This window comes from Rhododendron vialii, chromosome 1a, assembly GCF_030253575.1.
Source record: "Rhododendron vialii isolate Sample 1 chromosome 1a, ASM3025357v1".
Lineage (NCBI taxonomy): Eukaryota > Viridiplantae > Streptophyta > Magnoliopsida > Ericales > Ericaceae > Rhododendron > Rhododendron vialii.
In genome coordinates, this window is record NC_080557.1 from 47298424 (window position 1) to 47436617 (window position 138194).

Genomic DNA, 138194 nt, shown 5'->3' on the forward strand with positions numbered 1-138194 from the left:
CGACGATTGGGTCCCTTGTGGATCAAGTCTTGTTCAAAGACCAGCGCGTCGTCATTGGCGATGAACGCGCGTTCAGGGGATCGGAGTCGGGTAAGGAAGTTGGGATTTTGTTGGAGAGGCTGGAGAGAGTTGCAGAGGGAATGAGAGAGATGGAATTGGAGAAGTTGACGGGTAGAGTGAGAGGGCAGATATCTGATGAGGAGAGGGTGTTGGTGGAGCGTATGAGTAGGGAGATTGTTAGCGAATTTATGGAAAAGCCTATTCAGTATTTGAAGCGTCGGGACGTGGAGATGGCGGAAAAATTGAACGACTTGAATTTCTTGGCGGGGATTCTTGAAGAATCGTATTTTGCGAAAGAAAAAGATAACCAGTCGTGTAAGAAAAACATGCATGTTTGAATCCGCGGTGGCCGAACATTTTAAATTTTAGTGTAACGGATTGCTAACTTTAAGATTTCGGAATTAGTTGAGGTGCGCTCAAACTAACACAGACATCCGGTTGTTGGTCTCCCTTGTAAATTTTGCACACCGAGTAGAGACGCTTTTGGCATTGATCATTCACTCGTTTCATTAGCAGCAGAGAGAGTAATTCTTGTATTCTTTGTAATTAAACATCATGTAGATGAGTAAAACAATGTTGGCATCGTATAATAGTAGTTCTGGATGTAATTCCATATTTCTATGTGCTTTTGCTTCAATAACAAAGTGTCTGGAGGTGGTGGCCGGGTGCTCGGACCAGTGGAGGCAACGGTGGTGTCGGGGTGGTGGGTTGTCTGCAGGGATGTGGTGGACGGCGGTCTTGGGGCGGAAGTGGCTGAAGATTGTTTCAAATAGTTGGGGTTAGGTTTTGGACTTCTTGGGTTGGGCTTGGCCCATTGTCCATTTGAGCTTTCTATATTTAGGTGTTTCGGGTTTAACCCAGTCCTGGGTGTTTTTGAACTTTGTTTCATCATGTATATTATTTTCATTCAACCTTTAGTTGGACTCCCTTCCTCCCAACTTGATATATCATTTGTCATTTTTTTAAGAATAAACTTTTTACTTATACAAAAAAAAAAAATAGAAAACTTATTTATATATCATTAACAAAAAAATTATTTACCCCATTCCCACTTATATGATGAGAAATTGCAATTTTTGGTAACATGTATCATACGCAATAAAAAGAAACCTTATGTGAATGAATACTTAAAAAGTAGAAACATATATATTATCATAATATCAAATAAGTTGCTTACAATTTGTTCCATAGTTGGAAGAAAGTTCCAAAACCAGTAATAATTCGGAATATGTTTTACCATTTTTTCCTCATAGTAAGATTAATAACACATTGATGAAGGCAGAACAAAATTTATTCTCAATAGTTGGAAAGTTTAATTCCATTATTAGTGTGTCAAGTCCCATTTAATTTACGTGGACATTACAAATTACTAAAAAAGCTTATCGGACGGTTTCGACCACATTTTATGCAAATAAATATATATAACAAAAGAAGATAAAAAAAAATGTTAGGTACACTACACATTTACTCTACATTCGCATGCGACCCATACCGGGTCTCACAAAATACAGAAAATTTCTCATAAATTTTAAAATATTTTTTAGAAGTCCCTGTGAAAAATCAACTCAATCTAATATCGGTAAGTATTTTTATGAATTCGTAAGAGCTACCTGAAATGAATCCCACGTGAATGTAGTATAAATGTGTAATGTACCGTATCGTAACTTGTAACTCTTCTAACAAAAAAAGTTCCCACACACGCGGAGAATCTTAAAGAATATTTGCGTAATTATTAGTAATCATTATCCACATGCAAAACAAAACAAAATGCGTCCTTTTCTACCTGGACGTTACAAAGTGGCGCAAGGGCGCATCGCTATAAATACTGGTGCCGCGCCTATTCCCCGCCTCTCTCTCTCTCTCTCTCTCTCTCCGGAATCCCACCTTCAATCACCTTCACAAAATCCGATCACAAAAAGGAGAGAATTCTCTAGCAAAACCCTAACTTCACATTCTCCTCCCTCCCATGCAAATCCTTCGAGTCAATATCAATAACGTACTTGATCATGCTCTGAAGATTGAATTAATCAGGAAAGGGGAGGAGAGGAAAGAGAGTTCTGAGCCTTGTGGATCAACATTAACGTGAAATTTGCTTTGTTGAGCGACTTCGATTGGTATAGTTGTGGTGAGTTTTGGATTTTATAAGAAAAAAACGAAATTAATCTAGTTTGTTTATAAGTATAAAATTGTGATACATTGTAATTAAGGAAGCCATACTGGTTGGCGGTTGCCAAGAAACCTTTGGCCCAAGGGCACGAGGATGTAAGGAGTTCCTCTCCTCTTCGAATGTGCTAGTCTAGTTATTTTAACGTTACTGACTTTCTCTGATAAAAGAAAATAATCCAAACTGGTTTTATACATCTTTTAACACAGGTTGTACGATATACTACTATTGTGTAATTGGAGAGTTATTTTGATAGAATTAGAGTATGTGGATGAAATATGAATACCTTGTTGAAGGTGAACATTCATTTACCGCCAGGCGCGCGCACACACACATGCAGTTTTATTTGCTGTGTGAGAAATAGAGAACTGTTTTAAGGAATGGGGTATCGGATGTGTTGTTGCGAAACTCTAGATTGAGCTCAATTAGAGGATGGTTTGATCCTTCTGTCTAACCACCAAAGTTTGGCACCAAGACTTTTATTACTTTAGCTTAGCTTAGTTTAGTTTTTGCCGGTAATGAACTTGAGACCCCTATGATAAGATCCCAAGCAAGTTTGAAAGTAGAACAATGCTCCGGGGGATGGGTCTAAATCCTACCCACCTAACCACCTTAACGTGGTGGATTACCTTGTCCCAGCTGGGGGTGGAATTATCTTAGGGAGAGAATTGGTTCTTTGGACTAAAAGAACATTTGACCTTCTTGCTCTTAGCATTGAAGAGCCTCCACCTGCACCAGAAAGAAAGGGGTTTTATGGTCCATTTGACCTTAATCCCATTAATTCTCCAAAGAATGAAACAAGAACTGGACTAGATTCTAAGTTGTACTTAGGCAAAACAAAAGAACTGACTTGTCATTGTGTCCATTGCTAGTTTTCTTGTGACATTGAGCATATGACTTTCTGCACTGGTAGTTGTGTTTTGACTTTTGAGTGATAACTTTAGGCTAGAAGCAATAATTTGGTGGGATGGGTTTTGTAATCTTGATGCTGATTTGACATCACCAATAAACTGCTCGCTATCGGATTGGGTAAAACAACCTTGCAGGACTGTAGCTTTCACCACAGAGAGTGGTCCACAGGAATGTGCATGCATTATTGTCTGAAACAAAGTTTTGGAGTTTGAATTATTTATTCAAATTGTTGGAGTCCATTAGTTAGCATGAGATGTGTTTGATACCACAAAGTTTTTCTAGTTAACTTACTAACTCATAAACTCTAAATATCTGGATATTATACTACTCCCCTGTCTTCTAATCAACCAAACTGACTTTGCTTCCATGTACATGCAGCACAATGAAATTCTAGTAATGAAAGATTTAATGGGATAGAACTCTTATCTATGTAATCTTATACGAACATCTGCGGTTAAAATCAAAGAAACCCACTTATCTGGCATTTACTTCTGATGAATGTTACTACATACTATGTCACCTACGGAAAGAAAAAAATAAAAATAAAAAGAAGCTGCTTTTTGTTCGTTTACTCTTTTCATGCTTCAGAAATTTAAATAATTAGATTAAGGAAAGGGTTATGATATGCTGTTATGCAATTTTTTGAGCCAATTGTGAACTCAAGTGGAGGATGCTTTGACTTCTCCACCATAGAATTGCTCACTATTCTATTGGCTAAAACAGCCTATCAGGATTGCAGGTCAGAAAACGGCGAGTGGGCAAGAATGAGCATTGTTGCACTAAAGACAATTTTTGAGTTGGACTACTATGGTTCAAATTGTTTTGAGTCCATGAGGTTGGCTGTATTGGCATAAGATAGATTGGATCCATTCTTGTGGTTGACTTGTAACCCAATTTCTATCTGTATGGAGAATCGCTATTGAAAATATGGCAACATGTAAACAGCATAATTCTGGACCACAACATACATAAAAATTGTGTTAGTATTGTCATTGGGTGAGACATCTCATTCGGTTCGACAAAAGTTTCAGGGGATCAATAATCATCGAGGACAAATATGGCTAGTGTTCAAGATATCACCATTGGAGCTGCTGTAAACATCCTTTCTGCAGTTGTGTTCCTTGTGGCCTTTGCAATATTACGGCTTCAACCAATCAATGATAGAGTTTACTTCCCGAAGTGGTATCTAAAGGGTATAAGAGGCAGCCCAACACGTTCTGGAGCTTTTGTATCGAAGTTCATTAACTTGGATTGTAGAACATACATAAAGTTCTTGAATTGGATGCCCGCCGCATTAAGAATGCCAGAACTTGAGCTTATAGATCATGCAGGGCTTGATTCTGCTGTATATATTCGGATTTACCTTCTTGGGTGAGTTTTTGGATGCTTTTTTGCCTTTTCATTTAAATGTAAAAACTGTTTGATGGGCCACTGTAAGTGATAGCTTCTTGGCTGTTATTCTACATGCCAAATTATGCTTTTGCATGGTTCAGTTTTGTGTGTAGTAGTTCTTTGTACTTTGACTTTTTGTTGGTTATTCTGAACTAACAAAATGGCAGCGGTTTAGGAGGTTGAACGCATTACTGTGTGTACTTTTTCTGTCACTAAATTATTTAGTTATGCCATCACCGATCACTTAACTGGAATTTTATGCAGCTTGAAGATATTTGTCCCTATAGCTGCACTCGCTTTTGGGGTCTTGGTTCCTGTAAATTGGACTGGGCGAACGCTAGAGACTATCAAGGATATAACGTTCACTAATATTGACAAGCTCTCAATATCAAATGTGCCACCTGGATCTAAAAGGTGAGAAGGGTGAAGGGTGTTTTCCCACATTTTCCTTTACTCATTTTGTGACTTCTCTTGTATTTTAGGTCTTCCTATATCAGTATATTTGCTCATGCAAAACTATCATACAAGCTCCTGTTTCCTTCAGATTTACAGCATATACAAACCTATAAATACTTTTAGTAGGTTTCCTCATCCCATGCTGGCTGGCAGATCAGAGATGGAGCTATATATTGACCATGTGTGGCCATGCTTTCCCCCTTTGTTTTCCAAAATACATTTAGTACTCCGCTATTAATTATCAAAATGTTTGAAGCTAACTTAATTTTCGGTAATTTCTGAATGCCCCCTGCTGCTTGTTGTCATTCAAACACAATACTTGTTATTTGCCTTCAGGTTTTGGGCACATCTGGTAATGGCGTATGTATTCACATTCTGGACATGCTATATTCTATACAAGGAATACAAGATCATAGCTAATATGAGATTACGTTTTCTTGCTTCTGAAAATCGTCGTCCAGATCAATTCACTGTAAGTTCGTCGAAGATTCCCAGTGACTACTTCTGTTTTCTATGGTCTTTAAAGCAATGTTTTTTAGAAATTAATCATCTGGGTGCATGTGTCTTGCATAACGTGATGTGCTTCCACTTAGTTGTTGGGTTGCCGCATACCAAGATTGGGTATACCTTTAGCTTTCCTTTATTTATTTGAATTGCTTTTGCAGGTTCTTGTAAGAAACGTTCCTCCAGACCCTGATGAATCTGTTAGTGAGCACGTTGAACATTTCTATTGCGTAAATCATCCTGATCATTATTTGACACATCAGGTAATCCCTTACTCAAGCACTGAGATATACAGGATGATAAAAGATTGAGCTGTTTTCCAATACTAGCACAGGGAAAAGGAAAAACCCAAAAATCATTTCTGAGCATTGATAATGATATGCAAGCTGGTGAACTAAGCATAGCTTGAATATCCATTTCATTTTATAGCTTGTGGATTCGAACTTCACTGTTTTAACGACAAGCAAGTCCAATAGTTTAAGGTTGTCAGAGTGACCAATCTAAACTTGTTGGTCTCGTGTTCAACTTCTTGTGGAAACAGCCTGGCTTACAAAAAATCTGTGGCTTGGGGTTTGATTCTAATGATTCATACTATGCGCAAAGCAGATTTTGGGAGTATCCGTGCCAAGCCCGCGAAGTTTGACCTGTTGCGCATTATTGGGGATGCGCCTAGGGCGCATTGAAATGCGTCTGGGGAGCATAACATTGCGCCTGAGGCGCATTAATGCTGCACAACATGCCAAACTTTGGGCTTGCCCTGGACACTCTTGAACTCCGATTTGTGTGTGGTTTAAACCGTTCAAAAGCTTGTTCATTTTAATTTCTAACCCAATTAGTTTGGATCGAAAACCATTTTTAAATCAAAATACGTGACCATTTTACCCTCAGTGGGTCAAAAAAACAATTCATTTCATATGTCCCTCATTTTAAATCGGATCAAGAACCATTATATATCAATAAATACAGTTTTTAAAGTACTAAAAGACGGTGAGCTCCAATCATAAAAATATTTAAGTTTCGTTTATGAAAAGTGGGTAGAAAGTAGACCACAAAGGCTAAAATATGTTCTAAGTTTCATTTGGTAATCAAATCTCTAGTTCTTAGGTATTTCTTCGTTGCTTAAGTATTCCATTTCATCCGGGGCTTACTCTTTGACATGGTTCCAATGTGGCACCGGTCTGCAGAGGTTTCTCATCATAAAAGAAATGAAAATCAAGAGTTTTGCTGTCTCTTTGTACTTCTGTCATCCAAATTCGTGCCAAAAGTGCCTAATGATTTGCAAGTTTTTTAATGTTTGCCTATTAGTTCATATCTCTGCCATTCTTATGATTCTGAGCTTGTAGATTGTATACAACGCCAATAAGCTTGCAAAATTGGTGGAAAAGAAGAAGACCTTGCAGAACTGGCTTATCTATTACCAAAACAAATACGAAAGGAAACCTGATAAGAAACCGACTACGAAGGTACTTTTCTTTTATCAATCGTTGATTTTGTATTAATTGATCCTATATATCATTTTGGACTCTGGAGAGTCATCTTATCTGTTCATGAACACTATCGTCTGTTATCACATTATTTTCAGCTCCCAAGTTATTGATTTTCATGTTATATAATATATAGACAGGTTTCTGGGGCCTTTGGGGACAAAAAGTGGATTCAATTGACTACTATACAGCTGAAATTGAGAAGTTGAGCGAAGAGGTAAGTTTCCAGATTAGAACTCTCCATTCATCCTAATGGTAGCTTTGGTCTTATCATCAGATTTTTTAAATTAATCACTGTTGAATGACTACTTATCTGGGGGGCCTTTTGTGTCCATGCATGAACTATGTGGATGAATCTTTATCTTTATTATCAAGAACTTTGAAACTCTGGCTTGTTGCAGTATTAATGTTCTCCCCGTAGATAACCCCAGCTGATTAGAGTATAGGTGTTGGAGTTTTAAGAATAGTTATTTACGCTTTATACAGGAAGTTGCAGAAAGAGAAAGGGTCATTAGTGATCCAAATGCCATAGTTCCTGCGGCATTTGTGTCGTTCAAAACCAGATGGGGAGCAGCAGTTTGTGCACAAACTCAGCAATCGAGTAATCCTACTATTTGGTTGACCGAATGGGCTCCTGAACCACATGATGTTTACTGGAATAATCTTGCGATACCATATGTTGCGCTCACCATCCGAAGATTGCTCATGGCTGTTGGTCTATTCTTGTTGACATTCTTTTATATGATCCCTATTACATTTGTTCAGACTCTAGCCAATATTGAGGGCATTGAGAAGGTTTTTCCTTTCTTGAAGCCATTGATAGAAATGTAAGATTTTATTCTTGTTATCGATTAGTGAATATTTTGTTTTTATTGTGCTTAACCTTTCATTTTCAAATATTGTCAATTTAAACTCGTGAAATTAACTTTCTTTCCCAAGATTCCATACAAACAAGATAAACTATATGAAGTGAAAATTTGTTTTTCGTTGAGTTACTGAAGAATTAATATCTTGCTTATGATGACTTTAGCAACTATCCTGCTTGCTAAGTAGCCTTTTATTTGTATTGTCTAAGGATCAATCAGTAAATCCGGAAAAGAAAAGAAAAAATGAAGTGGAAGAGGTGACAGCTAGGGAATTGAGGATTCCTCCCAAGTCATTTGCTGCATGTGTTTATGCACTCAATCGAACTACTGATTCTTCATGCTATGAAAAAAGAGTTAAGAGTCTGTATATGTAGTTGCAATACTCTTAGTAGTCTGTTAATTCGTGTAGACAGATAGCCAGCACATTTAGATTAGTGTTTTAGAAGTCCTTTCATCTTTGAGATGCAAGAGCTGGTTTTTCAGTGCTTTTGGCAAGGAGGGTGTGGATGAAAAATTAAGCAGCTTGATGTTGGAAAGTTCTGTTACAGGAAAGTGGTAAAGTCTTTCATTCAAGGTTTTCTGCCGGGCATTGCATTAAAGATATTCCTCATTGTTCTTCCGACGATTCTCATGACCATGTCCAAGATTGAAGGATTCACATCACTCTCAACTTTGGAAAGAAGATCGGCTGGAAAGTATCATTTGTTCTTGCTTGTCCTTGTGTTTCTTGGAAACATCATCGCTGGAACAGCATTTCAGCAGCTGCATACCTTTTTGAACCAGTCCCCATCTGAGTATGTTGTTTTCTTGTATATGTGGACTTCTTAGAGCATGTTAAAGCCTTACATAGATCTAAGAGAAAACCTTACTGGGTAATGTGTTTCATTTTTATTTCCCTTATTTCCCCGTTTGTTTGACTGGACTAATAGTGAAGGAATATATTCAATCCCAATGTTTTAATCCTGAAAAACAAACAAGCCTTTTGTGCTTCCACATTTTTTCATTCGGGCGAGACTATCTAGTTTCTGATGTTGTGCTCTCCTTGTAGGATTCCGAAAACTATTGGAGTGTCAATCCCAATGAAAGCCACTTTCTTTATTACTTATATCATGGTTGACGGATGGGCCGGCATTGCAGCAGAAATTGTTAGATTGGTTCCTTTAGTGATGTTCCACATAAAGAATACATTTTTGGTCAAGACGGACAGAGATAGGGAGCAGGCGATGGATCCTGGTTCCTTGAACTTCTACACATCTGAGCCTCGCATACAGCTCTATTTCTTGCTGGGACTTGTGTATTCCGTGGTTACCCCCATACTTCTTCCTTTCATCATTGTCTTCTTTGCCTTTGCCTTTATGGTTTTTCGCCATCAGGTATGTTGCTCTTTTCCTTGACTATGATGCTTTATAGTGTGGAAAGGGTTACAACTATTGCTTTAAGTCCTTGTGTGTTTCCTGACTCTAATGTAAATAAATTGGTTTCGATCCCCAATATTTGTCTCTTAATATTTTTGCAAAAAAAAAAAAAAAAAATCTTGCTCTCATCTCACAGTAAGCCTTTTAGAGAAATAAATTGGTCCTGGCCTGTTTCTAGTCAGACCGTGTCATTCCAATTGTGCAGTCGACGCTTACTGGTTAATCAGTGATTCAGCAATGAGTGAAATTGTACAGTACAGTAGTCACTAGTCACAGTGGGCGGCCATTAAGAAAATCTACAACCAAAATATCAATCTTACTACCTAAAAGGGGAATAAAATAAGTGTCATGCCGTTCCCTGTCGATCTTTTGTGATATCGGAATGTAAGCATATGAGAACTTCTAAGAGACTGCTATTTATTGGTTACATCCTGTAATGGTATGGTATTATGAGACATGTAATTTCTATAATGAAATTGCTTCGTGCTGCAAGATCATCAACGTTTATGACCAAAAGTACGAAAGTGGGGCAGCATTTTGGCCAGATGTGCATCGTCGGATCATCATTGGATTGATAACATCACAACTTCTGTTATTGGGATTGATGAGCACAAAAGGAGCTGAACAGTCAACGTTAGTCCTCATTGCTCTTCCTGTTTTGACCATTTGGTTCCATCGACTTTGCAAGGGGCGCTTTGAGTCGGTATTTGTAAAATATCCTTTGCAGGTGAGTACAAATATATCATTTGAGGAGCATTCTTTTTTTTCGAACAAAAATTCTTGGTGACATTTGAAGTACAAACTTAATACTTTCTGAAGTGCTTTTGATATTTCCATAGGCTACGGTTATGAAACGTTCCTGAACGTTTCTTTCCTAACTACCCAATATGAGATTTTGATCCTTGCTGTGAAATAATCATTTGTGGTGGGGTTGCTTGATTTTCAGGATGCAATGGTGAAGGACACATTAGAGAGGGCTACAGAACCACATCTAAACTTGAAGGCCTATCTCCAGGATGCTTACATACACCCAGTTTTCAAGGGCAGTGAGTTGGAGCGACCGGCAGCGATAGATGAGGAAGAAAACAACCCACTTGTTGCTACAAGGAGGAGCTCCCAAAGGGGTAGTAAATATGGTTCCGGCGAAAATTCTGACATTGGAGTTTGAGATACTTTGAAAATGAAGTGATCGTTCTTGCAATGATCTCACGCTAGCTATGTACTTACCATAGGTTCTCATGCTCAAGTATGAAATCTATATTAGGAACTGGCTGAGTTATATTGTTCACAGGCTTGCAAGAATGAGAAAACAAAGTTGCTGACCTCTTAAAAGAAAGATTATATCCTTAGTGAGGATTCCTCTAGTGATTATTGCAGAATTTGAGGTTCTGGTGGTGGTGGAGATTTTGAGAGACATAAGGGTAATTCCACTCACCCAAACACCTAGACAATTGCTGACCAGGTGAAGTGTGAGTGGACCTTATAAATACATACATACAACCCAAACCTCTGATGTGTGATTACCACACCGAAGGCCAGCCCATCGACACAGGCCTATAGAGCCTCAAATGGTTACTGAAATATCTTTCGTGCCAACAGCTGGAACAAATTGATTAAGGGCCAAAAATTAAGTATTCAATACAATAGGAAAATAAATCAACTGAGAGAGTGTCAAAGAGTACGTAATTTGTTTTAGTGCCGCAATTCGCAAAAACTTAACCTGCTTCTCAGCCTCTCAATTTTTTTTTTTGAGAAAAAATAATACTAGTAATAACGTAACGTTCTTGAATAACATAGTAAAAAAAAAATGAAACTAACAAGAAACCAACCGCATAAACAAACAAACAACCTAATTTTTTTTGTTTTTTTATTTTTTATCTTCGACAAACACCCTAGTTTAATCCCAACCTAATTGTGAGAATATACAACAGCAAAACCCCTCCTTGTTAAAGCAAAACTAGATGTTTGGACGAATAAAAGCTTAATTCAGGAATTGTAGCAAAGTGATTTTCATCACACATGCAAAAATAGACTTTCCAAACAAACACCCTTTTTCCTCAAACATTTTTGATAAAATCACATGAGCACTAATTCATATGAAGCTCTGATTTTTTTTCATAATTTCTACCCATACAGAAACTTGTGCTAAAATAGATGAGCAGATCATCTAAATTAGGCTCCCAACAGTAGTTAGCATGGTCCAGTCTAAATTCGTAAACGGTTTATTTCTTTTTCTCTTGATTTTCAAATTTTTAGACCATATATTTTTTGTCTTGAGGGGAGAGGAATTGAGCAAAATATTTTAAAAAAATCATATAAGACGACCAAAAAGACAAATATTCAATGACAAAATATTGCCTACAAATTTGACCCGAATCTTGTAAAGATTACCAGAAACATCAAGTATGGGTGTAATTAAGCCGAAACTCTAATTTACTTATGAGCCTCTCTACAAGAGCAGAGCCTATCAAACGAGTCGAGGTTGGCTTATTTGGTAGATGAGTCCAAAACTTAAACATGAGTTTGGCTGGATTACTAAACGATCCGAGCCGAGCCGAGCCTTGACAAAACAAAACCACGAGCTGCTCACTAACAGCTCAGTTTGTAAGGGAAAAAAAAAGTTGTGTTCGGTTCTTAATAGTTTAGTTTAGTTTTAATTTAATTTTTTAATTATTACCCTATTTCTTTCTCTAATCGTTATCCTATTTTTTCAATTATTACTTTCTCATCTCTCTATCTCTCTCTAATCACTATCTCTCTTCAATCATTACCCTATTTCTCCCTCCATCCACCACCAAAACTAAAATAAACTAAATTTCAACCAAACAAGGCCAATCATGTGAAAAAGCCAAAACTGGGCCAAACTCACACCCTGATTACGAATCCCGATCAACCTTTCGTTGCGTGGTAGACTGGTAGCGGATCCAAAAAAAAAAACCTTCGTTGTGTGGTCCACAAATTCACGAGAAATTCAGAGACCCATTTGGGCCATTACCGACATTCTTTGTCCAGCTTCTTCTACTTCTCGTATTACAGCTTTGATTGGCAAGTCTCAAACTCTGTGTTGGTTTCCATCGCATTTGCTTACTCGAAGTCTTTTTCTTCTTTTTTTCTTCTTCTTTTGGGTAAGTCCTTTTGTTCTTATCCCCTCTCTGATCAGCTCTTATCCCCTCTCTGATCCCCTCTCTGATCAGCTCTTGTCCCCTCTCTGATCAGCTCTTATGGGAGTTGAAGCTAAATCGCAACTGGGAATTCTAATCAAGTAAGTTAAATCTTTCTCTTTCCACCGTTTTTGTTTTATCGTAGCCAGTTATTGTTATGCCAGAGAATGTTTTTTTTGAAAAGAGAAGAAAAGATGAATAATAGCAGTGATTCACAAATTGAGTTTCTCAGTGGAAAGGGAATTTTTTAGGATATAGTACAATGGTTTGTTGTAACGCGCTCTCACATGGGGTGGGTCCCATCTACAGGGTCCCATTCCATGTGGGAGGAGCCTTACAAACCGTTGTATCTAATTTTTCTCCACCCAAAGATGCCTCATTGGGGTTTGGTTTCTCTTACTACTTTGTTTCTATAACAATATAACTTCTTGGCCTCGATTGTTTTAATACTGGCAGTTAGGGCTATGGGAATTCAAATCCATAATTGTGGGATTTGGATGATTCTGTTGAATCTGAATTCAAAGTGTGTAGATGGAATGAGCTTATTTGGTTGAGTTTTCAGTAATTGCGTAGTTGTACCAAAAAGAGAGTTTACAATGTAGGGCTATGGGAATTCAAATCCATAATTGTGGGATTTGGATGATTCTGTTGAATCTGAATTCAAAGTGTGTAGATGGAATGAGCTTATTTGGTTGAGTTTTCAGTAATTGAGTAGTTGTACCGAAAAGAGAGTTTACAATGTAGGGCTATGGGAATTCAAATCCATAATTGTGGGATTTGGATGATTCTGTTGACTCTGAATTCAAAGTGTGTAGATGGAATGAGCTTATTTGGTTGAGTTTTCAGTAATTGTGTAGTTGTACCGAAAAGAGAGTTTACAATGTAGTTCAATACGTGCATTGCAAAATGCAAATCATACTATATGAGTTTGGACTTCGGTGCTTCAAGCAATATTTGACATATTATCATCAGCTTGTGTGTTATTGAATGTCAATCGAATCAGAGTAGATCCGTTTTCTCCAATTCTTGTATATGTTCCTGCATTAAGCTCGAGCCAACTCCACTAGCTTATTTCGTAGTAACAACATATTTTCAAATCAAGACTATTAGGTCAAAGTTTGATCCATAATCTTTACTTGGTGAGATCTATTGTAGTCAAAACTGGTCAATACTAACTGCTATTTGTGTATGCACTTTTGTATTGGCTTTGAAGCTTATTCCTATAGTGATGTAATTCTTTCTATCTGAAACAGAGACAAATTGTGAATCCTTGAGGAAATCTTGCGATGGGGTGAAGTTTATCGTCCTGGTTTCTTAGTTAATCTCCTGCTGGATTGCCACATGGCAACTCTTCCTCTACCCGTTGTCATGATACGGTCCCATTTTGTTAACTGTGGAGGTGCTGAATCATCTAAGCTTATAGCTCCTGCCCATTGTGTATGCAGGAAAAGAGTGACACATAGCATAGAGAAAATGGATAAGGGAAGAAGCATTGTCTGTGGAGAAGTTAGAGCATATGGAACAAAAGCTTCTCTTCGTTGTCGTAATTTCAGAGTATTTGCTACATCACACATTTCTCTTGTCCAAAATGAGGAAAGACCTGCTGCTTACCTATTTAGGACAGAAGTTGGTGGTCATGTGAAGGTACTTGTCCGAAAGAATAATGTCAAATACAGCGTGCGCGTTGAAGTGTCATCCCTGCAACTACACAGTAGCGAGGATAAGCTGGTAATGAGTTGGGGTATGTTCAGATCTGATTCATCGCAATTTATGCCTTTGGACTTTCAAAGTTCAACTCCAGATGCCAAATCCACTACTGTTGAAATCCCGTTTGTGCAAAACTCTCTAGGTACAGTTGCAGTTGAGTTGGATTTTGAAGGGAATTTAACACCATTCTATCTCTCATTTCTCTTGAAGTGTCCAATGAACGGTGATTCAAAAAGCTCAGTGCTCAGAAGCCATAGAAAGTCAAACTTCTGTGTGCCTGTTGGTCTTGGTTCAGGGTATCCTGCTCCATTGGGTCTTTCCTTTGCAGCTGATGGTTCTGTCAATTTCTCCCTTTTCTCACGAAGTGCAGAAGGTATGGTTCTGTGTTTGTATGATGACACAAAGGCAGAGCAACCCGCATTGGAGATCGACCTTGATCCTTATGTCAATCGATCAGGTGACATTTGGCATGTCTCAATAGACAATGCACTGCCCTTTGTCAGCTATGGATATCGATGCAAGGGGGGAATTACTGAGAAAGGGGACAAATTACTCAAGAAGCATGTTCTTTTGGATCCATATGCTAGAATAATTGAGAATGCTCATTTGGGTTTAAACTCAAAAAGTCTTGGAAAAATAGACAAAGAACCTCCTTTTAATTGGAGCGGCGACGTTCGTCCTTGTATACCAATGGAGGAACTAGTGGTTTATTGGGTAAACGTGGGACGTTTTACTAAGCATAAGTCCAGCGGATTACCAGATGATGTTGCAGGGACCTTCTCCGGCATTACTGAGAAGGTGAACCATTTCAAAAACCTTGGGGTGAATGCTCTCTTATTGGAACCGATTTTCCCTTTTGATGGGAAGAAAGGGCCTTATTTCCCATTTCATTTCTTTTCGCCAATCAACCTATTTGGGCGTTCTGGTGATCCTGTAGCCACAAGTAGTTCAATGAAAGAGATGGTAAAGAAATTGCATGCAAATGGGATAGAGGTTCTTGTAGAGGTGGTTTTCACCCATACTGCTGATGATTGCGCACTTAGAGAAATTGATAACTCATCCTATTATCATTCAAGTGGAGATGAACATCCGGGAACCAAAAACGCTTTGAATTGTAACTATCCTATTGTCCAACAGATGATTTTAGATAGTCTGCGTTACTGGGTGGTTGAGTTTCACGTCGACGGCTTTTGTTTCATCAATGCTTCATCGCTGTTGAAAGGGTTCCATGGTGAACTCCTGTCTCGCCCTCCTTTGGTTGAAGCAATCGCTTTCGATCCAATACTCTCGAAAACCAAGGTCATTGCGGATTCTTGGAACCCACATGACATAATATCGAAGGAAATCGTTTTTCCTCATTGGAAGAGATGGGCTGAAATAAACACATACTTCAGTGACAATGTGAGAAACTTCTTGAGGGGTAAGGGTCTTCTAAGTAACCTTGCGACGCGGCTTTGTGGGAGTGGGGATATGTTTTTGAATGGGAGAGGACCAGCTTTCTCTTTCAATTTCATTACCAGAAATTTCAGCCTCCCTCTAGTGGATTTGGTCAGCTTCAGCAGCGGCAAGTTAGCTTCTTCACAATTGAGTTGGAATTGTGGGGTAGAAGGCCCCACAAATAATACTGCAGTACTGAGGCGACGACTGAGACAAATCCGGAATTTTCTATTCATATTGTTTGTTTCATTGGGTGTTCCTGTCCTTAACATGGGAGATGAATGTGGCCAATCTTCTGGCGGTTCCCCGTCATATCTTGACAGAAATCCCTTCGATTGGAATGCTTTAAGGACTGGATTTGCCCTTCAGACCACACAATTCATTTCATTTTTGAGTTCTTTGAGAAATAGGCGACGCGATCTTCTTCAGAAGAGAAGTTTTTCAAAGGAGGAGAATATCGATTGGCATGGAAGTGACCTTTCTCCTCCGAAATGGGAAGATCCATCAAGTAGATTCCTAGCTATGACATTGAAAGTTGACAGAGAGGGGAACGATTTGATCTCTGATGTTTCAAGTGTGAGTGGTGATCTGTTTGTTGCCTTCAATGGTGGCAATCAATCAGAGAGTATTGTCCTGCCGCCGCCTCAAGAGGAGATGGAATGGCTGCGTTTGGTTGACACGGCACTTCCTTTTCCAGGATTTTTTTCAGAAGATGGTGAACCAGTTCTTGAGCAGATGGCTGGATTAGTTACCTATGAGATGAAGTCTCATAGCTGTGTTCTGTTTGAAGCAAAGAGCATAAGTGATTGAAGCATGTCCGTTGACAAAACAGAAAAGAAAACCAATACTTGCTCGAGGTCTGATTTCTTGCATAATAATCTTCTAGTTGAGAACCAGAGGTACAGAAAATAAGGGTGTCTCTTGGAAGACAATAGGTGTATTGCACCATGTAAACCATTCATTGATCTTTCAATAAGAGCTGCTGCTTAGCTTATTCTTTTTCTCCAAGAAGTCCAACTTTCCATTGCGGTTATTGAGATTCATTTAATCGTGTTTGGATCATCAAATTTTAGAGGTTTTTACCGAAGGAAGATTATAACCATTTTTTAGAGTTTGTGAAGAACAACCACACCATACATCACATTGATTGGATATCATCTAATATAATTTTGAAACACATTTATCCGAAAATACATAACTCCTAGTAAAAATGGAATATATTCTTTCAAATTTAAGGGCTATTGGGTTTCTATCTCAGCCTCCAGACCAAACAAATGTGGCAAATGCAGGATTTTACGAACGCCAACACTTGTATGGCTACCATTTCAAATCGATGGCCAGATCCAAGAGTGCTTCCACGAGACGAATGGTCTGTTGCTTCTCTTGTTGCTTTAACCGGATTGCAACAGACTCGGGATCAAGCCCTTGAGCATTTTGTGCTTCTCTTTGTTCAGCTCGAACCTCTCGCAGCAATGCATCAACCTCTCTCACGAAATCAACCCTCAAAAGAATATCATCCTCCTCCTCAAGTGGAGGTCTCAGTGGGCCTTGATGCTGATGGAAATTAGCCAATTCGTTAGAAAATACAAGTCTATCCCATATGACAAGGCTTGCTATTTGAAAAACTACAGTCCCAGAAACGCTTAGACTACCTATATATTCCTTTCCGGCTCAGGTAAAGAAGAAGAGAACAATCAAATATCAAAAACAAAACATCACACTTGGCTATCAAAAACAAAACTACTAGTATTTTTTCAAAACATCCCCATAGATATCGAAAAAACAAAACCTACTGCCAACTGAGGCTATCAAAGTTGACCACTGTTGCAGTCTCTCAACAAGTATATGATTGCGAAAAGGAAAGATCTAACTATTCCTCCATTATGGGAGCTCTTTGTTCAGCTGCAGTTGTGGTTGTCAAGCTTATTTGTGTGCTTGTAAATATGTGTTGTTAGACTTTCTAATATAAATGGATGTCCCGTCCAAAGTAAACTCTTCCGAGATTCGTAAGTAGTAGCCTCCTATCGCCAGAAAAAATTAAAACCAATTTAAAGAAACCAAAAATATTTCTCCCCAAACTGAAGAGTGTGGTGATCATTGGAGATTGAAACCTAAAACCAGCTATTGTCAACAATAGAGAAAATAGCACTAAACTCATCCAAACAACATGAACTTATCTGAGTTATGCAGAATATAAGCTCGTGGCTATGTTGCAATTTGACGCTTGTGTTTGTACCTTATCAATGTCAAAGCCTACTGGGACAAGAATACTGTACGGATCCTCTCGTGGAAAGGTTTCAACCATCCTCTTTCTGCATTCCTTCAGCCATCCTTCTTCATCAAAACCATCATGCAAAATCAAAAGATCATTAAGCAGTCTCATCGCAGGAGGAGCTTCCCGTTTCAGAATTTCAGTCTACAATGTAAAGTAAAGTAAGACTTAGTTTTGTATCCCAGTAAATAGAAATAAGAAGCACGGCATAATCTAAAGGAGACTTGGGGGATTGATAAGGACACAGCAATCAACTCATGCAAATGAGGTAGGCTGGACTTATTTTGCTGGGTAGAACTTATTGGAATTCTGATTGACTAGAAAGGTTGTATTGGAGTACAATAAGCAAGAAATGACCATTTGCTTGAGCTTTCAATAGGTTTCATAATTTCCAATGAATCATGAGAACTCCTAGAATGAATGGACCCCTGTTTACCCCAAGAGGGAACAAGATTTGAACGAACAGAAAAGACTACAAGATGGAAGACAGGTGGACCAGCAGCAGCATAGACTACAAGTGATGTGTAAGGGAAACAAGACAAATTCAAATAAAAGCAGATTATTGCTCACGAAAGAAGTGCCATTCATTATGCAGGCTATACGCTGAATGTGATCTGAGATCCATTCGAGGCTATAGATCAAAAAAGATGACTAGTGTGCATACCTCAATTCGCCTGTACAAGAGATCAAGACTTCTAATAGCATCCTTCTCGTCCTGAAAATGATAAGGAATACGTAAACAAGAGAGACAGAGAGGCCTAGCTGGTATTTCTAGGAAAAGTAGAACTGGCAATGGTTTCACTAACTCCCCCGTTCTAATTCTTTTTACTCATTATTCCTGTAGTAACACATGCAAAGACTAAGGAGCCAGAGAAGCAAACCAATCCATGTTCTAGAAGCATCTCATAAATTGTTATGAGTTGTGTCTTCATTTTGAATTTGGATCATTGCCAACAGAATGCATCTATAACCGGCAGAGACAGAAAGATCATAGCTATACTGTTGAATCCATCTTAACATGTACTATAAGTCTATAACTAAAGAAATCGTTGTGCATATAATAGCATCACCTCAGAAAAAAAGTCAATCAGCCAGATGGATAAAGTAGCAAAAACTCAAACGTACATCACGTCGTGCAAGATCAAGGCGATTCCATATGACCATCAGAACAAGTTCAGTTAGTTCACCCCTCTCAGCAGCTTCCTCAATTTTCTGCAGACCAGTGAAACAATCATCATAACCATCAAATTTTGACCTGAAAGATTAATACCCTTGTCGGGATGACAGAGAAAGACACCATGGGATGTTGCCACTGTACCAAAGGTACTCCTTTTGAAGGGAGCTTTATACAGCTATGAATTTGCAGTAACTCTGCTTACATTCAAAATACTGTAAGTTACAGAAACTTAAAGGGCAAGGATGCAAAATTTGAGGAGAAGCATAGCACTTTCATTTCTTAACAGAAGTGCATCATCGTTCATCTCCATGTCGGAAAAAATACTCCCAAATGTTTTTCTTATGTATTGAACAACCACTGCTAAATTTAATATGGAGTATGCGAACAATAACTAAACACTTCAACACCAAACCCGATACAGCTTCAACAAGCATCTATCTTGCTTTGGAAACCAGAATTTACAAAACAACTACCATATAGGCTTTCTACTGTGGATACTAAGTTACTAACCTAATGCTATGCCTATTGCCACGCCTGCAATATATTTGATAGGATTAGCGGGGATCAATCACCAGACTATGGCACCTCAAATGCTGTTGTGGTTGGAAAATATGAGGCCACTCACACGAAACATTTTCTTCACTGTATTCAGAGATTACCTCTTCCACTTCTTCAGCAGATTTGAGAAGGCTTGAAACCAGTTGCCTTGCCTGTCGAAGGTCATCTTCCGGATAGTCTTTCAACCGCATACCAATTTCACGATATTCATCAACCTTTCTTTCCTCCTCCTCATCTTCCACTTGACGTTGTTGATGTAACTTCTTTGTTTTTTCGCGTTGTTGGGCTTGCCATTCCTAGTCTAACAAGGATTAGAACCAGCTTTCACAGTATGCATCACCAAAATATCATTGAAGAATTTCAAACAACTATTAAAAATTTTGCAAACTTAGGTTTCGACATGAAGCCACAAATGTATTTGTATTAAAGTGAGCACTGTCCTTTTTTTCCTGATTCAAGGACCACCGTCCATCTAAAGGATGAAAAAGGGTAAAGAATTGACCGACGAGAACATCAAATGAGCACGGGAATGTGCTCACATCAACTGAGCAATTTAGGACTTAGAATCTGTAGAGACTTGGGGAAACTCACATTAATCAAACTAAATTGATCAGTTGCACATGGTTTGGGTGGCTCAGCTTGAAGATTATAAGTTCACTCTCTTAAGCCAAAATCCAGCAGAGTAAAAGAATCCCCAAAATAGACGCCGCCGACAATGCAATACCCAAGCACAGAGAAAAGTACAAAAGACTCATTCTTTGGATTCCAATTTTTCATTTTACGCCAAAAACCACTAGAGTAATGAATACCCAAGGTAGCTAACAATCACCCAATCCTCAAGCAGAGAGCAAAATATGAAAAGTGAAAAATCATGTGCAAAGAAAAGGAGGTCTGCATACTGAATACTTGGCAATTCCAACAAGTCCGTTCTATGCTATTGTACACAAATCTTAAAGTACAATGGTGATAGGCTTCTGCATACTAAATGGGTGAACATATTCTCCGTAACCAATTCTGCAAATGCATAATCTTGTACCAAATGAAAAATCTTAATGCGAATAAAGATAAAACTACATACATCATCGTAAAACTCTTTTGGGAGGCTGTGTAGGTCTTGTTCTTCTGTCTTCTTGGTCCTACGCAAAGCTGCTCCCAAAACCCACAAAGAATTAGACGTAAATTTTCGAGAAACCCAATTCAGTTGACAGACATGATGGGTATAGGGGTACTGACCTGCGGCTGCGGTGGGACGAGACTTGGTCTTGAAAAGAGAAGTGCTTATTAGAGCTACTGAAGTACTTGAAAGAGTTGAGGAGTTGAGGGTTGCTGGTGGTGGTGGTGGCACACGAGAAGTCAGCTGGAACGCCAGTGCCACCATTTTTGGGGCATAAGCTTTAGACACGGTTCTCTCTACAAGGTGAGAGGAGACAGCAAAAGAAAAAGAAAAAAGAGAAAAATCGTCTTGACCCATGAGTTCATTGAGTTGCACATTGGATAAATTGATGACTAAAAGTTTTGGATTTATTGCTTCTTCTACTTTGTTTTTTGGTTTTTATACTCCTCCTAAAAGTTGGATCTCTGTTTGGAACATATGAAAAAGAAAAGAAAGGAAAGGCTGCTGATTTTGTCACTTCCTCTTTTGTTCACACAACTCCTCTGCAAGTGTATTTTTGCACAAAAAATACATTTATAGGGGAATGGTGTTAACAAAAAAGGAAGTGGCAAAATCATTTTCCAAAAAAAAATGTGAGAAAAAAGAAAGAAAAAATTTACTATTTTTAAAATTTAAAATTATTATTTTCTTCTCTCTTTCTCTCCCAACCAAACAATAGGAGGAAAAAAAATTTAGATTTTTTTTTTCTTTTCCGTTCCGTATGTTCCAAACAGAGCCGAACCTTTTATCAATTGATTTCCTTATCAATAGATGGTTTCACCAGGTATCTTTTTATTTGAACGAAAAATGTGATCAATATAGAAAGAAAACAGGAAAGCAAATATCAAGGTGGCCGGGGGAATCCATTGCCTTCTTCCAAGGACTTCAGAAGGCAGAAATTTCTTATCCAAAATCGGTTGGAAAAAAAAACTGATTTGTTGGGTGAATCATACAAGAAAAAGAGTCTATCACTGAACTGTCCAGAGATAGGCACCATCTATTCTCATGCATTTTATCGAGATTCAAACTTTCGTTATGTGTCAGAGTCATGGACCGAATTCAATTTAGTGGGTTCTTTCATTCACATTGTTTCCATCAAGAACGTTTTATAAAATTCTTTAACCCCTGAATTTTGAGTATTCTACTGTCATGCAATTCACAAGGTTCAACAAAACAATTGAATTGATATCTTGGTGGCGTTCCTTATCTATTCTATCGTATTAACAATCGAAATATGGTCGAAAGAAAAAATATCTATTTGTCTGGTTAATGAATCTCTTTCTATTGTAATTGTTCTGTACCTATCAGACGAAATATGCAATTTGGATATGCTATTGAGTAGTGATGAGGGTCCCGCTGATGGGTTCAAATCAATATTACTAAAATTAACATTAGTATTGACTTTCGTCGACAAAAACAAAAACAAAAAAGTAAAAAATTAAATAAAAAATTTCCCGGAAAATTAAAAAGCCTCAGTAAAATTAAATGGTTAGTCTTTCAAGATCACAGTATATAATCCCAAAGTTCTTTCTTCATTTCCCATAATAAAAGTAGAGGTAGGTAAGAGAATTAATGCACTCATAACAAATTATCTGAGGGCACTCATTAACCAATAACCCTTCTTTTATTTCCCTCCATTTCCCACCAATTTTTGCCTTTTCATCTTCCATTGCATTCATACTTAAAATGCACATGAAATTACTCTCTCAGATTTCTTCAGGTTAACCTTTCTCATTTTCTTTCTACATTATTAGCCTTTTCCTTCATGTAAACTTTATGCTAAGAGTGATTATTAATGCCTTCTGCAGCTCAAAAAGGTGAGGGTGTTTTATAATTTGATTTACCATTAACTTTTCAGGTATCTTGAAAATGCAATTAATAGTAATTTTGTTTTTTTTTTCTTGGATTTTTTTTTTTTTTTTTTTGTAGCGTTATGACCTCAATGGATGGAGATCTAATTGCAAGTGAGATTCAAAAATCCATTTCAAATTGTCTCGACTTAAACGAGTTACCACAGGAAGGTATTTTTTTTTTTCCCTCTTTTGTAATATGGATTTTGGTTAGTAGGATAATGATATGGTTGGAATGAGTATCTATTCCTCAGATGATATGGGAGTTGTGGAAGTCTCTAAAGCTGAAAAGTCGAAAGGCAACAAGACTGAGCCTTTTGTTGGTCAATGTTTTCGAAGTGAAGAAGAGGCTTTCATCTTCTACAAAGCTTATGCGGATCGACATGGTTTTTCAGTTCGAAAAGGTCGGTTTGTCAACAGGAACGGAGAAATCGCAAGGCGTGATTTCTTTTGTCATCGAGAAGGTAAGCAACCGATAAAAATTCTGAAACCGTCGTTGCAGCAGCGGAACAGGAAGTCCTCAAAATGCGAATGCAAAGCTCATTTAAGAATAGCATTGCGGAAGTCATGTAACGTTCTTCCTAAAGAGTGGCATGTCACGAAGTTCATTGCTGATCACAACCATGACTTGTTGTCCCCTTCGTAAGTACAATGATTGACTGATTTCGGGATTAACTTCCGTGCATATCAACAATAATTTTCCGGGACTCCAAACTTAACAACCGAGCAAACTTTTGATAGCCCTCAGGGTGTTTTTACGGCCAATAAATATTCAATTGAGCTCGGAAATGTGGAAAATTCCTTGCTATCAAATTCTCACTCGACCAATCCCTTGCCGTTCACTTGGACTGGAGTTTCAGCAAACTAGAATTACAGATGCTATCAGCTTTAGTAGGTAAGAACCAGTGCAACTTGAAAAATGCCAGCAATTTAGGTTTTCCCAAAAACAAAAGACCTAAACGATAACAAACAGGCATTTGTCAAAGTTCCAAACGAGCATATATACAAATTACAGAGACTACATCAATTATTCCTCTATTTGATCTGCTTCAACTGTACATAAGTGATAATTATACAAAATCCCGTACTAAATCAAGATTTTCCAGGGGAGCAGGCATCAATATAGCTAACCTAGCAAGTTACCCAAAATTTTCAAATCACCAGCTAAGTACTATCTATGTATGACAAAATTCAAAAAGATTCACTTTCAATGATCAATTCAGCAGCTGCACCCATTGTACCAACCCCACTAATGCCAAGAAGGGCCAGAGCCAATTCTTCCTCGTTCCACAAACACAACCCCTTGCTCAGTCTCTTCAATACGCTCACGTCCACTTCCAACATCCACATCGGCGTACACCCGACCATCAAGCTAACAAAACCCGACACATAAGCCCGCCATGTCACGCAGTCACAACCCAGCGATATTTTCCCATCAAGCGCGCTCGCTAGGAATTCCAAGTGGGCCCCAAGAACATTCCTCCGCCTCTTAGATGACGGCGATGACGAGTCCACTCCCCAAGCAAATGTACCCGAAAGCACTGCAAAGTATGCAAGAGCACAGCCACTAAGCATAGGAACCATCCCACCGGATTCCGTTCCATCAGGGTCTGATTTGTGAACTGATATGAACCAAGAAGGCAAAGTTTCCTTAATTAACGCTTGAACCAAGTTTAATCCTCCAGTTATCCAAACTAAAGAAGCTCCTAGGGTTGCTGCGAGCTTGACACGTGTCATGGCCGTAGCAAGAGAAACCTGGCCATACCTCATCCCATTCTTAGTCCTCTTAGAGGGCCCCATTTTGTCTCTACAACCGAAACTTGCAATATCTTTAACAGAGCGCATTAGGAGGAAAACAATTTCCTCTGACATGAACATGATGTTTCTGACAGCCCGGTGGACTCGTAAGTAGAGTATTCCAGGAGCCACCGGAGAAATCCCGCCAGAGAAATGGAAACCAAATCCATGGCCCAGAAGGGCACCCACAGCACCATTGCTAGAGGTGAGAGTGGGGGTTAGACCCAGAGTGCAAGAGAAGCATTGTCTTAGGAGCTGATCTACAGCATCGCTGTTGTGGTGGAAGACAGTACGGGAAGCTGAGAAAATAAGGAAGTCGCTCCAACGCTTTACTTTCTGAGCCCACAAGGAGGCTATAATCGGCAAACATGGCCATGGGCAACCAGCTGCAAGGTTGTCCAAAGCTGGGCCGATCAGAAATAGTAATCGCTCGCTGGCCCTGTCTAATTTGTAGGTTATTGTTAGGCTTATAAGCGCAGCCAAGGGTAAAGGCAGCGTAGCTTGAGAGCTTCCTCCTGCAACCACACAAGTTTTACTTAATCTACAACTATCATGATAATTTAAGTCAGAAGTGCCAGTTTCTTAGCATACGTATATTTCCAGTTTCAACTTCCTGCATTTAACATATATAACTGTTTGATTACAGTTCCCAGAAGAAAATTAAATTTTGAAACTTTTCACATGTTACTCATTTTTTTAGAGGAGCGATTTGGAAGAAGTTAAATTTGTTTATTTTGAAATCTCTTTCGAAAACTAGATTTATTGCAAAAAAATCCTGAAAACAAGTTGATATCCTTCTACCAAATGAGTTTACTAAATATTCTGAAAATACTAATTTTGAAACAGAAACCAATAGGAAGCATTATATCTCTAAACTATTCACCTGAAAAGAACTGTTTCAATTTTATTGATCCACACGAATTTCGAGTATTGAGGGCGTCAATAACAGCAAATACTACTAGAAGATACCTGCAACGAGACTTGGAACATCAACACCAATGCCAGCCAAGATTTTTTTAATCTGTTGCTCGACAATGGCTAAATTTGCTCCAGGGCTTGGCCAATCAGTACCATTCATTGAAGCAGGCTTCCAAATACCCCGAGTTACTTCAGCAGAAAAGTAACTTACAATGGTAGCCATGGATGCAGGAAGAAAATCAGCAAGATCTTTGAGACCTGAGATAGAGACGTAGAACCGGTAAAATTCCTCAACACTATTGAGTAACTAGTAGACGTAACCAGTAAAATTATACTTACTTGGAAAATATATCCTAAACGACACAAACTCGCAGCAACCATATCAGCTAGCTAACCTGAGGATTACTCCTCGACCCAAAAGCGGGAGCTGCGGGAGGAAAAAATGGTATACTCGTAGACTCATAGAAAATCTGCCTTAATACTCGGTAGGCGGTACTCAAGGCTCCCCCTCTTGCAGATTGAACAAATACTATAGATCGAGCAGTTTACAATCTCTTGTATGCAGACAATTTAACACCCACTTTCTAAATAAATAGGGAGAAATCCTTTTTTCAATAAAAAAATGAGTATGAAAATAGGGAGAAACATATCACTCATACATTTGAAGGCCAGCACAAATACTACCCCTTGTCCTGAGGACTCTAGCTTGGTCCTATGACATATTATTATCATTGACAACTAGAAAATGAACCCGTCAAAACAAAATATTGTCACGCAATCAAGACAAACGAGTAACTTCGCTTTATGCAGTGTCAGCAGAGTTGCAGATTGTTTGTAAGTGAAATACATATTTAAGGATATTGAGTAAACAAACAAACACCTTCAAACTTCAAAAAAGAAAAAAAGAACACCTTTAAAGAAACACCTCTGATATCAATCAAAAGTTTCAAAAAAACAGTTTTTCTTCACCTCCACCACGAAAGAGGTAAGGTTTCACTGTTTTATTAGTGAAAAATTGCAAAACCAGAGAGTCAAACTGAAGAAGGTTGGACTAACCTGTCGCAAGTTCGCGAGGAGACAACCTCCCATGGGCACACGCACTCAAAGCAGCATCAAGCACAAAGGGAACAGCTTCCATAAGGTCCCAAGCTGGTAATTTTAGTTGACGAGAGGCATCTTCCAACGCAGACCCAGATGAATTACTGCTACCAGAAGTTGTAGAAGTCTGAGGTTGACCACCTCTATTCACTTTTCTAAACATCATGTTCAAAAGCCCATCCACAATCTGATGAACAGAACTCCCATGTACGAGACAAGGGAGGGTTGAAGTTATGCATTCTTGATGCTGCCTGTACCAGCGTTTCAATTTAGGAAAGGATTCCATATATATGGGTTCTGACGGAGATGGGCTTGCAAATTTTGACAGCCTTTTGCTTTTAAGTTGATCCTTAGGTGTGGTTGCGTAAGATGCTAGCTGGGAGTTGCGAACTAATAACAGGTACTCTGGAGTTAATTTGGATCCCATGGGAGCCACATCTCCCGTAACGTGTTCTAGAGGAGGACGATCAAACCTCCATAGTTTCAGCAGAAGAGTAAATGCATTGGAGAACACAACGTGGGAAGATATTTCTTCCCCTGTCGGAAGAGTCCATGATGCCTTGGGCGAACATGATCCGAAGACCTCACAGATGGGCATCAATTTGCCCGCAAGTTGGGGAACCTAGAAGGCAATAATAACATCAGATTAATGCAAAAGATGATCTCCGTGAGAGTTTTCCACTATGTACAGTACAGAATTCATTCTCTCTATGTCGTTCAGAAGCTGAATAGAATGCCTCCAATGTTTCTGACAATGCCACAAATCTATATGCACAAATCATGATATAGTGTCAGGAACTTCTCAATCCATGTATGAGGAGACGCACATTTCATGTTCAGCTTCTTTTTGGTGCACAATTGTCTTCTGTGACAAGTAATCAAAACCCATGCTCTATCCTTTGAAGTATATCAAGGGGTAGGGCTTTTGTTTAATTCTTGGCCTACTCTCACCGCGAGAAAGATTAAAAAAAAACACTGCATACTGGACTTTGTATATTTCGTTGACTTCTAAACAAACATATCTAGCTAAAATTCAGAAGGAAGAATGGTTGCTGAAGTTCAACCTACCATGCCATGTAAATTAAAAATCTGAATACAATCAGAAGATGATATCCCGACAAGGAGAACATCCAGAAACAGAGCATAAGCTCTCAAATGGCTCTCAACCCCAGAATAATCTGCAGGAACTATGAGTGATAGCAACTTTGTTATCAAAAGAACAGTATGTTCCTGCAAACATAGAACAAACTGTAATTTCAACAAAAGCAGAAAAGGGGAAACGTAGTAATCTACTGTCACGTGATACTTTAGAGCGATTCCAACATCATTCACCACCTTACCTGTATGTTCCAACCACGAATCAGAGACGCCCCACATAGGATTGTTGCAGCAGATAACTTCTCATCATCTGAACCACCAACAGCGATCTCATATATTTTCTCTATCTCTGCTAAGCTTCCATATAATGCATGAGTGAAAATTCAGTTGGCTTGCCAGTGGTAAATTAAGAAAAAAGAGCATCTGATATACCTGGCTTCAGGAAAGAAAAGGGTTTTACTGAAGACCAGGCTATAGCTACCACACAACATGCAAGTTACCTCTAATCAGTTTCCACTTTCACATAGGTTACCGAACGAGGAAAAAATTTCCAAGTGAAAAGAAAATGATTATCAAGTCGATGCTATACTACTAACAGATGGCAACTCGACATGACATATTTGAATGCACAACGAACTTAGTAATTTGACATTCCCACAACAAACACAAATTTAAAGAAGCACATACAATAAGAACCTACTCCTACATGACAGTGTTCCTACCTAAATAAAGGCTTTATGAGATTTCATCTTTCCTAAACCATCCTGCTGCAGAATCATTATAGCATCATAGGAAGAATTAACCCACAATTAGAAATGAAAATAAAATGGAATTATTGGATAATCTAGCAGAAATAAACCTAAACAACAGGAAACTTCCTTGAATTTAATTTCTCTGAATCAAATCATGTGTAGACAAACAATCAATGAACTTTCAGGTCCTCCAGATTTCAAATTCATGAGAACATCTCGTACCAAAAAAATGGTGTAGGTGTTGCAGTGGGAAAGATAGTTAAAGGTATCAGTTCTATTTGGAGTACCACTGCTACTACTACTACCATCTGGGCTAGGAAAGGAAGTGGGGCTAGAAAAAGATTCTTTAGAAATTAAAATAGTGTCAGCATACCTTGACGCTGGAGTTGAAACCAAGGCATTCACCATCACAGGTGTTAGAGGGGACCCCTTCAGCAATGATGACCAACCAGGCATGTGACCAGAAACGCTTCGAGGTACTTGGTTGCAGCGACCTTTTACATAACCAGGCCATAAATATGCTGATGTGTCCAAAAGACCTCGAGCAATACAAGCCTCGACAATTAGATGCCTCAAGTTTCCAGCTGTAAGAAAAAACTAATTAGAAGTTCCTGGATGGTCCTTAAAGATGAAAACCAATGGCTAAGAAAAACATAGATTGAGGTATAAAGATGAATATATAATATGAATTAGTTCAATGCGAAAAAGGACCTATTGAAGAGAACTAGGAAGATAATGAGCAGTCATCAAAAAAGTAAAAGTTTAACATCTTTTTGTCTCTTTCATCCTCAGTAAGTAAAGAATCTCAGATATACACAATTGAAAAAAACAAGGGAACTATCCCTTTTTCCGCCTTTTTTCTTTTTCGTTTGGTTTCATACTATTACTAAATGTAAAGCTGGATAAATATGCTCAAGCAGGAGAAACACTACTCTGCAGAACCAACATAATCTGTCAATTGCTCAGTTACTTTCAGAACCAAAACTGTAAAATAAAAATGCATTCTAATTCAAGTAGACTTCTATGACAATAAAATCTCAAGTACCAACAAGAAAGGATATCCCTCAAAGAAGGCACAAATTGCACATCTACGACTGTCTCTCTCCATCAAGAAAACTTTCAACGTATCAGTTTTCAAAAGCTAATAAAATGTTGTCCATTCCGGACCAACTTAAGCTCAAAGGCAACAAGTGATCGATCATGGTATCAGAACTTCAATTCCAGTATGTTTAACTCCAGTGGCATGTGATTGTCCAAGATAATGTTTGTTTCTCCAACTCCAAAATAATATTTTTTAGTGTGCACTCTGTTTTAAATGTGCATTTTTGCAGCTTGTTCAGTTCATCATAGTCAAATGTTAATCTACCCTTATCATCTACAAGTGGGGATCAGCTAAAAGGGGGCAGAGTGGAGCTTCACAAACAATTAAACACTGTTGGACTCATTCGTAAGAGTCCAACCTTTTGAGGCAACTGACAATCTAACCAATTTTCTTAATGGAATATAAGTGTATACTCACTACAATTTCCTGGCATGTCATTAAAACTCGCACCATCGAGGTATCCACTCCCGACTGCTACACCAGAAAGAAACATCATTGCTTTGGCAGCAGCCTGATTGGCTACTGGAATTACAGGCAAGGGTGGAGTCAACAAGCTTTCATAATCATCCAATTGCTGCAGGCTAGAAACTAAATCCCTGCGACACCTTCCTGAGAGATTCTTTTTCCTTTGACTGGTGACTCTGACCTCAGCTTCATTTATCAGGGCAGTCTCCTCCTCCTCAATAATATTCAAAATTACAAGCGGTATGACCGACAATAATATGCACAAGCACGTATCTAGACGAGGCACAGGATCTTCACTGGGATCCCTTTCCTAAAAAGAACCAAGAACAACATTAGAACTAATCATGAATGTGAGCAGCAGAAACCAAAATTATAAATCAGACATCTCTTCAATGGATTCTACTTGAGAGTAAACATTGTGTTCATAACCTCCAGTATCCCATAGTGTTCTTCTCAGATCAATATTAGTACTAGAAAATATACTTTGGCATATGCCAATTTTCAATTCTGAAGCATTCTCATACCCTAAAAAAATGGTCTAACATGAAGGCACTACTCTTAGTTCAAAAGATTTTCTCAATCCTAGTCAAACTCAAAATGGAAGCAACAAGTTACATGACCAACCCAAATTGATCAGAAAGAATGCTATAGGTCAAAAAACGGAAAAAAAGTAACACAGTTTCTGTAAAATTTGAGATCTTTTGCAGACTTCAAAGTGAAGTGGGAAGTGTTTTTTCAATCAAAGTTCGTCACACACCTTCAGTATCTTATCAAGCACAAGTATTTCAACTTTAGTACAAGGATTACTTGGATGTAGTTTTCACGAGTTCTTACCCTTTGAACGAGCCGTAGAACCGAAATCCATAGGCCAATAAATGCATCCTGCCAAGAAGTTTGATTCACAGCTTGAAGAGCCTTTGCTAAACCTGCAACAATAATCTACTTTATTGGTTTTTTAGGTCGAAAAGTTGCATTCATGTTTTTTTATTTGGGCATAAAAGTGCAAGAAATGACTTGTACCAGTGAGAATTTCAACGGCACCTGTAGCCGTCACTTGTGATCCATCCATACTGTCTTCCAGAAACAGGTCAAAAGGCAGCCAAAGTGCAGATTGACTAGTTCCATGGCATTGACCAGCAGAAGATAAAAGTGACCCAGCTATCACTGCATGAAACTGTTTCTGGGAACTTGTTTTGCATTCACGGGACAAGACTCTGCGTTTATCTGATGTTAACTGCAGAAGAGCATCAGGAGAAATATGTTTTGAATTTCTCAATGCTGATGAGTTTGCAGCAAGCAGTTGCACGTGCTGAATGAAACATCCCCAGTGTGAGGACCTAAGAAGGGAAAGAAGGTACACCAAATTAGCTTCTTTCTTATCAGATGATGAAATTACTACAGCAACCCACTCAATGAAGATGAACCACAGTGCAGGTCAAAATGAGAACGAACAGAAAGAATTGCTAGTGTTTCACTCGCCAAACAGGAAGACATGTAATGACAAATGTACAAGCAGCTCAAAAGAACATAAGCATCCACAATTCTTACATGTTTCGTCGTGCCAAGTAAAGAATCCTTGAAGTCACTTTATCTCTGAAAAATTCTCCAATTATCTCAACAGCCATGACAGTATTTGTTTTGTGCATTCCCTCGTGATGTTCCATTCTCTTGTCATCAAAGATATCATGACCATCTACATCCATATCTTGCGTCCCGGTTGACCACCTAGACTTCTTTTCCGGTGTAAGTTCCAGCAACCCTTCATCTTCTAGTGATGCATCAAGTAACTGCCATACAGTTGAAAAGACATATTCAACTACTAGCACCCCAGGTTCATACACCTGAAGGGAAAATATCTGGGAAAGATGAAGAATGTCATCTATTGAATGCATGGTCCTGCAAATCCATGGAAAGTATGTTACTAGTGTCGCATTCCAACACTTGATTAGAACTAACGAAATCCATTTATTAGAAAATAACCACCAACAGAAATGACCACAGATTACATGGATGGAGGTAGGTAGATTCTAAGGTTACACGGTCAAAAAGTTCATTGTATCATGAGACTGGCCACTGGAGGTTGGCCTAGTCGTTAACTTCAGGGGCCCCGGTTTGTCACTCTCGGCCTCAATTGAATTTCCTTGAAGGTCAGTTTAAATTCTTTTCAAGTGTTCCTCACTCGAGCAATGTTGCGATAGGAATGGCTAGAGAAAGATCAAATGCCCAACCATAATACAGTTTCAATTTGATCCTCATGATGACAATAGATACAACATTAACAAGATAGCCTTTGAAAGTAATGGTAGAGCAGGTAGCAATAAAATTGATGGACATATATTCTTCAAGAAACTAACACAATGCGTGAACAAACGAAACAATGTTGGAGATGTAAGATATGCGAAAGTGTCAAACAAATAGAAACTAAATATCAAACTGAACTTACTTTTCAAAGTTCGAATATTTAGTCTGAGAACTTACTTTTCATAATTTGAATACTTAATTTGAGATGCAAATGAAAAGGCATGTCTCTTAAGGAGCTCCATATAAAGTCTGTAAGCTGCAGGCTGGGACCGTCGACTTGGAATGACCCTATAATGAGGAAAAACAAGTGTCAATCTTCGCGATAAATGATTTAAAGATATAAAAATGCAATATCCAAAGCAATATCATTCTTTGTGGAAAGCATAGTACAGCTTCTAATGACTCAAAGGTTCAAAAGAAGGAAGTGGGCCCTAAATCACCCTAGCAAGGAGGATCCAAGCAAACAACCAAAACCATAACCAGGGTCCAGACCTAATCCCCAACTTTGGGTCATCTTAGTCACATTTCCCACTTGTCTGACTGTTGTTGAGCATTTTTTGGATGAAATGTGGCACCACTTATGATTGGACACCAAGCCCAGGGTAGCTTAGAGTCTTTCCATGACCCACATAAAGGCAACAATCATGTGGCACAATAAAATATTCTAAGTACGAAGAAAAATTGAAACACAGCAAGCTGGGAGGAATCATACAGGATTCATTTACCAGGTCAACAATGTGGCTTTGGATGAATATTGATGGAATTGTCAGTTAGGATCCTCATGGACTGTCAATTTACTATACATATCAACCGTGGCCTAGGAGATGCAAGACTAAAACAAAAACAGAGAAGGAAATTGACTGACATTATTAACCAGGACACAAAATACTTGAAACTAGGACCAATATGGCTATAAACGATAGCTCCACAGTCCAACCAGATTACACATCAACATTCAAATCAATAGAACAGTGAAGCAAAACAACAATCAGCCAAATGGTTGCTTAGGGCTATTGGAAAGTTTCACTGGTCCATTGCGGACTGCTTATCAAATAAAGGAATTCATTGCGAAATTCATTTATCAACTGCATGGGAGCATAGCTCTACTCAGTGTCAGACTATTATTCAGACCCTAAACCAATGGGGGTCGAGCACTGGTATATGAGCTAGGTCAATTCTTGCTTGGACCATAGAGCTAAATCTGTTGTAGTTGGAAAGATTGTGTGCGTATCGAATCATCGAGTATCAAACTCTCTATACTGAATTGCTTCAACAATTGCATTGACCAAATTTATAAACCTGGCAGCTTTTCATTGAAATCTTGAATTTATGCTATTGAGCGCTGTGCCGGGTATTGAGCTTATTTCCTTGATTTTTTAGATAAAACGATGGTGGGAGGCCTACTAGTTCATTGGGTTGTTGCTTAAATTATGAACAGGATCTTTCACTTGCAGGTTACCCTACAAAATGCATAACTAACTTCAATTTCCTCATCATTTTCTTCTTTCCACCATTCCCAACTTGAAATGGAGCTAAATATTTCCATAATGAAGCGTTCCCATCACTACAATATCTTTTGATTAAATTGCAGATAGTAGATGATTCCACTGAACGCAGTTCAAAGACAAAAAAAGGACTGCATAATTTCTCCAACATCGGCCCTGTGTTCGGCCCAAAAGAGTTTCGTACTCTGTAGTGCTCATTAAATATACGTGTATCAAATCAACTTTATTCAAAATGAGCTCATCAAATGAGAAAAAAATGATTGTACGAGCATAATTAATACTCCCGCCACTAAAAACGCCAAAAGAAAAAAAAAAGGTGATTTTTAAGTGGTTGCTTCAAAAAATTTCTAATGGAGCATAATTTTGGAGAAAATATTTTGTTTTTCGAAGTTGACTTTATCTTTTTATCCTTTTGCTCGTGAAATCCATAAATTTTTAAAGTTCGCCTTGGGTGCCCAAAACATCAGGGCCGGCCCTGCTAACACCTCTTTTGCGTGTCTACGCTTCTCTGCTTCACCATCATACTTACAGTTAAACAAATATAAAGCCCTAAACCCCAAGGGTTGGCCAAGTGGTCTTGGCCTGAGACTTACGGGTTTGCTCACTCCCGAGGGACCTCAGGTTTGATTCTCCCCACAAACAACTCTTAAACTGTGAAATGGATGTGGGAGAGGCTGCAAGGATTAGTCCAAGATGCGCGCAAGCTGGCCCGGGACACCATGCATTACCCAAAAAGAAAAAAGCCCTAAAAAGTACTAACTGATAAAAACTTAGAAATCATTTACCGTGTAGAAAGAAGAGCGAGAACGAGCACCGGCGGCACCATCTTCATGAACAAGGCCTTCTCGAGAAACTTCCACATTATCGGGACGTTATTCTCCCAGCATATGTAAGACACCAGCAACTCTGCGAGCTCCGTCGACGGTAACCGAACTCCGGCGGAGTTGAGGCTGGATGAGAGATGAATTGCCCAAACCATGGGGTCGCCGCCCCTGTCCTGAGCCAACTTGGTCAGTTCGACGACGCCGTCCCATACGCTCTGATTGTGTACGGTCATCGCCATGGTCAAAGGCCGATCGGTCTTGCAATCGTTCATGAGAGAGAAGGGGAGGCGGGGGGGGTTTGTATTTGGGGCGGAAGTCAATAGGTTGACGCGTCTCTTAGCGCACCTGGGCCCAACTGGTTGTAGATTTTACTACCTTGCAAGAGCAAGTCTCGGGTTTGAATCTACAGAAAGACATCGAACCCGTTTGAATAGTCTGGTTGTAACTCTTGCCTTGGAAGGGAAAGGCGAGGTTCGAATCTATAGATGCATCCAATCTATTTTGATTGTCTTGTTGTACCTCTTGCTTTAAAAGTGAAGGTCTGGGTTTAAATTTGTAAAAAAATACATCGAATCCGTTTTGATTGTCCGGTTGTAAAGCCATTTACAGTGACATAATTAAAAGTAAATTATTTTTAAAGTTAATAATATTTGGGTAAAAAATAGTTTAACTATTGCTTTACAAGGAGAAGCCTGGGTTCAAGTCTATAGAGAGCCATTGAATCTGCTTTGATTGTCTGGTTGTACGTCTTGGTCTTCCAAAGGAACTTTTGGGGTTCGAGTTCATAGAAAGACGTCCAACCTACTTTGTCGGTAGTACAATATTGGAAGGAAAAAAAAAGAACCAGAAGTCAATGGCTGAGGCGGAGAGTAGAATTTGACCGGTCCAAAGTTCTAGAGAAAGAAAACGATGGTTTGCTTGCACCACATTTTTTAATGCACTTTTTTGTTCTTATTTTTACTAGTATTACCATTGTACATGTTCGATGCACGAAATATAATAAAAAAGTTCATATTATTTTTTTTATTTTCGTGCATCGAATAGTCACAATACCAGTACTAGTTATGTTTTTTCGAATAAATTCGTGAAATTATACAAGTTGGAACCAAAGAGTTGTTTCCATTTTTGTGAAAAAACCGATATCTTATTTTTTTATGAACTATATAAAGTTTTAAATTATACTAACTCAAATTAATTCACAATCGTAAAGACTATATGGGATAAAACCCCTCAATAATTCAAGGTACTCAAGAACACCCGTTGAAAATTGTTCTTCCCCATTCTCTCTCCCACTCTCTCTGAATTCAACAAAATTAACAACCTTATTGCACTTTCTTCTTTTTATTTATTCTTCAGAGATCAGAGAATAAAACAAGTGTCAACAAGGCGATTGCGGCAAAATTGCATCAAATGGTCAAAGAGAGTTCGAATGGCTTGCATTCAAATCTTTCGGAATTTAGGTGCAGAAAATTTGAGGTTTGGTAAAGGGTGTATTTCATTATAAACAAATTTGGAGAGAATAAACTATATTATGGGCTTTGACTTTTGAGTCTTGCAAGATAGGTATTGCTCGTTGTCCGATTCTTTTAAAGGTATTCTATCTTAAATTTTATTAAATTGGGGTCTCTTTTTTTATTATTAATCGTCCATCTCAACTAGAGAAATTAAAAAATTATATAAAAAAATTGTGAACCAAAGACAAATGGTGAAATATTTAACTTTTTACACTTCTCTCGTCAGAACAAATGATTAATCCAAAACATATGACGTGAATCTGAAAAAGATAGAAAAGCCAAGCAAAAATACCAAAATAGAAATTTAAGAACGGGGCCCAATATTCATATTCGAAACCACTAGTACCGAGTTTCATGAAAACTTTTCATGTTTCCTATCCGTTGATGGTGTCAAATTTTGAATTTAAGAGTTTGGGTCACTTAATCTGGAATCCTCGTAAACAAAGTTAATGGAGGGTCCAAAATATAATAAACGAAATTATTATTAAAATTGGATTTTGTTAAAACATAAACGCAGGATTAGACGTATTTAGTCCAATCCCAGGCATTTAATCCTAAATCAAACGAGGCCAAAGCTCATATGGAGGCCGGCATACACACGTAAACCCGTTTCTTTACTTTATTCTTCTTCCTTATTTTTGTTGTTTATTCAACTATATAATTACGGAGTACTATTTAACTTCCTCATGTCCCGTGCATTGCACTGGTTTTTTGCTGGCATAGGATAAAACCAGGGTAATTATTTGTAAGATCTATTCCTCACTGTATAATGGGTGTATGCGGGGACACGGCCGTCCCCATGAAACAGCAGGGGGTGGGCAGTGCCTGCTGCTTCACGGGGCTGACAGAATCCCCGCGTCCATATTATGAGCATCGCTTGCACTATTTTCCTGTATCTTATTTTCCTGTAGATACGCACCACCACAAACACATTTAGGTGAACAGTATTTCTTTGCCAAAGATCATATCTTGGTGAATTTTGCAATATATTACTACCATAAACTCGATAATCTTGTGATCTTCCGCATCATAGCGGCATTGAAGAAAATTTTCCAGATGGGAAGCTTTCTCGAAATTAACTAGCAGAAATGGTCATTTCTTACCACGTTAACATCCTGCTCCGAAATAGTATTCACAAAGAAACCAACACAAATGGTTTCTCAGCTCCACGTAATATTGGTCATCAAACTTTTCAATCCTGGAGCCTGAGGCCAGTCCGGCCAAGCTTGTGACTCCTGGTTGGAGTCCAGGGCACATTCGCCTCTCCCTACATGTAGTTCCTCATCTTCCTTCAATTCCGGCCTCGAATCCAAACACCAACATCTGTAGTTCGACTTCGAAATCTGAAAAAGTTCATCTGGGGTCATACTCTCAAGGTTCTCGAAATCCCAAGAATCCAAACTGGTGGGTAGCGAATTTTGCGTATTTTGAGCCGTAGTGAATGTCCCCAACTCTTCGACGTGATGATTTTGAGCGCGCATCCTCTTGTACAGCCTCATTACAGAAACACAATCTACAAATGGATCATGCACCCCTGCCTGTATCTCATACCTGTGAAGCCAACAACTTCATGACGATCATTGAAAAATCATGGATCATTCAAAAACAAATACTGTATACTTTTATGAGCTATTCTATAATTCACTTTTATGTAGCGGTTGATGACCAGAGATCACAGCAGCTCTTCTTAATTCTTTCTATTATTTACAAAGGGTGACTAAAACAAACAAAGTATAATTGAAAATGCAAGAGGAAGATACACAACGCTTGCTGATTTATGCAAAAAGCGCAAGTTTGTTAACAATCAAGTAGGACCTCCCACGCACCTCAAGATAAACAGAGAGGTTTTGGATTAGTTGTAGCCATAACAGCTAAACCAGTACGACGACTAAAAGCCAAATAGTAAAGTCTTAAAATGACCATATGGACGAAAATTTAATTCAAATGCACATATAATATGTTCCAAGTAAACCAAATTAAAATTTGAAGCATATATCTAATAGAAGCAGCAAAACTAAGCAGAGGATTTGCATGACAAGTAACCAAAATTCTGGACAACAACAAATAACGCAACAGGAAAGTCCAGTAACTTGCCCTAGGTATGTCTGAGTAAGGTACTTCAGTGAATGGCTGACAAGATTTGTTTTCATAAATGGACGGTATTTTGCCGTGTCCCTGCATGGAGAGAGAAATAGCTGTAAGCAACAAGACAGGAATTCTCTCCTCAACAAGTTACAAAGTAGAAAGTTTTCTTTCCGACTCACTGAACTAAAACATTTGGGAATGCAAGAATATTATGACCTGGAAAATAACCTAACTCAAACTAAATCGCTAATTCAATGCCTCATATCACAACTCACAAGCATGCAATTCACTCGTTCCACCGTTGAGCAGACCAGACAATATTCATCAATCCATCATAATATGTTATCTTGGTAGAGCATTTGTTTCTAACCAGTATAAAAGTACCATGTCGACAAATTTGCTCCATTTATCAACACGAAAAAGACGTACCTAACCAAGCGATCAGGATAGTTAATTTTCAAGCACTGCAAATCGTGTTGTATGTCATGACCCACGAGAAGCCTAGCATTCCCACCATCCCACCTTAGTCTTCCAATGGACTCTCCATTGTACAGGATTTGCAGAAGCTGTTCACTCACTTCCTCGAGTGGCATAGCATCTCTTAGATGATGTTCCGTTATACCAGTGATTTCGTACCTGGGCAAGAAATTTCCACAGAATATGCAATTAACAAAGTGATAATCAAGTCCTTCAAACACATACTTCTAAAATATACAGGAACAAGCAACAGAGCAGTCCACGGATACCTGTAATTAGTGACAGGTGTTTCAGGCCGAACATAAGAGTGGAAAATCAGATTTTCGTCTTCATCAATCAGGCACACCCGAGCACAAAGGTCTAGTAAGCCATCGGTTTCACCACCGACCATTTCACAATCTAATGCGACTGCTCTGGGACTTCTGGCGTAGTATCCATTGTCTGAGGCTGAAATATCAATTTCATATTCCGTGCAGGGCGTTACCAGTGTTCCCTGAACCAGATAATTTTAGCATTAGAAAACCTAGATAGCTGCGTAATAAAACTAGCAATTCTAGCTTTCCAGTTTTTTACCAAAAGAGCCCAACTCCTTTTCCCCTTTGGAAAACACAATCTTTAATACATTTTTCTTAACTTGCATGCTTGGAAAGTACTCTGAGTGACTATCTTACAAGGGGAGCAGGAGCAGGCAGTTGACACATTTCTTTGTGCTCGGTAAGACTAGCTGGGCTGTCAAAGAATTTCATGCAGAGGCTGCAACAGTAGTCAGCAAAGATCCTTGAACAATTTTCTTTTGACAGAGGACCTAAACGTTTGAAAGGATGTGTTAAAAGAAAATAACCAAGGAAATAAACCTACCAATGGGTAACATACAATTTCGTTCTGGCCATTGAACAGTTTCCCTTTTTCGACAACGGACTTATAAATTAGAGAAAGTGATAAAAGAAAATAACCAAGATGTGAAACCTATCAATGGATAAAACGCAAATCACATTCACTTGTAAAAAAAACAAACACTCACCAGTGAGATGCTCTCTCAATGATTCAAAGGTTTTGCAATGCTTTTGACACACCCCACACTTCGGCTGATGAATAGAGTGGTACGAGGCTCTCATGTGCGAAACAAGATGCTCCTTTTTCTTGTACTGCTTGAAGCATGCAGAGCACTTGTGCCTGCGTAGTGTGAACTAAAACATCGTTAGCCCTCTTCACTCCCATTCAAGACACCATATTGGATGAAAAGTAAAAACCAAGAAGGATAAATTAGTGTAGACTGTAGACGTTATACTTGGAGTAATAACTTATATCAAACCATATAAACTAATTCAAAAGTCCGCAAGAATATTCCATGGTACAGCATGCAACTACATAAGATTGTATGACGAGAAGAGCCAAAGAGGACATTCCAGATCAATTCTGATGATGCTCGTACAGGAAATAACATCAGCTCCAAATTTAGCAGAAATTTGGCAAAGATAAGAGTGGAGAACCATGAGTAACACACACCACTAATGTCATATCCAAGCGGATACTGATGTCTCAGTGAAACATTCTGCAAATGAACCTATGTCGTAGATTCTAGTGAACATTTCGAGTTTCAATAACGAACTTATGTCGTTTTCAATCACTTAAGTTAACCAGCAGCGACCCGACTACACGGCGAATTGCACTCACATCGTAAACGATTACCTCAACGAAGGCTAGATGTGCTGCTCAAAACAATGAATTACTACATCAAAATCACCAGTATACCTATGCACAACAACAATTAATATTGTGTTTCGGACATGGAAACAAGCCACACCAGAAAACTTTGAAACTTGTTCCATAACTTCTTACGCATATCCACTAATTCATAAACTAACAGTACTGGAATGGGTAAGCAAGCAAGTCGGAGTAGAAAATCACGGTATGATGAGAGCAGGGCAAAATGCTGCACCAAGCAAAACTAGGTCTGAAAACCATGAGCTCGTTAACTGATGACTGATTTCCAGGAGCAAAACATACATACATACATACATACATAAAAAAAAATGATGAGAGAGAGAGAGGGAGGGAGGGAGTGATGACCTTGTTGTTAGGGTTTTAGGAGGGTCTGCGGCGTCGGAATCCATGCATGCGAGATTAAATTAGCTGCAGCGAATGTGTATGCAACGCTATGCGTATCACAGTGTGTGTATCGGTCCAGGGGGGGAGATTCGATGACGAGAGGAGCGGGGGGGTTAGGGTTTTGCTTCCGGAAGCTTAAAACCCTTGGTTCGGAGTGCGAATGATTTTTCGTGTGGGCTTTTTAACTTTGTGGAAGGGAGATAGTGTGAAGGAAAGAAAAAGGAAAGAGAATTAAGAAGAAAATAACTATTAATGGAGTATCTCTTTACTACAAAAGATGCATGGTGATTTGATTTTAATTACTCCCTACTTCCTTTTGGAGTATCTCTCTCACAACAAATGGAGTGATGATGCTAACTTCCGTTTTAACTTTCAAGCATTTTTTTTTTATCAAAAAAAAAAAATTGAGCCGATAGTTTTGTGATGAATTTTTATAAATTATTGATTTGTTTTTATTCGATTCGATGAGAGAAATTTAAAAAGTCAATTTTTTTACTTTTACTTAAATATTTTTTAAAATATCCTATTTTAAGAAGGAAAAAAAAAACACCATTTTTTTTATAGGTATTTTTCAAAATATTTGGGTAAAAGTAGTTTTTTTTTTTTTTACTTTTCTGATTCTCTTATCGAAACGAATCAATAATTCACAAAAGTTTGACGAAAAATTAACGAACGCTAATTTCTTTTGAATAAATGTAAAACCTTAAAAAAATCATTTTAATCCTTCAAAAACAATGGAGTGATTTCGAATCCTCCCCGGTCCAAAGTTTTGACTACAGAAAACAGTTCTAATCTGGGCCGCACATTTGAAAGATCAATTGTTCAGATCTGCTCATAAACTCTTTGTGAAAAGAATTCAATTCTTCATGTGAAGAGTCTTGAATAAATTTGAATCATTGATTGCAGCATTGAACGGTCAAGATTATCGACTATCCATTCTAGTCCAAAACTTAGACCGGAGAGGATTCACTCCCAAACAATTAAAAGTAAGCGAGTTTGATAGCACACATGAAAGATATTCACGAAACTCTCCATGACAACCAAATCAACCATTCACATTCACCACACGAATAACAAAAATGTTAGCATACATGACAATCAGATCTATAAAACCATGAATCTGAATTATTCATTTTATTTCATTGACGGTTTGATGAACCAAGTGTCACGTAACCGCTCCTCCACGAACAAAGGACCCGGCCGGGTGCACTGTCACTGAATGATCACTCCATACTGGAGTGCTGCCAGAAGAGAACTTTTGGGTTACCTTCGTCAACGAGTGAGAATATATCAACGCCTCAACGGTATATCCCACATCCTCGGAGGTCGGAAAACTCTCTCTCTCTCTCTCTCTCTCTCTCTCTCTCTCTCTCCTGTGAGGAAAGGATATGTCAGGCTCTCAATGCTGTGAGAACCCACCTGCCCTGAGCTCGAGCTGCGGATCATCAGGGTCAGTTTTGGAACTTGGAGGCCTCAAGGCTTACGCCACTGGCCCCTCTGACTCCAAGCTTGCAATCCTTCTAATTTCAGACGTTTTTGGTAATCACACACTTCCTTATTCCGCTTCAATTCCACGTTTTCCGTGTCTCCGTCTCGTATTTTTTCATTTCCTCTATCTGGGTTCTATCGACATGGATAATGAGAATATGAGATGTTCTTGATGTTGTTTATATTTGAAAGATCCTTTCATAGACAGTAGAGGACGTTCAATTTTTTGTGCTGATAACCACGTGTCTAGGCCAGCATATACGCACCTTGACTAATACGCGGACCATAAACCCATCGCCACCACTGGGGGCCACTTAAAGCTGGAGCAGATGCTCCATATGAACTGCCGCTAAAGAGTTGATAGCATATGAGAGTAAATAGAGTTGATATCACCAGGCCAATTGATTTTACATTATGAATGTTTTTTTGTGTAAGCACTATCATAATCATCATCTTCCCTAACAGCTGTTATTTGTGCTTGAAGAATTCTCCAGTAACTTGCCTCGGCTATTGGGGCTTGGGGGAAACCGTGAATCATTGAAACAAAAACTGTTTCATTTTGTTAGCCATAGCCCCCTTTACTAATAGACATACTCCCTAGATTGAGGAAGAGTAAATTATGGCACCATTCCACTAAGGCAGTGTTTGGTTCACCGGGATGGAGCTATAATAGACTGGTCACGCTATAAAATAACAGAATTGAAGTTGAATCATCATTCAACAGTTTAGGTGAAGAACCATTAAAATAGGAGGCAAAGGGATGACCTTTTCATGGCTTCCCGAAATTGTTCCAGCAAACCACTGCTTAAAAGTTTACTGCTCTATAAATGTTTTGCCAGTTGCATGCTTTAAGTTGTATCTGGTATCATTCTTTGACTGAGAGTAGTAGTTGTTCTTTTGGGATATGATTGTGTTGTGTATTTCAACCCTCCCAAGGAAATTATAGGCTTTTAGCACTTGAGACTTCCTTTGCTACTGTGGAAGATTGAATTACCAAAGGAGACCAGTTAAGCCTATTTGATTTACTATAAAACTTCCGAGGTACATCAATAGAAGAAATTTCATGTCATGAGCTGCACGAATCCAGGATATCTTACCTAGTTACCCATTTTCTTAATCCTGGTGTCCCTAATAGTGAAGCGCTGCTCATTATATACTCATAAGTTCACAACATATACTCACACATTATTGGTTTGGGGTTTTAAAGTGCAAGTTTCAGCCTTTTCCATATACAACTATCTGGAGTGGAAGGGAAATTGATTGTGTGCGTCGTATATTCATATATGATCTGGTGAACCATTAACGTTCTAGCATTTTTCCTTGTTTTACTATGTATTTACAGTCATAACTCTTTTTGGCAGGGTTCGAAGCTCCGAACCTTAGGTATGTCCTCTTCCCAAACATTTATCTCCCACTGTAGGAATTTTCATTGATGAAGATAATATATGCTTTCTTGTTTACCTAATTTCACTAACTCGTGTGGTGTCTCTTTGGACGTAACTATTGCTGTTGGCGCAGCTACCTAAAAAATACGAGATCCACCACATTCCTGTTCTCCATCTCTTGGGTCTGTTGCCCATTTGACATTCATGTCATCTACGTTTGCTGTTACTATCATATACTATATTTGGCTGCAACGGACTTGGAATTCTAAGTTCAGTAATAGCTAAAATACAGTGAAGGCTGAACTTTGGCAATGACTGCTCCATACGCCCGTATTCAGCTATTTTCCTTAATTTTGTCAATAAATTTCATTTTTTTTTTTCAACATTAGTAATATGTTTTTTTTTTTTGCTGTCGTCGATTTTTCAGTTTTCTATTTCCCTAAAAGGATAAAACAACATTGTTACTTTTCCTCTTTATGTTGATATGTATTATGTTGGTATTGTGAGTATTGTTTTATGGACCAAAACTGGGTTTTGTCTACTGTAACTATGTAGGAAGCTTGCAGACAAGGTTGCAGCCGCTGGATTCTATGTGGTGGTTCCGGACTTCTTTTATGGAGATCCCTATTCGCCCAGCAACTCTGAGAAGCCTCTGCCAGTCTGGATACAATCTCATGGAACAGTATGTCCCTCGCTCTATCCCTTCACAGTTGAATTTTCATGGACTATCTCTCACCTATTCGTTATCATGGCTCGAATCGTGGCATATTTATCGTCATGCAATCAGATCAATATTTTCAGCTATACGACACAAAAATGCTGAAAGCCTCGTGATTATTTTGTTCAATTTTCATCACAGGATAAAGGATTTGAAGATGCAAAACCAGTTATTTCAGCTCTGAAAAATAAAGGCTTCTCTGCGATTGGAGCTGCAGGATTTTGCTGGGGTGGTGAGTGTGTTTTACTTACTGCTCTAGTAGGTAGACTGGTAGAGTCTTTTGTATTCATAAACACTTGTTGGCTTTAGCATGTGTGCCGAGTGTATCGAAGATCCAATATAACCATTTAATGCACTTGACTCTAACTTCTTGATATCTTATCAGCCAAGGTGGTTGTAGAACTGGGAAAGTCCGACTACATTCAAGCTGCAGTAGTTCTACACCCTTCCCTTGTCACTGTGGATGATATTAAGGGTAAACTTCCTCAACATATTCTTCTACTTCCTCGACATATTCTTTTTCGTGAAGCTATGTAAGCCTTGCCTTGATTAGTTGATAAAATGTCGGGGGTGTTATTTGAGAAAAAAGGGACTTGAGTCAGATGCATTGGTTCAGTTTTTGATCTGTTCCTGGAGTAGAAGACAATGGAGGCAACAATCAATGATCAATGGGATGTTCCTAATGGGACAGAGTAGGGACTACTTAGTCAGTCAGGTGGACACGTTGGTCGGTTCCACGACACCTCATCTGGGGCTTCCTATTGGTGGGGTATAGCAAATGCCTACCCAAACTTTCTAAGTAGTGATATACCTATGTATAGCAGCAAAATCAGAGGGCTAAGAGGTGGAAGTGGCATTTGCACCTCCTGATTCTCTTTGCCTCTTTAAGTATGCTAAAAAGTGCCACTTGGTACATTATGAATCAAATCCGGATGGACACATCCCTTTCATGCCCTTAGGCTATATGCAAATTTGCATATGATGTCATTTTTAGAATCTCCATTAGGTTTATTACAAGAAAACCAGGAAACTATGTTTTGGTATCTTATATGCGTTCTTCTCAATGAAGTTAATGAAAAAACCACACTAGGATTCAGAAGTTGCACATATTTGACATTACCTGATTCTTGTGAATCTTTGGCTATAGACATGGGTCCACATAAAGGCCTAACTGGGTGGGTTTTGAGAGAGATTTTTGATCTGTATTTATCACATCCTCGTGATTGATTTAAGAGCCCGAGGTGTGCCCCACAAAACCCATATGTACATGATATGTACAAGCTCATATGTACCCACAGCTTTATTGTTGATTTAATGACTCCAAATCATCATTTTCTGTTTTCAGAGCTGAAGGCTCCCATTGCTATATTGGGAGCTGAAGTTGACAGAATCTCTCCACCAGAGCTTCTCAAGAAATTTGAGGAAGTTTTATCTTCTAGAGCTGAGGTATGTCAGATTTCTGTTCTGCATACTTGATTCCAAGACCAGCGAACCATTAACGTTTCTTGTGAATTATTTGCAATCGAGTCTATAAACAATCATCAATCCCGAAATGCATTCTTGACATCCTTGTCATATTCTTATCATACTGCATGTTCAGGCATTTAAATCATTGATTGTGTCACTTGTTTTCCCCTGATTACTGTTGGATGAGTCCCTAATTTGGCTTCTTATTCATGGTGCTACAGTTGAATGGGTATGTGAAGATATTTCCCGGCACTTCTCATGGATGGACAGTCAGGTACAATGTTGAAGATGAAACGGCTGTCAAACGTGCTGAAGAAGCCCATCAAAATATGTTAGATTGGTTTGTTGAGTATGTCAAGTAAAGGAAAGGATTCTGGCAATTAGGGGGGCCGATAGCTGATTGTCATACTATTACTGGTAGTAGTAAATAAGGGAAGATCCCATATGTGAGACTGATACACTACTATTACGTATTACCTGGACTACTTCCGTTCTTTGCATGGTTCCTATGAGTAGTTTATGACATCACTCCAATATGTTCTCGAACGACATCGTTGTCCTCATTCCATAGTTTTTATGCTGATGTTTACGCTTTGACTTCAAGATCGTCATTTGTAGGAGTTTCATTGTGGTAATGCTATTTTTTGTAGTCTGGAAATGTTCTGGGACCTTTAGAATTGAATTTGCCAGTATCACTCTATGCTTGTGTTTGTGGAAGTGTTCAAATACATGATACCCGCAACTAAGTGAAGTTCCATTATCATTGTCAATAGAGGAATCGGCTTGTGAATTGAAATTACTTTTGCCCCAAATTTTGAATTAACTCAAACCGAATTGCCAGGCGTAGATATTCGGTAACAATCCTAGAAGACACAAAGATTGCATCTAAGGAACCAGTAGTGTTTTAACTTTTAAGATATATTATAGCAAGTAATAAAAGTTTAGACATGAATGGCTGATGAGCACATAGGTCAATACATAGACCTGCATCGGAGTGTAGAGATGTGGATCCAAACCTTAGCTTGACCTCATATCCACCACGATACATGAAGTGAAGCAAAACTCAAATCCAAGTATCCTTTTGCAAATAGAAGCACAAAGATCAAGTTGAATCGTTTGATTCGTGTATCGAATGGATCATCGGTCATATTTCTTGTCAAGTATGGTTTGATGGCAATAATATGTAGCCCAAGAAAAGTACATCAAGTTAGTATCCATTAACATTGGATATAGAGTATATACCTAACACTTAAAACAAATGGACAAAATGGATGTCCTCAAATTCGAATCCACAGATATTAAGTAACCAAGCTTGTTAGGAATTCAGAAATCCGTATGTGGCATTCAATAGTGGCCGATATATGCTTGCTTGGCCCCGTGATGACCATAATGTGGTGGTAGAGGCGGCGCCGGCCTCTGATAACACCATGGGTCATGTTGAGGCTGTGGCCTCTGATTATACCATGGGTCATATTGAGGTAGTGGCCTGTCATACACAATTGGCTCCACGTGTGGCACGTGCGGCAAGCGGTACCGATGATCCTCCGAATACTCCTCCCTGTTGGAGCGCGGATAGTGTGGGCCCGGAGGAGGAGGGCGGAACCGGGGAGGAGGAGGGAGAAACCGGGGAGGATTCAGAGGCGGCTGAAGCATAACCTTCGGCATGTTGTCACTGGGACGTATGATGACCGGTTTCTTGTGGTGGAGCTTGCAATAGGGATCCCTGCATGTATCAAGTGCAGATGGCTTCGGTGGCACATAAGCCTCAAACTCATGTGGGTCAGATTCATGGTGCCCGAAGATGTCCTCTTTGTTGAACCCCTTCTGATCACCATTGCCATGCTTTTTCTTGTTCTCCTTGGGTTTGGAATCAAGATCCCCATTTTTCTTGTCTTCCTTGGTGTTGTTGGAATCCTTGGTTTTGGCATTGGGAGTTGGTTTCTCATAGGACACCACCACTGCTTTCTTCTTCTTTTGCCTGATCTTCTCTACCAGCAGTTGAGGGTGTGCTCTTCCTAACACTGTCACCAGCCCTTTTTCTGAGTCAATGTCATATCCATATACACCTTGCAATAGTGAAAAAAATGAAATTAATTCACTACTTTATAATCCTGTTACAACAAAATCACAGAGATTCCTATAGGACCACCGGATTAGTCGAGGTAAAAAAAAATAGAAGAAGGAAGAATCATCATGGAGATTCCTAGATCTTAAACTGTTGGTTTCTTTGGCATTACATTTGAAGTTTTGCTCTTGATATGGGTCCTAGTGTTTGTGGCTTTAGCAGAAGGCAAAACGAGTAGCTAGTAAAAATATTTGAACCAAACAAAGTATTTCCTAAGCCTCAAGGGATTGGTGGAGTGGAGAAATGAAAACAGGGAAAGGTTTCTATACTCTCTGGAACTCACAAGTTTGGCTCCCAACATCGGCAAAAAATTGTCGGACCCATTGGAGGTTTGTTCGGTCATTGATTTCACAATTCGGGATTAGTCGAGGGGCGCATAGCCTGATAGAAAAACCTATATCAAACGAAATATTAAGAGATATTGTCGGAACACTACCATCAATAGTGGACAGCAATTTCTTCAACCTAACCACACATGCCTTGCAACAACCCAGATTCACCTTCAAAACACAAGTCTGCAATAAACACAATTACAGAGAGACAAACAATAAAAACAGACCAAACTAAAAGGAAAAAGACTGCAAAGACGTAAAAATGTAGCAAAATTAAAAGTAGAAAATAAATACCGGATAAATATCCCGAGGGTCCATTAAAAAAAATGGCTTGATAAGGAAGAAGCAAAAATAGGTGATTGATTTATCTCTCTTCTTCTTCAATCTCTAAGAGTGAAGTTATTTTGTTTCTCCATATTACTAGTACTAGTATTTAATACGAGAAAGAAGTGTATTTTATCTAGAAAAGGTAATGAACTTAATCGGATAATAAGTATCTTTTCCAAATTAAACTAATCTCTCAAATCTAAGAATCTTTCCTATTAAAAAACCCTATAGCCAATCTTAACTCCACGCTATGCATGCATATAATGCAAATCCTAACCAATTCAATGGAAAGCTCTATGTATATTTTGCCCTATTTTGCATCTATCCTTTCAAAATCCATTTCAAAAAATAAAATCTACTTAGAAAGGCAGTGAATCTTTGATAAGGTGGATCTTATACGAATAGCCAATTATAAAGTTGAGAAAGATATCATAAGATTCTCCGAAAGGAAAAAATTATTATTAAGTGCTCCTTGAGCACCACCGTGTGGTGATCCAAAGCCCTCCACCACCGCACATTCACTCTGAGCTCATGATTAAGGCCATTGGACCCTGCGAATGTGTGGTAATAGAAGGCTTTGGAACAATTACTCCACTTGATGGTTCGGCTTGAACCCGGAGATGGTGTTGTGCACCAGCTGCATAGCACCGTGCTATGCGGCATCCGAGCCATCCGTTTGGCAATCTCATGGTCTAGATTTCATCTTAGCAATGAATGGCTCGTATGCTATAAGGTGGAGATGAAATTTGAACCGTTAGATTGCCGAACTGCCAGCTCGAATACTGCACAACACCGTGTTGCGCAGCTGGTGCACAACACCATCCCCGGGTTCATACGGCTCATGTGAGATAAAGGTTTTCTCCACCACACAATGACGTGGAAGCCACGCACACTGAATAATTACTCGTGAGATAGGCAGGGCCATTTTTTCCACGTCCCGGAAATAAGAACAAGAAAACCCTGTCTGCTTCCTCCGAGAGATGCATCACTTAAGTTCCAGTAGTAACTATTCCATTCATCTATTTCGTCCCACATTCACCCAAGAAGGTTTAGGATTCAAGCTTTGCTTTCCCAAAATGTGTGTGTGTGTGTGAGAGAGAGAGAGAGAGAGAGAGAGAGAGAGCAACTCAAAAGTACCTAATTAAACTTCAGGTTCGACCCAAAAAAAAAAACAAATACAACTTCAAGCTATTGGAAATGCAAAGGCCAAGTTTTTCCAAAGCCAGAAACAATTACATCTCAAACTGGAATGAAAATTACACTGAATTCTTTACTGTTGAATTTCAGCCGCCGCGAGCTTCTCTTCTCGTGGCATCATGAAGCAGTTCAATGTCAACTCCATCCGGAGGTAACTGGACATACCTCACCACGGATCCTCTGATAAAACAGTTCCTCACCGACAGCTGCCACATGGCCATAAAGAAAGTTAAAAACGCGTCCAGCAGTTTTGCAGAAAACTAGGAAGATGAAGCAAAATGAACAGGCCAAAGCAAAAGCATTGCAGAAAACTAGGAAGACGAAGCAAAACGAACGGGCAAAAGCAAAAGCATTGACGTACCCAACATCAGTAGACAGTCAGGCTAACAGCTAAGACAACACAGACATCTCATTGTATGCGTGCACCATGCACATCTATATGGATTTTGCGTCGTGTGAATGTTCTTTTATTTTGAATTTAGTGCATCGAAGATAAAAATTCCTTCCACCAAGCAACCCCAACCCCCACCTAAAAAGAATTGTATTCTTTCAATTTCTCTTTGATTGCTGCGAATTTTTCTATGGGTTTTCAGAAAACCTTTTATTGTCCTTTTCATCGCTGGTGACTAGGGGTTTTCCAGGTAGAGAGAGGGACCGAGAATTGAAATCTATGTGTATTTAAAACGGCATTCTCCCAGAATATCATTTTGACATTTAATGATAAAACTCACTAAATAAAGATCACTGGTGTGATACCAGTTTCAAAATAAAACACTGCAAGATCCAAGATACTCAACAATGGCGTAAAAAATTTAAAATTATCATCAAACCCAGACAGCAGTCCAGACAAAAACTATGATCAAACCCAGACAGCAATCCAGACAAAAGATCAAAGCAAGCTATGATCAAACCCAGACAACAATCCAGACAAAAGATCAAAGCAAGCTATGATCAAACCCAGACAACAATCCAGACAAAAGATCAAAGCAAGCTATGTAAAAAGAGTGAAGGCAACGGAAACACTAAACAAAGGATTTCAAAGTATCACCCAAAAGCCCCAATAACAATAAGTACCCATGCTATCCCAACACTGCAACAGCCCTTGAAGATCATGAACCAAAAAAGCCCCAATTAAATCCTGATCTATCAAGCCATATTCCCATAAAGCCTAAGTTTTCGAAATATCAAGAAAATCAACCCAATCCCTGGGTTTTCAATTACATTCATGACAACCTTAATGATGAGGGGAGAGTGAGAAAGAGTGAAGACCTTGTTCTTAGGGTTTTAGGAGGGTCTGCGTCAGAATCTATGCAACGCGAGATTACAATCCAAAGGGAATCTTGAACTATGATGCCATATTCCCATCACTAAGTTTAAAACATTTGAAACAGTAGATAAATCAATCCAAACCCTAGGTTTTCAATTACATGGCAACCCTAGACCCTAATAGCCAAAATTGCACGCCCAAGTACCTTACTCTGAAAAAACACCAATCTTTGGAACACAATTACCCGAAACAACCAACTCTCAAAATCATACTCATAAAAAAAAAAAAACAAAAAACAAAACAGAACTATACCAAAACCCTAGAATAATGAAAGCAAAAGAGAGAGTTACCATGTGAGGATACTTGTCTTGATCCACAACCCTAGTGTTCTCGAGCTTAATATTGAGATACTGGTCAACCGAATGCAGAGTGCCACGAATCGCTAGGTCATTCTTCAGTTCAACAGTCACTTCTCTGCCCACTAGGTCCTTGAAATACGAGAAGAACAACTGAAACCAAACAAACCCAGATGAGGAAACACACAAAAGATTGCTGTTCTTGGAAATTAGCCCAAGAATCGGAAGTAAATCGAAGATAACTATAACGAAAAAAAATTGGCAACAAGTTAAAGGCAAAAATTGGCAAAACCCAGAAAAGGGTTTGATATAAAGATGAAATTTTGGAGGTGAAAGGTAAGTAAAATCACCATGTTTGCTGTTTTGGGTACTCCGAGAGTCCAAAGATAATTTTCTGCGCCTTTTTTGCTGTCTTGGGTACTCCACGAATGGCTAGGTCATTCTTCCGCGGAAGAGCAGCAAAAAAGAAAGAAAAGAACGCTGCTCCCCACACAGACAATTTGTACACAGATTATGCACAGATTTTACTGTGGGATTCATCAAGAGTCTCGCACAAATGATCCAAGTCGTTCATTAAATATAAAATATTTTTTAAGGGTTTTCGTGAATAATTAGATCAATCCAATAGATATAAATACTCGATCTAATCATCTAACTTTCATCTAGATTTCAAGATAACAAAAAGTTAGATGATTAAATCGAGTATCTATAGGTATTAGATTAAGTTTGTTTTTTGAGCTTACCCTTGAAAAAATGATTTAAATTTAATGAACGACTCGGATCGTTTTTGTGGAACCCGTGGTGAATCCCACGTTAAAATCTGTTTGTGCACAAATCGTCTATGTGGACAGACTTGGCTTGTTCAAAGAACGGTGTTTGGTTGCAGGAAATTGTTATCTCAATTGATTTTTTATGGCGAAGGGCCCAGCGACTGTTTTTTCTCGTTGGCCAGCAAATTTCTTTTCTCCGTGCACCTCCTATTTTTAGAAATGATTTTAACATTCTTTTTTTTTAAATATAAATTGAATAATACTAATATTATCTTTGCATTGAAGAAAAATCAAGTTAATACACGAAGGATAATTTAATAACTTTATTCATATATAAGACATTAAAGAGCAGAAGAGAAAATCCGGTTGAATAAATAGGGAGATCATTTTTTATATCAATGTCTTTAAAATATAGTAGGAGTAGTATTTATTTTTTGAATTCATAGTGTATAGACCAATTTATTTTTCAACGTAACATAAAACCACAAATCCATCATTCTAGGACGAAAGGGAATTCCGCATTTCCACAATTCACATCATCTCGTTAAACCAGAAATTTTTTTGGGTGCCGAGCAGCGCATCTGGGCCATTCATTTCGGTTTTGGACAACTCGAATTTGAAGAGAGAAAAAAAAAAGAAAGTGGTGGGGTGAGAGGAGAGAAAATTTCAATTTGAATTGTCTAACACACTTTAGGTGGATGGATTGCTCAGGCATCACGTGGGCACAATCAAGTGGTACCCACCAGGCACCCAAAAATTTCTCAATTAGACCAAAACACAAGCATCTGATAGACAGAATTCTATCACAGAAAATAGCAAGTGCCCAGTAACCTGTTAATTACTCATTATCAGTTTCTCATGAAAAATGTAGCCAGAATTACAATGGGAGCAAACCATACACAAAACCACTACTAATACAAGGCAGATAGTGACAAGAAAAACCTGGATAATACAAACTACTAACAAGAGGAAGAGACCTTCGCATTTTAAGACAACCAATGAGTGAACCCTAAATCTACAACTCTGACATTCTTAAGCTGAGAACTGGAAAATGTCTCTGAACCGTAGACAAGCTTTCTGCAAAAAGAAAAAATCCTTCACTTGAGCAACTGAAGAGGGGTACAAAGGAAAATTTTCACTGTAGTCTTTGCTTCACACGTCTACCGTTGAGGTCGCTGCCATCTAGGAAAGCCTCATTCCCATGGCTGCTGCCAATTGCGGAGTGCTCGCTGATCCTAGCAACGTACTGCAGGAGTTCAGTCAGGACAGAGGGACAACTTTCCTTCAAGTATTCAAATCCGTCCGTCTGCATCACAGCTGAAAAAAACAAAAGGAACATGCTTCACCAGATCAGTCACGCACACGAGGTTTCTAAAACATTTCCAGGGAATACAAAAAAGTTTAACGTGATCATCCGTCCTGTTCATTAGCTCGTTTAACATAGAGGAGGGACTTGGGAGGTGCAAATGAACAAAAAAATGCAACTGAGATAGACATTAGTGCTACAACTGATTTTGCGGGCAACGATAATTGAATGCCAAAATAGGGATAGAACATATTGTAATTAAATCAGTAAGATGAATTTTAGACACCTTATCTTTTCCTATAAACAACAAGCACTTCGCACTAACAGCTGATTAGATAATTGACAGGCAAAATAGTGATAGAAAATCTTTTGATTTAAACAATAGTATGATAAAACATGAGCATGCGCATGCAGGTGCTGCTTCCAGCCTGTGCAGAACTGCAGCTAACAGCTATTAGACAAACATTTTGCCTAGGTAGCTTAACCAGTGAATGGAAGAATAGTCTAAGATGGTTTGAACACTCTTCTGGATATGTCATCCCCAGGGGAAACATAAACAACTAAAGACGAAAGGATGGAGAATTGAACATTAAATTAAGATCTTTTGAATGAACCGATGCAGACACACTCTCAGACGTTAGGCTGTCTACAACAATCGGTTTCAACCATTACTTGTGCATAAACTGATCGGAACATAATCACATAAAAAATAATAAATCCCATTCAAATTTCAGATTGAAAAGATAAAGAGGAATTCTCGAGCTTTGTTTGGAAGACTTTTTGAAAAAAAAATTATGAGAGTAGTAGGGGTAATAAGTAGAGAGAGATAGAGAGAGAAATGATTGGAAGTAGGGGGAATCTTTTGAAAAATGCTTCTCAAAAAGTAAAACAAACAACACTGGACCAAACAATGGATTTCACCTCTGAGATTTTCAGGCATTGCGACAAACTTAAGACACACGGACTTCAAATGGGAGCAACGATGCTGCTCTGCCAGAGCTAATGTCGTTGCCACGGTGTTTATGGCAACATCCTCACAAAGATTAGCCTCACAGAGCAACCTGAGCCTCTCCAAACCATACCGATCAGCAGCAGCAAGCAGATGCTGAGACATCAAAGTAAACGCCCATTTCAAGTTTGAACCAGTAAGTTCTTCCATGTTGGGCAACGCATCACAGTATATAAAGTGTAGTAAAGCCTGCAAAACCCAGAAGCACAGAAAATCAGCAAGACAATGATCAAGTCGATTTGAAGCAAATGATCAAGTCGATTTGAAGCAAATGCCAAGCTAACGGAAACAGTGGAAGTGGATAATTAACTGGAAATACATCCTGATACCCCTCCCAAATAAGAGTCCACTAACAATAGGATACTCCCAAAAATAAGACAATAGTAACTTCCGAGTGTTTTTCATGTACTTCCTCGTTAAAACTCGGTCATGCCATGCCATTGGAACCCCTAAGCAAGAGGCACGACTTAGGGGATTCTCAATTCCTTGGCAATCAATCATCAAATACTCAAGTTCCCTCTGTATGCCCTTCATGATCAATGAACTTCTACCAAAAAAACATATCAACTTTTTTCTTAGAACCGGAAAAAAACTGTTAACTTCTCCCCTAATTTTATGGTTTAAGTACCATAGTTGTGTAACAAGGAACGAAAACTGTCATTGTGCCATATAGAAACCCACATGATACAATAACCAGAGACAAAGGAAAGAAAATTTACTGAACCTTGAAAACTGGAGCTTCCATGTCTTCTACATTTATGCACTGCGTATTATTATCCTTCATTGGGCCAAAAAGTTGAGCCCTGAAAACTGGTGAACGAGCTGCAAGTACCACCTTGTGGGCATTAAAGATTTCTCCGTCGACTTCAAAGTTAACATCTGTCCCCTTTCCACTTTCTAGTAGCTTCCCAAAATGTTGGCCAATATCAGATGGGGGTACCGGTATTGAGTAGATTTTAGGGCCCTCTGTATAAGACCTGACAACACCAACACTACAATGTACTGAAAGGCAATCATCTTTAAGGTAGTCTGATGTCTCTAACTGAGTTCTTTTGAAAAATCTCTTATAACCCCTGCAGTATCAAAAAATCAGTTTCATTATGTTCTGCCACAAAGTCCCTTAACATGTTGCCAATTGCAAACCATAAGCAAATCTCAGTGCACCCCTCTATCAAGCAGCAAGGGTCCACAATATGGAAAATATCAAGGATGCATAAGTGGGGAAAAAGAGAGAATATTTAGCACAATAGGTACAAATAGCAAAATTATGTCTACTCAAACAATAGGAATAGACATTGAATTAAGTTGAAAGTAATTCCCTAAAAAAAAAAAGAAGACATTTCTTGCATTAAACATTTTGGACTGGAAGTCTGACAGAGATGGAGCCTAAAATAGAGCTGGAACAGACAGCATGAGTTCCGCTCCTCTAGGGAGTGTCAGTGCTTCACAGCAACTGGTAATACGGTAGTTCTGCTCCTCACGTTCTTTCCCTGCCATACTTTCTAGGTTTTAATAGTTCCAACAAAGCACATAATAAAGTTTTTGGAATTGACTAGCTTGTAAACTAGAGTAGCTTCTTTTAAAGCAACAACCGAAGACAAACTTGGCTAACATAACAAGCTTCTATAACATTTTCAACCTTTTTTGTCTACGTGATAGATCAATTTCAAGGAAGACTAGCTGAACACGATTCAATCAAGCTTCAGTGACTTGGTTCATTTAATAGCCTTGAACAAGCTAACCCAAGTAACCCCCTTTAATACACAATGTGTTTCTTAACAACCTTTAAAACACTCCAATTAATAGCAACTGAAAAACAAACACTTAAACAAAACATTAAACTAAATAGCAAACTCTAAGCACGGCACGACACATACTCTGCTTGTGCAGTGCTTTGAGTCTTATCTTTTTAGCAGCTGGTCCCAAGCCCGGATTAAGGAGGAAGGTTGTGTGTTAGTTAGCTGACAGCCAGCACGTAAAAGCCCTGTTAGATCTTTAAGCCGACCCCAATTAGTTGGGACAAAAGGCTCGGTTTGGTTTGGTTCAACTTGGTTTGGTTAGCAAAAATCCCAAAATACAAGAAATTATTACCACATGCTACCGCGATATTTAACAAGTCAAGGAACATTTTCAACCTTTTCTCCTTCACAAAATAAATCAATTTCGAGAGATACTCTAACTAGCGAAGACATGTCGATGGAGCTCAAGTGTCATGGTTCTTTCAACAGCCCTGCACAAACCAACCCACGTGGCGCTCTAGGGGCCTTCCCCACCACACATTGGTGGTAGAGCCCACACTATTGCGTGGTCCAGGAGGTCCAGGAGCAATTCATACTTTTCTGTATGCACAATGTGTTCTTTAATAACACTTTAATACACTCCAATCAACAACTAAAAAAACACACAAACAAAACAATAAATGCAATGGCAAAAAAACCCAAAACAAGAAACCATTACCACATGCTACCACGATACTTAAGACTGTACGGCCCACCGTCCAACGGCCTCCCGAAATGGCTATGAACCTTGTGCCTCTCCTTCCCACTCTGATCCAAAAGCGTCAGCTCAAACAATGCCCTCACGTCCGTCCCTTCGCTCGCCAGAGCAATGAATAGCGACACGTACTCCGCATTGTCTTCCACGCTCTTACCGTCGGGGTAAAAGTAAATCGCCCACGAGTAACCGCCGACGGTAAAAGTATCGGAAGCCACGTACTTCCCTATCCCTATCCCCTTCGACAAAGTGTACCCGGTTATCTTGAACTGGTGGGACCCGTTAACGGTTTCGGTTACGGCCGTCGAAGTCGTGATCGCCGGTGACGTGTTGGTTGAGTTGGCGAGGCCTTTAAAGGCAGACGGCGAGGAGGTTTCTCTGTAAACCCTGCCCATGCCCATGCACGATGGGCGAATTTATATAATTCGAACGGATTGGCAATTGAAATGAATTGTGATGAGATCTAGGGTTTTGGAACGGATTGAGACGAGTTTGACGGGTTTTGGGGGGATTTGAAATTGGGGGTTTTGTGGGGTAGAGGAAGGTGGTAAGTACGATTACGTTGCGAGGAAATCTAGGGTTTGTGGTGAGCGAAAGATTATGGGAGGAGCGATGGCGGATTTCTAGATGTTCGAGTCGAAGAGAGAGAGAGAGAGAGGGGAGCGACTGGTCAAGAAAGTATCGTTGAGAGGAATTTGTAGGTGACAGCTGTCCAATTTTATGGGCGCGCCTTCCGTCAGGGTCTTAACGGTTGTATTACGCGCCGGATGATTGGGTTTGGTCACTTGGCTCCATGCTGGTTTGAGCAAGGTTATGAATCTCGTATTGTATGGTTAGTATCAATTTTTTTTTATTAGAACGGTATGTATCGATATCGGTGAGATATCGGCTATTGTTTGGATTTATCGCTATTAATATTATTTTTATATAAAATAATTTATTAGTATAATATACATTTTTATTAAAACAAAATAAAAAGTAGTCTGATATTTGTTTGATATCGTCCGATATTTATCAGTATTGTTCAGTAATGGAAGCATAAAATAAATTTAAAAGTACTCCATCCGTCCTAATTTAACTATCGTTTTTGGGAGTTCATGTCACTTTTTAATTGATTATATCTTGTAATTTATAATATTTTATGTGATTTCGAAAACATTGTGTTATAAAATTAATCGAGATTTATCAAACAAGATTCATATTCGATATGAAATTCATTACGGATTTAAAAATATAATTCATTTTTTAGCAGGTTAGAATAGAATGAATGACAATTAAATTGAGACAAAGTGAGTAGTTCCATACTAGCCGGTATTTAAGGGGGAACAAAATTACAGGTTCAGGGTACGAAATTTAGACAATACCGATACAATACAAGATTCATAGCCTTGGGTGTGAGAGTGTGACAACCCGTTTTTAAGCTTTTAAAAAATTTGAAATTCATTGGAGATTTTTGTTTGAAAAATTGACTTCGCGATTAATCTCCAATTATTATTTTAAGGCTACGATGAATTTTAAATATTTTTCTTGAAGGGAAAAATGACGGTTCATGACGTATTTTGATAATTTATATCCGCTAAAGACATACTGAGAACATTTGTTAATACTGAGAACGTTCTTAATGAATATTAATTATCAAAACACGTTATTGACCATCGTTTTTCCTTTATAAAAAGAAAACCCGGACTGCACGGATGAAACAGAACTCGTTTTCGCATCCGCGTGTGGGGTCCCCCCCGATTTGTTTTCCCTGCCGACGGTCTAATGTGGTGAGCTTCTGAAAATGGGCTCGGCTCCCACCCCATTATTTCATAAATAAAATTTCCTCCCCCTCTTTCTCCTTAATCATTCAACCCCCCCCGCCCCCCCCCCCCCCCCCCCCCTTCCTTTTTATTTGTTTTGTTATTTGGCCAGGAGAACTTCCCTCCGCCCCACTGCCAAATTTCTCACCCCAAGTAGCTAATGAATTGTTATCCGACGAGGGTCAAACGACGTCAGATTAATGCAAAAGTTTAGAGCGTTATTCACAAAGATGATGTTTATGCATCCAACGGTCACGATCGTAAATTAAGGTACCAAAAGTATGCAATGCATTCTCAGTCTCCTCAGAGCATTTTCTTTGATTACCCTCACTTTTGTACTCTTCATTGCTATGATGCCATTATTGAACTCCACAATATTTTTCTTGGAATCATTGAGCGTGATGTTATGCCCATTAAATTTATTAAGTATTATTGTGGCTAAATTGCTACAGACATGGAAAAGTGGCTAGGCTAAGTCCGGCCATTACACCTAAAAAGCCTAAAGATTGGCAAGGTGAGGGGTAAGGCCTGGCCACTGTTTTTGTACTTGGAAAAAATACCGGGAGAGGTATTTTACATGAAAAATCGGATGGCATATATTCACTTGACTTTGAGCTCTCTTTCTATCTTACTTCGTATTGTATACTTCCCGCGTAAAATAAGTTACAGGTACAGCTTCGCGACGATTGGATAAAAAGAATGGAAGAATTAAACTATTTTATTTGAAGACTTGTATAAATAAAAACATTAGTTTCAATCTTCCCCGACTTGGTTTGGGGGGGGATTGTTGTGCCCTCATTATGGGTTTCATCTCGAGTTCAAAAACTGGATCCGAACCGTTCGTGTTGTGTACCGCGGTAATACTATACTCTTATCAAATGCAACATTATGTTTAATTAATTATGTTGTATATGGTCTAAGAGGAGGATTTTTAGACCGTATACAACATAATTGTATTATTTAGAGATTTTAGGGCCCACCTTCGTCTGTATATTTTTTGGTAAATCAATGAAAGAAATTACAGGATGTTTTTAAGGCTCTGGTGATTTCTTTTCACTAGCTAGTCATGATTCCGGGTTGAGTCGTGACAGAGAGTGAGACCTAAAGCGTGAGCGGGCGCGGGCGCGGGTGCGTGACTCTCAAAAATCTAATAAACAACTAAAATTCGCGAGTGCGAGAATTGAAAGCACAAAGCGAAAATTGAAAGCGCGAGCATAAAACATTTTGAAATATTATGGAACTACTCTTGTTTTCTTTTTTCTTTTATTTGGATGGTCAGGTATTCCAGTCAACTTGCACACATCCCAACCAATATTTCTTCTTGATTCGGTCAAAGAAGACTATCTACGGCAAGACTAGAAAATTTACGAAAATTTCACATTCTTGCAACCTAACTACAAAAATCGATCCTAATTAATTGTGTGAGAAGCAAACTCACCAACTCCCCAGACAAATGCTTGGGTGCCGGTGAGTCTCGCTTTCGGCCAACTGGAGGTATCATTATACTAGTGATTAGAGCCCATTTGTTAGCTGGATAAATTCTAAGGGATCAATCTTTATAATGGCATTAAAAAGTTGAAAATTGATTTTAGCACTTCAAAAATTGATGGAGGGGTTTTAAAACGACGTTGTTTTGTATATCAACATAGTTCAATTTTGGAGTCTCTCCATCAATTTTTGAAATGCCAAAATCACTATCTTAAAAAGTTTATAGAATGTGTTTCTAAAAAATCTATAAAAAAAGAAACAAATAATCCTATCACTGTTTCGCGAATTCAATTCTTATTTTTTGAATTAAAAATAATGTATTATAAAAAAATGACATGTCTTGTAAAATAAAAAATAATTAGTTAAAAAAATAAGAACCCTAACGAAACGGGCCTACGAAAAACTTTTGGACAATTTTTGTAGGTCATTTTTCTTATTCTTATTTGGCCTAATTGCAAGAACACCTCCTTAGCTATCACTTTTTGGCAACTTCACCTATTTAACTACCAAACTCCCCAACTACACCCTCTTAACTACCAAATTTGAGCAACTTCACCACCTCCCTCATTTTCCATTAAAAAAATGGACGGACTGAAAAGAAAAAGACCTGCATACCCCTAAGCTTAAAAACCAAAAACACAATTTTTATACTTGGAAGAAAAAATATCGATTTCATCCTACCACCCTTCTCTCTCTCTCTCTCGTCATGGGTCGAGGAACCCATATCCCACCTTCCATCTCATCTCATCTATACTCCTCCCCATCTCCCACCTCCAATCGACAGAAGCAGAAACCATTGACAACACTTCGTTCAAATCCATACGAGCTCTACCTGGTTTTTGTTCTCATTGTTTGAATTCAGAAGTTGTTTGTAAGTTCTTTATATTTTTGCACGAGGTTATTAGGGCTAAAAAATCTAAGGGTTTGGGGGTTTTTCGAAATTTTTTAGTTTAGGGGTTTTCAGATTAAATGGGAGGAGAGGAGGGGGTAATCGGGTGATGAAGGGAGGAGGAGGAGGGATAATCTGGTTTGGTATTTTTGTTTTTGGGTAAGTATGTGGTTTTCTGTTGGAGGAGATATAGAAGGAGGAAAATTAGTTTCAATAGGAAGAGAGAAGGGGGTAATTGGGTGGTGTGCTTGAGTGGTGAGGGAGAAGGAGGAAGAAATGATGGAGATCTCGCGGAGGTGGTGTTGGTTGTGAGAGGGGGTGTTGGGTTGAGGTCAGGTGGTGTAGATAGAGGAAAGAGATCTTGTAGAGAGAGGAGAAGATCTGGTGTGGAGGAGAAAGAGAGTGGGGGGTATAATCTGGTGTAATGAGAAGGGAGAAAGAGGGTGTATAACACCCCAAAAGGACATTTTGGTATGTTGAATTAATTTTCCATCCAACTTTGCAATTTTTCATCCAAATTCTTAACAGAATTAGACGGAAAATGGGGGAGGGGGTGAAGTTGCTCGAATTTGATAGTTAAGGGGTGTGGTTGGGGAGTTTGGTAGTTAAGGGGTAAAGTTGCTAAAAAGTGATAGTTAAAGGGGTATTCTTGCAATTAAGCCTTCTTATTTTTTCAAAATTGTTTTTGAGTAGAAAACAAGTTTTCCGAAGGCAAAGGCTTTGTTTGGTTTAGATTTTAGAAAGTTATTTTTGAGAGTTGGAGTGGTAATGAGTGGAGAGAGATAGAGAGAAAGATTTATTGAAAACTGTGCCGAGAGTTAAAAGTTACTCTCAGAGTGTTAAACCAATCGGAGTGAAAATAATTATACTTTCCCAATTTGATGAACCTGCAGAATTTTTTCACACTTTTCCCTCCACCGCCACCGGAGTAGTCTTCACCACTCTCCCTTTCAGTTTCTTTACCCTCTCCTCTACTCCTCACATCCGATTCCCCCTCTTCCCCCCCCCCCCCCCCCCTCGCTCTCTCTCTCTCTCTCTCTCTCTTAGAAGTGCGGAAGTGGATGTGTATTTCTGTATTCAATGTTTGCTGCCGATAGTTCTTCTCGGTTAGGGTTTCGTTGAGCTGTTCAAAACATGCTGCCGTGGGGTGGTCTCAGCTGCTGTTTGGGCGCAGCCGCTCTTTATCTCCTCGGGAGGAACAGTGGAAGGTTTATCCATCGCGAATCAAAATTATTGAAAATTTTATCGTTTTTGAATTACGAGTAATTGACAGTGTCTTTTTTTTGCAGGGATGCCGAGTTTCTCAAATCCGTTACTCGAGTCAATCAGTTGAAAGATTTGGGTAAGCCAATACTTCATATGTTTTAAAAGATTGTTTGTGATTAATGATCTGCATTTGAATTTTTATAGCTGTTCCAGTTCAAAAAAAGAAGAAGTTATTGCTGTTAGGTTCTTATTTTAAATGATTAGCTTGAATCTGTATTGTACACTCCAATGAATTGGGCAAAGACAAGAAAAGATCTAGCCTTGACTGCTTTGTTGAGTTCGTCCTCGTGGCTGATCGTTAATGCTGACTAAGTCCCTGTATGGGAGTCATATCATGTTTCTCTATCCCATTTTATAGTGGCAGCAATGTTATGTATTTCTTGGCCGGTGAGCATTGTTAGTGTAAACGACTGAATGGCCAAGTGCGCACACGTAGTAACATCTACCTGAAATTGGGTTACATTGGGTGTAGTTGGAACTTGGGGAAAGAAATGGAAAGGAAGAGATAATTTTAAATTTTTTCCTTCCATTGTTTGGTTTCTAGAGAAAGAGAAGGGAAAGTTTAAAACCCAAGTTCAAATTTCTCTCCAATTTCTTCTTGACTTTCCCCCTAATTTTCCTCTTCATTATTTTCCCTTCCTTTCTCCTTCAATCCCCTAGTTCCAAACAGAGCCTTAATCTTGGTGTTAGTTGCGTTATAGAAACTTTTGGATATTTGGTTAAGTTAATAGGTGGCTTTTAGATACTTTGGTTAAACATACTCCATGGTTTCCAATGACCATTTGTATGCTGACGACGATGGTTGGCACTTCACCCCGACTTGTATGTGACTACATGCAGTACTACTAGTCACCAGGCCTAAGCCTGGGGTTGCCTCAAGGAGGGGTAGGATTTGAATAATTAACCTTTGGTTTCCAATGACATGGGGACTAGCTATTGGATTATCCTGAATTAATTTGTTCTTTGGCCTTTCCAGCGGGATTGCTGGATGCTGCTATCAAAGTTCTACCTTTTGTCATTACTGCTTCTGGAAGGGTTGGCTCAGATACACCAATCAATTGTAAGGATAGTGGCTTACAAGGTGTAATAGTTGAAGTCACCGTAAGTAGATTAAATTTCGGACCCAGTAAACAACTTGTTTGATTGTGTTTTTATTTGGTTTTTAATAATCATTCCCCCTGTATATTCTTCAGGCGGAACAACACTTCCTGAAGCTCAATGAAGCAGGTTCATGGATACAGGACTCTGCTTTGATGCAATCAGGGTGCAAAGAGGCTTCCTGGTACCTGGTGAGGAATCATTGACTTCCCCATCACCCCGGGGGTGATTTGCTAAAATATTGAAATTTGTTTTGTTTCTATTTTTTTGGATCTGGAATGAACATCATATTGATTGACAATGGTAATACAATCTAGTGATCTAGAGCAACTCACTTAAGATTTGGGAGTAACTAGGGCTATGTAATATAATCCTTCTCTCATGTGTACCAGGATGATGGGACTGGTCGTGTATATGTAATAGGGGCCCGAGGTGCCACTGGCTTGGTTTTGACAGTTGGTAGTGAAAAGGTTGTGGAATCTGGGCAATCATTTGTACGTGGAACATTGGATTATCTCCAAGGTCTCAAGGTTTGTTTTGTATTGTATGTATTAATTACCTACACCTACACTTTTGTTTTAAAAAAAACCGGAGAATGTGTTATGAAGAGAACTTCTTTAATGGTGGTTGTTATGTGTAGATGCTTGGAATCAAGAGAACTGAGCGAGTTCTTCCTGTTGGTACGCCATTGACTGTTGTTGGTGAGGTATGTTGGTGCTAACATGTTTTTTTCGCAAATCATGCTGTTTCTTTTTGGAAGGAGGAATAAATTTAAATTATTGGTATGAATTGAATCGTCAGATCATATTAGGAGTGTGGTAATGACGAGTGTTTCCCATATTGATTCAAGTTCTAAAATCATCACATTGTAATCATATATATATATATATTTTTTTGTGTGTATATGCCACTAAGACTAGACGAGACAAGATTAGAAATAAAACAGTTCGTGAGATGGTAGGTGTAGCACCTATAGAGGAGAAGTTGGTTGAAAATAGGCTAAGGTGGTTTGGGCATATCTACCGTAGACCAGAAGATGTAGTAGTTAAGAGAGCAGATAGGATAGCTCTAGGTAGCAATGTTACGGGGAGGGGTAGACCTAAATTGACATTAGTTGCTGTAGTGCGCAAAGATATGAGTATAATGGGTATGTGTGAACAAGTGGCCCTTGACAGAGCTCAATGGAGGAAACGGATTCATGTAGCCGACCCCAAGTGATTGGGACGTAAGGCCTTTGGTTTGGTTTGGTATATGCCACTAATGCATGGTGGAAAGATAATTTTGCTATTTATTCCAAACTGATATGACTTAATACTTCAAACGCTGGTAAGGTTATAGTGCGCAATCTACATTTGTAATCTGCTAGGAGAACTCGCGCAAGGCTGTAATGCCTATGGCCCATCTCGCATGGTTTTCATCTCTCTATTAACATCACTCACAGTCTAATTGAAGGGAACATGATTTGCAAAACAGGTGTGAGATATGCTTCAGTTTCACAATTAAGTAATTAACCTACATTGCCCAAACGTGTGATAGCCTTTTAGTGTTTATGACCTGACATACCAGAGGTTATATCTTCATGTGTTGGATGCCATATTTCATTATCGGAACTATCCCCTCATAGTCTTTTGTTTTTTCTGTTTTACCTTCTGACTAATTAGGAAATGTTCAAATTGCGAAGGAATTGCCTCAGTGCCTGAACGCTTCAATCTTGTTATCATTCACTCTAATAAAGCTTTTTTTCAAAGTACTGTGTATGGCTAGGTGACTCGTTTTCTGCTGACGTCTTCTTTGTTGGCTGTCAACTCAAGAACCTGCCTTATTTTGTTTTGGTTTTATTAGAATGAATGATAACTTCAGTTACGCACTTGTGCAGCTGCAACTAATTAGTTTTATTTTATAATTTACAAAGACGCTCCCATAGAAATTATGACATGTTCATTGCAAAACGGTTTGATTCTTTGACTGAAATCATGAGAATAAGTCCCATTAATGTGTTTGATTTCCCTGAACACCAGCTTGCAGGGACTTGCTGTCATTTTAAATGATGGACTGTTAAGTTGTTGATGTATTTATTTGTCCTATAACTGTTTTCTTCAATGTCTGGGCAGGCTGTCAAAGACGACATTGGAACGGTTCGAATTCAACGACCTCATAAAGGACCATTTTATGTTACTCATAAAACAATTGATCAGCTCATTGCTCATCTTGGAGAGTGGGCAAGGTTGCTTTATACTTGTGCACTGCAAATGCTTGTACTCGTACATATAGGCTTACCACATATTCGACATGATCCTTCTTTCGTGTTCGATGTAATTATTATAGATGCATCCTGCAGGTTGTACAAATATGCCTCGATGGGATTAACCCTGTTTGGTACATATCTGCTGGCTAAGCACGCATTCCAGTATGTCATGGAAAGAAGGTGTCATTGGGAATTGCGAAAGAGGTATTGTTTCACTGGTGTTTACCATCATCATTGTTGTCTACATTCCATTGCAAGGCAAACGAGGAAATGTATCTCGTTCATCATTCCAACTATAACATCATTAGTCAGCGTTGTCACATTGGGCAAGCCACTTATTGTATGAGGATACCAGAACCAGAGATCCGTATCACCAGAAGTAGATAAAATGGGGTGTGTTTCTCCTGGGTTCAGTTGGAATTTGTTGTGACTACGCAGATCGTCCAGTGTCAGTTGCCCATCTGCTCTACCATTCCATCAAGCTATTGTCTAGAGATGGTTAGTCAATGCAATGATTCTGGGAGTGGTGTTAATATTCCATAAAAGATTTTTGCTTCTTGGTGTCAGTTTCCTGACTTTTACATGTAGCTAGAACCAAATGTGGACGAGCATAAGATTGTTGAAAGTTTTGAGATTTGCGAGTAAGCCATTCAACAGGCTTCATAACAGGATTTACCTAAATGGGAACTGTCGTTGGTTAGGAATAGGTAAGACAAGTCATGACAATGTGGACACTCATTGATAAGCCATCCTTAAATTTTAGGACGTGGGAATTTGGGAACATCTGATTTCTGATCAACATTTATGGTTTTGGTTTTTTGTTGGCATCTTGTCAACAATGTGTTGTTTTGTGTTTTTTTAAGAAAAAAATTGAGTGGCTTGGAGGTAGATTAAGTTTCCAAGTAGCAGTAGTAGGAGAGTCATTGCACTCTTTGAACCCCTCTCAATGCCTTTCTTTTTCTACCGTATGAATTTCATTTTGTTGTCATCTTTCTTGAAGTCTAGATAAGCTAATCTGCAGCTGCGTCCTAATTTTCGTGGCATAAATCTGCTGTGAAGTTTTAACTAGTGGCTTCTCGTCTTCATCAATCTGTGCTTATTTAATCAGTGGTCGTGGCTTTCTCTTGAAACTTTCCTCTCTAATCCCATTGGATGTCCTTTTTCGGTTTTCTCTTCTCCCTATTGAGCAGGTTATCTGTCATAGTATTTGAGATCCGCCAAGTAACTCTTTTTTTCCAAGTGGGCATGCACTTTGCTTTGGCGTGGTAATGTCTTCTGTAATGAGTGGTGGGCCGGTGGCAATAACGAGAACTAGTGCTCATCCCTCTGCTGTGACAAATGATGATGGCCTTAGTCGCCTGGCTTTTGGAGATTTACATCATCCTCTAGAATTCAAATGGGCTTTCTCGCGGTATTGTCCCAAATGATGATTGCGTTAGTAACTAACGCCAATACAAATCCTGAAGATCTGATGATGATGATGCTAAAGAAAAGCCATTTTGAGATGGAAGTGGCATATGCTGTAAAACATAGCTGATCTTTCAACACAGTGGAAGTAAATTGGGTTAGAATTGCCTTTCTAATTCTATTAGACTTAATGGTTTAGGTCCGCAGGAGTTATTTGGGCTGCTTTTTGTACATGTGGAAGAGTGGATTAAATCGTACTTGTGGCCTGCAATTCTTCTGATTTGTGGAATTATGCCAACTTTCTTTTGTTCATTTGATGTTACCTATAGGCCTGCCTCTTGTCATTATGGTTAACTTAAGCCTTCTTTGATTGGGAAAACTGTACTCCATGTCCTATTTTCTTTCTGTTGGAGACTCAGAGCTCTCAGTTCCTGAAGATTATTGTCCCTGCAGGGTTCTTGCTGCTGCAGCTAAAAGACATCGCCAAGATAATGAAGGTAAGCTTGCTGTGTGTCTGCTTCTAACTTTTTGTTTTTGCCTTCATGATTTTCTTCTGTAGTGAAAAATTGCCTTTTGTTTTTCCTCTGTTTCCCCAGGTTCAGATGGTAAAGCTGAGAATGGATCCGAGTCAGATAGTAGTAAAAAAGACCGATTAATGCCAAATCTATGTGTGATATGCTTAGAGCAGGAGTACAATTCTGTTTTTGTCCCGTAAGCACTCTGCCAACATTCCTCTCTTGCTTCCGTTTTTCTTGAACGCACCAACTGTTTATGCTACTCCACCCTTACTATTAGACCATTTCTCGCAGATACTTGTGTATTTTGCTACCTTTCTTTGCATTTTGACGTCGGAGATTTTATTGTGAACTCCAACAGATTCTTCTAACTTTGTAGTTATCTTTCTATTTTTGTGTTGTGCCACCTTTGGTGGGGATATCAAGAAATGAGGGTAACTCTATCGGTAGTTTCGTGGAATTGCTGAAACCTTTCCTCGAAATGAACCTTGGCATTCAAGCTGGTTAATTGTACATGTGTTTTATTTTCAGTCTGTTATTATGGCTCTGCAATATCAGTCATATAAAAATTACAGAGCAATATCACTCGATCTTATGCCTAAGTCACTCGTCCAAAGTTTCGATGTTAGAACATGAAGAAGGAAAAAATGTGGAAAACTAATCTTTCATAGAGATCTTCGATTCTGTTGAGGTTCAATGTCTTACCGGCTGACTGGGTTGTGATTTTTTTAGGTGTGGGCATATGTGCTGTTGTACGTTGTGCTCTTCGCACTTAACAAACTGCCCTCTTTGTCGGGGACGAATTGAGCAGGTGGTGAGGACTTTCCGTCATTGAACCTTTGTTCATAAGAGTGTAAGTCCTAAACTTCGCATTCATTTTGGCTATGGAACTTGACAATGTGGTGCTTCTTTCTGCCCAATGTAATCTACCGCCTTGCGCTGAGCCTTTCGAAGTTCTATAGTTTTCAGGCAAATCTCGCCGTTTTAAGATTACCTGGATCAGTTCTTCATCAGCCTTATGGTTTAATCAGGTAAACGAGAAATGATCTGTGTACGACCATCAATTTAGTGTAATATTTTTTGATGCCAATATGTCAGCAGTCCTATCCTTTTTGTTTTGGTACTGTATGTTGTTTTTAATCTGTGATTCTGTATCCCAAGCTTGTCCAGCAATCTCCTTTTTTTTGAACAGAATCTCTTATATCTTACGTCGTTCAATATATGTCCTAATATGTTATAGTGTACAGGAAAATGCAAGATTCATACAAAAACTTCCATCTTCTGAACTCGAGGCTAGGATCGGTAGATCTAAAAGATATACATACCAATTGTAACTGACATCGAGTCTGATTATTACGTGTTGCCAGTTCCCCGTGGCTAGGTTGATACCCAGATACTGTAGTGTCATTCGAAGATCATTTTTTCTCATTATCTTGAGGAAATTGTTAAATAAAATAATACAGAAAGACAAGAATATTTGGGTGATATATCTCTATTCTGCCTCTGACGTGGGTTGTGAGAAGCAGTTCACAATTTACTATTCATGGAAGATATGAATGACTATAAAACAGAAGCGGCGCGAGCAATTTCTTTTTGTTGTTTTCCCAAATTAGTTGGGACATTATTGTTCCATTATTTTGAGAACCTGTTAGAGGAATTCCAGTTTAGAAACTGCCCAGTTGTGTCTGCAGAGATATGGTGATATAACTTTCAGTTGGCTGAGATATTCATAGCTCACAATTTGAACACATTTTTTAAAATCCCAAACTTGGGATCATGGGATATGCTACACGCCCACACCCACACATACTTGTCTTTTGAAACTGGACAATTTCCATGAGAAAAGTTTTCTTTGAAGTTGCTTTTGTTTTCGAGGCTATCAACTCGACAGTAGATCATCCCATATATATGAACGGTTGAGTCGGCAAATCAGAAATACTAGTTGATAAAAATGACTTGTCACCCTCCACGTCCGGAAGTGTCTGCATCATGGATAGATGCATGCATGGAGACCACTTCAAAGCACAACTCTTGATGTTCAATGAATCTATAGCATTTAGGTGCACAGTTTGTAAGCTTCACGTGTAGTGGTGCGGGGAATTTGTGAACGTATGCGCATGCAAGTAGAAGTCCTTTTGGGTGGACCACAATTAGTTACTATTTCTGTGAGTTTGCTGGATGCTTCTCCACTTTTCCAATTAGAAAATGTTCGGCACGCAAATGAATAGTATATATATATATGCATATAGAGTTGTGTGTATTTATGTACGAGCGCGCATTTATTTAAATCGTTCACCTGGATAACGATGCCTGATTATTCTGTTGAGAATCAGTTCGATCTCCTCCACCAAACATGGCCTAAAGGACACTGTTGTCTCTAAATTTCCTAAACTCTAGCCGCCAAACAAGCCGATAGTGAACCGATTTATTACATACGGGCTACTAGCGGATAACGAAAAACTCCGTCGCACAAATGAAGCCTTAACCGCCCGAGTCACTATCCAATTTGATTTGATCAAAGCTTGCTTTTACAGTAATTCCATGTATCACGCTTCCAATTTTCACGGGTGATGTGTGATCATTCAGACTAGGCTTTCGCCTTTTTCCAAATGCGGGAAAAATGGTCAAAAAACATGCGTAGAGGAAAAGGAAAAGACACAAGTGCATTGATTGGCAAAAATCTATTACAATACCATTATCCGAAAAAAAAAGGATAAAAAATATAGAATTAAAATTAAATCATAGAAAGAGGTCAAAAAGTCATGCGCTGAGGGATGTTTTCAATCGACAGGAGAGCTCATTATATCATGTATGAATTATAAAGTACAATCTGTGGGACACTACGTTAATTGTGTGAGAGTTCATAAGATAACTAAGTACGGGATAAATAAACTCTTCAAATGAATCACAATCACAATAAGCTCAATCCAACTACAAGGCCCATTTGGGGGAGAAATAATTGTAACAAATACAAGGGAAAGAACACGTACACACATGGGAGAGACTCGAACTCTTGACCTCCTAAAGAGATGCTAGAGTACTGGTCAACTGAACTAATCACAGTTGGTTTGCCCTTTCTTTTGTTACTACTATTTGCATAATTTTACAATTATATGTTGTGAAAAAACATGCATAAAAGATTCTTATGTTGCAACATAGACGCGTTGCGCATAATGTTGGTAAATTTTGTTGCGTTCCTATACTTCCTCATATATGGAGATGGGAGGGTAAGCCATCTTTATAGCCAACTCCAAAGGGGGTCAATGCTAGCGACTTATGAGTTTGTTTCTTCCTAAGAATTCAGGTTTGAAACTTTTTAGGCTTTATCAACTCCTTTAGGGCGGGCAGAGCTTTACTTTAACTTTAATTGAGATTCTCACAAGTGGATGGTGAGATTAGTTCCTTAAAATTAATTTGAGATGCGCGTAAGTTGGCTCGTACCATACCGGCCCGTATGCCATAAAACGGTACGCGTATCTTGGTGTTTCGTACCGGTCAATACTAGGCATACCATTATTGTAGAAAAAATCGGTACACTGACCGGTACATGATTGATAACTTTGCGCATGAGTTAGTGAAAAAAAGTCATCTTTATATTGAAAATGGCTTATACTCCTATTTGGCATTTAATGACAAAGATCGCCTAATTCCTGACCTGATTTTTCTTTTTATATTGAAAAAGGCTTATATTTGGCATTTAATGACAAAGATCGCCTAATTCCTAACCTGCTTTTTCTTTTCTCTTTTGGCTAAACATGGCCTACCGCTGTGTTTTTTTTTTTCTTTTTTTAATATTTTTTAGTAAAAAAATCATGGCCTAATGCTGATTACGACGTCTAAAGCCTCACTTTTCTTTTATTTGTTCATTGTGCAATTAGAGTTGATAAATGAACCAGAAGAACGGTGAATCATTCAAACTTAATTTGAAAAAAAATGTAATAACAAATTTTAAAAGCATTTTTAAATTGTACAGATCAATTTATCGGATCAACCAATATCGACTAACTATTTTCTTACCGTAAAAGTCCAGAGAGATGATTTTTGCACACCACTTTTTCATAAGTATTCTAAAATTTATCTTTTATTGCTTCAAGTTACACATAATAAAAGAGCGCTAGAAGAAAGAATTTGGAGCGCGAAAATCATTTCCCAAAACATAATCGTAACTATTTTGGTGTTTCTTAAGGATATTTAAGTCATTTCGCACGATCGCCTTCACGCCTTTGCCGAAACCATCCTTCCAAGCCTACCGGGGCAACGACCCTTCCTTCACGTGCCACGTCACCAATCCTTCACTCAAAATTTGACACGTCCCCACCTGTCCCCGCCTGTACGGACACACCTCGTACATAAATCCACCACAAAACCCCTGTGCGCACTAAAACCCTCCAGCATCTCTCTCTCTCTCTCTCTCTCTCTCTCTCTCTCCACTGCACCCGATAAAATCAACCGAAACTTCGGCCGATATTATTCACTATACGAGATGCCGCCGGCTTCCGGCGTTGCGTTGCCGTCCGAACGAGTCCCGACGACGATGATTCCCACGATGGTTCAAGCGATGGCGTCAGAGGCGCACGCGAAGGACGCGATCATCGCGTGGTTTAGGGGCGAGTTTGCGGCGGCGAACGCCATCATCGACGCGCTATGCAACCACTTGAGGCAGCTCGAGGTATTAGATTATAATGTATCAATCAGATGTGGTTTAACCATACGCGACTAAACACGTGAAAGTATTTTAATCAATAGTTAACGGTGAGGTTTTTTGTTTTTTGTTTTTTTAATCCGCAACGGTGAGGTTTGAACACACGATTTCTTGTTTGTATCTTCAATAGGAGGAGGGCAGTGGAGGATCAGACTACGAATCGGTGTTCGCTGCAATCCACCGGCGACGTTTGAACTGGATCCCGATTCTCCAGATGCAGAAGTACCACTCGGTTGCCGACGTGACACTCGAGCTTGGACGAGTCGCTGCTGCGAAGAAAGTTGGAGACAGAGTGGAAGGCGGAGAGGTGAAGAGGAGTGAGGAAATGAAAGGGTTGGAAAACGAGGAAGGGAGGAGTCTTGTGGATTGTGAAGAGGAATCGGTTGATGAAGATTCGACGAGAGATGATTCTCCGAACAGCGAAGTTACTGGTACCGGTAAAACGTGTTTAAGTATACCTTTTTTTCCCCCTTATGTCATATATTGATTTTGTTTCTCTGGGTCTAGTATTTAAGTTCGTTAAATTTTAATTTCTCGGGTTCAAGAAACAAGAATCCAGATTTTCTTGATGAGTAAGATATTCAAGAAACAAGAATCCAGATTTTCGAAGGCTCTGTTTCATCTAATTTGACTTACTTTGTCTAATTTGACTTACTTTGTCTTGCTAACTTCCGACGGATACGTTAATAATATCAAATAAGCACATGTGTCAATATATATTTCATGAATATCAATACACTTTTCTCGAGAATATATATTTCATGAATATCAATACACTTTTCTCGAGAATATGAATACATTTTCTGTGCGTTATTCTCCAAGGCGGAGGTTAGCATTACCTCGTACGGAGCCCTAATGTAAATTTCGAGAGTAGCGAATTTCTATCTAGCACCTCGAGTTGTGTGTCCGATTAAATACTCATTTTGCTTGCCGTAGTAACCGTTTGATTGTAGACGAACGTCGTGGCCTTTTGGCGGAGCTTTAAGAACTGTGCTACTCACCAGTATTCACATTTCACACAGATAAAGTGAGAACAAATCATCCACAAATTTTTTGCAGAGCTTTTTGAATCACACAAGATGATCCGAATCGTTTAACTTTTAAAAAATATTGTTTTAGGGATCCTAAAAAAAATCTAGGGGTACTAGGGACAAAGAAAATTAGTAAAGAAAATACACTTAAAATGTACGTGAACGGCTCAGATCCACTGTACAGTAAATCTGAGCCGTTCACGTACATATTTTAAGTGTATTTTCTTTGTTCATTTTCTGCCTATTATGTGTACACTTTTCGAGCTTTTAATTATACTATTTGTTGGATTTTTGTAATCCCGATGTGTTGCGGACCCGGTTTGTAGGACTCCTTTTGAGTAAACTGAGTCAACTCTCTGACTATTATGTGTATTCTTTTTTTATACGTCTCGGATTATTGGTCAATTATTTTGGAGTAATTATTCAATAGAGTGTATCGTTACGTAATACTCCGGATTACTTTAACAATCGCATTTCTATGGGATTCATACATTTAGTGGTAGATCTCACAAGAATGTATAGTTGTAAAATGGTCCGGATTATCACGTGGCGATACTCCCGAATTATTGTATAATTTCATATTATTTTTTTATATGCCGAAGAAGGTTGTGGTGCGAGATCCTAAAAAGGTGAGCAAACAATTAAATGGTGTTTGGACAGCTAAAAATAAGCTATCCAGTACTACTGTTTGAATTTAATTTCAAAAAATGCAAAAAAAAAGAGCCCAGCGACTTTTGTTATGGTTGAAAATGTATAGAAATGTGTGAAAATGTATAGAAGTATGTGAGAAAGTGTGAAAAATATATTGGAGTTCGTGTTTTGTCATTTTGTTGAGCAACATGCTTTAATTGCATCATTGTTTTAGTGCCATTCCCCTGTGAAATTAGTTTTTTTTTAAACGCCCCCCTATGAAATTAGTTGGTAGACATTGACCCTGTTTTATAGTTAAAAAAACATTGAACATTTGGTGTTTTTTTTCTATCAAGCGGTCGAATTACATTTGAAGAGTTACAATAACGGGATATTACACCAATCATGTGAGATTCGCACTAATTAAATCAATCCCACTACATGACAATTGAAAAAATAGCTACATAAAGGAAAATATACACTAACAATGAAACACTCCCATGAAGGGGAACCAATAATCAATTCTTGCCTTCGAAAAGATTTGACCTCTTGCTTCTTCCAGTTGGTGGTCGACTAGGCTAGCCATAATTGGTTGTGAACATATGGTGTTAAACACCACTAAAATGCATTAAAAAACAAGCTGTCAATTTGTCGTTTTATTTCTAAGTAGTTGTTGCTGGGCTACTCTTTCTTTAGAACGTAAAAAGAGCCGTTTTGGAGGCAAAATTTAATTTCGCTGACGAGAACTAGCGTGGAGAATTTGCTGTATGAAATTCTAAGAGGTTCATAATTGTGTTACTGGAATCAGAAATTACAGAATTAAAAGCGTTTTGAATTGGTCTATCAGGTGACCTGATGTGAATCTGGATTATACTCGCTTGATCCCTGCCCATCCCCACTGCTAATTTTTAACTGCCAGATTTACAGATGTTTGCTTGATCCCTGCCCGTCCCAACTACTAATTTTTAACTGAAATAGCAACAAATGTTTAATTCAATTCCTTCACTTCTTATTTTATCTCTTGTAACTATTAGTACCATGACTGCTGATCCTTTCCTATGCTACTTCTTGAAATGCAGTATCCCAAAAAGTCCAGCCCCCATTGGGAAACAAAGGCTTCTGTTCCAACCATGAAGAATGTGAGGCACGTGGTGCCCAGATCAAGAAGACAAAAGGATTCACAGCCAAGGAGTATGTCAAAGGTCATATGGTGAGTTTAAATTTTGCTCTTTAATAAGGAACTGAATAACAAATATCCTCCGGATATGCCACTTTGAAACTAAACAAAATGAAGAAAATAAACACCTAGTTTTATGTTATTGATTAAAGAGAAATGATCTTGCAGACGAATGTTGTTAGCGGTCTCAAGTTGTTTGAAGACGTATTCACTGATTTGGAGCTCTCTAAGTTGAATGACTTTGTAGATGAACTTCAGGTTGCTGGACAGAATGGAGAACTGTCAGGTGGATCCCCGTGCCTCGTGATGCTTTTATAATTGAACTTCTTGTTTCCTTTGGGAACAAGGTTTTGAGATAGTAAAGGACACCCTCTGTGTAGTTTTGGTCAAGCAGGTTTGGAATTTAAGTTTTCCTTTCCTTTTTGATTGAATGCATTCCTCCTTATTTCTCAAGGTTCATCAATGTGTGGATTTTAACTTCAATGTACAATATCTGCAATCAGGCTGGGAGATGAGTTGTGGACCTTATTCCTCGTAAATTGCTATTGTAAATTTCGTTGTATTCATTGTAGTGGTCAATTTTTTCGCAAGTCATTATCTCTTCATTGTGACTGCATTTAGCTGGCCGACACTCTGAACTCTGCTAGTTGTATCACACATTTTGTGATAAAAAAAATTGTTTCTGTGCAATTATGATGGTTAGTACAGCTATTTTAAGTTACCGTCTTTCTTCACACCACTCAACAATTCATGTGAATGGATGTATGTAGGTGAGACTTATATCTTGTTCAACCAGCAGATAAAGGGGGAAAAAAGAGAGCTGATTCAATTTGGAACTCCTATTTTTGGACAGATAAAAGAGGATGCAAAACCTAAAGATGGAAACGGTATGATAACTTTTTTATCTGAGTATATGTATTTGTTTTTCTCCCTCGTCAATCAAGCTTGTCAGGCAATCTTCATCTGAAGATTTTAATTGAGATATATGCTTACAGTTCATATTGAGTCGATTCCCACTCTTCTTCAAGCTGTTATCGACCACCTGGTTCAGTGGCATCTGATCTCAGAAAATAGAAAACCAAATAGCTGCATCATTAACTTCTTTGATGAGGTATAATCATTCTTTTCCTGCTCATTAACTTAGATCCATTTAATGAGCCTGATTTGTTTGAACGGCGCAGAAACTGAGCATTTGTACTTGTTTATGTAGGGAGAATTTTCACAGCCTTTTCTGAAACCACCTCATTTGGAACAACCCATATCTACTCTTCTCCTCTCTGAATCAATGATGGCTTTTGGACAAACACTCGAAAGTGATAGTGATGGTAACTATAAAGGGCCACTCATGCTTTCACTAAAGGAAGGGTATGTACTCCAGTTTATTTGTTTTATTTCTTCTTTTTATTTATTTACATGTCTGATACTTGCAAAATTGTAATTGGGTATCTGATACTGTGGGAAAAATAATCATCAGAAAGCAATTTGGTTAGATTGTAATGAATTATCATTGGGTGTTTTTGATACTTTCACTGCTCCTTCTGAACTCTCCTACAATTAGCTGTTGATTTTATCTTCTCGGGATATTCTTCGTTGCCCAAAGTTTATGTCTAAACACGTCTCCCTCCTTTTCGCCAACTGGAACTTTTCTCAGTTTAGCCTTTGCACTTGGATGCTAGATTTTCGATGTCCTATGACTCTTACATTTCCAGATTCTAATTGCGTAACCCCTGATTCATATTCTCTTTTACGTCTATGTTCTATGTCTCATCTGTTAACCTGGTATTGAAGCATAGTAACAACTGATATGTGAGTGGTTGGCCCCTTTTTCCTATACCTACCCAGCAACTAGACAATGCAGTCTTTAAACCTCTCTTTGTACAAATTTTCCTCCTAAGATTTATCCATTGCCAAAATCGCATATTCAACGCTCACCTGATTTCGAACTGAAATTGGACTCCTAATTCTGGCTACTTGACAGGTCTCTTCTAGTCCTGAGGGGAAACAGCTCTGATTTAGCGAGACATGTCATGTGCCCATCTCCGAACAAAAGGGTAAGCATCACATTTTTCAAAGTCCGCTCTGACACGAGCCAAAACACTGCATTGCCGCCACCTCCTCTAAGTCAAGCCATGACTATATGGCATCCCGGTGTCCCCACCTCACATGCAATTCCAAATGGAGCTTTAAACCGTTACGAGGCAATGCACGCGATCCCTAAATGGGGTATACTTCGTGCCCCTATTGTCATGTTGGCTCCAATGCAACCAATGGTTCTGAGCCCCAGAAGGGTCCCACACAGTGGTACTGGAGTCTTCTTACCTTGGACCCTTCGGTCAAGAAAATCGCCAAAATATCTTCCTCCACGCGCTAAAAAAGCAAAACTTCTTCTCACACTACCTCCCTCAGTTGAAGCAAAGGTAGCAGATCCGTCTTCTGATCCGGGTATAGGCATTGAGGCTAAAATGGTTTGACGAAGGTAGTCAACTGAGGAATCACTAATGTTAGCCAAAAGTTGAGGAAGAGCTTGTGTTATTGACTTATTGTACAACCAAGGCCCAGGTGCTGATAGATGAAATTTGTACTCGTTTCTTTTTCTTTTTGTTGGTTGTAATGCTGTTTCTAGTGATATTTTTGGTTGTGGATTGGCCCTTGTAGAGGTTTGAGTTTTGTATAAACAGAAGCGCTTGGTTACTAAATGTTTATAAAGAACAGAGTTGGATGCTTTGGATTTGCTACAATTTCTTGACCTCTTCGGTACAAGGAATCAGTACTGTTCATTACTGTAATTGCGACCACATAATGACCACGACTTCTCTTGTATAAGCTTGCTGCAGTAATGTAGGAGGGAGGATTGGTGTTTTGTTCCAGGATACCGATTCAGTGAGACAAACTAAACTTCTCTATGTTAATCTGGCTACCGAAAAGATACGTGTCCAATGCCGTCTTACCGGACACAGTACTGCACGCACCCTTCTCACAATTTATCCAGGGTCTGCTTTTGGAAGGTACCAAATTAGATGGGAGCTAACTATTCAGAGGTTGGCGCTTATATATGACGCAAGGACCCTTCCATCACACGAATGACATCGGCAATGACAACTGCTTATACAAACGGAATTATCAAAACAAAAATGATGTGAATTTTCGTGGTTTCTCATTTCAGCCCAACAAAAAAAAAAAAAACCAGCTCTGCTCTTAAAAATAGTATGAAAAATCGTCCATAGACTCGATACAATATCACCCAATTCTGAATGAGATTTTCGCATAAATATTCCGTTTATGTGCCATTTTGCATCAGTGAATTGCTTCCCACCATGGAAATTGATTGTGGTTTAGCATGCAAGGTCCTATTCAGGAATATAACTAGCGTTAAGGAAGGTAGAATTGGACTTTGCTCCTCATATTCCACTTTAACTTTTGACTAAAAGCAGTGAGGGTAGAAGAACCCTTCTGATGCTAAAAAAGAGAGAAGAATGCTTCTATCATATAATATGCATACCCAACCTTGTAAGCTTGGAATCTCCATTCCTATCCATGTGTTCAAATATGCAATCCTTCAAAACCATAATATTTTACCCACCAAAACCTGCTGCCAATTACCCTTTGTCCCAACACCAATGTCTTTCCACAGCAAACAAATGCAGCAAAGGGAAAACAGAAACAACAACAATCCCCAGCCTCTTGGCATCTGCCAAAGGCTCCTCAACTTCATCATGAATATCCTCACTGCACAAGACCTCCCGCGCCTGACCAATCCACCGGCATCCCAGTCAATTCCAGTGCCAGTTGAAGGTTCTTCAGCATTCCAGGAGGAGCATGACTCCCGCCCGGAGCACTCAAATTCTGAAATTAGGGTTGATTTCAGGCACACCAACGGATTAGAGCAACATGTTGCAAAGAATGATAGCGCTATTGTCAATAGAGAAAAGGGAGGTTTTCGACCAGTGGAGATTAGACCAACAAGGAACAAAGAAATTGATTCACGAGGTCAAGATAAAGACACGCAAATGATGCCTCCATTTGATTTTCTGGAGAATGACATAAATGGAAGAGCAGATGAGTTTATTCGTCAAAGGAAAATGGATTTTTTGAGAAGGAATCTCACCCTTGATCTGCCAAAGTCGAGTTAGTGGCACAGGGCTGAGCTGGTGGCTCACTGGAAATGGTAGGTGACACAATCTCTCCGCATGTGTGCATCCCTGAATATGTTCTTAGGTTTCTGCCTGACTCCAGCAAATCGAAATAAAAATCAGCTTTCTATTCCAATGTAAATTGAAATACAATAAGCATACACTTCAATTTATTCCTAGTCTCTTCTGTTTGCATTTTTTTTTTTTTTGGATCTGTTGGATTACCGAAAAGTACTCCTGCTATGTATTTATTTGTAGAATTGACTCATTCGATCGACGAACCAATCTGCGTAATGAAAGTGTTATCTCCCATGGAGTGACAAAGTTACTCCATCGGTTCATATTTAAATAACAGGCTGTCCTGCAAATTTACGAGCCTCTATTACCCAGTCGAGAAACATTTTGCGATTGGGTAAAAGAAGACATCTCAATCGAGTTACTTTTTTTTCATACAGAGAGATAAGGTTCTATCACCAAAGGAAAGTATATACAAATAGACCAAAAAAACTTGCCTGCAGGCTTTCAAATCCCTTGCTAAAAGGTGAATGTGTTTAAAATTGCGAAAAATCGGGTTTCCTCAAACCGATGACAGCTAAAGGAGCACATGTGCCTGATTGATTCTCAAGCACTTGAAAAAGTTATATTCGCAACGATTTTTAAATACTCTTAACTGGAAAGAAGAAACCACAAAAAGCATTTTAAAATGCTGATGTTTCTCCAACCTACAAGCAAACCATGATTCGTATTCACTGGCGGAGTCAGCATAGGACGAGAGGGGTCACGTGTCCCTCCTCAGTTGTTCACAACCTTCAAATTTATAACTTCTCATATAAGATTATATCCCCTCTAGCACCAGGTTGATTGAAATCTCATATCACTATCGAGCTCATATTTATTTTCATACAAAATAAAATAAATGGGATTTCCAAATATGTTCAACCAATTTTCCTTATTCTACAGTTAATTCAGCTAATAAACCATTTTGAAGAGGTTTTAAAAGCTTCTTCCCAACACACACATCTATATTGCAGGATACCCCATTGTATCTTAGGATTTCTGCACAAAGGGACACGGGTCATATACTTAGTTTATGAAAGAGATGATACAAATTGTAGGATCATTAATTTTTAACAATTATGCTCATATCACTATCGAGCTATGTTGTGAGAGAACCGACTATAGCTTAGAGCATCTCCAGCCTTGATCCATTTTAAGACTCAAATTTAAAAATGGGGCAAAAATCATAAAAATCTCTCTCCAATCTTTGACCCAAACCCTTCTCCATTTTGAGTTTTATCCATTTTTTTGCCCAAATCTGAGACAATTTTTGCCTTGACCAATTTCTCCAACGGTTAGTTAGAGAGAGAGAGAAAGAGGGAGATGTGTAAAATTTGAGTTTGATGGTTAGAGATGTGTCTACCCAAAATGGATTTTTACCCAAAATTTGACTCAAATTTGAGGAAAAATATGGGTGAAGGCTAGAGATGCTCTTAAGATCCAAGTACCGGAAAAAGAAGCTAGACCTGAATTAAATTGGATAACATGAAATGATGAAATTGATAGCCTTATTCTAATCGTACACAATTCGGACAAAAATTGATTTTTGCAAACTTGAACGTGTGAGGCCAAAATCAGTTGGCAGTGGATTAACACCCATTTATAAACGAAGATTCAGTGAAATACAAATATGTAAACAAACCGAGAGAGAGAGATCGTGGGGGAAATGGGGACGACGAATGGTGTTCGGCTATCTGCATGTACTGGCAATCGTGAGAAACTCGCGTAAGATAGACGCGAGCTTTGTCTCGGCTGGGTTGCATTTAAAACTCGCATCTTGAACACGGGAGGTACCTTGAAAACGGCGTCGTTCATATTCGTTCAGACTTCGCAGGTTCAACCTGAGAAGTCACTTGAAAACATGAATTTATAAAATTGTGAGCCCATTCCAGTTTATCACTATGATCGAAACCCTTCATGTTTCATAGATTGTCAAGAACATACGCCATGTCAAATATCTGTTGAATCAAGTACCCATTGATGCATAATCGGAGACAATAAGTGCAATTTTGTTTTTGAGAAAATAGACTTGGTTGCACTCTATGAAATCCGTTTTTGTGAAACGACGTCGGATACCTGGATTGTTGGATTTGCAGCGTGAGTTTGTCAAATTGTAATCTCGTTTCGATGGATCTCCACAATCGAAGTCGTTCAAGTTGTAGAGATTGTGAAGAAGATGAATAATATCAAAGATCACTTGAATCGAATTCTGAAAAATGCATAATCGGAGATGATTAAAGTGAATTTTTTTTCATGAAAATAGAATTGGCCACACAGTATCAAACCCATTATAGCAAATGATAAATTCACTCCGACGAAGGGGCGTCCCCGACGAAGAGAGAGAGAGAGAGAGAGATTCCATTGTCACTTGAATTCACTCCGACACAGTATCAAACCCATTATAGCAAATGATAGTTCAGCATTGTAACAGGTCCTCTGATTTCAATTTTGTATAGCTTGCCTTTCATTGTTCTTGGCAGAATCAAAAGGTGCTCACTACTCCATTCCTAGTTTGGAAACTAGTTTGTTTATATGAGAGATTCCATTGTCATTTGAATTTTTCCTTAATGTGTTGATGAATTTTGCCTCTCATTGTTCTTGGCAGGTATTGCGAAAACCTTTCTCCTTGGCGTTGGTACAGAACGAATTTTGCCTTAATGTGTAGATGAATTTTGCCTTTCATTGTTCTTGGCAGGTATTGCGCAAACCTATCCCCTTGGCGTTGGAACAGAACCACTGCAGAACAGTCTCCAAATTCACTGGTACCCCTTGAACCAACTTCAAATCGCAGCCGGGTGAAATCCCTGGGTCCAACTTCTTTTTTCACGTAATACATGCACTGAAAGAAAAGGGAAAATCATAAATTATAATATCAGCATTCTGTTGGGGGTTTGTGTAGGATTTGTTGTTGTTGCTTGTATGGGGGAGATTAGGATTTTGGTTGTAGCTATGCTCAATTTCTTCTTAGGTTAGCTGAGCATCGCTTGAGAACACGACTCATACGTAGTAACTTCTTTGTCTTGAAATGGGTTTGTGGAAGAAAAGGAAAAACCATGAATTATCGTATCAGCTTTCTATGGGATTTTTTGTGTTTTTTTTTTCTTTGGGTGTGTGCGTGTGTTAATATTTTGGCTGACTCTCTTGTAGTTTCCCTTGATGCCAGCTAAGTTGGTTTGAGCGAGTGCAGAAAACAACTTTCAAAACACTGATATTGTATGGTGCATGGGTCATTTTACGGTTGAAGCCATGCTCATGGAAATATTCCAAATTGAGAAACATTATAAACAGTTTTCTAGCCTGGGAAGAGGCATTTTGATTCTCCTGCCCCCAGCCGCTTTGTTTTGAAATTGATTGGTTTTAATTTGACTGAAATATGGCAGGTAGAATTCTTGTCGCTGAAACATTTAGTGTTTTGGTTCTTCCCATCTAACGAGGATTCATGTATTAATTTGTTCAGGTTTGGAATATGTCCTTTGTGGGGTTCTTTCTCAGGAGCTGTCACGCATTATAAGACATCTGAATCGAGTTGCTTTTTCTTCATACGGATAGATAAGGTTCTATCACCAAAGGAAAGTATATACAAATAGACCAAAAAAACTTGCCTGCAGGCTTTCAAATCCCTTGGTAAAGGGTGAATGTGTTTAAAATTGCGAAAAATCGGGTTTCCTCAAACCGATGACAGGTAAAGGAACACATGTGCCTGATTCTCAAGCACTTGAAAAAGTTATATTCGCAACGATTTTTAAATACTCTTAACTGGAAAGAAGAAACCACAAAAAGCATTTGAAAATGCTGATGTTTCTCCAACCTACAAGCAAACCATGATTCGTATTCACTGGCGGAGTCAGCATAGGACGAGAGGGGTCACGTGTCCCTCCTCAATTGTTCACAACCTTCAGATTTATAACTTTTCATATAAGATTATATCCCCTCTAGCACCAGGTTGATTGAAATCTCATATCACTATCGAGCTCATATTTGTTTTCATACAAAGTAAAATAATTGAGATTTCCAAATATGTTCAACCAATTTTCCTTATTCTACAGTTAATTCAGCTAATAAACCATTTTGAAGAGGTTTTAAAAGCTTTTTCCCAACACACACATCTCTATTGTAGGATACCCCATTGTATCTTAGGATTTCTGCACAAAAGAACACGGGTCATATACTTAGTTTAGGAAAGAGACGATACAAATTGTAGGATAGTAGAATCGTTGGTTTTTAATGATTATGCTCATATCACTATGGAGCTATGTTGTGAGAAAACCGACCATAGCCTAAGATCCAAGTACCAGAAAAAGAAGCTAGACCTGAATTAAATTGGGTAACATGAAATAATGAAATCGATATCCTCATTCTAACGTACACAATTTCAACAAAAATTTAGCTTTTGCAAACCTAAAAGTATGAGGTCAGAATCAGTTTGCAGATGATTGACGCCTATTCGTAAACAAAGATTTCAGTGAAATACAAATATATATGGAGGAAGCTATGGTACACAGGGTATACCGTATGTTTAAATTATGACAATTTGTGATTTTCATTATGCCGATTTTTGGTTTTGTAATGCATATTTATGATTCTAGTTACGACTTGTACATTAAAATTTACCTGTTGAACAGGTCATTAGCAGGTTACCCATAATTAAAAATATTGTTATTATGTAACCATAATTATTCGTACCGAAATCCATAATACTTGTACCCTAACCAAATATATGCGTACAATATCAAAAATTAAATAATGTTATCCACAAATGTTATAACATCATAAATTGGCATTATCTTACCATAATGAATCGTACCAAATTTTTTTTTACTCGTATGATATTCCGTAACAAAATCAAAATATATTGTACCAGAATCAACAATTGTTATACTCAAGCCAAAAATATTTGTAAAATGCCACAAATTTTATAAAATAACAACAATTATTATGACAACACCTAAAATTGTCATTTTCTTAACACAATGTGTCATATCAAAATAAAACATATTTAAATACCACAAATTATATAACAAACCATAATTATTATGACAATACTAAAAATTGACGTTTTCTTACCACAATGTATCTTACCAAAAGAAATTAATTAAAATATTCCGTAATAACACATGTCTAAAATACCACAAATTCAGTAATATAATCAAATTTGTTATGACAACACCATAAATTGACGTTTTCATACCCACAACGTATCGTATAAAAAAATTCAATCAGAATAGTCAATTAACGATAGTTATAATCAACAAAATATCATACCACAAATTCAGTAATATAACCAAATTTGTTATGACAACACCATAAATTGGCATTTTCATACCTACAACGTGTCGTATAAAAAAAATTCAATTGAAATGCTCAGTTAACGATAGTTATTATTAGCAAAATACCATACTGCAAATTCAATAATATAACCAAATTTATTATGACAATACCATAAATTGGCGTTTTCATACCCACAACGTGTCATATAAAAAAAATTCAATCGGAATATTCAGTAAACGATAGTTATAATTGACAAAATACAATACCACTAATTATTTTCAATTCCCGCCACATTATTTTTTTAAATTTTAAAATTTTCACCATATTATCTTAATTTTTGATTCCCTCCATACTATTTTTTCAAATTCTTATTTGTCCCTACACAATACCTCAATAATTTAAACTAAAAATGAAGTTCTCGCACAAAATTTTCATCCAAGAAATTCACCAAAAAGTAAGTACTATACCCAAATTTTTGAATACAACCACAATTTCCTCTCAAAATATTGTCTAAATCAAATTCTTTCTCTACAAAATTTAATTCAAAAAATAAAAATTCCTTCGTGGAAAAATGAGAGGTCACTAAAAAAATAATTATCATACTGTCTCAAATGCATACACTTTCGACACTAAAATGGAGTACAAAAAAATAAGTGTGAATATTAAAAAATAGAGTGTGAAAATTACTCCCCTTTTTGTAATTGGTGAAATTAATTATATTAATACCCAATCTTATTAATATTCAGGGCGGTGCACTTAACAATTGACACTATATATTTGACACATGGATCGGTGTCAAACCTTCGCCTTATGCATACCAATCAAAATTTAATGGTGGTCCTTGGAACTAGGTCGTGGAAGTAAAATCTAAATAATTTTATAAATTTATTGTCATTGTATTTTCTTTCAAAAAAAATTATTATAGTCGACGTATTGATTTACACTAATGACATAGGCTATAATATGATCTACAAGTGTAGGCCCAGCACTAGGACGGAGGCATTTGAGGTCTCTGTCTTTTCAAATTTTTAGCCTGAAAATAAAGCTCCTACATACAAGAAAATATTATATAATTAATAGCCTTTAGAATTAAAAATTCTTAATTGTGTACCATAGTGATAAAGGTTGTGTTTGGTTGAGAGTTTAGTTTAGTTTAGTTTTGGTAGTGGATGGAGAGAGAAATAGAGTAATGATTGAAGATAGGGGTAATGATTGGAGAGAGATAGAGATAGATGGGAAAGTAATAATTGAAAAAATAGGGTAATGATTGGAGAAAGAAATAGGGTAATGATTGAAAACAAAACTAAAACTAAAACTAAACCACGAACCGAACAAAGCGAAAGTGTTCGAGTTTGGACATTTATCTAAAAGATTTGGGGTTCATGTATTACACCCTTCGTTCCTTTTTTTTTTAAAAAGAATGTTATTTTTTTTAGGATAAATTACATAATTAGTCCTTAAAGTCTCATACTTCAACAAATCTCGTCGTTCAATTTCAATACAATATTAAATATAATAATGCACCATTTGAGCCCTACGTAAGGTGTTTTTTTTTATTTTTTTATTTTTATTTTATCAAAATCGTCTATCTTTTACATAATATTAATTAGGTCATTCGTACCAAGAATGAAGTTGATGGCTTATAGCTAGACACTTAATTGGATGAAAAATATCATTCTATTATTCAATTTGCGTGCCGATGATAGAGCTTTTTAAACCTGATTGAGACAAAAATTTACGTAGGTGACTTAATCAACAAACATAAAAAATTCAACGGATTTGATCATCATTATTGTGTCACAGTCGCATGGCTACGTTATATTCAACTACAACAGAGGACTAGGTTTCATACCAAATACTATAAATTGACTGTACAGTCTAAATGTTGTTAGTGAGTGTATTATTAAAATGATCGATCAGGACAATTAGGATGTTAAATTATACAATATTTAATTTGTGATATTTTAGACATGTATCTTGCTTTGGTATAATAATTATTGATTGTGTTATGATATATTTTGGTATTGTATCTAGTATCTTTTGATCGATTTCTTTTGGTACGACACATTGTGGTAAGAAAGTGTTAATTTTTTGTATTCTCATAACAATTGTGGTTATGTTATATAATTTGTAGTATTTTATACATAAGGGAGAGGGAGAGAAAGTCAAAGAGAAGAGAACAACCTGTTACCTGCTAAGCCATTTTTTTATTTTATAAATTGATTTAATAAATGGGTGGTCCGGATTATTTACTTTCAAATCCAAGGGTTTAAAATCATGATGCGTACGGTACACCCTCTAATAAGGGGTGTGTACCATAGGACTACAAATCGTGGGGGAAATGGGGACGACGACCGGTGTTGGGCTATCTGCATGTACTGGCATTCGTTAGAAACTCGCATAAGACAGACGCGAGCCTTGTCTTGGCTGGGTTGCATTTAAAGCTCGCATCTTGAACACGGGAGGTACTTTAAAAACGACTTCGTCCGTATTCTTTCATACTTCTCAGGTTCAACCTGCGAAGTCACTTGAAAACATGAATTTGTTAAATTGTGAGCCCATTCCAATTTATCACCATGATCGAAACCCTTCATGTTTCATAGATTTTTAAGAATATAAATCCTGTTAAATATCCGTTGAATCGAGTACCCATTATTTCATAATCAGAGACGATAAGTGCAATTTTTTTTTTGCGAAAATAGACTTGATTGCACTCTATGAAATCCGTTTTTGTGAAACGACGTCGGATGCCTGGATGGTTGGATTTGCAACGTGAGTTTGTCAAATTGTGATCTCGTTTCGATGGATCTCCACGATCGAAATTGTTCAAGTTTTATAGATTGTGAAGGAGATAAACATTGTCAAAGATCACTTGAATCGAATCCTGAACAATGCATAATCGGAGATGATCAAAGTGAATTTTTTTTCATGAAAATAGAATTGGCCACACAGTATCAAACCCATCATAGCAAATGATAAATTCACTCCGACGAAGGGACGTCCCCGACGAAGACAGAGAGAGAGAGAGAGAGAGAGAGAGAGAGAGAATGTGGTGGTTCAGCACTGTAACAGGTCCTCGGATTTCAATTTTGTATAGCTTGCCTTCCATGGTTCTAGGCAAAATCAGAAGGTGCTCACTACTCCATTCCTAGTTTGGAAACTAGTTTGTTTATATGAGAGATTCCATTGTCATTTGAATTTTGCCTTAATGTGTTGATGAATTTTGCCTTTCATTGTTCTTGGCAGGTATTGGGCAAAACTTTCCCTTGGCGTTGGTGCAGAACCACTGCAGAACACTCTCCAAGTTCACTGGTAAACAGGTATTGTTCCACATTGCTGCTGCCCAAGGAGAAACAGTCATTCATAATGACCCCCCATTTCCTCAAATCTGTCTTTGGTCATTCAAGGATTGACCTAGATTTTGCACCACCCTTCAAAGCTGAGTTGTAACTTGTATCCTCTAAAGCTACGTGTATCTAGGAAGTTGTGAAGTTTTAGTTTTTATCAGTGGCATAGAGCTACCGGTAAGTTTTTTCTCTTGAATTCTTCCATCCTCTTTGGCCATTGCCTATATTGAGCCTAAGGACAATGGGGTTCTTCGTACGTAAAGGGATTCTGACTGTTTTTTTTTTTCCTTGTAATTTCTGCTATAGTTTCCATTGCTTGGCTCGTTTTGCTTTTGCTCTGGAACTTGTGCTCGGAAATTCAATTAACCTTTGCATTATAGATACTCAGCATCTAAAAGCATTAACTTGACTACCACAACCTATAAATTACTTTATGTTTATGCCCATTCTCATTTACTGTCCATTTGGCAAAATCGGTGAGTAAAGAGAAAAGAACAATAGAATGTGAAGGATAATGATATCTTTCTGGTGATTAAGGATGAGAGTGTCCCTAATTATTTCTCAGGTAATTCATGAGAAAAAAGGAAGAGTAAGAAATGTAGTCCTCGATGTCCTCTTCTTCGGAAAACACATTTTGGAACTATGATTTTGCTTAAAATTGATGACTTGACTGTGCCGCCATGGCAATCGGCGACCCTATATCCAACTTGAAATCGCAGCTGGGTGAAATCCCTGGGTCCAACCTCTTTTTTCACATAATGCATGAACTGAAAGAAAAGGGAAAACCATGAATTATAAGATCAGCATTCTGTTGGGGGTTTGTGTGGGTTTTTTTCTTGTTGCTTGTATGGGGGAGATTTAGGATTTTGCTTGTAGCTATGTTCAATTTCTTCTTAGGTTAGCTGAGCATTGCTTGAGAACATGAGTAGTAACTTCTTCGTCTTGACTGGGTTTGTGGAAGAAAAGGAAAAACCATGAATTATAGTATCAGCTTTCTATGGGGGGTTTGTGTGTTTTTTTTCTTTGGGTGTGTGCGTGTGTGCCAATATTTTGGCTGACTCTCTAGTAGTCTCCCTTGATGCCAGCTAAGTTGGTTTGAGTGAGTGCGGAAAACAACTTTCAAAACTCTGATATTTTATGGTGCATGGGTCATTTTACGGTTGAAGCTATGCTCATGGAAATATTCCAAATTGGGAAACATTGTAAACAGTTTTCTAGCCTGGGAAGAGGCATTTTGATTCTCCTGCCCCACCTCTTTGTTTTGAAATTGATTGGTTTTAATTTGACTGAAATATTGCAGGTAGAATTCCTGTCGTTGAAACATTTGGTGTTTTGGTTCTTCCCATCCAAAGAGGATTCATGTATTTATTTGTTTTTATTTTTTTAGGTTTGGAATATGTCTTTCGTGCGGTCTTTCTCAGAAGCTGTCACGTATTATAGGACCCAACAGAGCTCTTGAGGTGTTTTTAACAGCCTTAGCCCTTAACTGCAGGACAAGCTGAGAGAGGTTTGGTGAATCATCCTGTTGATGAAAGTGAATTGCTGAAGAAAGCCCGGAAGTTGCAGCACCTATCTTGAAAAATGATCAAGACTTAAGTTTTCAGTTATAAGTCGGCTATCAATAATGGCCTCAAGCTGGACCTGGGTCACGCTCTTGCACTGGAAAGGTAGTTTAGTCTCATTACAGTGTTTTTCGAACTAAAACCTGTTAGTGTTTCATGGATTTTGATTCTAATCAAATCTCACAGCTTGGTATTCATATTTAGAAGGTCCCCTATAGCTTGTTCAATGACTTTCTTTTTACCTTTAGTAATGGAACAATTGTTTCCCACATTTTGGATCCGCTACTTCTTACTTTCAGTTCCTTCACAGAAAAACAGGAGCACAGAGGCATCCCCCAGAACAAGAATGCAAACAACAGAACTTACAAGTAAACTAGGGAACAAAGCTGCAAACAGAACCAGTAAAGGATAGCTTTTTAGAGCTTATCCACCATCCTAGGCTGACAACAACAGTAAGTTTAGAAGACTTTTTTTGGGTAAATAAGTTTAGAAGACTTAAATACAAAGAACAGATACATCAACCAGAGGCAAACACATTAGCATAAATTTGCCAATCAACACACACAAGTCTATTCTGATCTGACTTCTTGATATTCCTCCACATATGAATGCAGCATCTCAAGAAACAAGATATTTTTTTTACTTTCTTGGTCGATTTTCCTTTTGAGATGTAGCCTGCTTAATTGATTTTTTTGTTGTAATTTCTGCGATAGTTTCAATTGCTTGGCTCATTTTGCTAATGCTCTGGAACTTGTGCTTTGGAATTCAACAAACCTTTGCGTTATGGCATCTAAAATTCCATTATCTTGACTACCACAACCTAGAAATTATGATTCATGTGTACTTTGGGTTTTATGCCCATCCTTATTTACTGTCCATTTAGCAAAATCGGCGAGAAAAGAGAAGAAAGGATAAAGTTTGGGATAAAAGAAGAGAGAACAAAAGAATGAGAAGGATAATGGTTTGTTCCTGTCTTAGTTGAGTAATTCATGAGAATAAGAAGAGCAAGAAATGTTATCCTTGATATCGTCTTGTTCGGAAAATACAAACATAGAGATTGTAGAAGAGAAGATAGTTGTATTTTGCGAGTAAGAGGGGGGAAGACTGAAATAATTGCAAATCTCTTGTTTGTTCAAAAACTGAACAAATGGATTAGTAATGAGAGAATCCATTATCTTGTAAGCTATGGTTTGTTCGCAAATCTATCATCTTTCCAAATCTTTTGGAGAGATTCAAAAACTGAGTTGTATCCTATAAAGCTACGTATATCTATGAAGTTGTGAAGTTTTAGTTTTTAGTAGTGGCATAGACCTACCAGTAAGTTTTTTCTCTTGAATTCTTCCATCCTTTTTGGCCATTGCCTCTATTGAGCCTACGGACAGTGTGGTTCTTCTTACCCAAAGGGATTCTGACTTTTCTTTTTTGAACTATGAATTTATTTGAACCAGCACCTTTCAATGTATTTTCAAACTGAGCTAGCGATTACAGTTATGTTGTTTGCACTCAAATTTGGTCACCATTATTGGCTCGGTTCAAAACTGGACGAAACTGGAGGATAGCAAACTGGACCAAAGCCTTGGTCCCTCTTCAGGAGGAAGAACTCACCTTGATCCCCTTTTCAGTACCAACTTTCTTGAATCCCAAAACCCCCTTCACTATCCCAATCAACTTCCCAAACCCAGATGATTTCTCCTCCTCCTCCTCCTTCTTGTTCTTCACATCAGAATCATTTCCCTTAGACGACGTCATTTTCTTCTCAACCACAAACTGTTCAAAATTCCCCAGAGAAGCTCCAGTCCCTTTAAAAACCACCACCATATGTGGGTACCATTCTCTGACCAACGCGTTGAAATTTTTCGAAACTTTAAACACCTGATCCGACCCGGCATCCCCTTAACACCCCGACCACAGCTCTAGAGTTCACGTGGGCATTACAGGCGGATAAAATGTGGGTGGACCAGTCTCGAAAATGGGTCGAAATAAACAGCTCGAAGTTCTTGGTGTTTTTTTTTGAGCAAGTAGACCATGGTTATGCAGGATAAGATGAAGGCGTTTTCGGTGTATATAGGCCATGGATTTCTTGGTTTTTCGACCCGTGAAGAGACCGGCACCCGGTTCGTTGAAGTATGGGTTTTTGTTGAGGACTAGCCCTTGGATTGACACTAGGATCTGAAGCACTGTGGACTCACCTGCACTCAGGGCACAATCCAAGAACTAGTGTAGTCAGTTAATACGTAAATTTAGGTTCCAAAAAATTAAAGCTATTACTTTGTTCCCGTATTAAACACAACTATAAATTATAGTAGTCAAAATTTCGTCAAAATTTCGGACATAATCTGTCAACACGACTTGAAAAAAGGTTCTAGTAGTGAAGATTTCGGACATAAAACACAACTTGAAAGATGAATAATAAAAACAAAAAATGGAGAGCTAAAATAGGAAAGGGGGATGATTACACAAAAGTGGTACGTATTGTATTGTTGATTATTTGTCTTTTAAAAAAATCGTATTCTTCTTTTGAATAAAAAAAGGTACTTTCATAACTTTTTTAACAATTGAAAATTTTTAATTGGTTCGAAATTTTTTTAACTTTTAAAAAAGAAAGCATTTTATTTGCTAATCTACAAGTTGCCACGATCTTAAAAAATATCAAACAAAAACAATCTGAGACGGAAAGTGTAAGGGTTTGGATTGATGTTAGTCTTCAAAAGAGTAAAGTGGGTAAAGATGCCTAGTTCCACTAACGTTCTTATTTTTTAAGGGGAGTGTTTCCATTAGTAAAATATTTGTAGAAAAATATTTCTGGTTGAAAAGTTGTTAAGATGTTTCCGGTAGTGAATAAGTTTTTGATGGGCATGTGAGTGAAAAAATTGTTGAGTTGGTAAAATTTTTTTTGTTAGTGGAAACGAGATGGTAAAATACGTTAAGTTTTCAACGTTTTTTGTTAGTGAAAACAGGGCCTAAGTACTTATTTTTTGTTTTACGAGCAGGTCATTTTCTCACAATACGTCACCTTTAATTTGAAAATATTTGAAAAATTACTTATTTTAATTAGTAAAACACACCCTATATATCTTTCTTGATCTTCGTTTTTTGCTCACTCCATCTTTGAAGCTAAGTTCCCAAAAAAAAAATTCTTTGAAGACATATGTGTGGAAATTACGTTTTCTGTGAACTTGTTTTTGGACATACTATAATGGGGTATTGGGCCCAAAAAATCCAAAATTTTTACCCAAAAGTTAGACGTTGCGGCCACAGGGTTCTAAAAAGTAAAAAATTGCGGCCACAAGGCATAACATTTCGGCCTGAATCGGCCATGTGGTTGTACCTTGCGGCCATGATGAATCTTTCTTGCGGCCATAGTTGAGTGGCCAAAATAAGGAAACAGATATACTTCAAGGGGGTCACGATGTAATTAATCGTTTCCTCTTTTGCTTTGATTGGGGAACCGGACTAATCCTCCATTTATTTTTTGACAATATTACCCTCTACTTGAAGTGAAATTTACTCTACTGTCGCCAGGAATGTTGTACAGGAAAATTATTCTCAGGAAAAGTCAAGTAAAGTGAAGTAAAAGAAAAAGAAAATTATTTTCCTATGAGTGTTCATTTGACAAAAGAATTTTGCAAGAATAATTAAGGTTTAGTTGTTCATTTGTCAGGAAAAAAAAACTTTCGGGAAAATTTTGTAAGTGTTCACTCATTTTCCTTTTCCCGCGACGCAAAATCCTGTGTTTTTTGCAGGATCACTTTTGCAGGAAAGTAATTCCTGCAGGAAAACTTAAAAACGTGTTTTCTACTACTTTCCTGCCAACTGAACACTACAAAAATTATGAAAAAGTTGATTTTCCCATTCTTTCATGTACTTTTCTGGCAACTGAACGGAGCCTATTAAAAAAAGGCGAGAGAGAGAAAAAAAAAAAATGAAAATTAATTTTTTTCCTCTAGATCGTTTGGTTCCTGATTATGGGAAGAAAGGAAAAAACGAAAATAATATGAGTACCGACGCCCCTCCCACTGTCTCTCTCTTCATCAGAAGGGAATCCTTCTCAGAATCAAGCAAGTAGCAGGTACCCTTCTATCTCTATCTCTCCATCCGGCCCTCGTCGACAGACCGGAGAAGAATCAGAGGCGTCCGGTTGTAAACGTAGTGGAGAGTTGGAACATCGAAGCCCTAGATTTGCACTTTTTCCCCTCTTGTAAGTGCTCACTAGGTTTCATTGATGACAGCAACTGTTAATTGAATTTAGATTAGAAGAGGAAGGCAGTGGCAGATTTAAGTCAGATATTTTTCTTTTCATTTTTCTGCTGTATCCAAACAAGAGAGTTTTTTCTCCCTTACTTTCCTCCCATTTTCTATCTGGAACCAAACAAGGGAAAGAACCCCATTTTCTCCACCTTAATTTTTTACCCTACCCATTATTCCAGCCCTCACACAGTTCTTTCTTTCTTTCTTATCCTTCTTGGGACAAAATTCTTGTTCTTCGACCTTCTACTGCTTTACACCAATCGTCATTGGTTCATTATCAAGAGTTGGGAGAAAAGAACTGGGGAAAAAAGGGAGCTTGATTTCTTGCGATCTTTTGTTGTAATATCCGAGTGATTTTGTTGTTCGAGGACTTTTTTTTTTCCGTGATATGGGTTTTTGATTTCTCCCCCCAAAATTGGAAACCCATTAATGGATTCCCAATGGATTCTTGGGATTCAAGAAGGGGTGAAGAGATTGGATTGATCTGGTGACAAGGAGGAGCTGATTATGGGTACTTTTCTTGGCGGCTTTGTGCTGCCCGTGCTGCTTTTGGCAGGTATACTGTCAATAACGTGATTCTATATTGCTTTTACTGTATTGGTTGGTCGGAGTGATACGATATCGGTTGATGGCAGAAGTTTGTGCTACCTTGTGGAATTTTGGTATTTTTACTGGGTTTCTGTAGCATGTAGAATGTTATTTCTATGAGTCTAGGCATTAGTACTTTTAGTATTGAATCTTTTTCTCTATTGAAGTGGTGCAAATAGGTAACTGTTAGGCACATACTCAATAATGTCACCTGCTTCTTGTCATGCAGTTTGAACATTGTAGGTAAAGTGGCCAAGTGAGGATTTTTCCTTCAACTTAAGTTCTGTTAGTTTTATAACCATACTGCAGTTTTTGAATATATATCTTGCATCCAGATGAATTCTAAATATCCGAGCTGCAGCTGCATACCTTACTGAATATTTCATATGCGTACATAGAGACATGAGTACGGATGATTTGTAACTGAGATGATGATTTCTTTAACTTCTCCCCTGTTGCAGCTGCTTTGCTGAATTGGAGTTTAATCTCTCTAGTTGATTTGCTAGCTTTTCTCCTCGTTCGGTTCACTGCTCCAAAAAGAGGTTTCCATCTTTCACTGATAAGTTGCATTAACCGTCTGTTGTCTTTCCTAGCTTATGTGGTATTTAACTTCTGCTTGTTTGATGTTTTCTTTACTGGTTATGTGTCCAAAGACCATCTTCTTGTGACGATGGACAGACACTATTAATTGACCAGACAACATGTACATTTTTTTATTTTCAGGATATGCTTGTTATAAATTTCCCTTATTCTAGAACCTGCATTTTTTAGATCTTTTGGACAAGTGACTGTCATCTTCCTCTTTATCATAGGTACATTTATCTTATCTTCAGACTTTGTGATTGTGTTTGGTTAGGCAGTCATTGTTGTACGGTGGTCCTATGTCCACTTTCGTGACTTTCTACATGATTGTTGTATTCCTGTAGTAGGAAGGGCTTTCATCGCAGTCTGATGAATTTAGACGGAGCAACGACTTTTCAATTTTCCTTCACTTGTTCACTAATTCTGATAATATTGTAATTTCTGAGCTGGAAAAAGATAGTGAAATCATGTTCAATACATGGCAAGATGCGGCAGGCGTTTTCTCTAGAAACTACAATACAGAAAAAAATGTGCCTGATTTGACTGTAATCAGTTGGTACTCACAGACCACTTTGCTTTCACAGCAGTCTGATGAATTTAGACGCAGCAACAACTTTTCAATTTTCCTTCACTTGTTCACTAATTCTGATAATGTTGTAGTTTTTGAGCTGGAAAAAGAAAGTGAAATCGTGTTCAATACATGGCAAGATGCGGCAGGCATTTTCACTAGAAACTACAATACAGAAAAAAATGTGCCTGATTTGACTGTAATCAGTTCATACTCACAAACCACTTTGCTTTTCATTATTTCTTTAGGTAGTTACTCTGCGTTATTTTGGGGAAATCAAAGAGATTTACTTCTAATGTGATCGGTGATTCTAATCCCTCGGCGAGGCTTATTCATAGGACTAAAAGAAAACTATTGCAAGATTTACTCCTTTCCTCTTCAATGGTTTTTTAAGGAACCAAATTAAATGGAAGCTAACTATTGCAGAGGTTTGTTGTCTTGTCAATACCATGAGCCTGTTTCTGTGCCTGCTAAAAAGAAGGAATTTAGTTCCCTCAAGATGGGATGCTTTCAGAAAACTTCTCCAGAACTTGTCTTCTTGATGTTTCTGAAATGAAAAAAGATTCTGAAAACAATACCGAAAGCAAGTTAAGAGCTTTGTTGAAACTAAATTATGTTTTCAAGTACTCATCCAGTCAAACGATGTTTATCAGAATCAAATTATTGGCACCTATCTGTGATGCAAGGCCCCATCCATCACACAACTGACAGTGGCAAGGACTACTGCTGCAAACAAACGAAATGATGTGAATATTTATGGTTTCTTATCTCCTACAAATAAATCAGAGCGGAACTTCCTTCCGTAATAGAAGGAGTTTATTCCTGATTCCAACCCACAACAGAGACTTAGGCATCTCATCTATGTATTATTGTAACATCTCACCCATGTCTATTATAGAAATATGAAAAGCCATCAAAACCATACCCTTCAATTCTGACTTCTGATGAGAGTTTTTGCATAAATATGCTGTTTGTCTGCCATTTTCCATCAGTGCCATTTTCCATCAATGAACTGCTTCCTGTTAGACTTGTCCCACATCACTCATCTAAGCCACTCAAGCTTAATTAATAAATTCTAGAGGCTACTCCACCTATTGCCAATTGGTTTTAGGTTGGAACCCTCCAAGAAATCTAACATGATATCAGAGCTAGGTCTTGGGTGGTCTCACTCTCACCTCTCGTGGGAAAGTCTCTGTCGCCCGAGTCAGTCAGTCAGCTCTTGGTCTCTTGGTCTGTCATCTCCATGTGCATCCGGGCTGCACGTGAGGGGGAGTGTTAGACTTGTCCCACATCGCTCATCTAAGCCATCCAAGCTTGGTTAATAAATTCTAGAGGCTACTCCACCTATTGCCAATTAGTTTTAGGTTGGAACCCTCCAAGAAATCTAACACTTCCACCATAGAAATTGGTTGTGGGTATGCATTGCATGTTAGGTCCTATTCAGGGATATTACAAGCTTCAAGGAAGGTACATTTGGACTTTGCTCCTCATATTCCGAGCCAGTTTAGCTTCTTACTAAAAGCATAGGAGTTGAAAAAACCCTTCTGATGCTGAAAAGGAAATAAGAAAGCATATAATTTTCTTACCGCTTGGAAACTCCATTCCTATCCTTGTAAGCAATCTAATGCCTTTAGATGCTCATAGGATGTTTTAGTTTCCCACTATGAAGCACCGACACCTCTAGAGGTCGAAGTATCGCAGTGTCGGGACACGGCGGGGACACGTATGGGACACGCCACGTGGTGTGTCCTGTAATTTAATTTAAATTTTTACGGGGACACGGCTGGGACACTGATGGGACACGACAGGGGCCAAATTGTAATTTTGGGGGGCCAAACTGTAATTTAAAAAAAAAATTCTGGGTGTCAAACTAAAATTATTTATTTATTTATACACGTGGCGTGTCTCCCACTGTGTCCGTGTCCTTATTTTTTTAGAATTCCCGTGTCTCCGTGTCGGTATCGGTGTCCATGCATCATAGGTTTCCCATCACTTGTTCACCAATTTATATATATATATATATATATATATATATATATATATATATATATATATATATTGTAGTTTCTGAGAGGGAAAAAGATAAAAGAATTATGTTCAATAAATATACGGCAGGTTTTCTCACTACAAACAAGATATAAGAGTGCCTGATTTGACTGAAATAAGTTGATACTCGCAGAACACTTTGCTTTTCATTTTGGTAGTTAGTCTGCATTAGTTTGGGGGCATTGATGAGATTTTACTTATGACGTGATGCTAATCATTCAGTGAGGCTTTCTCATTAGCCAATAGGAATTTAGGACATAAGATATAAGAGTGCCTGATTTGACTGAAATAAGTTGATACTCGCAGAACACTTTGCTTTTCATTTTGGTAGTTAGTCTGCATTAGTTTGGGGGCATTGATGAGATTTTACTTATGACGTGATGCTAATCATTCAGTGAGGCTTTCTCATTAGCCAATAGGAATTTAGGACATAATGCATCTGGATGTTTTCGGATTTGTGCTGTTGCATAGAGGTGATTCCTTGTTTCCCCTAGTTCATTTTGCTTGTGCTGTTTTATGCAGTTGGAACTTTGAAAACGTGAATTGCCCATAGTTTAATTATATATGTTTGAGGAAGTTCTATTATCAGTAACAGGCAATGAAAAGTTTAGTGGAAGTTAGCTTATCAAGAGCAACATTAGGAAATCAATGTTTGGGTCAGAGAGAATACTTTTGTGAAGATGGTGCATTTTTGATGCAATCTGGGTTTTCGATGTGTTTTTTTTTTTTTGTTGCTGTTTGGTTTTTGATTAACAACCAACATACCATCAATAGAAAACATTATAAAAAATAAGGAGAGAGGAAGATTTACGCTATACTTGTGTCCCAATACTAGTTCAACTTTAAACAAGCAAAGGACCAAAAAAAAGAGATCACATATCACCCATTTGAATTCCTTGTTCCAAAAGCAAGTCAAATCTATTCCCAAATTAGAGACATTTCCTCAGCGAAGGTGGAACTTGGAGGTAGTATTGTTTTGCAAAAGTGTTTGTGGGTGCTTTCTTTATAATGCTTCCCCCTCTTTGACATGAATGAAATGAATATTTAGTTATTTCCATCTTCATGGTACTAATGTGTCATTATTTTTCTGTAGGTTTTCGTTTTCGAGGAAGATATCTCTTGTTGTGGTGTATTTTCATATTTTCTCTACTTGTTATAATTGCACAAGTAGTATTTCTTATTTTATGTGCTCTGGAGGATGGGAAGTGGAGTATAGCAGATGCTTGGTTGGCAAAGCTAATTGGACTGATGAAGTAAGGCTCATTTTGAGTTGTATTTGGTTCTTTATTTTGTTATATCTTGCCACCAATTGTAGTTCTTACAACCATTTGGCACCTTTGTGGTGTATGCTTAAGCAGGTTCGATTCTTGGAGGTTTCCCGTAGTAATTTATTTCTTGGTCATACAACTATTAGTGGCTTTTGTTGCTTCTGTTGAAATCCGTGGGGACAATTTTGGTCTGATCCCATGTCAAGCTTCATCTTGGGAACATCTCTCATCATTTGCCGAACAAATAGGTACTTGACCTCTCAATAGTGGCTTAACTCGCACATCTGTTTCCCTTACTTGTTTCTACTCCTTTCTTTGTACACATTTTTGTGCCATGATGAAATTACTTAACTTATCAATTTGTAAAATTGTTGAGCATTTGAGTATCTTGATTATGTGTTCTCTAACCTTGAGAAAGGCAGAGTCGTGTGGAATTCAGGGGATTCCAATGGAGGGGTAAAATTGTACATAATATCTACCTGATGGGGCATGTGTTATTTAATGATGTGAAGTCCCCTTGTTTCCAAAAGGGCATTTCCCTCCTTCTCCTTAATTTGGGTGGGTGTTGGGGGGAGGGGAAGGGGTAATTGCCATTAAATACTGTTGAACGGAAGGCATTCTTGTTAAAATTGCATCTCGTTAATCAAGTTCTTTGTCTGCTTTGCCTTGTGGAAGGTTCTCATCTTAGGGTTGCTTCTTGCTTGCTGTCCCCTGCCATTCAACTTGTCGTGGGAATTAGCAACCCCTCTTGGGTTTCTCTGCCCTTTTTTGTTTGTAGCTGTGTTGGTCTTGTGGATTGGTCTTTGACAAGCAATTTTCTTGGCCTTTTCAGGTAATTGTTTTGTGATTCTTATTCTTTGCTTCAAGTGATTGACGGTTCTTTCTTTTTTCCTTTCGTCTTTCTCATTTAATTTAGTCTTGTCTGCTGCTATACTCTTTAGTGAGCTTATTATGTTTGGCTCGATGATTTTGAAGGTGGTGGAGGACCCTTTGGCTTTATGCAGGCTTCAACATTTGCCTGCTTTACGTGTATCAGCTCCCTATAAGTCTCCCAGAAATATCACAATGGATTGCTGAATTTGTTGGTCTGTACAAAGTATCTAATAAATCTGAGTGGCCGGAAATTTGTTCTGGTCTTTCTCTGATAGTGTTTTACTTTATGGTATGCAGGCCATTTCTTTTTCAACGTTAGTTTTCTGCATCTACTCGGGTTTAACTTCTTTTTATTCGTACTTAAGTGCCATTCTGGATTTGCTTTGGTGAAATTTCGATTAGAAGATCCATATTACTATGTCATTGCTTTCCAGTTGTAGACAAATTCTGAAGCAATCTTCTTTCATAAAACTTGGGTTCGTTCAGTTCAAATGTAGCTTTACTTCTAACCATTCTGTGAAGCATGCAATTTATGCTTCTCCACTTTTTTTACTGAATAACTACATGAAGTAACTTTTCATGTTGCGGTGGTACAAGAAGAATAACATATCAGGTTTCTTGAGATTTTACATTTTTTGCTTGACTTGTATTATTCAGATTTTCCATTTTGTGGGAACAGCTTTGATAAGGCATGATTTTTCGGTTATTGAGAGAGTTCTTATGTGATGTGGAGTTAAGTTATCGAGGGAGTTCTTATCTGATGGAGAAGTTTTGATAAAGACGCCTTTATTGGGTTTCTTGAGATTTTACATTTTTTGCTTGACTTGTATTATTCAGATTTTCCATTTTGTGGGAACAGCTTTGATAAGGCATGATTTTTAGGTTATTGAGAGAGTTCTTATGTGATGTGGAGTTAAGTTATTGAGTGAGTTCTTATCTGATGGAGAAGTTTTGATAAAGATGCCTTTATTGGACTCTTTTCCTCCTTTTTTCCTTCTCTTTTTTGGACTCTTTTCTGTGGGTTATTTGGACTGACAACCTGAATTTGCATTTGACTCTACACTGGGTTTTTGTTTTTAGATGGGTCTGTTAACTGCAATTAATGAGTATTGTTTTTCTTGTGTCCATGTCATACACTTTCTTTGCTTAGTTTAAGGATACTGATTCTGGAATAAACCGTAACAATGGAAAGCTTTTTCTTTACTTGCTTGGGTCTTGTGAAAATTGCATTTGGCCCTTTCAATAATATGTTGTGCATTTATCGACTATATGCAGCTATCTTGCATTAAGCATGATTTGGAGGAAATGGAGTTTATTATGTCCATTAGAGAAGGCAACTTGGCTGAGCAACTTCTTCCGTCAAGACATTCTTTTTTCATTCGTCAGTCAAGGTAATGGACCTGGGACATATTATCATCTGTTTTTCTTTCGTTTTATTTTTATTTTTATTGATCTTTATTTCACGCAGAATGTTGCAAGTGACTCTTTCTAATTAATTTTGGAGGTTGATTTTTGTGATTATTCTAGTACAAGATCCTTAATGACCTTTTGGTTGAATTTTGTCTAAACTGTGTTGTCCAAGCCAAAGTCCATTTCAATGTGGATCTGTGAAGCAAAAAATCTTACGTTGTTGAATGCTGCTTAATATCTAGAAGCTACTTGATTAATACAGTTTCCATGCCTTGCTTGCTAGTTCGCTGATTGATTTGATGATTTGCAGGTCTGGTGTGAGGCACACCAATGTTTTGCTTAGGGGATCAGTTTTTCGGACCTTTAGCATCAATTTTTTCACGTATGGTTTCCCGGTACATATTCCTAAACTACATATTGTCATCAGTTTGGAATTCCTCTGTTTTTTTTTTTAATCAAGCTAGAGTCATGTCTGAAGATCATGACACTGGGAATTGACATAACCCATTAGTGGTGTCATTTTAGACGGCTAATGTAAACACAGTGGAAATTCACTGCTGGTAATCAGCAGGGCATTACATTTTGGGGTTCACAAGAATCTGTTGTTAGCTCTCTAATTTTCCGAAAAGCTTAAGCTAACAGGAATTAGGCCCACCAATGCATATCAATCCTGTCTTACGTGTGGAAATGCAAATTGTTTCAATACACAAAGAAGCTGAATGCAAACAGAAAAGAAGAATGCTAATTACGTACAAATACACAGATATTTGGAGCGATGTCTCAAAATTCAAAGCTATTAGCGATTGGGTCCAAAAATGTATGTCAAGCAACCTAACATTTTATTCTCACCCTCAACAGCCAAGCATGTAGAAAGTTTTTCCATCTGCCAAGAAAAGCATAACAATATGTTCTGGCAGCAAACTAACATGAACAAGAGTGAAGTACTGCCAATTTTATACAAAGAATTTGATTAAACGGGGACCAAGGGCTCTTGGGAAAATTCTCAATTTTTTGGTTGATGTATGTACTGAGATCAGTTTACCATTCTGAGGGATTCATGAGCGAGGTGAGGCGTTTTTTCTATTTTATTGGTCTTTAGGTTGCGGTTTGGCATAGGGAGGACTAGTACCAGTGACCCATATGCGTGATAACTGGTTATATACAAGAGAACGGTAATCGGACAACAAGTTTGAGGCAAATGGAAGAAGAGACAAATTAATTTCTAACAGCCAACAGGCTTAGAGCATCCCCATTGTAATAATCAAATTGGTATGGATAAGCAAACTTAACAACAATGCTAAAAAAATACCTCACATTGTAATAAGCAAAGTTACAAGTCTTTTAGCAAATAACCAAATTCCACTCATTCCATAACCAAACTTAACAACTTTTACTAATAACCAAAACTCAATAACCAAACCCAATAACCAAACTCAATAACTCAATAACTAAAAAATACCCCACATTAGAATTGTCTCATCGAGACGAATAATTTGATGTGGTCGGGTGTGTGATTGGAACTTGTTTGCAATTGGACATAGATGCATTGCGTACTATGAGGTTTTTTTTATAGGGATGCAAAAATAACCAATGTGGAGGTAAAGGTTGTTAAGTTTGATTATGAACTAAATGGATAATCAAATGCTGACGTGGCAGATTTTGGTTATTGATTTTGATTATTCCCATTGCGGATGCTCTTATATTAGCCCGAATTTCTGTCTCTGTGTGTGTGTGTGTGTAAGTAGACTAGTAGTCATATCCGAAAGATGTTCCAATGTGCATAACTTGGCTTTGAATTAAATCTCTACTAGATGATAAAGTATGTTAGGAGTATAAGTTAAGGTTGTTACCTTGTAGTAATGACGGAGAGGTGGAAATTGACAGTTGAGAGACATTCACTGTGTTCGGAAGCCCATTTGGAGTTTTTGTTTCAAAAAGTTGTTTTTGACTGCCTTTTGACTTTAAAATCTGACTATTGCAGGTTTGGGAAGAATTTTCGAGAGAGAGAGAGAGAGATGAGTCGTGGTCGAAAATGATATGTGTACCGCCGGGTCTTCTCTGGCATCGGACGGCCGATTCGAGCCGTCCAAAAAATTTAAAAAAAAAAAACCGAGTGGGCTTATTCAAGAATCAATGACATTTGAGGTGTATAAGGTGCTTGATCGGAATACCCATATTTCATATATATATGTATATATGTGTATATACACGAAAAACGGGTGTTCGGATCAAGCACACTACACACCTCGGATGGCATTGATTCTCACGCAAGCCCACTCGGTTTTTTTTTATAGAATTTTTTGACGGCTCGGATCGGCCGTCCGGTGGCCGGAGAAGGCCCGGCGCCGCCGATCGGTACGAATTCTCTACACTCAGGTCGGTGCACATAGCAATACTAGTTCTGGGGAGAGGGAGTAATTGAAGAGAGAGAGAGGAACGGGAGACTTTTGTCCAACTTGCCTTTTATCCATCAGTTTTTCTTTTTACTTTTGTCCAACTTGCCTTTTATCCATCAGTTTTTCTTTTTTCCTTTTCTGTCAGTCTCAGTAAGGAGGTCTCACATATTTTTGAAATAACTCATCCAATCACATATTTTTACATTTTAACACAAAATTTTCAATTCAAAATTCCGAACCAATCACAGCGATTGAAGTTCCAATTTGCATAGATATGTTTAGTAGGGAGCCTAAGGGCCACTATGCTTGGTAGGGGCGGGAGTACATGTTTAATAACATACAGGTTAGATATGATATTCATTAAGTTTTGGTCACCCTAGGTACCGCTTTTGTTTCTTCTCATGTGTATATATATATATATAACCTCTAAAAAAAACCCCCAAATTTCCGATCAAATTTTGATGATCCAAGTCGCTCGACTCGCTCAATGTAATCAGAACGTGATTTTAAGGGTACTCGTGAGAAATCAGCAAAAAAAAATTACCGGAAAGGGCTTCATCCGAACAGTTTTTTATTGAACTTTATTGAACTTTATTGAACGGTTCAATGAAAAACTGTTCAAATCAAGCCCTTTCCGGTTATTTTTTTTGCTAATTTCTTGCGGACATCCTTAAAATCACGTTCTGAACACATTGAGCGGCTCGGATCATCAAAATTTGATTGGGAACTATGAGATTAAGATTTGGGGGTTTTTTTTAGAGGATTTTTTAAGGGTTCCCGAAACCGCACACAGTCCGGACCTCCGATTTCCTATTGAATTTCAATGATCCGAGCCACTCAATGTGATCAGAACGTGATTTTAAGGGTACCCGCGAAGAAATCAGCAAAAAAAATGACTGGAAGGGCTTCATCCGAACAGTTTTTCATTGAACGGTTCAATAAAAACTGCTCAAATCAAGCCCTTTCCGGTCATTTTTTTGCTGATTTCTCACGGGTACCCTTAAAATCACGTTCTGCACATATTGAACGGTTCATATCATTAAAATTTGATCAGGAAATGAGAGGTGTGGACGGTGTGGACTTGAACATTTGTGTGTGTGTGTGTATTTCTGGCATAGCTAGAAAAAGTTCAATGATTTTTGAGGGAATTTTGCAATTACGGATACTAAGGGGACAGTGCATTTCCTATTTACTTCTCATGTTCACTGCACACATATCAACATTCTACAACACCATATAGTCTAGGGTATGCCTTGAATGGGTGTCACCCATGATTGATTAGACAGACTTTATGAAATAAGAATATGAAGAGGACTTACCCCACGAACAAAGAAATATATCGAGGAAGAGGACTTGGAAGAGAAATGATCATGTTGGGCTTCATGCTCACTGGGGTTGTGAGATGCAGTTAGAATCTTAAGTATAACCTTAGTACCGTAGTGGTATTCTTCTCTAATTATCATTGTAGATTAATCCTACCCCCATTTGAAAGTGAGTTAATGAGGTAGGTCTAGAGTATTTGTAAGTTACAACTCTGCCATTCCTAGCTTTGAGTTATATTTCTCTCGTTTTTTGTAGTCAATAGTTAGACATTGTTTTTGCATATTCCATAATCATGTTCATGTCTATTTTATAACCAGTTCTATGTTGTAGCAGTGGAGAAGTGTATTATTCTTATTTCGAAGTTTACCATTTCTTAACAATTCCAGTCCCACTTTCGTTCCAATTGTGGCCAATATTAGATGTATGATCTTGGAAGCTTGTTTTCCTGCATAAATTACATTAGCATTTAGATAGTTGAGGTTCGATGCTGACCTGTTATAGCAGAATACCTAATTGCAACTGCTATTATCATCAGACTCTATACATTGTATTTGGCTTGAAGCTAAAGCTTTGATTGATGAACTTGACAGGTCTCTTTGGTTGCTCTTTCCTTCTGGAGTTTCCATTTTACAAGCATTTGTGCATTTGGATTACTTGCATATGTCGGCTACGTTGTGTTTGCCTTCCCATCCTTGTTTCGGTTGCACCGGTTAAATGGGCTGCTGCTTGTTTTCATTCTGTTGTGGGCTGTTAGCACATATATCTTCAATGTGGCATTTGCATTTCTGAACTGGAAAGTTGGGAAGGTATTCCTCCATTTGGGTATAAAGTCTACCAGGTTATATTCTGACAAGACTAGATAATTGACAATTCTACTTTGAATATCTTCAGAATATGGAGATATGGGAGCTGGTTGGGCTGTGGCATTATCCCATTCCTGGATTTTTCTTACTTGCACAGTTTTGTCTTGGAATTCTGGTAGCTCTGGGTAATCTTGTGAGCAACTCTGTTTTTCTCTACCTGTCTGATGAGGATGGACGATCTTCAAACAACAACTGTGCTGTTGAAGGTAGTTGGACACGATGTTCTAAGTTCTCATAATTCACCCTAAGTTTATGTTCACTTTTTGGGCGGCAGATTAATTCTGACCATGAATTCATTGCCCTCTATATTTTTAAGGTTACATGTGCTCTTTTTCCTGGTAGTTTAGTTGATTCATACAGGTCTCACACCTACTTACACATAAGGCTACAAAGTCCCAGTTTTGCATTCGCTTTCTACATGCTATATTGTATCACATAGACATGTTTTTTTTTCCTCGGAAGTACCATTCTGAAGCTATTTTGTGGTGCCAAGTTATATTATCATATTATTTGTAGCGAAACTAGTCAGCTATCCAGTCTACCATTGATCCAGTGCTCAAGCACTCAAGGACTCTTGAAATCTTGTTTGGTGTCAAGGTAATAGCTATGAGTAGTTTATTGTTATGATTGCAAAAACTGTAATTTCTTCCATTTGATCTTACTCTATTTTGCTATGAACAGCAATGGCATGGTTTGCTGGGAATTTCTCTTTGTTTATGCTTTTCGGCATATGTACATTGTTATCATACTTCCATGATTCCATCCACGTAATTGTTTTTTACCGTTCCCTTTTAATTGCAGTAAAGGAAGAGGCCAGGGTACTGATTGTGGCCACAATCGCTTGGGGTCTGCGCAAATGCTGCCGAGCTATTGAGCTGGTGCTGATTTTCCTCATTGCAATGAAACCTGGATTCATCCATGCTGTATATAGTATGTTTGTTTGTCAATTTATTGATAGACTTTGTAATCAAGCCAAAATATTAGTTTGTGGCAAGTTTATGATAGCATGTGATTCCACGGTAATTCACTAATTGGTGCTAATACCTGATCTGTGCTTCAGTTATATTCTTTTTGGTATACCTTTTGAGCCACAACATCAGCAAGAAGATACGCCAATCCCTGGTTCTTCTTTGTGAAGCTCATTTTGCAATATTGTACATCCTTCAGCTTAATCTTGTCTTGGATTTCTTAGAGAGAGAAGGCTCTTTGAGCATGGAAATTATTACTCAGTTAGGTACGCCTGTGTGTCACTGCCCTGCATATACTTTTTGATTGTTTGGATTTCATATTTTCAATCATATACAGTGCTTTTCACTTCTTCTTTTTTTTTGTTTCTGTTTTTTCTTCTATCTGTTGCGATACTCGAGTAACAGAATTCTTCTAATTTGATGTAGGTCTCCTTGAACGTGATAGTTCCTGGGACTTCTTGGAAATGGCTTTGCTTGCATGCTTATGTGCAGTTCATAACCATGGTTCTGAAATGCTATTTTCATTCTCAGCAATAGTAGAGCATGCCCCTTTCCTTCCGGTTGGATTTGGCATCCTGAAAGCTGGCCTGAATAAATCAGTTCTTTTGTCAGTTTATGCCTCACCAGCAATTAGAGACAGTCATAGCGACAGTTCTTATGGTATGTCATACTCCAAGCTTCACGGAGTATTGTGGGATGACTTTTTAGTTTTTTGTCTAACTCCGATCGCCAGAAAACATCCTTAGAATTTCCTAGTGAAAGCTGCTGCCCTACTTCCACTGTCTATCCTTTTCATTCATATGATGAATTTTTTTTTTTTTTTTGTACTAATTTTTTGTTTATTCTTCTTTCCAGAGAGAAAGATAGCTTCATATCTCAGTGCTATAGGGCAGAAATTTTTGTCCGTTTATAGGTCATTTGGGACCTACATTGCTTTTTTGACTATCCTTGTTACGGTATATCTTGTGAGACCAAATTATGTATCGTTTGGATACATTTTCCTTCTCCTATTCTGGATCACCGGAAGACAACTGGTTGAGAAGACAAAACGACGCCTATGGTGTCCGCTGAAAGCATATGCAATTGTGGTTTTTATCTTCATCTATATCTTGAGTATATTTCCCAGCTTTGAGAAGTGGCTGTCTGGGAAGATTAATCTTTCAGACTTGGGTTATGATACAGAAGCTTCATTGTGGGAAAATGTCTGGGAATCTCTGGCAATCATGATAGTGATGCAACTTTATAGTTATGAGAGGAGGCAAAGCAGGTATACTAGTATGGATTACCCTGATCCACTGCAATATGGTGTAATTGGGTTTATCAAGCGACTTCTGATTTGGCACAGTCAAAAGATTTTGTTTGTTGCTTTATTCTATGCGGCTTTATCTCCGATTAGTGCATTTGGGTTCATTTATCTTCTTGGCATCGTTATCTGTTCGAATTTACCCAAAGTTTCTCGGTTTCCATCCAAATCATTCTTGATCTTCACTGGATTTCTTGTGGTCACTGAATATCTGTTTCAGATGTTTGGTAAACAGGCTAAGATGTTTCCTGACCAGAAACACTATTATGTCTCCCTTCTTCTGGGTTTCCGGGTGTTTGAGCTTGGGTTTTGGGGTCTAGAAGCAGGCTTGAGGGGGAAAGTTCTGGTGATTGCTGCATGCACTCTTCAATACAATGTCTTCCATTGGTTGGAGAAGGTCCCAAGTACTGTTCGAAATTCCGAAACTTGGGAAGAACCTTGCCCCTTGTTCATTGCCGAAGAAGATACCTTGCCAGTAGTTTCCATTTCTAATGGGGAAGCAGGCATCCTACCAGATTCTAGTGCATTATCTGCAAACAGAAGGGGGGCGACTAGCAATTCATGGCCATCTTTCAATTCTGGTTCCTCTGACGCAGGTGTCTCCCATGATAGCAACACAAGGAAATATTCCTTTGGGAATATATGGGGTAGCTCTATGGAGAGCCACAAGTGGAATAAGAAGCGGATTCATGCCTTGAAGAAGGAGAGATTTGAAACACAGGTGGCTACCTTGAAAATATATTTGAAGTATTGGATGGAGAATACCTTCAACCTCTTTGGCCTGGAGATAAACATGATTGCGTTGCTCCTTGCCAGTTTTGCTTTGTTGAATGTTGCTTCTATGGTGTATATTGCATCACTATTTGCTTGCATTCTTTTGGACCGGCGTATAATACGTAAATTCTGGCCGTTATTCGTCTTCTTGTTTGCATCCATTCTTATTCTTGAATACTTTGCTCTCTGGAAGACTGTTGTGCAATTGGAGCAGGATTCCCCAAATGAGCCTAATGTGTGTTGCCATGATTGTTGGAAAAGCTCAATCCTATACTTCAATTACTGCACAAACTGTTGGCTGGGTAGGACTCTCAAATAAATGTCAATGTTTCGTTTTGATTGATAGCATCTACTCTGTTGCCTTTCAAAATTGTATTGCTTAGGAACTTCATGAAGTTAATTTTGTTCTTCGTATATAGAGCAATAGCAGTTAAACGTAATGCTAGGCCATATGCTTTTCAGAACCTTAGTCATTCACTGATACTTGCATCAAGAGATGATAGTATTGAATATGTAGTTCAAGAAGCTGGAGAGAAGTCAATATTTGTTTCACTTAGAGCGCACCAAAAGTTTAAGCTTTCTGGGCCTAGCTGTGTATAAAGGTCCTGCAAATGGAGAGAGACTTAAAGACAGTTCAAACACACGGAATAGAACAAAGTGTGGACAAAAACACGAGGGGCCAATAAAATTCACGTAATAATCAGGGACACAGAAGTAAGCTTTAAGGGGAACTGAATAACTAAAAAAAAAATCCTAACTGAAGTAGTGTTACCTGGTCGAGGCGGGTCTCTGTGTGTGAAACAGACCCAAAATTGATCAATTGCTGTTTTTTTTACTTCTTTTCCCGCTGAAGAGATTTTTTACTGCTCGCATGAAGGCTGATGTACTCTTCTTATTGTAGGACTTACTGTTGATGATCCTCGAGTGCTTATTAGCTATTTTGTAGTCTTCATGCTTGCATGTTTCAAACTTCGTGCTGATCATATTTCTGGATTCTCGCTGTCATTTACATACCGCCAAGTAAAGTCTCAACAGAAGAATGCATTTGTTTGGAGAGATCTTTCTTTTGAGACAAAAAGCATGTGGACTTCTCTCGACTACTTGAGGCTCTACTGTTACTGTCATCTATTGGATCTTGTGCTTGCTCTGATTTTGGTTACGGGGACCCTTGAGTATGACATTCTGCACCTTGGTTATCTTGCTTTTGCTCTAGTTTTCTTCCGTATAAGACTCCAAATACTAAAGAAGAAGAACAACATATTCAAGTTCCTCCGAGTTTATAACTTTGTTGTCATTGTTCTTTCGCTTGCTTATCAATCTCCCTTTCTGGGGGGTTTCAATGATGAAAAATGTGGCACGATTGACTATATCTATGAGGTGATTGGATTTTACAAATATGACTACGGTTTTAGGATTACTTCCAGATCTGCTATTGTTGAGATAATTATCTTTGTGCTTGTGTCATTGCAATCATACATGTTTGCTTCCCGGGAGTTTGATTATGTGTTCCGATACCTGGAGGCAGAGCAAATTGGTGCCATTGTACGAGAACAAGAGAAGCAAGCTGCATGGAAGAAGGCACAGTTACAGCATATTCGTGAATCTGAGGAAAAGAAATGCCAACGCAACTTACAAGTGGAAAAGATGAAATCTGAGATGCTCAACCTTCAAATCCAGCTTAATGGCATAAACTCCACTGCTACTTGGGGTGACACTTCTCCAAATAGTGAAGGGCTAAGAAGGAGGGGCAGTATTTCTCTTTATTTTAGTAGAGATGAACAGACCCGTGGAAAAAAGGAAGATATACTGACAAAAGAGGAGCTGAATAAAGATGCAGATATGGTATTTCCATTAGAACTGCATGAATCTCCCAAGAGTGTGAAAACAGAGAGTCCAGGGACAGTGGAGTCTAGAAACCATTTAGTGGAATCACCTCATTGTGAAATCATTGAGCTTGAAGAGGATACTGCTGATATTGGGTCAATTAATCCTGAAATTGAAATTAAGCGTAAAGGCCATGCGAAGGACAATCCTATAATTTCTGCAGTACAGCTCCTAGGTGATGGTGTTTCCCAAGTTCAGTCTTACGGAAATCAGGCGGTCACTAATCTTGTGAGTTTTTTGAACATTGCGGAGGATGAATCAGATACAAATGAACACTCTTTGGGAGAGGATGGGGTACATGATGACAAAGGAAATCAAGAAAGGAGGCAGTCATTGGATCGTTCTTCTTCTCTTCAGTCAGACAAGAGCAGATCCATGTCTGATGCCGCAAGTCTGCAAATTGGGAGGATCTTCCATCATATATGGTCCCAAATGCGCTCCAACAATGATGTAGTGTGTTATTGTTCCTTTGTTCTTGTCTTCCTATGGAATTTCAGTTTGCTTTCAATGGCATATCTTGCGGCTTTGTTCTTGTATGCTTTATGCGTAAATACAGGTCCGAGTTACATCTTCTGGGTTATTATGTTAATCTACACAGAGTTGTATATCTTGCTTCAGTATCTGTACCAAGTTATCATCCAACATTGTGGGGCGGAAATCCAGTCAATCCTTCTTAATGAGTTGGGCTTTCCTCGCAATAAGATCACAACATCATTTGTTATCAACACGTTGCCTCTGTTTCTAGTGTACTTGTTTACACTCTTACAGAGCTCTATAACTGCAAAAGATGGTGAATGGATTTCCACAATGGAATATGATTTTGGTAGGAGGAGAGTTCACTTCCAGCAAGAGGCTCTTTTGGGTACTAACTGGAGTGAGAGGGCATGGAAGCTGCTCGAACTGGTGGGAAATTTGGCAAAAGTGATAGTTAGTAGCTTCTCTGTCTACTGGAGATCACTAACGCAAGGAGCAGAATCTCCTCCTTACTTTGTCCAGTTGTCTTTGGATGTCCATCTATGGCCAGAGGATGGGATTCAACCGGAGAGGATTGAGTCTGCAGTAAATCAAATCCTTAGAATTGTTCATGACGAGAGATGCAAAGAAAAAGATCCTAATGTTTGTCATTCTTCTAGCAGGGTTCATGTTCAAAGCATTGAAAGAAGTACCGAAAGCTCAAATGTCGCCTTGGCTGTGTTTGAGGTGGTTTATGCATCCCCATTAGAAGAATGTAAACCAGTTGAATGGTATAAGTCGCTAACTCCAGCAGCTGATGTGGCAAAGGAGATTCTTCATGCACAACGTGCAGGTATGGTTGAAGAAGTTGGTTTCCCATATCCTATAGTCTCTGTAATTGGAGGGGGTAAAAGAGAACTGGATCTATATGCCTACATATTTGGGGCAGATTTGGTTGTTTTCTTTCTGGTTGCCATTTTCTACCAATCCGTCATAGAAAACAAAAGTGAATTCCTTGAAGTTTACCAGCTTGAAGATCAATTTCCTAAGGAGTTTGTATTTGTTTTGATGGTTAGTCTCTATATTCTCCTTTCTTTCAGCATAATAGCTTTGAGCCTTTGAGACATGATCCCTGTTCATTATTTAACCACTTGACTGGACTAAGTTTTCTAAGGTGATCGTCATGACAATTCCTGTTAAGATCTGCTAGTTTTGAGGCAGAAATTGCTAGCGTAGTTTTCCTGTTACAGGGATGAAGATTGGCATCTAAACAACTCTATGTAGGCAAAAAAGTACATGCTTAGAGTTGCAGCATTAAAAAGCGCTTAACTGGACTTCACTTTTATATGGTGATCATCCAGACAAACTCTGTCCTCTTGCTAGTTCTGGGATTGAACTTGCTTGTCTTGTTGCTACATTTGTCTCTACATAAAAAAGGCTAGTCATGTTATATACACCTACACCACTCTTTGCGATGCATTGTTGGACTCACTATCAAATAGCTGAAGTTTTTGTTGTTTATATTACCTTTAATTAAACACAAGACATTCTGAGGCTAGGATAATACATGGTTGCTGGTTTCCTGACCAGCGTAATGCTTTATTCATGCAGGTTATCTTCTTCTTGATTGTGCTCGATCGCATTATCTACCTCTGCTCATTTGCCACAGGAAAAGTCATCTTTTATCTTTTCAACCTTATCATCTTTACCTATTCTGTAACGGAGTATGCTTGGAATATGCAACCTTCACATCGACAAGCCGGTGGATTAGCGCTCCGTGCTATATATTTGACAAAATCAGTTTCTCTGGCACTGCAAGCCATACAGATCAAATACGGGGTTCCTCATAAAAGCACTCTCTATCGGCAGTTCTTGACCAGTGAAGTTTCAAGAGTTAATTATTTAGGGTACCGTCTGTATCGCGCTCTTCCATTCCTTTATGAATTGCGATGTGTACTTGATTGGTCATGCACAACCACAAGTTTGACTATGTATGACTGGCTGAAGGTGAGTTCTTGTCACTGTTTGCTCCTACCATTGGGGCCAAAACCCCCAACCTATTCTGATTCAATTACGGAACAATCAAGTAAACAGATACTATTTTCAGAACTTCTGCTACAGTTGTGAAGGTGAAAAAGTAAATTGAACAAATGTATGGGGAAATGGATCTTATAATGCAGAGGAGGTCGTGCCTTTGCCTAAGAGAGTGTGATTGTCGTCAAATCTATCTGTGTCGCGCTGTACTTTATTTTCTTCTGAGTGTGTCGGTTTCTGTTTTCTGTTGCGTCACCAAGGTAGTTTTGGATGTATTGCTGAGATGCTTAAGGAAACAGTAAAGAAATAAAAAGGGAAAGAGGATTCTGGTTCAATTTTCTGAATCCACGTTATGAAGCGTATGTACATGACAGGCAAAAATACTTCTCATAAAGAAAAATTGAGGGGAAAGTATTAGCATTAGATTTAGAGTAATACACCATGATTTTTTGAATAAAATACAGAAACCTTATCTGGAAAGACTTTTCTATCATTGGTAAACACCCATGTAACATTTACATCCGAATCTTGCTAATCTGCTAAGCTTGCAACATTGTGTAGGAAATACTTGGTATTGAGCTATTTGCTTATTTGTTGTAGCATAAAAGTTTGAATGCTTATTTGTTGAACTGATATTTCGCTGTCTCTTTAGTTGGAAGACATAAATGCAAGTTTGTACCTTGTGAAATGTGACGCAATCTTGAACAGAGCCAGACACAAACAAGGAGAGAAGCAGTCGAAAATGACTAAATTCTGCAGTGGAATATGTTTGTTCTTCGTATTGATCTGCATCATCTGGGCTCCTATGCTGGTAAGAAGTGTGGGATAAGCTGATTCTATCTATTCTATATGTTTTTGCTAGTTGAGAATCACCAAAGGGGACACCACCTATTTATAAAGGAAGTACACAAGAGAAGTCTACCCACTCAAATACAAAGTAATCCTTTATGATCTTCCAAAGTTCCTCTCTAGGTGTCAGTTTCTTAGCAGCACTTTCATAGATCTAGGTGTGCTTTATCCATTGGAAAGCTTATTCGATCTCATATTTGAATACTGTCACTAGACACTAAAGGAGGAAGTACACATTTCTATGGATAAAAGGCAGTTATGGTGGATCCAGACTGTCTAGAGAAGTCAATGATAAACTACTGGCCCTAAATTCTTGTGCATGAGCCAAATATGTATGTCTGAGATTTTTTCTTCCTTTGGTCTAGCCTGATAGTGGATTGTATGATAAATATGCTTGAAGCCTATCTGGCTCAGGCCGATAAGTTCACTTTGTGACCTGTGTTTGAGCATGTGTCTAACAAGCATCATCTGTGAAAAATCTCAAGCATTGCTTTCACCTTTGGAAATGCTTTCGCAGTACCTGCTTAAGCACTCTTTACACAGACAATCAATTGGCATAGTTGTGCTTACAATGCTTTTACTTTATGCAGATGTACAGCAGTGGTAACCCTACTAACATTGCTAACCCCATCAAGGATGCCAGTGTTCAGCTTGATATTAAGACAGCAGGTGGAAGGTTGACCTTGTTCCAGACAACATTATGTGAAAAAATTTCATGGGACACGCTCAACAAAGTTGCTAACCTTGATCCGCATGGTTATCTGGCACTATATGACAAGAGCGATATCCAATTAATATGTTGCCAACCCGATGCTAGTACTTCGTGGCTTGTCCCTGATGTGGTACTTAACAGATTTATCCTCTCTATTGATAATATGGACACGAGAATGGATATCATTTTCACTTGGGCACTATCAAGAGACAGACCAAAAGGCAAGGAACTCGTGAAATATGAAAATACTGTTGATCCTTTATTTCTTCCAGACCCCTCTGAAGTTGTACAAGTTCTCAACGGCTCTTCCAACAGCTTCAGGATAAATAATTCTTATGCAAGATACTTTCGGGTTACTGGTTCTGGTGATGTCAGACCTTTTGAAACAGAGGTATATTAGTTCAGTAGCTTTCCATGACATAAATAAAAATAGCCCCCACCCACCCCCACACAACCACACACCAAAAAAAAAAAATGTAATAGCAATAAAAAAAATAAAAAAAGCAAAAGAAAGAAAACCCTGTGCATGACTGTGTTGCGTTAATTTTTTTTCTTTTTTTATTGTTAGACAAAATGCCAGGACAGTTGTTGGGTTCTGCTTAGTAAAATCCAGGACAGTTGTTGGGTTCTGCTTAGTAAAATTAAGACAAATAAACTGTGGTTTTACGATCGTAACAACCTTTAAGCTTTGTTTCAATCTGAAACTGTGCAACAATATATTGTCATAAAGTATAAAAGGAATATTGTCCAACGAAAATGCGGATAAATATTTAAAAGCCATAAGTTGGGTAGTGTCCCCCTTGTAATGAGAGCATAGATACTTCCTTCGTCCCTTTTTGTTAGTCTCTTTGGGGGCTTCTAATTGTTAAGGGGAAAAGCGTTAAATGTCTCCTTAGAAAGCTTGAGTGGACTTCCGTTATGCCCCTTAATCGCACTTTGAAAGCTACTTTTAATCATTTATCACAGTTTGTTGTGAAAATTTATTTAATTTTTCTTTGAAAAGGTCTAGTATCCAGAAAGAATGGAGGACTAGTTACAAGGGACAGGGAGTTTTTTTGTTTAGACCATTACCAATCACAAATTTGAAAACCTCTTACTTTTTGCAGGAAACTGTGGTTGCAGATCTCATTATACATCGTGGAAGTCCCGAGTGGTGGTCCTTCCATGATATCAGTTCACTGGATGTAAATGGATGTGGAGGCTTGGCAGGGCCAATGGCCGTCATTGTATCCGAGGAAACGCCTCGTAGGTTTTCATTAAAGCTTTTTGCGCAAGTGTTGAGACTTTGGCAACGTGGTAGTTCTCTAATGAATAATTACTTGTCATTCTAATCATTTCAGAGGGTCTTCTCGGGGACACTCTAAGCAAATTCAGCATCTGGGGCCTCTACATTACTTTTGTACTTGCAGTAGGTCGGTTTATCAGACTTCAGTGCTCTGACCTAAGGATGAGAATCCCATATGAGAACCTTCCTTCTTGTGACAGGTAATAGGATTTGTCTCTGGTCTTGTTCACTCTTAGTATTTTCAGCATCAATAATCTATTATCATGAAAAATTGGTAAATGAAATTATCGTCTATTAATTTCTAAGGTCAGAGACGAATGAAATTTGTTGGAAACAACTTGCTCAGTTTGCCTGGTTGAGACAGAAGGGAAAGTTCCTTTTCTTACAGAACACAGACCCTAGAGTTAAGAAACATGCCTTGTTGCTCTTTCCATGTATATCATGGACAACATTCTTATATTAGCCAGAACAAAAATGATACTCACACAACACCAAACACAACCTCTCACATACATGTGGGCTCCACACGCACTACTATCTGTAGGCCCCACATGTATGTGAGAGGTTGTGTAAGTTGTTGTGTTTGGATTGTTGTGTAAGTAGCATTGTTACAGCCAGAAAGTACCTGAAATAATGAATTTATGAACATCTCTCTCCTCTGGCAAAGATTCGTGTATCTTTTTTTTTCTTTTTTTTTTTTGATTTGCTAAGGTATAACATTGACAAATTAGTTTAGAGTCTAGAGGAAGACACTATCCTATTCGTACTGTATCTCTGCATTACTACTGTATCCCTGGCTATGCTCGTATTGTTTCCAGTTTTTATTAATGTCACAACCTAAATTCAGATGAAAATATTTTACATTTGCTGGTTTTTGTGAAGGTTAATTGCCATTTGCGAGGATATATATGCTGCAAGAGCAGAGGGTGAGCTCGGAATTGAGGAGGTCCTCTACTGGACACTCATAAAAATCTACAGGTCACCACACATGTTGCTTGAGTATACCAAAATCGACTAGATTCTGCAAACTCAAAATCGGCCTCACTTGTTAGGATCGATAACTAACAGCAGCATCCAGTTAGTGTGAATAGAATACGAGCTGATACTGACTGATACTGTGTCGACTTTGCTCCAAAAATGGTCTTTGAAAGTGTCAACAAATTGTCAGCACGATTCGTTTCTAACCTTTTAGTTTGTTTGGTAAGTGAGGATGTTGAGGATAAAGATGTATCTTATTTGTTCTGGATTGCGTCGACTGTTACACTCTTGAATGTATGTATAATTTTCAGCTGGCACGGGCCGAATTGGGATACCTGGATTCATATAGAGATAAATGATTATAGTTCAATGAAGCAGTTTTCCAGTTCTGAGAATTTTTATGCCCCCTTGCAAGGTACACTCGAATGGAAGTGAGAAAAAGGTTGTTTTGAATTATTCACAGCCATCCACTTTTTTTGCGGTGCTTATACAGCCATCCACTTTCTGACATCAAAATCCATCATCGTAGTTAACAAGAACGATACAAATTTATAGGTTATTCAAGGTTTATAAAATCAGTGGTGAATCATACGATTCACGCCAAAATGATACTAATCTATAGGTGAATCGAGATTTATCACAATTGTTGCATTTGACTAATAGGAAACCATTTTTTCGGTTTTGCCTTAATTTTTCTTTTTCTTATAGAAAAGCAAGAATATAAGATCATATGCTGCTAAGGCTAAGCTTCCACATTTATAATGAATCTTTAACTGCAATATATGCACATATCAATTGTATATTTTCCTATTACATACAAGTGTCTTGTCTATTAGAGTCTTAAACCATTTGATCATCAATTCGTAATAGAAAACAAACTTCAATATTTATTCAAGCTTAAATTTTTCAATTTTATGATGTATTTTTATCATGTAGATGCGCATATACATTTTCTAATGTATTTTTGAAATTTGGACCACATTGTTGCAATTCCCGATTCGATTCGATTCACAATTCGACAAATGGTCAATTCAATTTGCGATTTGACAATCTTGTGCACTACCACCACCATCATTTCACCACAACTACCACCGCATAACCACTAGAGGGTTCTAAATGATTCTAGATTGGCGGAGTAATTCTCGTGAAGATTTGAAAATATTTGACCACCACATAACCACTAGAGGGTTCTAAATGATTCTAGATTGGCTGAGAATTCTCTAGAAGATTTGAAAATATTTTAGAATACTCGAGCACATTCTACACCACTAGAGGGTTCTAAATGATTCTAGATTGGCCGAGAATTCTCTAGAAGATTTGAAAATATTTTAAAATACTCGAGCACATTCTACCGGGGTCAAGAATTGCATAACAGGGCACATAAAGGTGCGTATAAATACAACGGCTTGCCCTGCCTCTATAACGCCCCAAAAATATCACCTCCCTATACACCTTTAATTCCACCCCATCTCCCAATGCCCCCCATGTTAGCCAACACCCCACCCCACCATTAACTCCTCTCCCCCACTCAAATAATACTCCAATATTCCCTCCCTTTTAGTATATACATATACACTCCAATGCTCCATACACACCTCAACCACCCACGAAATTTTACACACACACACTTGTATCCTGAATTCCACCCCAATCCGAATTTAAGCTTTCATTCATTCCTTCCATCCTCCAGCATCTCCAATCCACCCCTAAACCAGTTCAAAGCCATCCCGGAGGTCCCCCACCATTATCATCGTCAACCTCGGCCATTACCGAAATCTTCCGAAAAATCACTCTAAACCCGAAACCGAAGGTAGATAACTCTTCTCCTCCCATTCTCCCAAGTCTAATAGAGTAGTTTTGACTAGTTATTAGGGCTTGAAATGAGCCCGAACGAAAACATAGTTCACTGTGCATTTCTACCAGATTGGCCATTTTGATATTATTTTTAGGTCCGACATTCTATTTAATATTATTTAGGTAGAAGAAGACCCTTATGTTATTATGTTTAAAATCTGTATGATATTATTATTCTAACAAACGACTGACTTGATAGTTTGCTGACTATGTAATATCAGTTTAATTTATCTGGTAAATTAAGTGGAGAATCGATAAATTTTTGTACCAATGTTTAGATTATGATAATTATATATAATATCTATGTTGATAACCCATGCTCTAATGCTTGCACGTGTCTACGGCACTACGCACCCCTGCTGAAAATTGTCTGTGCCTACAGCAATTGCTAACTAGTAGCTCAAACACTAAATCGATTCAAAGTGTGTAATTAGCAAATAATGCCCTATTTCGTACTGCCCTAATATTTTCCGAGTAGGTTATACTCCACAATCACCCCAAATCATACAAATCACACCCAAGATCATTCCCCTTCTTTAACTCGATGCCAGCTATTAGTTGGAAAAGAACCAAATCAAACCCACCCCCAATTTATAGCTCGATGCCAAATAGGGAAGCCCTTTTCTAAATGGAATAAACATTGAGAAGAACTTTTTTTCTCTAGATTTGAAGTGCCGAATATATGTATGTGCCTTTTTTTTGTCAAACCTCAATGTATTCAGGTTGGAGGCGGCATGGTGGTGCGATGAAGCCTCGACAGGCTGCGGAGGAGGGGGTTGGAAGTCAACGGGGACGAAAGTCTAGTTCTTGGAGGGGGGAGCAACGTTTCCTTTGGCATGAGAGAGAGAGAGAGAGAGAGAGAGAGAGAGAGAGAGAGAGAGAGAGAGAGAGAGAGAGAGAGAGAGATGAAATGGTGCAGTGGGTTTCAAAATTTGAAAGCACATAAATGTTTTGGAACGTGCAAATCGATGGCTGGCTAGGGCAAAAGTGATTTGATGGCGGCTTTGTAATATATGTAAAGAACATGGGCACTCTAATTTCTTGGGGAGATTGGATTGTCAGCCTTTGAATCAAATGAATCTTAGCTGTACTGATTCTTACTGCCAATAAGGGGCGAGATTGGCCCATTCGATTAACACATTCAGAGAATTCCGCATAGAGGTGTTCGCAGAGGCATCTTCTTTCTAGGTGGACAATGAGCTGAAACCAACAGATTTGGTACAGTTTTATATGCCGGTTAAGCGAGAATCAAGTACACATTTTGTTATTCAGAGTTTTAGTTTGATATTCGACAAAACAATGGATGACAAACCAGGAAACAAAAAAAAGCTGTACATTCCAAATCAAGTATTTGACCATTTTAGAGGAGCAAAGGATGTGGATGATGTAGTGGTTTCAAGGTTTGGTGAGCAAGAGCATAAATGGGAGATGAAAGCAGTCAAGTATACATCAGCAAATAAAATGATAGGCGACTGGAAGGCTTTTTGTGAGAAAAAAAGTGGTGAAAGAAGGCATGCAGATAAAGATATACAAGGCAAGGGAGGAAAGAAATTCCTAATAAGGATTGCTTGATGAAACTTTTTCTATCTCTGTATATATAATTCTTCCTGCTTTCTAAAGTCTAAACTCTTGTACTGTTGATTTGTTTTCAAGCACTAGCTAGTAACATTAATAGTATTTCCTCAGGTTTATATCAGAAATTTCTGATAAGAATTGCTGGATGAAACTTCATCTTTGTATATGCAATTCTTCCAGCTTTCTAAATTCTAAACTCTTCTACTGTTTTCTAAACTCTAATGCATGCCTTTTGTGGAAGAAACATTTCTTATGAAAACGTAAAATTGTACTCCCTCCGTCCCTAAATAAGTGTCCGGCGTGCAAAACTAGGCTTTACAAAATATGCATAGTTTTTATTAAAAATTTAAATTTTTTTCACAATCTAATAGAATTCATTGCTATCTATTGATTTGTGAAAAAAAATTGATTTTTTTAACGAAACAAATGCATCTTTTTGAAGGCTTAATTTTGTGCGTCAGATGCTTATTTAGGGACGGATGGAGTATGTCATTTTATTTTCTCTTTCAATCGTAGCAAAATCGTCAAGTTGCAAATTTTCTCTTCATTTTGCCTTTGAGGGGTTGCTCGTGTTCTTTCCTGAGCAGATGCATTAGGGAGTTTGGTAAAACAAAAAAAAAAAGAAAGAACTGAACTACGAAGAAAGAAACAACATCCGATCCCTCTCCTTAGAAAGCAAGTCTCCATTTCCGAGGTTTAATTAAAAATAAGCGCATAAAAAAAAATGGGTTGGAAAGAAGAAGGACCAACAAACAATTTCATGCCCTCCCCATTCCATTCGAATATATAAAAAGACAGTAGTGCCATACTCACCTTTCTGTTGGAATATTGTTTACACCCATTTTTGGCCAAAAATCAGGAAATGAATTTACGGGTTAAAAGGTAGCCTCGAGGGTCGAGGCCCTAGCCTTGAAAGACCTTACGACCAGTTGCCCACGAATTAGGGCCGGTTCTTAAGAAATGATGGGCCTTCCATATAGGCCTAAATCAGTCAAAGGCCTAAGGCTTGAATTAGTCCACCAGGCCTGAGTATTTCGTCCAGGCCTAACCCAAATTCCTAGAAGTAACAAAGGCCTAAGAAATGGGCCTAAATCGGTAGAAGCCTTGGTTTTCTCACCAGGCTTGGGCTCAGAAGGCTTACATTGGGCAAAGGCCCATGATTTACCAATAAGTTCAGGCCCAATTAATGAAAGGCTCACTGCTTTACGAGCATCGTTAAAGCCTTTAATGAGCAATGAGGGAGCCTGAAGCTGCTCACAAGTAGCTCAAAGGCCTTAAACTGCTCACAAGCAGCTCAAAGGCCTTAAGCTGCTCACAAACAGCTCACAAGGAGCTCGAAGGCCTTAAGCTGCTCACAAGCAGCTCAAAGGCCTAGAATATTCCTGATAGGCAGGTCTGGGTAAGCTGCTCATAAGCAGCTCAAGGTCTGAACTGGTGGGACCCCATTCTTCAGCATAAAGCAAGGCCAGAGACAGGTGGCACACATGCAGCCTTTGGAGCTGTTGGTGAATGATTCATGCAGACCTAAGCAAGCTGCTCACAAGCAGCTCATCCAGGTCTGGTTAATCCTTTGTTTCTGGATCCTTCTTCCGTAAAAGATGAACCTCAGAAGATTTAGAGGGCCCACAAGTATGCAAGGTCCAATAAAATGATAAGAAAGGCCTGGTGAAGTATTGGTCTGCAGCTGTGGTGGGCCCGGAATGGCCTGGATACTGCAGAAACTGAAATTTTCTTTGCCCTTTTTCAAAGTTATATGCAGAAAAGAAGGATTTTTCAGGCCTTTGCCCTTTTCTTGGAGTAAAAGGCACGTTTTGTTCAGAGAGTAGCCTCTCATTGGAGCATTTCGAAGCTGCTCAAGCTCAAGCCTTTGATAGAAGGCCATGTGGCAGCCATGCATTGGAGCATTTTGAAGCAGCTCAAGGCCTGTAGCTCCTATAAATCACAGTTCTGAAGGCCTTGGCCAAGGTCCCCGACCATCAAGCCCCCGGCTTATGCAAATTTATGTTTTAATTATCTTCTATCTTTCGGTCCACGACCATCAAAGCCCATGGCTTATCCAAATTTCATTTCATTTATCTTTTAACTATTTTTATCTTTCGGTCCCCGACCAAACAATCCCACGGCTTATCGTTCAATTAACTTTACTTTCTAGAATAGTTTGTACTCAATCTAGCCAAGCCAAGCCTAGATTTTATTTCATTTCCTTGTAATCAGACTTTGTTAAACCGTTAATAAAGTCCATTTATTTCTGTTTTAGGCCTTGCTCTACCTTTCTGTCCATTTTTCACACGATTAGGAAATTTTAAGTCCTTAGCCCGCAAAGGCAAACCACGAACCTCCTCACGGTCTCCACCCTTAGGCCGTGCACTTTCGTCCAGTTAGAAGTCAGATTGAGGCTTCCAGGCCTTGATACGAATTTGGGCAGCAATCCTGCCCTGGCACGCCCGCATCAGGCCTAGAACTGCACTACTCGCTGTTCCTAGGCCAATTGTTAATTTTTGGGAAACAATCATTGGCACGCCCGGTGGGACCCTAATCGTTTCAAGGGGTATGATCACGCCGATTCATGTCGATTCAATACATTGAATTGGATGTTGAGATTCGGCGTCTTGAAGAAGAAATTAGTTGGCGATATGATAAGGTCGTCGAACTTGAAGATGAGATCAACCGTCTCAACATGGAGAAGTATCGACTCAATCCTACGGAGGGTTGGTTTCTCGATGCACAACACTACTACAACGATGCAGTTAGAAGGCTTGAAGACGAAATTGGCAGACTTGAAGATGAGGAATGCCAATTACGCAATGAGGTAGCCTATCTCCTTAATGCTAAGTCACGTGGCTATTCAAGTATCATGCATTCAGGCCTGCCCGAGCAGCCTGAATTCCAAAATTGTGGCTTTGGTGGTCCTCATACTCAGAACTTTGGAGGCCAAGTTGAAGAAAACATCAACATCCAGTCCTATACCGTTGCATCCAACGAAGAACTCTCACAGGAGTTTACTGATCCTTGGGATGCAGCTTTGTGTAGGCTTGAAGAATCCAACCAAGCCATTATCAACTCCAATCAAGCCATTATTGAAGCGTTGGCTAAACTTAAGGATAAGTTGTCAGCTCCTACTCCACCACCGGTACCACGGTTTGGCACTTTAGGCTCTACTTCAGGCCTGAATGTGTCTAAATAAGCTTCTAGTAAGCCCACTAGGCCTCTAGGCTTCCCTCAGGCCTTAGCTCCCGAAAGCCTTGCACTCGGGGGGCAAGAAGGCCAAGGAATTACACTCGGGGGGCAAGGAGGCCAAGAAATTGCACTTGAGGGGCAAAATTCTCAGTTCTGGCCTTTAAGGATTCCCGAGCAGCAGCCAAGCCTGTATGATAAAGATCAAAGTGATCATGGCAACATTTCTAGGCCTGGGTGCAACAACCATCATTTAGGAGTTTTTCAAAAACTTTTAGATGGAAAGCTAGTTCCAAGCCTGGAGGAGCAAAGCGACAGGCCTATTTTGACGCAAGGGGAGCAAGATCTCAGGCCTGGAATAAGCCAGAACTTAGGAAGTCCAATTATGAGGCAAGATCAGCCCATTTTCTCCTCTCAAAAGCTTTCTGAAGTCTCTGAAGGGCTACCACATCCAGATTCAGTCCTTGGTGATGAGCAGATCATTGATGCAGATCAGGTACGATCCAGGCCTGCCATCAGCTCTATAGACAGGTCTGAATTGCATGTTGCGGTTGTTCTAGAAGAGGAGGAACAACATGAAGAGGAGGAAAACGGTGACACTCCAAGGCTTGATCATGATTCTTTTGTGATTGGAGATCCCCTTCCTCCCCCGGTTAACGAAGGACTTTTTGGCATTGTCCGACCTGCCAAAAGGCATTACAAGCGTAGGCCAACTATAGGCCTTAAAGCTCTGGAATCACGCCCACATTGGATTTGTGGGGCACATCAAAAGCGAGTGTTATTCACTTGGCTTACACGAAAACATCATGGTTGTGGGAAGGGCTAAGTGGAGAAAGTCCTTCGAAGGCCGAACAAACATCTCTAAATTGTTCGGCCAAGGCCTACCAGTCATTGAGTAGGCCTTATTTTTAAGTTCTTACCAGGCCTTTTCTGCAGAAGTGAAGGCCTTTTTATTTCATTGTCTAGGCCTAAACCATTAATATAAGCAATTCAAGTACAAAGTTCAGGCCTTCTAGCATATTTTCAGTCCTTGCTAGGCTTTTTCATGGTCTAGGCCTGAACACATACCTTATACTGGTATAAACAGGCCTTTTTGCAAGAAATGAGGCCCTTTAAGCTCTTTCTTTCGGCCTGAGCCACCTTTTAAGGCCTTTCAACGTATTTTCAGGCCTTGTTGCAAACCTTTCATAGGTTTGGAGCTGCTCTGCAACCGGGACTGAAAAGAGGCCTCGTATCGGTGTATGAAGGCCTTTTCCACAAAGATGAAGGCCCTTTGAGCTCTTTAAGTAGGCCTGAATCTTCATTATAAACACTCTAAGTGGAAGTTTAGGCCTTCCAAACATGGCTTCAGGCCTGAACGCATAGCCTCTATTGGCGTAAACATGGCTAATAAGAGGCAATGAGCCTTGAGATTCAACTCTAGTATAGGCATGATCATCATCCAATTGCTCTAAACAGCCCTAAAGGATGCAGATTGAGGCCTTTCATCTTTAAGAGAGGCCTTTCACAGGCCTGTCCAACAAAAATATGGTTGGCAGACTCATTCCAAGGTCTGAATTTAGAGAATACTGTCAGGGAGGCCTGAAAGCATGTTTGAAAAAATGTTTAATGCCTACTAAGTCCATAGGAAAGGCAATCAAAAGAATACATGCAAAAATAGGAATCGAGGCCTGTTTGGATGCCAAAAAATGGTTTTACTTTTTATACATGCCTTGATCCTAAAAATAAAGAATCAAGGCATGGGGGGGCAATGTTTACACCCATTTTTGGCCAAAAATCAGGACATGAATTTACGGGTTAAAAGGTAGCCTCGAGGGTCGAGGCCCTAGCCTTGAAAGACCTTACGACCAGTTGCCCACGAATTAGGGCCGGTTCTTAAGAAATGATGGGCCTTCCATATAGGCCTAAATCAGTCAAAGGCCTAAGGCTTGAATCAATCCACCAGGCCTGAGTATTTCGTCCAGGCCTAACCCAAATTCCTAGAAGTAACAAAGGCCTAAGAAATGGGCCCAAATCGGTAGAAGCCTTGGTTTTCTCACCAGGCTTGGGCTCAGAAGGCTTACATTGGGCAAAGGCCCATGATTTACCAATAAGTTCAGGCCCAATTGATGAAAGGCCCACTGCTTTACGAGCATCGTTAAAGCCTTTAATGAGCAATGAGGGAGCCTGAAGCTGCTCACAAGTAGCTCAAAGGCCTTAAACTGCTCACAAGCAGCTCAAAGGCCTTAAGCTGCTCACAAACAGCTCACAAGTAGCTCGAAGGCCTTAAGCTGCTCACAAGCAGCTCACAAGAAGCTCGAAGGCCTTAAGCTGCTCACAAGCAGCTCAAAGGCCTAGAATATTCCTGATAGGTAGGTCTGGGTAAGCTGCTCATAAGCAGCTCAAGGTTTGAACTGGTGGGACCCCATTCTTCAGCATGAAGCAAGGCCAGAGACAGGTGGCACACATGCAGCCTTTGGAGCTGTTGGTGAATGATTCATGCAGACCTAAGCAAGCTGCTCACAAGCAGCTCATCCAGGTCTGGTTAATCCTTTGTTTCTGGATCCTTCTTCCGTAAAAGATGAACCTCAGAGGATTTAGAGGGCCCACAAGTATGCAAGGTCCAATAAAATGATAAGAAAGGCCTGGTGAAGTATTGGTCTGCAGCTGTGGTGGGCCCGGAATGGCCTGGATACTGCAGAAACTGAAATTTTCTTTGCCCTTTTTCAAAGTTATATGCAGAAAAGAAGGATTTTTCAGGCCTTTGCCCTTTTCTTGGAGTAAAAGGCACGTTTTGTTCAGAGAGTAGCCTCTCATTGGAGCATTTCGAAGCTGCTCAAGCTCAAGCCTCTGATAGAAGGCCATGTGGCAGCCATGCATTGGAGCATTTTGAAGCAGCTCAAGGCCTGTAGCTCCTATAAATCACAGTTCTGAAGGCCTTGGCCAAGGTCCCCGACCATCAAGCCCCCGGCTTATGCAAATTTATGTTTTAATTATCTTCTATCTTTCGGTCCACGACCATCAAAGCCCTTGGCTTATCCAAATTTCATTTCATTTATCTTTTAACTATTTTTATCTTTCGGTCCCCGACCAAACAAGCCCACGGCTTATCGTTCAATTAACTTTACTTTCTAGAATAGTTTGTACTCAATCTAGCCAAGCCTAGATTTTATTTCATTTCCTTGTAATCAGACTTTGTTAAACCGTTAATAAAGTCCATTTATTTCTGTTTTAGGCCTTGCTCTACCTTTCTGTCCATTTTTCACACGATTAGGAAATTTTAAGTCCTTAGCCCGCAAAGGCAAACCACGAACCTCCTCACAGTCTCCACCCTTAGGCCGTGCACTTTCGTCCAGTTAGAAGTCAGATTGAGGCTTCCAGGCCTTGATACGAATTTGGGCAGTAATCCTGCCCTGGCACGCCCGCATCAGGCCTAGAACTGCACTACTCGCTGTTCCTAGGCCAATTTTTACTTTTTCGGAAGAAACAAATATACTACATTCACGCCACAATCAAGGTAAGAATTAGAACAGCTCTGCGTAAAGGTGAGAAACAGAACAAATCAAGATCACGTTTTTTTTTTTATCTCACTGTTGCATAAACAAAAATGAGATTGCATTACGGGAGGGGAGCCGGAGGCGTATACAAAAAGTACGTAAAAATGTTTAAGGAAGTGGGATGGCTTCTCAACGTACAATTAGTGTTTATAGTTTGAATTCAGGTTGTGGTGTAAAACAATTGATTACGTGGTGCTTAACGACCCAATTCGTTTGAGAAGTGGAGCATATTTATAATATATAAATTAGTATAGTAAAATTTTACCTGCCCCGTTAGGCCCATATTTATACTACTAATTCAAAAACTTAGAAACAAAAACTGTTCATAATTGTGTTTTGTTAAAAGTTTGTAAGCATTTGACATAAAATCAAAGGTCACATTATAAATACCACCCATAGCGTTTGCCCGATCATAACAAGGATTTAAAATAATGCATTCAATATTACAGTATTTTTTTGTAAAGAAAATGTATTGTTCTTAAAGTTCTTATTTCGCGGACCGATAAATTTTTTGGGACAAAGTAGTTAATCTATACTTTCATATTGGTGTATAAAGTATTAAAATTAATCTATGTATAAACAAAAGTTGAGTTAGCTTGGCGGGCTTGTAAAGTAAAAGGCTAATAACCAAAACCATATTTGACATTTCCTACCTCTACCCCACCGATGCACTTCAACTCAACAGAGCACATAACTGATCATTCCAAATTTTCCAATAGCCAAAAGAAAAAAACATGCCATATAAAAGAGGGGGTAAATTACCACCAAAATTATTTATTTTTTTCTGTGAAAGGCTATTTCACGCCTCTACAACCTTTTACAGGCTACCAAGTGACAGTGTGGTCCATTGTATCTAGAATTTGACGACGTTAGACATATTTGGTCGAATTTCTTAGTGGCTACATCACGACAGGTTAAGTACCATTTTCAAGTGACAAGGGTAATTTGTAATTTTTTTAAACGTGAAGACACAATCTATAATTTGCAAAAGCCTCGGGGTGATTTTGGTTATTTTCCCGGAAATTTATGAAGAACTGGGTTTTAGCCGGTTAGGTTCAAATTTTCTCTAGTCCCACCGGCTAAAATTCCACCCCCGTTGGGTTGGCTTCCGCGAGACGACGGCGATGGCGGACGACGACGATGTCATCGCGAAAATCGAGGAAACCACCAAGGACGCGGCGCGCCACCAGCTGGAGACCCTCCGTGCCATCCTCGAGCGCAACGCCGGCGTAGGTTATCTCCACCCCCACCTACGGAGCTGTCCTGCGCCCGTCGACGCCTCTACTTTCCGCCGCGCCGTTCCCCTGTCTTGCTACGATCACTACGCCGATCACATCTCTCGGTTAGCCGATGGCGGCGCTCTTGATGACGATCATGGTCAACGTTACCTCTCTGTTGACCCCTTGGTCTGTTTCTTCTACAGGTACTTCTCATTCACACTTGAATTGGAATGAGAGAGAAACAATTCAATTGGACTACTAAATTGAAGGCTACGATTTTACTAGGTTTCTTGAACGTTTACTTTGTGCTGTTTCGCAGTTCAGGGACAAGTTCCATGAAGCCAAAATTGATCCCTTACTTTGATTCAGTTCCATCCAAAGCCATCTCATTTTTGGCACACCAGGGCAGTGCTGCGATTCTTCGGCGGTAACCTCATTCTTGTAAACTTAATTACTGTATTTTTTTGTTTTGTGTGTTTTGTTCGTTTTTTCTGAATTTTTGTTAGATTCATGTGATGTTTTTTGGATTAATCATCCGTCTCGTCTAAAAAGTATAAAATTATAACCGAAAGTAAAAAAAAAGTTTATTAAAAACAGTTGTCTTATTTGTTAAGTGTCAGTCTTATACTTTTCCGATTTAATGCCAAAAATTACGACGAAAGCTAAAAAAAAAGTTACGAAAAGTAAAAAATACTGAAATGAGTTTCAGACTTTAAGTTTATAAGAACGCAGCCTAACTTATTATATCTGCCACATTTTTGCATATTTACAATGATTAACGAAAAATTGAAGATTTTTGATAGATAAATTTCGTATGTGGTGTAATTCCTATCTCCTCAACTTTTCTCTTAGGTTATTCCCTCCAAGACCCTCGGTCGATAAGTTTCTATGGTTCATGTACGCTGGTAACGTAACAGACACAAGAGGTGGATATAGGGCTATGGCTGCCTCGGCATTCCCGTTCCACAGCAATAAGTCTAACCCGTCCCACTTTCTCTCCATGTCAGTCAGCCCAAAGGAAGTTATTTTAGGTTCAGATGTTGAGCAACAAATGTACTGCCACCTTATTTGTGGTTTAAGGCATTCCAATCTAGTTGATGGGATTAGAGCACCGTATGCTACTGGTTTAGTTAGAGCAATTCGCCTTCTGGAATCTAAGTGGGAGCAGTTATGCCAGGATCTTGAATGCGGGTGTCCTAGTTTGGGAATATCTGATGTGTCAATGATAAATTCTGTTACTGAGGTTCTTTGCGGGCCTCAACCAGAATTGGCAAACAGGTTTCGATCAATTTGCAAAGAAAACAATTGGGGAGGCATTTTATGCAAGTTATGGCCAAATGTTCGTTATATCAAATGTGTATCGACTGGAAGTATGGAGCAATGTTATTTACAAATCAAGTACTATGCAGGAGAGATACCCGTGTTAGGCGGAGACTACTTTGCTTCAGAATGTTGTGTTGCTATTAACTTGGATATTTCGCAACCTCCAGAGCTAACCAGATACACTATCTTGCCAACTGCTGCCTATTTCGAGTTTATTCCATTTGATAATGACAAGATGAGTGTTAGTGGTGAAGAAACAGTGGATGTTTCTGGTGTTGAGGTGGGCAAGATGTATGAGGTCGTGGTGACTACGTATAGGGGACTGTACCGATACCGTTTAGGTGATATTGTGGAAGTTGTTGGCTTCTATGGTTCATCCCCACAAGTTTCGTTTGTGACAAGAGCTCCTAAGAATTCTGGTGAGATCTTGACAGAAGGAAACTTGATATCGGCCATGAAAAGTTTTGATCAAGTACTGAAAAATGAAGCAATTACAGAGACAACAGAGTTTGCCTGTTTCTTAGACTTGGAGTTGGACCCGAGGCAATTGAAGGTTTATGTAGAAGTGAGAGACCCATCTATATTTTTGCGGCAGGAGCTGGTTTTAGTTCTTAAAAGGTGTTGTTCCTCTCTTGAGGATGGCTTCGGAGTTATGTATAATCTAATGAGAGCAAGAGGTGAAGTTGGTCCAATGTTGTTGTACATTGTAAAACCTGGTAGCTTTGCTAAAATTTTGGAAATGGCTATTGAAAATGGAGCACCGGCAAGTCAATATAAACAGCCCAGAATTATAAGGAGTCGCAATATTGTGGATTTGATGGAAGTCTCCGCTGTCGTGACTGTATGCTCTGGTTCATTTGATGGTTAAGATTTGAGGGTCACGATGATCTCCAATTGTTGGATTTCTCCCAGTGAAAATGTTCAGTTCATGTCAAATGAGAAGTGATTTTGTGAGTCACTTTCATACCTTCTTTTGTATACGACAAACCTTGTTTATTATACAACGTACTTCTATGTAAATCCTACAGAGCTTGATATGTGTTCTGCTCATTTGAGATCAATAATATCTGCTTTCATTGTGTAGATAATGAAGTATCGTGGATTTAGTTTCAGTTGTTGCACCCATGAAGTTTATGAAATTGAAACATATTGGTGTTTTGTATTTCCTTACTGATATCTTTGATAATTGGTTCTTTACAATGTCTCTGTTGGTCAGCAAATGTCTATTGAAAAATTGCAACGGAAAAATGCTACTTTGGTTGCTTGCAAACTGGGGATTTAAACCATAACTTTCAGAAAGCAGAGGCGATAAGGTAAGCTACATGTAAATCCTTAACTATTAGGGTAGCCCAGCAGTTTAAGGTTGTTACTATGATCAATCCTAAAACCGGAGGTCTTGTGTCAACTCCTGCTGGTAATGCCTTGGATTATCCAATACCGTGTAGCTTGTGGGTGGTTGCAGGTATCTTGGGTTTAGCCCGTAAGGTGGGTTCAAAGTGTCCCTGCCATGGAGGTTCCTCATCACAAAAATATGAAAGTGTTTACGCCCATTTTTGGCCAAATTCTAAAAAAGAATTTGTTAATGGATTTATGGCCCAAAATGTTATTTTGGGGCTTGGTAGAATTAGGCCTTGATTGAATTGGGCCTTTGGTAGAATTTAAAGTTGCCCACAATTAGGCCGAATTGAGTTTGGAAGGGCTGGAGGGAGTTTGAAAATTGATTAGGCCGCATTAATATTTGGAGCATGGCCTAATTAGTTAGGGCCCAAATTGATTTTCAGATCTGGACCCATTTTCAGGCCTTAACCCAACTAATCAAAGCTCGGACTAGTTTTTCAAGCCTATTTAGCCCAGTAAGGCCAAGATTCATTTTCAAGTTTGGACCCAGTTTTTCGGATTTATTCAGGCCTGAAACTGACCAAGTCAAGAAGGCTATAAGCTGCTTAGTCATGCTTGCTCACAAGCAGCTCGAAAGCTTAGAAGGTTCTCATTAGCTGGTCTAAGAAAGCTGCTCACAAGCAACTCAAAGCTTGGATAGCCTTCATCCTTCAACATGAAGCAAGGCTTGGGGTAGATGGCAACCATCCATTGGAGGAAATGTCAAGCAACTCAAGGCCTTTGCCGTAAGGACACTGGCAGCCATATACATGCCTGCAGAAGATGCTTAGTCATGCTTACATGAGCAACTCGAGGCCCACAGCCTTTATCCTTCAAGATGAAGTAAGGTCCGGAACATGTGGCATTCATGTAGCTGCTTCCTGACCTCCACAAGTAGCTCAACCAAGTCTGCTGTATGAAAGCTTAAAGAAAGCAAGTGGTAGGGCACAAGTCTCACGAAATCTCTCTATTCCATAAATAAATGTATATGTATATATATATATATATATATATGGAAATACCTAAAAATAGCAAGTGGGCCATCAAGGGGGACTCAAAAGACAATGTAATGATTGAACAACCTGGAAAAATTTCGGCCTTTGACCTTGGTGGGCCCAAAATCTATCTTTTCAATAGCTATCTAGGCATTCAAGTAGCTCAAGAGGCCTGGGGATTCTGCACAGCTGAAATTCCTTTTGCTTTTTGCAGGCCTTTATGTAGGGAAGAGAGTTTTTCAAGCCTTTCAACCGATTTCTTGGAGTGGAGAGCAAGGCTTGGACATGTGGCAATCACTCATTAGAGGAGGTAGAAGCAGCTCAAGCCTAGTCCTTTACCAGGAGGACACTTGGCAGCCATGCATAAGGGCAGGAAGAAGCAGCTCAAGACCTGGAACTTTCTACCTGTAAATGCTAGAATTGAAAGCCTTGGCAAAGGTCCCAGCACCATCAAGCCCAGCGCTTACCAAATTTATCTTTCATTTACTTTCTAGCAAAGTATTTTAATCTTTCATTTACTTTCTAGCAAAGTATTTTACTTTCCCGTTCAATTTAATCCAGCCTAGATCTTGTCTTTCATTTCTTTGTACCCAAACTTTGTTAAGCCGTTTAATAAAATTTGTTTTATCTTTATCTTTCAGCTCTTTCCTTTTCTTTTTCCCATTTTTTAACAACAGTTCGGAAATTCTAAGTCCTTATCCCAACAAGGCAAACCACGAATCACATACGGCCTCACCCCTTAGGTCGTACACAATCCGCTCAATACAAAGTCAGATTTGAGGCATCAAGGCCTTGATACAAATTTGGACTGCAATCCAATCCTGGCACGCCCACAACTCTAGCCATTTGGTTTTTGCCCTCTCTGTGGAGAAACAGAAGGATAGACATGCAAAATGCAAACCAACTTCGGTGAGTTTTATTTACCCAAAAAAAAAAAACTACGGTGAGTTTTGCAATCCCTTGACATTTAGGCATGCCTTTGATACTGATTAGGGTATTTCAAAGTCGTGAAAGAAAATCAGCATCGTCTATTCTATATTTCAACTGTGTCAACAACCACATCCTCAAAATGTTGTCTCCAGAGTCCATATTACCAACTACTTTTGGAACTTACAGTTTTTTACTAAAGGAAACTAGGTTCTAGGTTGGTCGAGTGGTAAAATATCCGAGACATTTATACGTTCTTTCAAGCATGTGTTATTGGAAATTTAGATAGATCTCCATTATAAGTAGCGATTTAGGCTGGATTTAGCTCATCAATTAAAAAGGTGACTTGGTCAAAACTCATACTACCATCCTATCTAGCTTTTTGTTATTGAATCACATACGGGCAGGCATGTGTATATGAGTGGGATCATGTTTCTCTTGAAGCATTAGTTTGGAACATAACTACCAATTTGTGACAGGTTATATGAGATGCCATGGATTTGGACTATGAAAATTCCTTAGTAAACCGACTTTCGTCCAATAGCTTCTGTTGATGAGCTGACTTAGTGCAGGGAGAAGACCGGGGAAAAAAGTCGATCTTCCTGAAAAATATACAAAAGACTAAAAATGTATATAAAACATTTAACATCTTTAAGATTTCCATGTACGGAAGCCTAAATGCCTATGCGAGAAGTATTTAAGATAGACATAATGTCCTTGGAGACATAAAGTGAACCTTGACCAATTCAATTCCCTTTCGGAAACATTAGCCTTTGACACAGGGATCGCTAAACTGTTTCAATACTGAAAATCTGAGATTCATCTATCAATCAAACAACACCCTTGGGGCTTTTAACCATTTTCTCTCCCTTGAAAAATTGAATGGAGTACTCAAAATTTCAAATTAGTACCTCTCTGAGAGTAATTTCTCTCCCTTCTGGTTTTCTTAAGCATTGATGGCAGCTTGTATTTCTTCCAAAGTTCTCCCTTTCGTTTCAGGAACCACTTTAACAATAAACACGATGGCCAGTGCGTTAATTGCACTGTAAAGGATGAATGTACCTGATAACCACATAATCAAGCGGTAAATCTACAGCTCTTAATATTCATCAAAAATAACCTTAGCTTGTGCTGCTATAATTATGACGAGGAAGATATCGATAAAAAAGTGGGAAAGGTTGCCTACAGTAGTCTTTCAGACTCTGCTTTAAGCAAAAGTTTTGTGCACTAAGTAGGGTCTTTTAGAGCATCATTGCACTATTTTGCTTCTAATTTTTGCACAAAACATAATGTTGCTCGTTATCTAATTTTCTTACCATAAGAGCTCCAGGACATGAGATAGTTATAAGTGTAGGACACTAGCCATGCAATGAACCAATTCACCAGTGTTGCTAGGCCTCCAGCTACTCCTTTGATGTTTATAGGAAATATCTACAGAAGGAAAGAAAACTTATGCTTGTTGAAATCATCAAATCATCGTCACGTTGATGTTTCTGCAGTTTTATGTACCTCAGACATTACAACCCACGGAACTGCTCCCATTCCTATCGAAAATGATCCGATGTATACCTGAGCAAGAAATACAACTTTTAGTAGTTAGAAGGGGGAAAAGTTAAAAACAATATTGTAATGGATATAGGTAGAAATTTTGGTATCATAAAGTTGATAATATTACCAGTATGCCAGTTACAGCCAGTATGGGTGATGCCTCGAGTGCTAGTTCATGAACCTGGTCCACACAAGGATTATAGACCAAAACTTGCATAAATAGTCTATCATAATTATTGATTGGCAATTACCTTGAGATAGAATGAAATTGCTGTCAGCATACAACCTAGGACCAATCCCGATGCAGAAACCTAGAATTATAAAATGCAAAACGTTTTAGTCAAGGAATAATGCCAATAGCATGTTGAAGCTGTTGGAGTTTGTCCCACTTCGGTTAATTATCTAGTCCAAAACTAGTAAATGAGCCTGGGCAGCCTCTCTCTCATTGCCAATTGGTATTGAGTTGGATGCTTTAACAGAAGCTAATAGTATTTTATGGTTAGTTTACCAGTAAGAGTGGTTTTCTTCCAACTTTGTCTATGAAGGGTGCACCAAGTGCAGTAATAGGCACCTGCAAAACAAATGCCACTTAAACCAGTCAATCAATGTTATGTGGAAATAATTGGGTCTCCATGAAACTGAGGGACTTAAAGTTGGGAACCTGAATACACGCATAGATTATCGTTCCAAGGTTGGAAGGAAATCCTGCATGAATTTATAGCTACTGTCTAAGTTATAAGCTACAAAGTAGAAATCACATAAACTTGACTTTTAAGCTTAGCAGTTCAATTTGAAAATAAAATATGGGAAACAGAGGTCCTCTTCCTTTTTTCCTGCATATCTATCTGGTAAATGAGAATTGCCATACTTTAAGTCTGTTTACCTGCTGCCTCAAAAATACTGGTGACATAAAAGCAGATTCCATTGATTCCCCCCAGTTGTTGACAGACCATCAGTCCAATTCCAATCTGGTAAAGAGAAAACAGTAGAGAAAATAGATTACATCTTGGTATCAAGCTTTGTAGAATGAGAATTCCTCTCAATAAGTTGGAGAAAGGAAAATAAAATTACAGTGACTGAGCGCAAGTATCGTCTTTGAAACAAATCCAACACTTTGGCTTTTGGAAGCCGTTGAAGAGTGTCTATATAATCCTGTAAAGTAATGTCACAATCTGTGTTATTGTCCGAATTCTATAACACATTACGAATCAAGACTCAAGACTGGAGTTTGGATTTTAGAAGTACAAACTTGGATCTCTGCTGCCTCCTGAGATATATCAAAATCCTTTCCCCGCAGTTTCTGTAATGCAGATTCAAATTCTTTCTCCTTTCCCACCTTTGCCTGCATTGTTTTTCAACCCTCACCAATTCACACCTCTCACTCTATGCAAGTACAACGAGAATACTTGAGAAACATTTTTGCTTTTCAATTTCTTACCAACCATCTGGGAGACTCTGGGATGAGAAAGAGACCCAATAGCACAATTGCACAGGGAATTATTCCTGCAAGCACTTTACATGTCAGCCCCTTCATATTGACTCTCTCACAAATATTCTCTAGTTTAACCATGTTTCTAGCAATTTTCTTGTAGCAATTAAATCTTCTTCTTTTTTTGTTGGCATGTTTTATCATCGAATTACCTGATAACGCTAAAGCCCTCCATGTGATCACCGTCCCAATTATGAAGGAAACAGACACACCAGTACAAATCATAACCTGTAGAATAATTAGGAAGAGGTCAGATATGATTTCGTGTATGTATATTCTTGTAAATTTTGTGTTTGTTCTACCTGTCATGAGAAAAACAATGTTAGCTCGTAAATCCTTCTAATTTATCTCTTATCATGTGCTATTTAAGTAGAGTGAACTGATAAATGTGAATGTGATCATGGGTGCAATTTTACCTGATTTAGGGTTGTCAATCCTCCTCGCAGATTCTTGGGTGCTATTTCGGCTATAAATACTGGTACCTTGTTATCCATAACAGCGTTGTTAAGCGTGTAAAAGTAAGTTGCTTGTTTCTAATCACACGGAATCGATTACTACAAGGCAAAAGAGAATGTACCACGTAGGAAAAGGCTCCCATTCCATATCCTGTTGCTAGTCTTCCAATGTCCAAAGCTAAAGCACCCTTTTGTAATAAGACGAAGACAGATTTATCAAGTGTCTGCGCTCTTAACACACTCACACTAGGGAGAAAGGCACAAATTACTTCGTAGAGAATAGGATGGTTAACATAATTAAGATGGTACACACCTCAGCAAAGTAAATGGCTAGCCAGCCGGCAACACAGAAAGCGCTTGAAATTCTCATTGCCTGCATACGGTGGATATTCAGAAAACAGTTAATTTTGGTGTTTTTAGATAAAGAGGAACTCCTAGAGATTCTCATGGTTAATCCCCTTCAGCTTACCCATTTGCGACCAACGAAATCAGCAATGGGACCAATCGTAATTGCACCAATCATTGCACCGAAAGTCAGTATGGAGCCAAACAACGAATACTGCACACAAAAAGGTAAGGAGAGTTCAAAAAGATGAAGTTCGAACATTTTCAAAACTTGCATTGATATATACTGAAAAAGCTGAAATTAAATATGTCCACCTATGTGGGGATCTGCCATCACAAGTGCATTGGGAATACGTATACATACTTTCTCACCAGTCACTATGTTCCAGTCCATCTACTTCAAATTTTATTCAAAATTTTAAAACCAGGTTGGTCAATATGTTATCATCTATCATTAAACATATGAATTATTTAGGACATTGCTTCTACTATGGACTGTTCTTAACTATGCGTGAAATATTGCTAAATCAATCCTTGTATGCTTCTGCAGCAATAATCTTGATCTTTCCACAGAGGGGTTCTTTTCTGTGGTTGTCTCTTATACCATACCCAAAATTCTTTCTCAGATTTTCAAGATTTTTTGGCCTACTATTAAATTTCCATTACTACTTTTGCTCTTTCTGGATTCATTAATGAACTTACTAGGTTTACCGTAGTTGTCTAAGATACCAATCAAATAATGTCATTTACGAACCTCTGATAGCGATAGACTGAGATCTTCCTCAATTGCAGATTGAGTTGGTGATGAATAACCTGCCTGAAAACCAATACATTGTGAGTCTGTGACCCATCAGAATTGCTACCCAAAAATAATAATAATAATAATTCTAGTGTCTCTTTCCCATTCCTTTCAGCTTTAATGAAATATTAAATGAAGTTTGATCAAATTGTTTGGAACTTACACAGGCTCCAAATGCATAAGAACCACAAACTGCAACAAAGGTGCTGAGATAAACCATCCATTGATGCCCTTTGCTGCTTTTGTCTCTTTGATCTTCTTCATCAGCTAAATCCCTGCGGTATTGTATTAGTGGCACCCTTACCTCCTCTTGGAAGCTGTTCTCACCTTGCTCCGCGTCCTGTTTGGTATTCATCTTTTCCTATCTGGTTTGCTTGTTTGTTTGGGCTGGATGTGTTTGCTGGTAGAAGATTTTTTTTTTTCTCCTATGAAAAGAAAAACTAAGGAATTATGTAGGGGGGAAATAAAACTTCTAGACAAATATCTGAACTGATATGAACTGATTTCCAGCAACTTGGCCAACTAGGCTAGCTATATGTCATGTATAAATCTCGTGAGTTGACACACATTCTTAAACCATTTTATCTTGTCTGCCTTGCCTGTCTTATTGTGTCATTTTTGTTTTTTAATTCTTTAAGCTAGTGAATTTTTTATCAATAGAGGTTAACCTTTTAACTTTACTATGAGGGAAAATTATATGACAAA

General features: G+C 38.6%; 14 protein-coding genes and 2 long non-coding RNA genes across 33 annotated transcripts; 9 read left to right on the plus strand and 7 right to left on the minus strand.

The window, feature by feature from the left end:
• The first annotated feature begins 1872 nt into the window (after positions 1 to 1872).
• On the plus strand, positions 1873 to 10520 carry LOC131336625 (CSC1-like protein At4g02900). Of its 2 annotated transcripts, none has more exons than XM_058372535.1 (12): positions 1873 to 2185; positions 4162 to 4507; positions 4793 to 4942; positions 5321 to 5456; positions 5650 to 5751; positions 6832 to 6951; positions 7109 to 7189; positions 7459 to 7799; positions 8387 to 8632; positions 8887 to 9211; positions 9747 to 9980; positions 10200 to 10520. In XM_058372535.1, exons 2-12 carry the CDS (start codon positions 4194 to 4196, stop codon positions 10419 to 10421), a joined length of 2271 nt encoding a protein of 756 aa, XP_058228518.1. In that variant the 5' UTR covers positions 1873 to 2185; positions 4162 to 4193; the 3' UTR covers positions 10422 to 10520. The 2 variants fall into 2 exon arrangements, with proteins under 2 accessions (XP_058228518.1, XP_058228523.1); XM_058372540.1 differs by having other exon boundaries at positions 4168 to 4507.
• Positions 10521 to 12255: 1735 nt separating this feature from the next.
• On the plus strand, positions 12256 to 16561 carry LOC131315572 (isoamylase 2, chloroplastic). Its single transcript, XM_058344712.1, has 3 exons — positions 12256 to 12346; positions 12470 to 12515; positions 13668 to 16561. Exon 3 carries the CDS (start codon positions 13756 to 13758, stop codon positions 16366 to 16368), a length of 2613 nt encoding a protein of 870 aa, XP_058200695.1. The 5' UTR covers positions 12256 to 12346; positions 12470 to 12515; positions 13668 to 13755; the 3' UTR covers positions 16369 to 16561.
• Positions 16562 to 16692: 131 nt separating this feature from the next.
• Positions 16693 to 21052, minus strand: LOC131315580 (protein PALE CRESS, chloroplastic). Of its 2 annotated transcripts, none has more exons than XM_058344725.1 (7): positions 20799 to 21052; positions 20644 to 20711; positions 19667 to 19861; positions 18956 to 19042; positions 18495 to 18545; positions 17795 to 17974; positions 16693 to 17112 (listed from the first exon to the last, which is right to left on the minus strand). In XM_058344725.1, the coding sequence occupies exons 1-7, from the start codon at positions 21034 to 21036 to the stop codon at positions 16876 to 16878; spliced, it is 1056 nt and encodes a 351-aa protein (XP_058200708.1). In that variant the 5' UTR covers positions 21037 to 21052; the 3' UTR covers positions 16693 to 16875. The 2 variants fall into 2 exon arrangements, with proteins under 2 accessions (XP_058200708.1, XP_058200717.1); XM_058344734.1 differs by having other exon boundaries at positions 20644 to 20701; positions 20795 to 21040.
• A 2492-nt stretch (positions 21053 to 23544) lies between these two features.
• Positions 23545 to 34875, minus strand: LOC131318575 (mediator of RNA polymerase II transcription subunit 33A). Of its 2 annotated transcripts, XM_058348455.1 has the most exons (12): positions 34390 to 34875; positions 32277 to 32387; positions 31347 to 31694; positions 30819 to 31135; positions 30633 to 30724; positions 29751 to 30108; positions 28605 to 28815; positions 27722 to 27836; positions 27450 to 27611; positions 26340 to 27003; positions 25335 to 25541; positions 23545 to 24880 (listed from the first exon to the last, which is right to left on the minus strand). In XM_058348455.1, the coding sequence occupies exons 1-12, from the start codon at positions 34698 to 34700 to the stop codon at positions 23760 to 23762; spliced, it is 4017 nt and encodes a 1338-aa protein (XP_058204438.1). In that variant the 5' UTR covers positions 34701 to 34875; the 3' UTR covers positions 23545 to 23759. The 2 variants fall into 2 exon arrangements, with proteins under 2 accessions (XP_058204438.1, XP_058204446.1); XM_058348463.1 differs by lacking the exon at positions 34390 to 34875 and having other exon boundaries at positions 31347 to 31585.
• A 2034-nt stretch (positions 34876 to 36909) lies between these two features.
• On the minus strand, positions 36910 to 40847 carry LOC131335480 (uncharacterized). Of its 2 annotated transcripts, none has more exons than XM_058370856.1 (7): positions 40575 to 40847; positions 39526 to 39677; positions 39176 to 39309; positions 38774 to 38997; positions 38457 to 38663; positions 38037 to 38117; positions 36910 to 37493 (listed from the first exon to the last, which is right to left on the minus strand). In XM_058370856.1, the coding sequence occupies exons 1-7, from the start codon at positions 40616 to 40618 to the stop codon at positions 37103 to 37105; spliced, it is 1233 nt and encodes a 410-aa protein (XP_058226839.1). In that variant the 5' UTR covers positions 40619 to 40847; the 3' UTR covers positions 36910 to 37102. The 2 variants fall into 2 exon arrangements, with proteins under 2 accessions (XP_058226839.1, XP_058226847.1); XM_058370864.1 differs by lacking the exon at positions 40575 to 40847 and adding an exon at positions 40194 to 40241.
• A 1154-nt stretch (positions 40848 to 42001) lies between these two features.
• LOC131334105 (endo-1,3;1,4-beta-D-glucanase-like) lies at positions 42002 to 46274 on the plus strand. Its single transcript, XM_058368983.1, has 7 exons — positions 42002 to 42152; positions 43463 to 43484; positions 44042 to 44168; positions 44346 to 44436; positions 44590 to 44679; positions 45550 to 45650; positions 45893 to 46274. Exons 1-7 carry the CDS (start codon positions 42002 to 42004, stop codon positions 46031 to 46033), a joined length of 723 nt encoding a protein of 240 aa, XP_058224966.1. The 3' UTR covers positions 46034 to 46274.
• Positions 46275 to 46860: 586 nt separating this feature from the next.
• On the minus strand, positions 46861 to 48539 carry LOC131332597 (early nodule-specific protein 2-like). 2 transcript variants are annotated; one of them, XM_058366908.1, is made up of 3 exons: positions 48423 to 48539; positions 48233 to 48311; positions 46861 to 47692 (listed from the first exon to the last, which is right to left on the minus strand). In XM_058366908.1, the coding sequence occupies exons 1-3, from the start codon at positions 48444 to 48446 to the stop codon at positions 47016 to 47018; spliced, it is 780 nt and encodes a 259-aa protein (XP_058222891.1). In that variant the 5' UTR covers positions 48447 to 48539; the 3' UTR covers positions 46861 to 47015. The 2 variants fall into 2 exon arrangements, with proteins under 2 accessions (XP_058222891.1, XP_058222883.1); XM_058366900.1 differs by having other exon boundaries at positions 46861 to 47737.
• A 1034-nt stretch (positions 48540 to 49573) lies between these two features.
• On the minus strand, positions 49574 to 66800 carry LOC131308005 (sm-like protein LSM2). The gene is made up of 4 exons (XM_058334794.1): positions 66797 to 66800; positions 51626 to 51673; positions 51270 to 51428; positions 49574 to 49858 (listed from the first exon to the last, which is right to left on the minus strand). The coding sequence occupies exons 2-4, from the start codon at positions 51626 to 51628 to the stop codon at positions 49739 to 49741; spliced, it is 282 nt and encodes a 93-aa protein (XP_058190777.1). The 5' UTR covers positions 51629 to 51673; positions 66797 to 66800; the 3' UTR covers positions 49574 to 49738.
• On the minus strand, positions 52866 to 57582 carry LOC131307968 (BTB/POZ and MATH domain-containing protein 2-like). Of its 2 annotated transcripts, XM_058334751.1 has the most exons (5): positions 56818 to 57581; positions 55085 to 55433; positions 54273 to 54549; positions 53210 to 53362; positions 52866 to 53122 (listed from the first exon to the last, which is right to left on the minus strand). In XM_058334751.1, the coding sequence occupies exons 1-5, from the start codon at positions 57252 to 57254 to the stop codon at positions 53061 to 53063; spliced, it is 1278 nt and encodes a 425-aa protein (XP_058190734.1). In that variant the 5' UTR covers positions 57255 to 57581; the 3' UTR covers positions 52866 to 53060. The 2 variants fall into 2 exon arrangements, with proteins under 2 accessions (XP_058190734.1, XP_058190738.1); XM_058334755.1 differs by lacking the exons at positions 52866 to 53122; positions 53210 to 53362 and adding an exon at positions 53395 to 54107 and having other exon boundaries at positions 54251 to 54549; positions 56818 to 57582.
• Positions 61888 to 69040, plus strand: LOC131307986 (E3 ubiquitin-protein ligase SP1-like). Of its 3 annotated transcripts, XM_058334773.1 has the most exons (12): positions 61903 to 62240; positions 62322 to 62374; positions 63275 to 63399; positions 63492 to 63587; positions 63789 to 63926; positions 64037 to 64102; positions 65508 to 65620; positions 65735 to 65845; positions 67502 to 67545; positions 67645 to 67759; positions 68296 to 68416; positions 68811 to 69040. In XM_058334773.1, the coding sequence occupies exons 1-11, from the start codon at positions 62167 to 62169 to the stop codon at positions 68396 to 68398; spliced, it is 1038 nt and encodes a 345-aa protein (XP_058190756.1). In that variant the 5' UTR covers positions 61903 to 62166; the 3' UTR covers positions 68399 to 68416; positions 68811 to 69040. The 3 variants fall into 3 exon arrangements, with proteins under 3 accessions (XP_058190748.1, XP_058190756.1, XP_058190765.1); XM_058334765.1 differs by lacking the exon at positions 68811 to 69040 and having other exon boundaries at positions 61888 to 62240; positions 68296 to 68783; XM_058334782.1 differs by lacking the exon at positions 68811 to 69040 and having other exon boundaries at positions 62151 to 62240; positions 63275 to 63358; positions 68296 to 68783.
• A 2912-nt stretch (positions 69041 to 71952) lies between these two features.
• LOC131332775 (RNA demethylase ALKBH10B-like) lies at positions 71953 to 77838 on the plus strand. 4 transcript variants are annotated; one of them, XM_058367075.1, is made up of 8 exons: positions 71953 to 72232; positions 72396 to 72711; positions 75006 to 75136; positions 75272 to 75389; positions 75874 to 75990; positions 76099 to 76214; positions 76314 to 76468; positions 77082 to 77838. In XM_058367075.1, the coding sequence occupies exons 1-8, from the start codon at positions 72047 to 72049 to the stop codon at positions 77572 to 77574; spliced, it is 1632 nt and encodes a 543-aa protein (XP_058223058.1). In that variant the 5' UTR covers positions 71953 to 72046; the 3' UTR covers positions 77575 to 77838. The 4 variants fall into 4 exon arrangements, with proteins under 4 accessions (XP_058223058.1, XP_058223065.1, XP_058223071.1 ...); XM_058367082.1 differs by having other exon boundaries at positions 72396 to 72702; XM_058367088.1 differs by having other exon boundaries at positions 72396 to 72696.
• A 3793-nt stretch (positions 77839 to 81631) lies between these two features.
• Positions 81632 to 82800, plus strand: LOC131324372 (uncharacterized). The gene is made up of 3 exons (XR_009199316.1): positions 81632 to 81779; positions 81986 to 82052; positions 82748 to 82800. It is a non-coding gene; the product is annotated as an uncharacterized LOC131324372 (long non-coding RNA).
• A 4576-nt stretch (positions 82801 to 87376) lies between these two features.
• On the plus strand, positions 87377 to 89803 carry LOC131300484 (uncharacterized). Its single transcript, XR_009190973.1, has 2 exons — positions 87377 to 87688; positions 87805 to 89803. It is a non-coding gene; the product is annotated as an uncharacterized LOC131300484 (long non-coding RNA).
• A 3593-nt stretch (positions 89804 to 93396) lies between these two features.
• On the plus strand, positions 93397 to 117267 carry LOC131304216 (piezo-type mechanosensitive ion channel homolog). 7 transcript variants are annotated; one of them, XM_058331368.1, is made up of 21 exons: positions 93397 to 94271; positions 94765 to 94845; positions 98593 to 98752; positions 98858 to 99015; positions 99443 to 99599; positions 99743 to 99929; positions 100916 to 101031; positions 101361 to 101445; positions 105360 to 105575; positions 105661 to 105838; positions 106434 to 106562; positions 106693 to 106866; positions 107027 to 107260; positions 107456 to 108979; positions 109579 to 112085; positions 112626 to 113021; positions 113701 to 113859; positions 114488 to 115000; positions 115716 to 115854; positions 115950 to 116094; positions 116777 to 117267. In XM_058331368.1, the coding sequence occupies exons 1-21, from the start codon at positions 94223 to 94225 to the stop codon at positions 116910 to 116912; spliced, it is 7443 nt and encodes a 2480-aa protein (XP_058187351.1). In that variant the 5' UTR covers positions 93397 to 94222; the 3' UTR covers positions 116913 to 117267. The 7 variants fall into 7 exon arrangements, with proteins under 7 accessions (XP_058187351.1, XP_058187390.1, XP_058187359.1 ...); XM_058331376.1 differs by lacking the exon at positions 94765 to 94845 and having other exon boundaries at positions 93420 to 94271; XM_058331390.1 differs by lacking the exons at positions 93397 to 94271; positions 94765 to 94845 and adding an exon at positions 94957 to 95006.
• A 10122-nt stretch (positions 117268 to 127389) lies between these two features.
• LOC131306904 (probable indole-3-acetic acid-amido synthetase GH3.6) lies at positions 127390 to 130718 on the plus strand. The gene is made up of 4 exons (XM_058333333.1): positions 127390 to 128030; positions 128087 to 128434; positions 128551 to 128658; positions 129084 to 130718. Exons 2-4 carry the CDS (start codon positions 128136 to 128138, stop codon positions 130420 to 130422), a joined length of 1746 nt encoding a protein of 581 aa, XP_058189316.1. The 5' UTR covers positions 127390 to 128030; positions 128087 to 128135; the 3' UTR covers positions 130423 to 130718.
• Positions 130719 to 133516: 2798 nt separating this feature from the next.
• Positions 133517 to 138039, minus strand: LOC131306958 (sugar transporter ERD6-like 7). Its single transcript, XM_058333391.1, has 18 exons — positions 137653 to 138039; positions 137445 to 137507; positions 136815 to 136904; positions 136659 to 136718; positions 136468 to 136533; positions 136307 to 136372; positions 136043 to 136118; positions 135840 to 135904; positions 135651 to 135743; positions 135473 to 135553; positions 135285 to 135369; positions 135063 to 135106; positions 134910 to 134972; positions 134653 to 134712; positions 134529 to 134582; positions 134363 to 134422; positions 134170 to 134284; positions 133517 to 133915 (listed from the first exon to the last, which is right to left on the minus strand). The coding sequence occupies exons 1-18, from the start codon at positions 137842 to 137844 to the stop codon at positions 133800 to 133802; spliced, it is 1449 nt and encodes a 482-aa protein (XP_058189374.1). The 5' UTR covers positions 137845 to 138039; the 3' UTR covers positions 133517 to 133799.
• Between the last annotated feature and the right edge of the window lie 155 nt (positions 138040 to 138194).

Excerpts from the sequence above, each read along its gene's own strand:
- LOC131334105 (XM_058368983.1), top strand. The coding sequence starts at position 42,002 with ATGTCAGGCTCTCAATGCTGTGAGAACCCACCTGCCCTGAGCTCGAGC. Across the intron at positions 43,485-44,041 it reads TTCGAAGCTCCGAACCTTAG|GAAGCTTGCAGACAAGGTTG; the intron begins GTATGTCCTCTT and ends GTAACTATGTAG. Across the intron at positions 44,437-44,589 it reads TGCAGGATTTTGCTGGGGTG|CCAAGGTGGTTGTAGAACTG; the intron begins GTGAGTGTGTTT and ends ATATCTTATCAG.
- LOC131304216 (XM_058331368.1), top strand. The coding sequence starts at position 94,223 with ATGGGTACTTTTCTTGGCGGCTTTGTGCTGCCCGTGCTGCTTTTGGCA. Across the intron at positions 94,846-98,592 it reads GTTCACTGCTCCAAAAAGAG|GTTTTCGTTTTCGAGGAAGA; the intron begins GTTTCCATCTTT and ends ATTTTTCTGTAG. Across the intron at positions 98,753-98,857 it reads AAGCTAATTGGACTGATGAA|GTTCGATTCTTGGAGGTTTC; the intron begins GTAAGGCTCATT and ends ATGCTTAAGCAG.
- LOC131315572 (XM_058344712.1), top strand. The coding sequence starts at position 13,756 with ATGGCAACTCTTCCTCTACCCGTTGTCATGATACGGTCCCATTTTGTT.
- LOC131307968 (XM_058334751.1), bottom strand. The coding sequence starts at position 57,254 with ATGGGCATGGGCAGGGTTTACAGAGAAACCTCCTCGCCGTCTGCCTTT. Across the intron at positions 54,550-55,084 it reads TGGAAGCTCCAGTTTTCAAG|GCTTTACTACACTTTATATA; the intron begins GTTCAGTAAATT and ends TGGGTTTTGCAG. Across the intron at positions 53,123-53,209 it reads AGATGGCAGCGACCTCAACG|AAAGCTTGTCTACGGTTCAG; the intron begins GTAGACGTGTGA and ends TTCTTTTTGCAG.
- LOC131307986 (XM_058334765.1), top strand. The coding sequence starts at position 62,167 with ATGCTGCCGTGGGGTGGTCTCAGCTGCTGTTTGGGCGCAGCCGCTCTT. Across the intron at positions 64,103-65,507 it reads CATTGACTGTTGTTGGTGAG|GCTGTCAAAGACGACATTGG; the intron begins GTATGTTGGTGC and ends ATGTCTGGGCAG. Across the intron at positions 67,546-67,644 it reads ACATCGCCAAGATAATGAAG|GTTCAGATGGTAAAGCTGAG; the intron begins GTAAGCTTGCTG and ends CTGTTTCCCCAG.
- LOC131308005 (XM_058334794.1), bottom strand. Across the intron at positions 49,859-51,269 it reads AAGACAAGTATCCTCACATG|CTGTCGGTGAGGAACTGTTT; the intron begins GTAACTCTCTCT and ends GCCATGTGGCAG.
- LOC131332597 (XM_058366900.1), bottom strand. The coding sequence starts at position 48,446 with ATGGACCCTCGGGATATTTATCCG. Across the intron at positions 48,312-48,422 it reads ACCCTCGGGATATTTATCCG|ACTTGTGTTTTGAAGGTGAA; the intron begins GTATTTATTTTC and ends TGTTTATTGCAG. Across the intron at positions 47,738-48,232 it reads ATTGCTGTCCACTATTGATG|GTGTATATGGATATGACATT; the intron begins GTAGTGTTCCGA and ends CACTATTGCAAG.
- LOC131306904 (XM_058333333.1), top strand. The coding sequence starts at position 128,136 with ATGGCGGACGACGACGATGTCATCGCGAAAATCGAGGAAACCACCAAG. Across the intron at positions 128,435-128,550 it reads TTGGTCTGTTTCTTCTACAG|TTCAGGGACAAGTTCCATGA; the intron begins GTACTTCTCATT and ends GCTGTTTCGCAG. Across the intron at positions 128,659-129,083 it reads AGTGCTGCGATTCTTCGGCG|GTTATTCCCTCCAAGACCCT; the intron begins GTAACCTCATTC and ends CTTTTCTCTTAG.
- LOC131335480 (XM_058370856.1), bottom strand. The coding sequence starts at position 40,618 with ATGGATTCCGACGCCGCAGACCCTCCTAAAACCCTAACAACAAG. Across the intron at positions 39,678-40,574 it reads CCTAAAACCCTAACAACAAG|GCACAAGTGCTCTGCATGCT; the intron begins GTCATCACTCCC and ends CACACTACGCAG. Across the intron at positions 37,494-38,036 it reads CTTACTCAGACATACCTAGG|GTATGAGATACAGGCAGGGG; the intron begins GCAAGTTACTGG and ends TTGGCTTCACAG.
- LOC131315580 (XM_058344725.1), bottom strand. The coding sequence starts at position 21,036 with ATGGGTCAAGACGATTTTTCTCTTTTTTCTTTTTCTTTTGCTGTCTCC. Across the intron at positions 20,712-20,798 it reads TCGTCCCACCGCAGCCGCAG|CTTTGCGTAGGACCAAGAAG; the intron begins GTCAGTACCCCT and ends TTTTGGGAGCAG. Across the intron at positions 19,043-19,666 it reads CTGCTGAAGAAGTGGAAGAG|AAAATTGAGGAAGCTGCTGA; the intron begins GTAATCTCTGAA and ends ACTGGTCTGCAG.
- LOC131332775 (XM_058367075.1), top strand. The coding sequence starts at position 72,047 with ATGCCGCCGGCTTCCGGCGTTGCGTTGCCGTCCGAACGAGTCCCGACG. Across the intron at positions 72,233-72,395 it reads ACCACTTGAGGCAGCTCGAG|GAGGAGGGCAGTGGAGGATC; the intron begins GTATTAGATTAT and ends TATCTTCAATAG. Across the intron at positions 76,215-76,313 it reads TCATTAACTTCTTTGATGAG|GGAGAATTTTCACAGCCTTT; the intron begins GTATAATCATTC and ends TTGTTTATGTAG.
- LOC131336625 (XM_058372535.1), top strand. The coding sequence starts at position 4,194 with ATGGCTAGTGTTCAAGATATCACCATTGGAGCTGCTGTAAACATCCTT. Across the intron at positions 4,943-5,320 it reads GTGCCACCTGGATCTAAAAG|GTTTTGGGCACATCTGGTAA; the intron begins GTGAGAAGGGTG and ends ATTTGCCTTCAG. Across the intron at positions 9,981-10,199 it reads TTGTAAAATATCCTTTGCAG|GATGCAATGGTGAAGGACAC; the intron begins GTGAGTACAAAT and ends CTTGATTTTCAG.
- LOC131306958 (XM_058333391.1), bottom strand. The coding sequence starts at position 137,844 with ATGAATACCAAACAGGACGCGGAGCAAGGTGAGAACAGCTTCCAAGAG. Across the intron at positions 136,373-136,467 it reads TGGGAGCCTTTTCCTACGTG|GTACCAGTATTTATAGCCGA; the intron begins GTACATTCTCTT and ends ATGGATAACAAG. Across the intron at positions 135,370-135,472 it reads GATACTTGCGCTCAGTCACT|ATTGGAATTGGACTGATGGT; the intron begins GTAATTTTATTT and ends TCTCTTTACCAG.
- LOC131318575 (XM_058348455.1), bottom strand. The coding sequence starts at position 34,700 with ATGAACGATTGCAAGACCGATCGGCCTTTGACCATGGCGATGACCGTA. Across the intron at positions 30,725-30,818 it reads TGCCGTTGAAATTCTCACTG|GTTTAGCAAAGGCTCTTCAA; the intron begins GTACAAGTCATT and ends TTATTGTTGCAG. Across the intron at positions 27,612-27,721 it reads TTCGTGGTTGGAACATACAG|GAACATACTGTTCTTTTGAT; the intron begins GTAAGGTGGTGA and ends CTATGTTTGCAG.